The 144,179-nt window shown below is 30.3% G+C and overlaps 7 protein-coding genes across 8 annotated transcripts in view; 4 read left to right on the top strand and 3 right to left on the bottom strand.

Moving 5' to 3' along the window:
* Nucleotides 1-3,632: 3,632 nt before the first annotated feature.
* LOC123302914 lies at nt 3,633-6,994 on the top strand. The gene is made up of 2 exons (XM_044886008.1): nt 3,633-5,963; nt 6,887-6,994. The coding sequence occupies exons 1-2, from the start codon at nt 3,633-3,635 to the stop codon at nt 6,992-6,994; spliced, it is 2,439 nt and encodes an 812-aa protein (XP_044741943.1).
* A 469-nt stretch (nt 6,995-7,463) lies between these two features.
* LOC123302913 (general transcription factor II-I repeat domain-containing protein 2A-like) lies at nt 7,464-17,585 on the top strand. The gene is made up of 3 exons (XM_044886007.1): nt 7,464-7,978; nt 15,900-16,815; nt 17,245-17,585. Exons 1-3 carry the CDS (start codon nt 7,865-7,867, stop codon nt 17,583-17,585), a joined length of 1,371 nt encoding a protein of 456 aa, XP_044741942.1. The 5' UTR covers nt 7,464-7,864.
* On the top strand, nt 12,178-15,191 carry LOC123302336. Its single transcript, XM_044885225.1, has 3 exons — nt 12,178-12,305; nt 12,855-12,983; nt 13,072-15,191. Exons 1-3 carry the CDS (start codon nt 12,281-12,283, stop codon nt 15,114-15,116), a joined length of 2,199 nt encoding a protein of 732 aa, XP_044741160.1. The 5' UTR covers nt 12,178-12,280; the 3' UTR covers nt 15,117-15,191.
* Nucleotides 17,586-35,946: 18,361 nt separating the features above from the next.
* LOC123302380 (lysosomal membrane ascorbate-dependent ferrireductase CYB561A3-like) lies at nt 35,947-71,230 on the bottom strand. The gene is made up of 5 exons (XM_044885298.1): nt 71,070-71,230; nt 70,645-70,856; nt 59,260-59,468; nt 44,689-44,846; nt 35,947-36,146 (listed from the first exon to the last, which is right to left on the bottom strand). The coding sequence occupies exons 1-5, from the start codon at nt 71,156-71,158 to the stop codon at nt 35,984-35,986; spliced, it is 831 nt and encodes a 276-aa protein (XP_044741233.1). The 5' UTR covers nt 71,159-71,230; the 3' UTR covers nt 35,947-35,983.
* A 2,310-nt stretch (nt 71,231-73,540) lies between these two features.
* Nucleotides 73,541-75,125, top strand: LOC123302911 (zinc finger protein-like). The gene is made up of 3 exons (XM_044886006.1): nt 73,541-73,897; nt 73,961-74,108; nt 75,100-75,125. The coding sequence occupies exons 1-3, from the start codon at nt 73,541-73,543 to the stop codon at nt 75,123-75,125; spliced, it is 531 nt and encodes a 176-aa protein (XP_044741941.1).
* Nucleotides 75,126-105,439: 30,314 nt separating this feature from the next.
* On the bottom strand, nt 105,440-136,396 carry LOC123302378 (serine/threonine-protein kinase 16). Of its 2 annotated transcripts, none has more exons than XM_044885293.1 (7): nt 136,341-136,396; nt 134,869-135,105; nt 131,485-131,687; nt 130,583-130,676; nt 117,982-118,042; nt 110,609-110,746; nt 105,440-105,605 (listed from the first exon to the last, which is right to left on the bottom strand). In XM_044885293.1, the coding sequence occupies exons 1-7, from the start codon at nt 136,382-136,384 to the stop codon at nt 105,489-105,491; spliced, it is 894 nt and encodes a 297-aa protein (XP_044741228.1). In that variant the 5' UTR covers nt 136,385-136,396; the 3' UTR covers nt 105,440-105,488. The 2 variants fall into 2 exon arrangements, with proteins under 2 accessions (XP_044741228.1, XP_044741227.1); XM_044885292.1 differs by lacking the exon at nt 136,341-136,396 and adding an exon at nt 135,181-135,346.
* Nucleotides 136,397-140,418: 4,022 nt separating this feature from the next.
* LOC123302910 (coagulation factor IX-like) overlaps nt 140,419-144,179 on the bottom strand; it is a 7,649-nt gene continuing 3,888 nt past the window's right edge. Inside the window, exons 3-4 of the mRNA XM_044886005.1 lie at nt 143,254-143,443; nt 140,419-140,621 (exon numbers count right to left, since the gene is read on the bottom strand). Of these exons, the coding sequence (XP_044741940.1) occupies nt 140,419-140,621; nt 143,254-143,443 (393 nt within the window). The remainder of the gene's footprint in view (nt 140,622-143,253; nt 143,444-144,179) is intronic.

Below are 144,179 nucleotides of genomic sequence, written 5' to 3'. Positions count from 1 at the left end.
AAATACATAAATATAAAGCGACCCAATGTGGTAGGAGAATATAATCGGCATATGGGTGGTGTTGACCTCCTTGACAGCATTATGGGCATTTACAAGATACGTTTGAGAAGCAAACGGTGGCCAATGCGTCTGTTTTACCATTACCTAGATTTAACGATGGCCAATGCTTGGATTTTGTATAAAAGAGTCACTAAATACAAAGATCCAAAATCAGCTTGCTTATCATCTGCAGATTTTCGTTTGGAGGTTGCTGTGACCCTCTGTAAACTGGGTACAAAACCTAGTACATCTACTCGGCGATCACTAGAAAAAGAGATCCAAGCAAAAAAGCACCATGGACCTGCTCAACATGTGCCTCCAAAAGCGGTTCGCCAAGACCAGATTGGGCACAAAGTACGTAGGATTTACCCATAACGTTTGTGAAAAATGCGGTGTCGCATTATGTTACACAAAAACTAAAAATTGTTTTAAAAACTTTCATTTATCGTAAATTGTTAATATACGATAAATTTTGTCCACTAACCTCAGTGTTGCCTGTGGGCAACACTCCCTATTTTTGAAATTTTTTCAATAAATATTCAAAATATAGAAAAATTAAAAAAATACGTATATTTTATTTTTATGTCATTATGTCAAATCCATAGATATTTCTAAAAAAAAATTTCATGAGTGATAGAGGGTTAAAATGTGAAAATACATAAAAATAAACCAACTCTTCAAATCATTTTCGCAAGAAACGGAGGTGGAAATAACGAATATAAAATCATTCAAATTCACCAAGACTCAATAATAATTGTAGGGCAACTGTGGTAACAGCAACAACTTTCTTAAAAGCAAATGTAATTTTGAAATACTATTGAATTATCTAGAATTCTAGACAATTCTAAAAAGAAAAAACAATATCTTTTTATTACTCAAACAGAGATAAAAAACATATACAAGTAAAATGTATGCAATAGATTACACTTGAATGTTCTAGAATTTACTAGACTCTACGGTAAGTGATAATTGACTGTAACTATATAAACGACGCACAGTGTGCGACACAGACAGATAACAATACAGACTCTTCAAGTTAACTACAGTACAATATATAAGTTCATTTTAATCAAGTTAACAATCAAAAATAGTGTAAGCTCTTGTGAATCAATTATTGTAGTGAAATATTAACATCAATAAAAGAAATAGTTTTTTTTTTTTGTGATATAAATTGATCACTACAAATTGGTGACCCCGACGTGATTTTATGACCCCATTTTATCTATATATATAATAAAACTAAGTCGATAAAATGTGCGGGCCGATAAAACTTAAAAAGGAGTCCCGACACGATAAAGGGACTTATGTGGTGTGATAGCCCTTTATCCCTCCTCGAACAAGAAAGTTCCCGTTTTAATCTAAAGGGCATGTTTTTAAAGATATAAGGGACTTTCCGACCCTTCAACTTGGAAATTAAGTGCATTGGCGCCATCTGTTATCGAATATTTGAACTTCGTTCAAGACATCCAATAGTCATAGTGTATAGTCTCCATAGTGGCGCCATCTGTTATCGAATATTTGAACTTCATTAGAATACTCTAGAAGGTGTGAGAGAGAAATTTCTCGAATATTCTAGAGCCTAGCTCTCTGAATATATAAGAGCCCGGTGTCGCTCACCAGAGTTAGTTTAATTTGAACAGCGAAACGAGCGATTTCAAAACGAAAAGAAGAGAAGTTATCTGTGAGCCTTTATTTAGAAGTATCACGTGTGAGTATTTTTAATAGTGTGTTTAATTAACTCTCGATTTTGAAACGAAATAGAAAAAAGTTATTTGTGGGTTTTTATCGTGAAATTTCAAATGTGAGTATTTTTAATAGTGTTTAATTAATTCTAATGGTTTTTTTTCTTTAAATTGTAATTTTCTTAACCTTCAAAAAGTCGCGCGGCGTCGAATTGATGCCTTCTATATACTTTTGGCCGTAAACAAAATATCGCTCGACCGCTTGAAGGTTAAATATATTTTTTTTTGTCTCAACGTACCCCACGTTTCCGTTACAAAATGTTTATTTAATTTATATTTTATAGAATACAATGCCCAGACGTAAGAGAGGAGGAGATTTGGCCAGTTCTGCAGCGAAACGGCGAAAAAAAAAAGAATCTCGAAGAAATGAAACGGAAGAAGAGCACGAAGCACGTTTACAGAATCAACGGACCAGAATGAGTAACCTGAGAAGCACAAGAAGCGAAGAAAGAACAGCAAATAAAAGTACTGAATAGTCGAGAATTTTAAAAGATAATCTAACAAAGGAAGCATTCCACTACGAACCGACGAAAAAATATTACAATCATAAATACGTTGTTATTGGAAAAATGAATAACGTTTGCCAGTTTTGCCATGCAAAAAAATTCAGTAAAGAAACACCAGGTCTCTGTTGCATGAATGGAAAAATTCGATTACCACCAATTGAAGCACCTCCGCAGGAATTTCTGCATTACATGCTCGGGGAAACACTAGAATCAAAACACTTTCTCCAAAATATAAGATCATATAACTCCTGCTTTCAAATGACTTCTTTCGGTGCTACTTCGACTAACACTAATAGAAATGAATTTGAATATGTATTTTCAATTCAAGGGCAAATTTATCACAAAATAGGATCGTTACTGCCAATGTCTAACGAAGACCATAAATTTCTACAAGTATATTTCATCGGAAATGAAGAACAAGAAATTGATCAACGATGCACAAATTTTAATGGACTGAGACGCGAAATAATCCAAGATGTACAGAGGATCTTACACAAGTATAATCAACTGATTTATATATTCAAAACAACATTAGACCGCATGATTTCTGATGACTATAAAATTGTAATTCGAGCCGATAAAAGACCACGTGGAGAACACGAACGCAGATTTAATGCACCTCAGGTAGATGAAGTCGCCATTGTAGTTGTGGATAATGAAAATACAAGCCGTGACATAATTGTACATCGAAGAAGAAAAGGACTACAACGCATTGCAGAGACACACCGTTCATATGATGCTCTTCAATATCCGTTAATATTTCTGCACGGAGAGGACGGATACCATTTCAATATAAAACAAATTCATCCTGAAACAGGCATAGAAACAAACAAAAAAGTCACTTCTAAGGAGTTCTATGCTTACCGCTTAATGATCAGAGACAATGAAACATATAATCACATACTCAACACTCGCCGTTTATTCCAACAATTTCTGGTAGATATGTACGCAAAAATAGAAGCAGAACGGATGCTTTACATAAGATTGAATCAGAAAAAACTACGCACAGAAGAATACATCCACCTTCGAGACGCGATCATGAATGACGGCAATATTGACGATATTGGAACAATGGTAATCTTACCCTCATCATACATAGGAAGTCCAAGACATATGCACGAATATACACAAGATGCCATGACCTACGTAAGAAAATATGGACGACCTGATCTCTTTATAACATTTACATGCAATTCATCATGGCCAGAGATCAAAGAACAACTAAAATACGGACAAACCTCCATAGATCGACACGATATAATAGCCCGAGTTTTTCGACAAAAAACAAATACGATTTATTGAAGTCATCACAAAATATCACATCTTTGGAACTGTTATTTCATGGATGTATACAATTGAGTGGCAAAAACGAGGATTACCTCACTCACACAATCTCATATGGCTACACGATAAAATTTATCCCACGGATATCGACAAAATCATCCGAGCTGAATTTCCTGATCCACAAAAAGATCCGGAGCTTTACAACATAGTAGTGAAAAACATGATTCACGGACCATGTGGATCATTAAATTTCAATGCGCCATGCATGAGTGATGGAAAATGTACGAAAAAATATCCAAAACCGTACTTGGACGATACCAAAACTGAAGATGACGGCTATCCCAAATATAGAAGACGATCACCGAAAAACGGTGGCTTCACAGCAAAAATACGAATACAAGGCAGAGACGAACTGGAAATAGATAATCAATGGGTAGTACCGTATAATCCACTACTTTCCAAAATGTTCCAAGCACATATAAACGTTGAATACTGCAATTCAGTAAAATCTATTAAATATATATGTAAGTACGTAAACAAAGGTAGTGATATGGCAGTATTTCAAATAGTCCAAAATAGCGAACAAAATAACAGAAATGATGAGATCCTCATGTACCAAATGGGAAGATACATCAACAGTAACGAAGCAGCGTGGAGGATTTTTAGTTTTCCCATACATGAACGCGAACCAGCTGTGCAACATCTAGCAGTACATTTGGAGAATGGACAGAGAGTTTACTTCACAAAAGACTCGGCTAGAAAAATTGCAAGCGAACCACCTCAGAACACAACATTAACAGCTTTCTTCCAACTGTGTCAAACAGATCCATTCGCCAGAAAGTTATTGTATGTCGACGTCCCTATTTATTATACGTGGGACAAAACAAGGAAAATTTTTCAACGTCGGAAACAAGGAATGCCAGAGGAGGGTCATCCAGAAATCATAAAAACTAACGCAATAGGTCGAGTATTCACTGTACATCCAAACAATGCCGAATGTTTTTATCTCCGGATGTTGTTACACGAAATACGGGGACCAACAAGTTTTACAGATCTCAGGACCGTTAATGGCTACCTATGCCAGACTTACAGAGAAGCATGTCAACGCTTAGGATTATTGGAAAACGACAACCACTGGGAATTAACACTACAAGAAGCCACACTCACAGCTTCAGCTGAACAAATTCGAGAGTTATTCGCTATAATATTAACAACATGTAACCCATCAAACCCAAAACAGCTATGGGACTCTTTCAAAAGGAGTATGAGTGATGATATATTGTACCAAGTCCAACAAGCTAATCCTGAACTGACTATAGAATTCAATGACGAGATCTTCAATGAAACACTCATTCGCTTAGAAGATAAATGTTTAGCAATAAATAATCAGGCCTTAGTAGAACTTGGAATGCCAGCACCACAAAGAAATGCTTTTAGTGTGCTAAACTACGAAATTATGAAGGAAAAAAGTTACAACATCAATGAACTACTTGAATACATTGCTCACAACAAACCACTTCTCAATGACAATCAAAAAAAAGTTTACGACGTTATAATGAGCCGGATAAATAACAATATTGGTGGAATTATTTACTTGGATGCACCAGGAGGCACTGGTAAAACGTTTCTCATAAATCTAATACTGGCGGAAATACGTGCTAAAAAACTCATCGCACTGGCACTAGCATCATCTGGCATTGCAGCCACACTTATGGAAGGAGGACGAACTGCCCATTCTGCCTTACAACTACCATTGAATATAGCCGAACAACAATTCCCGGTATGTAAAATTTCAGGAAAATCTGGACGTGGTCAAATTTTAAAACAAGCTAAAATTATCATCTGGGATGAATGCACCATGGCCCATAAAAAATTTATAGAAGCCATGGACAGAACATTACAAGAATTGCGAAAAAACTCTGAAATAATGGGAGGAGCTCTACTCATACTCTCAGGAGATTTTCGACAAACACTTCCAGTTATTCCCAAGTCAACATCAGCAGACGAGATCAATGCATGCTTGAAAAAATCACATCTCTGGCCACAAGTACAAATACTGCAATTAACAAAAAACATGAGAGTTGAATTATCAAGAGATGAAACAACAGCACAATTTGCTAAAATACTTTTACAAATCGGCGAAGGTACATATCCTACTGACCAAACGACCGGCCTCATTGAACTTAATAGTGATTTCTGTAATATAGCCACTACTGAAGACGAACTAATCGACAAAATTTATCCAAATATTATTCAGAATTATACTAATGCAGAGTGGTTATTTCAAAGAGCAATTTTGGCCACTAAAAATAATATTGTTGACGATATCAATTTTAATATTCTAAAGAAAATACCTGGTGAAGAGAAAATATATAAATCGATCGACACGATGGTATCCATTGAAGAAAGTGTCAACTTCCCCACTGAATTTCTAAACTCTTTACAAGTACCAGGAATGCCATTACACTGCCTTCGTCTGAAAATTGGAACTCCAATCATACTACTCAGAAATCTCAACTCCCCAAAATTATGTAATGGAACTAGAATGATCGTAAAACAGCTATCGAATAATATCATTGAAGCTGAACTTATTTCTGGAAAGACCAAAGGACAGACAGTATTTATACCTAGAATACCTCTGATCTCTTCGGAATTGCCATTTCAATTTAAAAGACTGCAGTTTCCAATAAAATTAGCCTTTAGTTTTACAATTAACAAAGCGCAAGGACAAACTTTAAAATATTGTGGCATTAACCTCAAAGAATCCTGCTTCTCTCACGGTCAGCTATATGTAGCTTGCTCAAGAGTAGGAAATCCAAAAAATTTATGTATATATACTCCGGGCAATAAAATGAAAAATGTTGTTTATAAACAAGTATTGTAAATAATGAGAAAACGTTTTCAATAAACTTTTTTTTTACTTTTTACGTCATAGTTTATTTTTTTATTTCGACTCTACCACGTCATCTCATATCAACTCCCGGGCGAAGCCGGGTTTTTAAGCTAGTGTTTACATAAAAAGGAATAGTAACTTGATGTTACGCCTTATAAATCAAAGCGAGAAACAAAATGTCAAAAGGACCTCAGAAAACGAAAGGTTTTAGAGTGGAGAAAACTCCAATAGACAAGGATGCTGAAGAGGTGTTTGCCAGGCCTCCTGTACACCCCAGGAAGCCACCACCTCCACCCCCCCCCCCGGGGCCTACACATAACTCCACAACTTATACAGCACCCAACAACGACCCACTAGAAATTAAGGATGCCTTGGTTGATGGTATGGTTGGATTGACACCAATTCAATCTTTTCGTCACCAGCTCGATTATAGTGGCTTTCTCGATGTAGTTGATTCTACATTCGTTCAAATATGCTCATCATCTAAAGGTGCATCACAAACATTAACTAAACAAATGTTTAGATATTAATGTAATGTTTACTGGAAATGGATTTACTACATACTTCATTCAAATGGAGAAGATGACGATTTCCGTTATGAAGAGCTTTCAATGTCGATTCATGGTATCAAAGTACCAAAGAGCATTCAGACATACCTTGCCGGGATCGGTAAGATTACTGACGGCTCAGGAATGAAGTGGCGCCCTAAGATCCAACACCTGCCGCTTTGTGGACGGATTCCGAACCTACCCGATTTATTAACCGAGTCCTTCGGACCTATCGATGAACATCCAATATACACAACAACACCCAATCCTGCACTAGCATATATGTATTATGATGATGTACGAAATAGCTAACCAAAGAGCATCATTCTACCCACCATTACCAACTTTTATTTACAATGGTAATCTTCTACCCACAGAAAATATATTAGGGTATTCTGCTGTCACAAAACTTAAAAGTGTATAGATCAGCGGTGCCCAACCTACGGCCCGCGAGCTCCTAGTCGGATATTCGTAAATTATTGACCAAATACCGCCTATTTTTTAAATTTATTAAAGTATTTTCTGTGAATTTTATTAACTACAATATTTCTGATATTGTTATATGTATTTTGATTGAATAATTTGTATTTGTACATGACATCGGCATGACACGGTGTGTCATGCCGATGTCGACTAGTGCTGCCGCGAGTGGCCGATAGTCGAGGTGACTACAGAGTGAAGTTAGTTATAATCATGGAGTTACTTGTGGTAATTATTTCATAGGAGATGCTCACATATGTTTACATTAACTTTTGTGAAAACTTTAAGTTAATTTTTGATAAATAAGTTATTAAAAAATATAAATTTAATTTTGTGAAAGTTTTATAATATTGAATATTTTTACCCCAAATAATGTCGACGAAAAAACGTAAAGTGGATAGTGAGTGCCGCGTTTTTCAAGAGAAATGGACAAACATGTACTTTTTTGTGGCGCAAGGGGAAAAATGCTTATGCCTTATTTGCAAGGAAAGTTTATATATATATATTAGCACTTCAAGCCTCAAGGGCTCATGGCTTCTGTCTTTTTGACAATTTGCTTCCACTTTTTCCTGTTCAAAGCATCCTTCTTCCAGTTCTGAACTCCTATCTGCTGGAGATCTTCTATGGTGGACTCTAACCACCGTTTCTTCGGCCGTCCCGTCCTCCGCTTACCACCAACTCCTTGAGTGAGTAATTTATTCGGAATCCTTTCCTTTGACATCCTATGGACATGCCCCAACCATCGGATCCTGCGTGCTTTGGCAATTTTTACTATATTTGGGTCACTATAAATTTCGTATATGTTCTCATTTGTTCTTCTTTTCCATTGTCCACTTTCGTCTTTTTGGCCTCCAAAGATTCTTCGTAGAATTTTTCGTTCCCAAATCAATAGCTTATTTTCAATTTTTTTATTTACGACCCATGTCTCTGCTCCGTACAAAACCGTTGGTCTAATTACTGTCTTATATACTCGGACTTTTACCCTCCTTGAAACCATTTTGGACAGCATGACCCCTTTCAAAGAACTCATGGCTCTGCTTCCACTCTGAAGTCTTTTATTAATTTCGGGTTCTTCTTCACTTTTGTCTTCAATTATCACCCCCAAATAGTCGAATTGTCTTACTCTTTCGAATGCATATGCTTTTTCGGTCGATTGAATTTGTATACCATTTTCATTTTCCTCATTATGGTTTCGTAGCTTAAGATACTTTGTTTTTTGTTCATTTATGGTCAACCCGTACTCTTTAGCTTTATTTTCAAGGTTTTTAAACACAGTGATCAACTCTTGCTTTGTTCTAGTTATAATAGCTATATCGTCCGCAAAAGCTACAACCTGATGTCGAAAGTGGTTCACAGTTCCTTTGGTCTGTAATTTACATTCCCGAATAGTTACTTCCAGCACCAGATTGAACAGCATTGTGGACAACGGGTCACCTTGCCTTAATCCTTTTTGGACATTAAAAGCTTTTGATATTTTCCCTTCCCATGTTACTTTACTCCATGTTCTCTTCAATGTCATGAGTACCAATTCAATCAATTTTTTGGGTATCTTTAGCGTCGTCATAGCCTCTATCATTTTTGTTCTAATGATCGAATCGTATGCTTGTTTAAAATCAATAAATAAGATATGCAGTTCGAGATTTCTATCAAAGCTATCATTAATTATCTCTTTGACAGTAAAAATTTGGTCAATCGTTGATCTTCCCTTCCTGAATCCTCCTTGATACTCACCAATTACATCCTCCATGTAAGTAACTAGCCTAGATCTTAAAATCAGCGCAAACACTTTGTAAACTACATCCAGAAGAGAAATTCCCCGATAATTTTCACAGAGAGATTTGTCTCCCTTTTTATGAATTGGGCAAATTAAGGATCCTCTCCAATCTGTGGGTATAGTTTGTTCCTTCCATATTTGCAGGATGAGCTCAAAAATTCTTTTATGCAATACCTGACCACCTGCTTTTAACATTTCCCCTGTAATGGCACTTTCTCCAGCGCTTTTGTTATTTTTTAATGAAGAAATAATTTGCTCTAATTCTGACAAGGTTGGCTCTTCCAAGGTAACTTCCACATTTTCACATACCGGCTGAGAATTATTTACTGCAATGTCACTATTCTTTCCTTCGTCATCCAATAGCTCTTGAAAATGTTCTTCCCACCGTTTCAATTTCTGAGATATTTCCCCTATCATATGACCATCCTTACCCCTACAGTACGTGGCAGTTTTCAGACCATTTTCCCTGCTATTCTTAACTTCTTGGTAAAAATTTCTTAACTCATTGCTCATAAAATTGTTTTCAATCTTTTCAATTTTTTTATTCCAAAAATCCCTCTTCTTTGCTCTACAAATACGCTTTGCTTCCTTTCTCTTTTGGTTAAACTGTTCTCTGTTTTGGGATGAATTATCGTTATACAATTTAACTCTTGCCCTATTTCTCTCTTCCAAACTTTTTACACAAACTTCGTCGAACCAATCTTTCCCTTTGTTTGATTCATTTTTTCCAAGTACACATTTCGCTGCTCTTCCAACAACCGTTTGAATTTTTGACCACTTTTGTTCAATATTTTCTCCTTTGCTTTGCTCTTCCAGGTCCGCTGATATCATCATTTCAAACTGGATTCTCGTATCCTCCATTTTTAGTTTTGAAACATTGTATTTTTGCCTGATCACTTCCTTACCTCCCTGATTTTTAGGTAAATTTTGTTTTACTTTCGCAATAACCAGAAAGTGGTCGGAGTTACTAGCTGCTCCTCTGTAGCTTCTCACATCTTTAACTGATCTCATGTCTCTCTCCTCAATTAGCATATGGTCTATTTGATTGGAAGCATTCCCACTTGGTGAAATCCAGGTTGTCTTGTGAATATCCTTGTGGTCGAAATGGGTGCTTATTATTTTCATCCTATTTTCTCTTGCAAACTCAATAATGCATCTTCCATTTTCGTTGCTATATTCGTGCTTACTTTTGGCCCCTGTTACATTTTTATATATTTCTTCCCTCCCAATTTTCGCATTGTAATCTCCTATTATAATTTTGATATCGTATCTCGGCAAACTATTCACTACACTTTGAAGATCTTCATAGAAGGTTTGTTTCAATTCAATATCTTTTTCTTCAGATGGTGCATGGATATTGACAATCGATATTTTCCTATATTTCCCTCTCAATCGTATTCGACACATTCTATCTGAGTAAGCTTCGAAATCTACTACTGTCTTCCCTGCTGCTTCATTCAGGATGAAACCCGTTCCTAACATCCTATTTTCCCCTCCGCTTTTAAACAGAGTATGCTTCCCGATTTTCACAATATCTTTTCCTAAGAGTTTTGTTTCCTGTAACGCAACCACCTCTATTTTGTACTTTACCATTATTTCGGTCAAATTCCTGAGGGCTTCCTCTTCATATATGCTTCTCACGTTCCAGGTGGCAATTTTCATTTCTGGTTCCGAAAGTTTCTTATACTGCCGTTTTATTCTTCCTTCCTTTTTCTGATTTTCATTTTCACAACTTTTCAAATTCATATCCATTTTCATAGCTAATTTAGTTGTACGTCTACCGTTCGTTATGTCCTCTTTTACTTTTTTCCATCACGGCTTCTTGTTTGTTTTTCTAATCGATCATTTTCGTTACTCCATTTCCATTCTTCATCGCCGATTTTTAATTTTTGATACCCGATTTTCACCTGGTTACCCTTCTGTCCCTCTTGTGCAGCTACTTCCCTTATATACTTTTGAATTTCCCTTTCCCTAGTTGTCTGGTCGTTATTTATATATACTCTCTGATCTTTTAGGTCTCTTAATTTGCCTTTTTGTTCCATAACTTTCCATTTTTCTTCTATATTTTCGAACGAAACCAGATATGTTTCTTTCCCTAATCGATTTGCCGACGTGATTGCAGTTTCAATTTGTAAGTTTTCTTTGATAAAGTCCCGCATCACTTCTTTCAATTTATTTTCATTTTCTTTTACTACTTCCAAACCTGTAACCACCACATTTTTCTTTCTTTTTTCTTTATCCAATTGTTCGGTTTTCACGTTTAGAGTTGCTATATTTTTCTTAATTTTTTCATTTTCTAATTTTAATAATTCGTTTTCATGCTTCATTTTGCTGTTTTCATCTTTCAATTCTTTCATTTCACGTCGGATTTCTTGTTGCTCATCCTTAATTTGTTGCACATCTAATGATACAGCTTTCAACAGCTGGAAAATTTCATCTAACTTTTTATCGTTTTCCCGCATTTTCACTGGTGATCTTGCTATTTTTTTGCTTCCTTTAAAAGCTCCTAGATCACTTGGATCTCTTTTTCTTTTACTATCGTCTGTTGAATATTCATCATTGCTACTCATGATTTTACCTAATTGAAAATACGGACCTGCTCTTTTTTTTTTTTTTTTTTTTTGAACTTAAGATTGTTTGCGAAAAGATATAATACCAGATCGACTCTTCGGAGTAATATATCTTATCAGTGCAGCTTCGATTTATTAATATTTGTTATGATTTATACCTTAATACTTAAATTTTCTTTACTTACATAGAAATAAAATAAAGATATCGCTGGTCCGGAAGAAAAACGACACAAGTCTAAAAACCACTATTTTAACCTTTTGGTGCCAAGCGACTTCAAAAAAATAACTTTTTGTGCTAGAAAAACGTCACAATATTAGTGTTCTTTTTCGGCGCCATGGAGCAGTTATGTCGTTTATCATTATGGTGTGAACCGTTCCCCACTTAGGAAGAAGAACGACACACATCAGTTGTGCTTAAGACCTACTAATGAATGTACATGCATAATGTCGAGAAAAACGACACAAGTTGGTAAGTTGTATTTTTTTAAATAAATAATCATGTTTTATAATCGACAAAAACGACACAATTTGGGTTATGTCGTTTTTCATGATGCACAAGTTACATTATTACTATTTCTTGTACACACATACGTAAATATGACGTTTTTCTTGTGAAATGTCTACTATTATATGAGTAATATTCCGGATTAATCTCAAAAAGTGTCGTTTTTAGTGATTATGTTTTTAATAAACGAAAAAGTTATTGTTATTTTTGTGACGTATACTCAGCTCCAAAGAAAAAAACCGACAATAAAAAAAAACCATTTACAAAAAACTCGATTTGGATAGTCTGTGTAAGAATTTTTAGACTTTTAGTTAATAATTGCTTTAATATAATTAATTATGAATAAAATTCTTGCTAACTAACTATATAAAAATTCATATGCAGACAATCGAAATCGAGTTCTTTGTAAATAGGGTTTTTTTTAGTGTCGGTTTTCTTTGGAGCTGAGTATACATAGGAAATAATTGTAGTCAAGTCTTATGGAATAATGACCAGTATTTGCACATTTTTCAGGAAATCCAAGCGAGCGAAGTAAACTTCTTATGCTACTTGCTAAGAAGAATATGCAATGGACAATAAAGGGTGATAGTACAAACCTGGAAAGTAAACGCATTATGGCGGTCCTTTCTACCGGACAAGCAGGTAATAAATTTGAATCCATTTGCCTTTAGGTTGGCATTTCTTCCTTACATGGTTCGGTATTTTAAAAACCAATGCGTAATTCTTACAGAGACCGATGAGACTGCCCTTACGGAAACTTTGCCGATCGGAGTGACTTCAACAACAGTTTCAGAACTTCAGTCTCACGAAGCAATGAACGAGAGTGGAAAGTCTGATCTCACAGAAACTTCTGAGGCTACGATGTTTTCTGTGGCACCAGTTCCTAAACAAGGGCTTGCTCCCGATACAAGTGATAAAAGCGATTTTAGTGACGATGATAGCGTGAAGGACCCAGACTTTCTTGTCCCTAAGGATGACATGCCACCTTCTGATGTCACCACTGATGATACTGATATTGATGATGATAATAATGTGGTAATTCCGAAGAAGAGAAAAACAAATTCTGCGACTGAAATAGTTCAGAAAGGAAGAAAAAGAGTTCGACATGAAGAGAAGTGGAAGAAGACGAAAGCTAAATTACTTAAGGCACATGGAAAAAGTTACACATCGTTCGGCAAAAGTACAAGTATAGTTTTAGCCAAAGAAATCGGCCCTGTTTGTGAAAATAAATGCAGACTAAAATGCTACCAAAATATGAAAGATGAAGATAGGACCCACATCTTTCAATCTTTCTATGCTTTAGGAAGCACTGAACGACAGCACAGCTTTATATCGTCCAGTATTGAGGAAATACACCCCAAATACGAGTATAAGCGAGAAAACAGCAAGCGAATTCCCAATAACGCATTTTTTCTCCATACTCGAGACAATGTACGTGTGAGAGTTTGCAAGACTTTCTTTAAGAACACACTTTCAATTACTGATCGGCCAATACGGACGATTTTGACAAAAAAGAGTTCTTATGTGTTTCAAGACAATCGTGGTAGGCATGGAAACCACAAAACTGTTCCTGAAGAGATAAAACAGTCCATTAGGAACCACATTGACAAAATCCCACGCATTGAAAGCCATTACTGCAGGGCAGATTCTAAAAAAACTTACATTGAAGGAGGAAAAACAATTAGAGACTTACACAGGGATTACTTAGAGGAGTGTCGTGAAAATAAAAAAACACCTGGAAATTACGTTATGTATTCGCGAATATTTAATGAGGAGTACAACATGGCTTTTTTTGTTCCTAAGAAGGATCAGTGTGAACTGTGCACATCCTACCAACATGCCGAAGATGAAGCTAAAGCCAAAATGCAAGAAAATTACGAAACTCATTTGATGGAAAAAGAATTATCCCGACAAGAAAAGACAACAGACAAGAATGGTGAATCTACCGTTGCTGTTTACGATCTACAAGCAGTGCTACCTTGCCCAATTGGTCAAACTTCCCCATTTTATTACGTTAGTAAATTAGCGGTGTATAATTTCACAATTTGCAATATTAAAAACAATGAGGTGCACTGCTACACCTGGCATGAAGGAGAAGCACATAGGGGAGCAATAGAAATAGGGAGTTGTGTCCTAAGCTATTTGTCTCTCTTAAATAACAAGAGTACTGCTCCAGAAGACGTAATTTTTTACAGTGACAATTGCGCAGGCCAACAAAAGAATCAATTTATTATAGGCATGTACCTATATGCTATTCAAAAGTTTCCAAATATTAGAAGCATTTCTCACAAATATCTCATAACTGGCCATACGCAAAATGAAGGCGACGCTGCTCACTCTATTATTGAACGGCAAGTTGCCAGAGCTAGAAAAGCAGGGCCTATCTATTTACCGGATCAGTATTACACCCTTATAAGAACAGCCAAGAAAACAGGAGACCCCTATATTGTTCATGAATTATGCCACAAAGATTTTATAGATATAAAGCAACTGACGAAAGATCAAGGAATCCAAATTAAAATACCTTTAAAAGATATTAAAATTTTAAAAGTAATCAAAGAAGAGCCAAACACTGTATATTATAAAACATCTTTTGGGTTCCCTGAATATGATGAAATAACTGTCAGCAAGAGAACGCGATCACAGAATGTTAAAGCAAAGCCAGCCTACCACACGAAGGTCGGAATTACCGATTCGAAGAAAAGGGGACTTCTTTCATTAATAGAAAAAAATTGTGTACCTCAGTGCTATAACAATTTCTACAGTAGTTTGTAAAGAATTAAAATGAATTTCCTTGTACTAAGGCCCCTATCAGACGCTACGTCTTTTCGCCGTGCGCCGTGTAATTTTATGTGATTTTATATTGTGATGTGTAACAATTTTATGTGATTTTTACAACAATAAAAAGATAGCCTATTTAAAAGCATTATTTCTTCCTAATTTTTTAGAGATTACTACAGACAAAATAAGTAGGTAGGTAAGTAAAGGGCAGACAAATTACTCTGCAGTCCTGAAGATCATTTTTTTGGCATAATCTTTCGTCATAAGTGCTGTCTTATGTTCAGATATGAAAGCATGAAAAACGTCACAAGTCAAAGTTGGTTGACTAATTTTATTCCCCATCTCACAATTTTCATTATTAAAAGTTGAAAACATCGTAACCGCATTTCAATAGTATATCCTTAATTTTAATCGCCTAAGGGTTCCGCAAAAATTCTTATCATTAGCTGTACAAAAAAAAAAGATTATATAATAAACTTAAATGTCTCCTCCTGAAAAATGTATCATTTTGACTTGTGCCATTTTTCTTCCGGACCAGCGATATGTCATATAAAGTTTGAGGTTATTTAAAACGTCAAAATTTACATTTCATTTCAGACTCAATTAAGTTAGTGTAAGTACACAGATTTTATTAATTTCAACTAAGAATCACTCACTTTTCACTTTCTGATAACTACTCGTGGCACAGTAAGCTCAAAACGTTCCGAAATCGAAATAAGTTTTGGAGTTTCGTACCACAGTACTTTATTCACTCAATACCAGAACCGGACTTACAAGGAAAGTTTATCTGTATTTAAAGAACATAACATCAAACGACATTACGATTCCAAACATAAGCAGACATATAACAAATACGTCGGTGTGTGCCGCGAAAATAAAATTACAAATTTACAAAGTGAAATTGGCGGATTAACCAAAGTATTTAACAACGCGAAAAATATTAATGAGTCGATTGTGCGAGCTAGCTATCGAGTAGGTCACATAATAGGCAAAGAAGTTCATCCATTTTCAGATGGGGAATTTGTTAAAAGGTGCTTAATGGCGGTAGTGGAAGAAGTGTGCCCGGAAAAAAAAAGTGCATTCGAATCTGTGAGTTTATCACGTATGACAATGACACGAAGAATAGAAGATTTAGGAAGTGATCTTATGGTACAATTAAAATCAAAAGCAAGTCAGTTCAAAATGTTTTCCATTGCTACAGATGAATCTACGGACGTGACTGATATTGCGCAATTGCTTGTATTCATCCGTGGAATAAATAATAGTTTTGAAGTTACGGAGGAACTTGCTGCAATGAAAAGTATTAAAACAACTACTACGGGTGAAGATTTATTTAAGGAAGTATCCGAAATTTTTGATGATCTTAACCTTGACTGGAATAAATTAACGGCCATAACTACAGATGGCGCTCCATCTATGGTTGGTCGGCACAATGGGCTAGTAGCCAGATTAAGGAAAAAAGTGCTGGAATCAAATGGATCACCGCCGTTGGATATACATTGTATCATTCACCAACAAAATCTTTGTGGAAAAATTTTAAATTTAGATCATGTTATGAAGGTAGTTACTAAATCCGTAAATTTAATAAGATCATATTCTACGAATCACAGAATATTCAAAGAATTTCTTTTACAAATTGGAGCCGAATATGGTGATGTGGTTTATCATAGCGAAATCCGCTGGCTGAGCCGCGGTAGGGTACTACAGCGATTTTTTGATTTGAGACATGAAATTGATATATTCTTTATTGAAAAATCAACTCAGCTCCACGAACTAAGTAACCCTGTGTGGCTGTGGGATTTAGCTATACTCTGTGATTTAACTGCGTATGTAAATGAACTTAATCTCAAATTGCAATGCAAAGACAAACTTATTTCCCATGTATATGCTGATTTATGTGCGTTTCAAACAAAATTAAAGCTTTTCATACAGCAAACGGAAAAAGGACAGTTGACGCACTTTCCGACTTGCACTGCTTTACGTAAAGAAAGGAAAAATGATCATTTTCCAAGTGAAAAAATTACCAAGATGCTGCAATTACTCAGCAAAAGTTTCGAAGATAGATTTGCAGATTTTCACCGGATTAAAAATGAAATACGCTTGTTTGAAAATCCTTTTACAGTGGATGTTTCTACGGCGCCAGGTGATTTACAATTAGAATTAATTGAATTGCAATGCCAAACACCATTACAGGATCTTTTTCGCGAGAAGTCCTTACCAGATTTTTATGCAGCGTTAGATTCTTATCCGAATTTGAGAAACCTTGGAATGAAAATGACAACGGCGTTTGCAAGCACGTACATTTGTGAACAAACATTTTCAACTTTAAAAAGAGCCAAACCAGCGTCTCGCGCTCGACTTTCAGATGATCACCTTCATTCCATATTAAGGATGAACGTCACTCAACTTGAACCAAATATTAAAAAATTAGTTTCTGAAAAACAACATCAGACTTCACATTAATAAATCGTGAGTACAGATTTTGTTCTTTTGAAATTTTAACCTTTTATGATTTCATTTAATTCTAAAAATAAATTAAAAAACGCAACATTTTCATAAAATTTATAAATATTTAAAAAAAATGAATCAGCACAAACATATTCGTGAATTCATTGAAAATGTTGAATTTTTTTCAAAGGTGTTACTAAGATATGCAATTATAAAGAATCCGGCCCGCGAAATCGTATGTCATGATGAATCCGGCCCACGGACAAAAAAAGGTTGGGCAACCCTGGTATAGATGTTAACCTACTCACATGCTGGTATTTATGCCAGTTTTCCAAGAGAAGGAAACCAACAGAATGAACCAGAGGAACCACCTCTCGTAGCTGATGCAGAAGAAGTCGAAGAGCAACAACCGCCAGAAGTCGCACAAGATGCCGACCAACAACCTGAACAACCAGCAGACGTTCAATTCGATGAATTTGTAACCAATATCAAAATGGTAGCAGGAATCGGATTTACTACATACTACATACTAAATTGTTCACTACATAATACATCCCCCCCTTAATTTTCAAAAGCATTTTTAGATAAATTACAAACTTCTGAATTTAATTTTAATGGAATATCTTGAAAGCATTAACCAAAACGTATTCTGGCAAAAATTTATGGCTAATTAATGTGATAATGTAGAAAAATAAACTAAATTTTTTTTTTTTACAAACCATTTTCGGAAGGAGAAACGGGGGGGAAAATAACGAAAATAATCATTCGAACCCATCAAAAACCAGTCATTCAAAATACACCTCTCTCTTAGTTTTCAAAACCATTTTAGATAAATTACAAACTTTTGAAATTCCATTTTTTTTTTTTTTAATATCTTGAAAGCATTAATCAAAATTTATTCTGGCAGAAACTTTTGTTTAATAAATGTGATAATGCAGCAAAATTGATCACTTTTTAAAACCATTTTCAGAAGAAGAAACAGAGGGGGAAATAACGAAAATAACCATTCAAATTCATCAAGAGCCATTCAAAATACAGCTCTCCTCAGTTTTCAAAACCATTTTCTGGTAAATTACAAACTTCTTAATTTCATTTTAATGGAATATATTGAAAGCATTACTCAAAACGTATTTTAACAGACATTTTTGGTTAATAAATGTGAAAATTCAGAAAAATAAACCAGTTTTTTTTTAACCATTTTCATAAGAGGAAGCAGGGGGGAAAATAAAGAAAAGAATCATTATAATTAATCAAGAACCATTTAAAATACATCCCTCTCAAAGTTTTCAAAACTATTTTTAGATAAATTGAATTTCATTTTTATGTAATATCTTGAAAGCATTAATCAAAACGATTCCTGGCAGAAATTTCTGGTTAATAAATGTGGTAATGCAGAAAAATAAACCAATTATTTTTTACAAACTATTTCCAAAAGGAGAAACAGGGGGGAAAATGACTAAAATAATCATTAGAATCCATCAAGAACCATTCATTCAAAATACATCTCCCCTTAGTTTTGAAAACCATTTTCTGATAAAGTACAAACTTCTTAATTTCATTTTAATGGAATATATTGATAACATTAATCAAAACGTATTTAACAGATATTTTTGGTTAATAAATGTGAAAATTCAAAAAAATAAACGTTTTTTTCAACCATTTTCATAAGAAGAGATAAAAGGGAAAATAACGAAAATAATCATTATAATTAATCAAGAACCAATTCTGAATTTCAATGTAAGAATATCTTGAAAGCATTAATCAAAACGTATTCTGCCAGAATTTTTTGTTTAATAAATGTGATCATGCAGAAAAATTGATCACTTTTTTTAAAACCATTTTCACAAGAAGAAGCAAAGGGGGGAATAACGAAGATAATCATTCAAATTCATCAAGAACCATTCAAAATACATCTCCCCGTTAGTTTTGTTTTCTTAACCATTTTCTTATAAATTAAAAAATTTCCTAATTTCATTTAAATGGAATGTTTTGAAAGCTTTACCCAAAACATTTTAGGTTAATAAATGTGAAAATGCAGAAAAATAAACCACTGTTTTATAAACCATTTTCACGAGGAAAATAACGAAAATAATCATTCAAGTTCATCAAGAATCGATCAAAATGCATCTCCTTCTGAATTTTCAAAACCATTTTTAGAGAAATAACAAACTTCTGAATTTGATTTTAATGGAATCAAAACGTATTCTGGTAGAAATTTTTGTTTCATAAATGTAATAATGCATAATTTAAACCTAATTTTTTTTTTCAAATCATTTTCACAATTCTCATGGTTTTAGTCAATAAATGTGATCTCTTGTTAACTTTTTTACAACTATTTTACACAACCACTCTATTTTCCAAAATATAAATAGTATTTCGGATTTCGGCGCAAAGACGTGATTTTACTGTTTTTCGAAAATACTTCCATAAAACAATATGTTTGCTTTAAATCTAGTATAAACCTTAAAATTTCGAAAAAGAATGCCAAATGCCTTTATTTTTTACACAAATCTGTTTTTCAAAATTGTTATTAAATCACTTTTATTTGGACAACCATTAAACGAGTATGAATTTTGAGACTGGTAACATATAACCAAGATCCGAAAAAAATCGTTTATTTTCACAATTGCCAAATATTCTGCATTTCAATAATTTTTTCCCTTTCACACAAAATAAAATTCACGCTGAAGTTGACATTATTTTTTCGCACTGTCCAATTGGAATTCTCACAATAATTATTAGAATATGAAAATTTGTCCACAAAATACTCAAATTTAAGTTTTTAACTTTTTTTCGATTCCAGTTTAACAATTCTTTAAAAATCATGGTTATTACATTAATGATTTTTGATAATTTTCTTTAAAGTTTGTGTAAAAAATTAGTTATTTTACTGACAGGATTTGACGTGGAATTTTTAGGTTAAATATTAGCCACTAAATATTATTTTAATTATTTTTAAGTTATAATTTATTTAATAAACTGCATTATAGATTTAATTCGAATATTTAATTAATTTCACAATATTTGTTTCACAAGGTTTGTCTGATTTTTGTATTTTGAATAATTATAAATACCGGGTAACACTTTAACAGTTTAATGGCGGTAACGCCATCGTAATGATAGCATGAATGATGTTACTGCAGGGCTGCCAGTAGAGCCAACTTATTTTATACCGCTCGGTCACTAAAATTATACAGAATCAAATCTCATTACACAAAGCGACAAAATTTTTAGAAAATAGTCTGTAAAAAGTTACTTTTACGTTTACTTGTAATGCTAACGAATGTTAGTAAGAGAGCGACAATTTCGATTAGAATAGTTTTCGAAAGAGCGACAAGCGCATCACGCCATCTGCAATTAAGAAATTTTCGATCTCTCATTATCTCAAATAATCGGTATTTTAACTCGCACAAAATTTACTTCACGTTTGAATTTTTATTTTTGTATCCAATTATACGAGGCAATCTGCTATACAAACTGGATACATAATATAACCATATTATACACTTTTTGTATATGTAGCATTAAACAAAATAATAATTAACTGCATATTACTCCCACCAGAGGTCCAACCATAGACCTCGTAATTTTTTCAGTATCTTTTGGCAATTAGTATTTAGCACCCATATTGAGTTTTTGTAATTTTTCTTTTTGCAACCATTTGATGGTCAATGATGGTGTATTTATATCGTTCGATCGATAGTTGTTTATTTAATAAGAAATAAATAAAATTGGATCTAGTAAATTTTTTACTAAGCACCCCTTTTTTAATAAAATCTTTTTTTTATACATAAATCGATTTAAAATCGTCTGTGGGCTAATGATGGTTAATTATTTGTAATCTATTACTATTATATTTCGCGTAATTATTAAAAATAATTACTTCAATCATACTTCCATGTTCATCGTCCCGTATTGCGCATGCGCGTGTTATTTATAAATGCATCGCGCTATTTTTTAAATTTAGAATAATCTCATGGTATAAAAAATGATGGTACTTACTTAAAATACAGCTATGCAATAAGAGAATGTTAAAAATCAATTTGTTATAAGCGATTTAACAAGAAATATTTATTGTCTCATTATTATACCATGCATATGAAATATACATAGCATATTAAGTTTAGTCTCAAGTTTGTAACGCCAAGAAATATTGATGCTATGAACAAAATTTTGTCATAGGTGTTCATAAAATCACCTAATTAGTCCATTTCCGTATGTCAGTCTCTCTGTCGTCTCTCCGCCTGTCATTACGATTACTCAAAAGTTTAAAAATTATAGTTTTTTTTTTATCAATAACTATCGTAATTTTATCAATTACTATAATAATTACTCTAAAACAGTTTATTCATGATGGACACTTTTAATACTCTCCATTATCTCCGTGACATTTAGACTATTTTCATGAAACGTCGGTAATGAAGGTAAGATACCATGAGATTATTCTAAATTTTAAAAAAAGCGCGATGCATTTGAAAATAATACGCGCATGCGCAATGCAGGACGATACAAATGGAAGTATGTAAAAAAAAAAAAGAATTTATAAAAGAAGGGTGCTAAGTTAAAAATTTACTAGACCAAATTTTATTTATTTTTTTATTAAATAAACAACTATCGATCAAACGATATAAATACACCATCATTGACCATCAAATGGTTGCAAAAAGTATATGGGATGCTAAATATAAATGTATGTAGGGGTGTATCTTTTGACAGATATTTTGTTTTAGTTTTGACAGTTTTATACTTTAAATATAATTTAATTTTGAATTGTAAAACCGTCTCTCAGAAGAATGTTGAACTTATATTATAAAACTCTCTATCATCAACAGCTATTTAATACAATGCTACCATCTGTGAATGAGAACTAGCTGAACTACATGGTAATCCTAATTACATAAACAATAATTTGAAAAATGTGGAAAAACAAGAAACCGTAAATTACGGTACGAAGAAATATAGTGACTAATCGTGACCAACTCATGATCTATCGATTGCGATAAAGGAAATTAGACAAAGATGGGCTAAATAATTTTAAGAAAATGGAAAAAATTAAATAAATCCAGCTCATATAGCCTTGCTGAGTATATAGACTCCGTGACCATGATCAAGAGGTCTAATTTTCCCAGAACTAAATAAAATTGAGTACGGCGCGTTCCTTTTCTGACAGTTTTTTCTCTGATATATTTAATATTGTAGGGTTTCCACCTCTCCAGATTTTTAAGAGACTCCCGAATTTGTGCAGTCTTTCTCTATACTCCCGATATCAACAAAAATTCTCTCGAGTACAGTAAAAAAATTTTTATTATTTGTTTCATATTCAGGTAAATTCGACAATTTTGAGCAACTTTTTTTTTTAAATTACTTGAAAAATATTTAATTATGTTAAAATTGGGTACTAAAATATCAAAAATAACGAACACTATTATAATTTGGTGGTATAATTAGATTAATTTCACTATCTCCCGACTTTGTGGTTTATAACTTTTCGGTTTCCGCTTTAATTAAAAGTCATGATACTCATGAAAATATTATTAAAGCCGTAAAAGAACAAGTAAATAGTTTTACGAAATCGGATCACATAATTGTTATGCTTAGCTCATACCATGTGGCTTCAAACAATGAAAACGACATTGGTATTAAATACTTGAAAAAGAATTTGCTTGAACTATTGAATATCACGAAAAATACAAATCTTATTCTGTCCACACTGCCTTTTAGAAAAGACATAAACGAATTCAATGCTATGATTTTCAATATTAATCAGTTTATGGAAAATGAATTATTTAGATGCGCCGATACTTTAACTTTATATACAAACAAACTTTTGATTTTAAATACTGACTTCCACAAAAATGGTAAAGATATTAACTATAGTGGTACACGTCGGTTAGCACGAACTATTAGAAAATACATTGCACAGGAATTGAGCGACGATCGTATACTCCCTCTGACAGAAGCAAATGCCGTTAAAAAAATTCCTGACAAAAATATACCCCAGTTTCCTTCGACAACTGGTTGTACAAAAACTGTTCCGACTCCTAAAAGAATAAAAACGAATAAATTAAAAAACTTACTAGACAAGCTTCTAAAAGTTCCCAAGTAGTAAATCCCAACTTGCTATCAAGATCTATTTTGCACGTAAATATTCGTAGTTTGAGAGCCAATCATCTTCACTTAGAGGAATTTGTTGCGAATAAGTTCACTATTCAACCCAGTTTTGTCTGCTTAACAGAACACTGGCTAAATGAGGATGAATTGAGTTTTTATCAGATTAAGAATTATGCTCCCATATCATACTTTTGTAGACAGGATTTTAAGAATGGCGGGTGTTTAATTTTAACTTCGAACAACTTTGTTGGAAAAATAAAAGTAAAAGAGAATCTGAATAATTTAAGCATTGAAAAAGTTTTTGAAAGCGCAGCTATCGAAGCTTCTATTGACGATAAGTCAATTGTACTAGTTTGTATTTATAGACCACCTAGTGGTAATATTGAAACGTTTTTTAGTAGATTGGAACAATGTCTTAATATTATCAAAAGTGAAAAAAAACACTTTGTGGTTTGTGGTGATTTTAATATAAATCAACTAGATAAGCAGGATGAGAAGGTTAAGACATTAGTTAATTTGTTAACAACTTTTGACAGTAAATTGGCTATTACTGATAAGCCAACAAGAATTACTACAAGCTCTTCCAGCTTGTTAGATAATTTTTTCGTTAATTTACCAAACTTCTGTGCTTATATGGAAGATTGCGCATTTTCCGATCATGACGCCATTGTTCTGCAATTTAGTGCTTTGAAACCACAATCTAAGAAATGTAAAATAATTCAAAAGCGTCATATAACTCAGGAAAATCTTGTTAAACTCAACCGGCATTTGGAAACGGAAAAATGGGAGCCAGTCTTTGAGAGTAAAGATATTAATAATAAATTTAATAGTTTTTTAAATACCTTCGTGTACTACTATGATTTGACATGTCCTTCCTCAAATGTTAGAATTTTTAATTATTCCAGACCTGAATGGATCACCCCTGGTATCATAAAATCGTCCCAAAACTTGAAAGTACTCAATATTCGGAAAAAAACGGTAAAAAATAAAAATTTCTTAAGTTATGTCAAAAAGTACAAAAAAATATACAAGAAAGTTATTACAATGGCCAAGAAAATTTCCTTGATCAAAAAATTAAAGAACACGAATAACAATCCCAAAGTTGTATGGAACATTATAAAAAATGAAACTTTAAACATATCTAGGGGCATTAAACACATAAGTATAAATAATATTGAAATATGCGACCCTATGTCCATGGTCGACACTTTAAATGAGTGTTTTATTAATTTGGGCTCTGCTATTGGTCAGGATAATAACGCCAAAAACATAATTGAAATAAAAAATTTTGAAAAAACTATTTTTATTGATGAAATCGATTCCCGTGACATAGAACAAATTATTGGAAATATGAAATCCAAAAACTCCATGGACTACTTAGGCATTTCCAGTAATGTTTTAAAATCTGTTTCAAAAACCTTATTGGCTCCTTTAGTCGAAATTGTTAATTGTATGTTAAGGGAGGGAATCTTTCCTGATCGTGGCAAATTAGCACGAATAGTACCCCTTCAAAAGAAACCCAATAACATGGATGTCAGTAATTTTCGTCCGATATCATGTTTACCTATCTTCAGCAAAGTTCTAGAGAGAGTTATATTTAATAAAATTTCAAATTTTCTAACTCGGTTCAACATATTGACACCCGATCAATTTGGATATCGAGAGAATACAAGAACTACAAATGCAATTTTTGCCGTCACGGATCATATTCTCACGAAAATTAATGAAGGTTTTAAAGTAGCCTCTTTATTTTTTGATCTTTCTAAAGCCTTCGATCGCGTGAATCATAATTTACTCCTCTCCAAAATTTATGCATATGGTATTCGTGGCCAATGTTATAAACTTATAGAGTCATATTTATCTAATAGAGCTCAATTTGTTGAATTAAACATAGACGGAAATACTTTCAAGTCAAGTTGGGGTGCAATCAGGTCTGGGGTCCCACAAGGGTCTATTCTTGGGCCATTGCTGTTTCTCCTATTTATTAATGACTTGCCAAATTCATTTAGTAAATTATTTTGTAAAGTTGCACTCTTTGCCGATGATACGACCATCGTTGTTTCACATAAAGATACCGATGAGCTTATGAAAGTCATTAACAATGTACTGGAATTAATGGACAGCTGGTGCCATGAAAACGATTTGCTTCTAAATCGTAACAAAACAGCAATTGTGTGTTTTGGTGGTGGAGTCACCTTTACGCATAATCTGTTTGTAAGTAAAACGACATTTCTAGGAGTTGAAATGGATTCAGGAATGGAAATCTCATATTGACACCTTATGTGTAAAATTGAGCAGAGTGTGCTTTCAATTAAGAGCGTTAAGATCAAGAGTTGACCAAAAGACACTACTGTCAGTTTACTATGCAAATAATGTCAACCGTTAATGACATTATGAGAGATAATAGAATGGCTCCGATCAATGCAGTTCGTAGGTACCTGCAACAGCAGTGTTTCTATTCATTGGAGGAAGGACTAAAAAGTAATTTTTAAACTTAATATTTGTATTAAGTAATTTTATTTATAATTTTTAATTTCTGACACTTTCCGTGTTGATCTTTAATCACCGGAATTCGATAATTTTATATTAATTTATTAATTAATTAATTTATTTTTTAATTAAATGACATTTACCGTGGAAATTTTGTATACACCGGTAATCAATTTTTTTTCTTTTTTATTATATAACATGTACCGTGGAAATTTTTATACACCGGTATCAATATTTTTTAATTAAATGACATTTACCGTGGAAATTTTTTATACACCGGTAATCAATTTTTTTTCTTTTTTATTATATAACATGTACCGTGAAAATTTTTATACACCGGTATCAATATTTATTTTTTTTATAATAGTTGACACTTTCCGGTAGATTTTTTTTTTTATCACCGGAAAAAGAAATTTAATTAATATATTATTTTTTGTTTTTAGGTAAACAAATTTCATATTTATTTATTTTAGACATTCTTACTTTTAAGGATGTCAGCTATCCTACTCGTGAGTTTTTGGTTTAAGGTGAATACCGGGATAGTCTACGAAAAGTCGGCCATCACCGCATTATCTTTTATTATTATTATTATTATTATTATTATTATTTATTTTTTTTTTTTGACGAATTCTATGTATACATTGTATATCGAAAGAGAACGAATAAAATATTATTATTATTATTATTATTATCTCCCTACTTCCCGGAACCTTGAGTTGACAAGCCTAGATAATTACGACAAAATTAAAAAAATTGAAAATGACAATTCCAATAAGCGTTTGCGTTTTAAAAACTGGTTACTTTTTGTTTCGGACAGTTTGTTAAAAAGCTAATGTGATAAAATGAATAACAAATATCTTGTATTTTTGTCCAACTTATTACTGTGTCCCAAACAATAATGAATCGTAATTAAAGTGAAAAGGTCTATTTCTTGAACGTTTCAAATATGAGAAGCTCAAGCTTTTAAGGATGGCACAGATGTCACCACCATATACTTCATTAAAGCTACTTTTATCCATTTTGGATTTTTGGAATCGTTTGTGAAGATTTAGGCATAAAATTTTATAATTTGGGAGAAATTAGTTTTCCTGTAATTAATTAGTCTTTTTTCAGCGTATAGTTAGCAGGTTCGAAATTAAATTAATCAAATTTTTTGTAATTACTAAGATATTTGATAGTAAATTATTTGGTAATTACCATAAACACAGTTTCAGCATTTGGGAACATATAATTAAATATTATACCTATTTTTTTAGTTGTTTTATAGGTTTTAGGAATATATGTAACTATATAAATTGGGAATAATGTTTTTATGTAAATTAATTACTCTTTTTTCAGTGTAGAGATAGGAGATCACAAAAAAATTTACGCCATCAGAAAATACCATTCATTCCCCTTCAAAAGCTATTTAGAATTATTCCAAGTATAATCGAAAACGGATTTTTCTCTTCCTTAAGTAAAAATATTTCGAAAACCTTATGTATTAGAGAAATTCTGAATCCGAATTCGAATTCAGCACCCCAAAACTATAAGAAATGTTCTTTCGCACTAATGTGACTACACAGTTTTGTTGATCAGTGTAATTAATGGTATACTCTGCGTCACATAATCTACACTAGTCGATTATCCATATTTATTAAATCAGTAAAAATTCTAAGGTTTTGTTGGTAGGTTATCACGTGTATATCATCAAATAGTTATGTAGAGGAAAAAGTATGGGGGCTTTTTTAGATTTGCTCAGTGCAGATTTTGTGACGTAGAGGTACATAAATAAAGTACTGCTGGTCACTAAGGTCTAAAATTTGTAAGAAAGGCAGCCTTGAATTTTTTTCTGATTTTGCCGCTGTATGAAAATTTGTTAGAAGCACTGATCTACCAGACTTTCAAGGTATATTGACGTGACTAAATGTACATACTTTCTATAAAAATGAAATGTAAAATGAAAAAAAAAAACAATATAAATGTTTTGTTTACATAATTTATTACACAAATATAAATTCAAAACCAGCATTATTTTGTGTCGTTAAGCACCATATCTCAGATTTTATTAAATAAACTATATTCATATTGCACAAAATTTTCATTTAAAAAAAATTCAATCCATCAAAATAAACGTTAATTAAGGCAATATTTAAGGAAGTCTCTAAATTTTTTGGACCCGAAATTTTTATTATAATAGACGCTAAAAGGTGTTCTGTGAGCTTTAAAAAGAAGAACTAGATATATAACTGATTTCCTTTGTTTTATAACCCGTAGAATCGATTATATTCAATGATTTCCTCATTCGCTCGATCAGTAAACAACAAAAATCGAGTCTATGGGTTACCATGACTCCATAAATCGAGTTCCTATTTTTAAAGTCAATGAAACCCCTCCCAATTCTTGTCTTAGAAAAAAGAGAAATATATTTTGTACATATAATCGAAAAATTGTTTTAGATCGAATTTCTGCACATGAATTTTTTATTTTTACTTATGAATCTAATTTACCAAAGATATTCTGGCTGTAAATATCCTTGTTAATTTTTTTAAAAATATTTTTATAAAAACATAATTTTATTTACTTTATTGGTAAAGTAGACCTTTAACGATCAACATTATTGCGTTAATATCGATATTATTCAATGTATTGATCGTCTGAATAATATATTGAAATAATAATGGACGCTATATATGGTAAACGATACCCCTACAGAGCTCAATATTATTGGCCAATAAAATAAAAAACGATTGCGATTTGAACACAGAGAGTGCTCGCTTAAACGAAGAGTATTACGTAGAGATGAAACGGATAATGGTTTGGTCGGATACCTAATATTGGACAAGATATGAGGCTGGAGCGCTGGATATCCGGCTACCGGATATTCGGCCCGGTCAAGTCAAACTTTTTAGAAGTTCTTGAAAATGAAAAAGCCCGACAAAAAATCATGATAGTTAAGAGTATGAAAAACTCTAACTACGAATCTTTTTTTGACAGTAACAGATCATCGCCGTCTTCATCACCTGCTCACACGTGAAGCTCATGACACTATTAGTGTTTCAATGAAGTGACAAAGGATATTAATAGTGATTGTCGCGATCAAGAAAAACAAAATCCCATTGCTAACGAGATTGACTTTTTCTTAAAGACATCTCGAATCGATCGCAATCATAACCCATACATTTGGTGGTCAGTTAATTTGAATCAGTTGTCAAGATTTCTTAGAATTTATCTTTCCACACCTGGCAGTAAGGTTTACAGCGAAAAGCTATTTTCGGAAGCTGGTCTAGTACACGAGGCCAAGCGGAGTTGCCTCTTACCAACCAAATGCGGAAAATTTGCTATTCATTTGCCGCAATTTGCCACTTTTGAGTGCTAAATTAATTAATAAAACAAACATTTTTGACGTGCGATTATTAAAATAAACTTGAGTAAAATAATGATAATTTTTTGAATTTTACTATCCCGAATTCGGCCGGATAGTTACCGGATATCCATTTCATCTCTTGTATTAATTAATCAATCACATTGCCTCAAAACATTCGCCGACATAGAATAAAAATTACGAAGTTTTAATAGTCTTCAATATTTTTTCCATCAGAGACGATCAATATCGATACTGACGCAATAATATTGACCAAGTAAGGTAGGCCTTATATGTATTTAAAAAATTTATCATCCTACAATCAATATAGAAAATTCGTAATTAAAAGCAAATCTGCCAATCTGTAAACAAACTTATCTTTAAAAAAACATTCTATATACCCGAAATCATCTCAAACGAAACGCATCTTTATAAAAAAATTTCGATATCGATAGTAGGAATTTTAATACAGTTAGTTAATTAATTACAGCTAACTAATTACATTGAAATTCCTATACACACTATCAAAATATTATATATAATAATTGTTTTTTTATGAATTGTTTTAAAACGCTGTAAGAATTTTATGCCGTTGAAAACATATAAAAATAGGTGGTGAAAAATATTTTTAACCATTACTGTTTGTGCGGGCAAAAAAGATGATGGATACTCATAAAACTCTACGAGTTCGAAATGTAAACGATTATCGCATAAAAACATATAACGGAAAAGAACATAATAGAAACCAGTAAATTTTGTAAGCAAAGTCAATTTTCTCCTTTTTTTTTAAATAACTAGAACGGAAACAGTCTTTTCTTCTCGTAGACTTTACTTACGAATATTTTTTCTTCAAACAACTTTGCTTTTAGTTACGAATAATTACAAAAATAAATATATTAAAAATTTTTCTTTTTTATAATCTTTTCGATATTGCACATACTTTTATGATAATCTGAAAAAAAAACTACAAATTAGTTTTGAATTCTTAGGCTGTGCACACACAAGGAAACAAAGCGGAATGCCTCAAGATACACATAAAGATAATCATCGCACAGTTTAGTACAGTAGACCTGCGGTATTTCGGCCCTTGTCTACTTGACATCCCTTGGAATCCGGTATAACTATAACGATAATTAAAATGCGGATTGATTATAAATACATGAATTCTTCGTGGCTGAAATTAGAAAATGTTTGAAATGTTATCACTTTGAACTGTAATTTGTCGGATTACGAGGTGTCCTTTTTCAAAAAGTTCTGGGCTACATGGGGTTTGTGGCAGTACTCAATAGTCCGACATATAGAAGGATAACGGGTAGAGATTGAGGTGCATTATAAATTTGGGCATCTCCAATGGTCCCTTTCCAAGCGGTCCGAATGATCTGAAATTAAGTGTGTAGGGTTGTTTACTAGAAGGAACAATATATTAAAAGCGGGAATAGATTTTAAAAAACTTAGAACAAATTTCTTCAGAAAAAATAACTTTTACGAGATTTTTAAGGCTTTGCACAGCTCTAAAGCCCCTCCGAATTGAACTAGAAGATGCGAACTTTTTATTTAGTTTTAATTAATGTTAAAAAAGTGTCTTTTGGAGTGTAAACAGTATCAGCAATAAATAGTTATAACGTATACAAAGTTTGTTCCCTAATGTGTACAAAGTTTAAGCTAAAAAAAAAATATTACATATAAAAGTGTACAATTGAATAATGTTCTATGCAATAGAAATTTTCCAGGTTGTGCGGGGTTGATTACATATGAGGGCCAGTAGATCACCCAATCAAACCGCTGGATTCATAGAGCACCAAAATTAATCAAAATGATAATAAGAAATTTTACTTAATAAATGATATATCGTAATGATATATGAGATTTTCTAATCAATAGTTTGACGAAAAATGTTTCTGAATGTTTTAAAGGTTTATATAAAAATACGAGGTTTCTAAGAAAAATGATTTGAGATACGAGGTTTTCGTTATAAGAAATTTGGCTTAAATCCAGCAGATAAACATTTTTTTGCCAGTTGACCTTTCTGTAAGACGAATAATTATATTTGCAGTAGACCAGTCAATCAAGGCGCTGGATTAAAACAGCACCATATTTAATAACAATAAAAAAATTTAACTGTATATGAGAAATTTGACTTGAATCCAGCAGGTGGCGATTTTTCTGCTATATGAGCGTACTATAAGACGAATAATTGTATTATACTTGTAATAGGCCAGTCAATCAAGGTGCTGGATTCAAAAAGCACCATAATTAAACAATACAAATTTTTTACTGAATATGAGAAATCTAACTTGAATCCAGCAGGTGGCGATCTTTCTTCTATTTGAGCGTACTACAAGGCGAATAATTGTATTATACTTGCAGTAGATCAGTCAACCAAGGGACTGGATTCAAAAAGCACCATAATTAATGACAATACAAATATAAAACTTTATATGAGAAATCTGACTTGAATCCAACAGCGATTTTTTATTTGCTGATCTTACTTGAAGTCGAATTATTACAATATGGTCATTATAATATAGAGAAGCTGGGTCTGTTTTCATGTGTAGGTTTAAATAACCACACCAAAATTAATCGTATGATTTGTCATTTACAAGATATCAGTCGGTTTTGTAAATGAACCGCACAATTTTAGTAAAAAACTTCCATTCACAATTTTTACATACGAAAAATTTTATGCTGTATTATTACTATTATATTTGATTCATGTAAAATACAAAATTTTTTGTGTGAATCGTTTTTGTACAAGATATTGTATTCTTCAAATCAATTTTCCCCATTTTTGTTGTTGTTGCATATTTTAGTAGTTATTAGGAGATTAAAAATTAAAAGTTACGATAATAATGCAATGGACCTGAACCTGTGGTTACTTCGACGATAATTCCTGTCAAAAGGATATTGAACCAGTTCTATCTTACAGTTAATTTACTTCTTATACTTTAGAACGAACCATCAAAGAGACCAAATGGGCCAAGCAATGCGAGGTTCAAAGTTTACAAGTATTGTTTTTTTTTTTTAAACAAAAAAATGGTGTTTTTTGCAGAGAGTTTTGGAAAGTGCAATCTGTGGATCTTTTTCGCTAATGTGCAGTGTTTACATCATATTTTTTACCTAGTATTGAAACCTTTTTTTCGGTAAAATTTATTAATTTTTGGATTAATACTAATTTATTAATCTTGGATTAAATAGATTTAACAAACATCTTCAAAATGCTATAAAACGAGATTCAATTGTTTTACAATAACTTCAATAATATTTTACATAAAATTACTAAACTTAAAATACCACAATATAATAATTAATATAAAATTTAATATTAAAAAATAATTTTTTATAATTTTATAATACATTTACGTATTTAATTAATAATAAATGGATTCAAATAAGATTCGGATTTCAGAGATTTGAAATAATTTTTTTTTTTTTTTAAATTTTTTGACATAAAATTTAAATCTTATTTTCAAGTGAGATTTTCATGCGTTATTGTGCAAGTTTTTTACAAAGTCTATTCTATACTCATAGATATAAAAGTCTATGTTCTAATATGTCTATGTCTACAATAGAAGTCGTACAGGTTTTTTCATCATGTCACAAGGGCAAGTACAGTGTTTATATTTTCGGACTGACAGCAATAAGCGGACTGAGATAGAATACATTTGTTATTTATTTTAATACATTTGTTCTAAATCATTTTGTCCGAAACAAAAGTGAACGGTGATTTTAAAATGAAAAGGTCTATGGCGACCGCTGCCGCTTTGCATGTGCAATAAATATCACATAAATATCAAATATGGCCGTTTTTTCGATATACGATTTTACAATATACGATTTCAATAGTAGAATAGGATTAAACGAAAAAAAATCAGTAATGCCTGTGTGACATACATAATTTTTTTGACAATTTATGGTGTCACTTAAGTTCGCAATTTTCAATGATTCAATCCAAAAAACTTACACAGTAAACTTCATATCTCACATATATCAATAGTTTTTTTTGGCAAGTTTTTAAGAACAAACGACAGATATTTAATATTTTTAATCAGATATCCAAAGAGATTCAATCGCAAAGATTTTTTTTTTTGTTCAAAGGAGATTTTTTCCTCTGAAAATCAAAACACTTTCATCTTTATCCATCCCAATCTTAAAAATGGGTGGTATTTAAACTTATTTGAGTGACTTTATTTTAAAATGAGATTTATATACAGCTGAAACTGGTTATAACGATAAGGTTCTGACTAAATCCAAAAATTGATTTTATAGAAATAATTGCCTCTTAGACGTACAAGAAGGCTATTTCTATTTGCAAATATACCAATTATGTCTCTATACCACAAACACCCGCCAAACTGTTAATTTTGGTGGATGTTACGATGATTTATGAACAGAGTAGGCCAAATTCGATGTTTTAATAGGGTATCTCCACAACAACTATACGAGATAGAAAAAATAATGCATAGTAATTTTTTGATCTCCTTTTTTGAGACAAGTTTATTGGCGTCAATAAAAACTGGCTCGCATTTTTTGTTTTCAAGTTATAAGCAAAAGTTCGATTTTTCGACTTTTAAATTTTAATAACATCGTTGTTTGTAAAGTTAAGAGAATATAACTTGGACATCGTAAAGGCACTTTTTTCTATAGTCCAGTGTCATTAAAATTTAAATAAAACGGTCGATTTTCGAGTTACGACCCAAAGGTGTGTCTTTTTAAAAAAGAAGTATAATTGGTTATGGCTTAGTTAAAACAGATTTTGTTTCCTCTTTTTAACCATATATTACTTGCTGAGTAGCTTTTGGCCTATAAGCCCCAAATATTAACTCGAAAAAATGCGAGCCTTGTCTGAGCCAATTTTTGTTGACACCAAGGAATTTTTATAAAAAAAAGAGATCGAGAGAATAGTATCCTTTTTTTTCTTGTAGTTATGGAAATACCCTATTAAAACATCGAATTTGACCCACTTTGAACATATGGTCTTATCGTAAAGAAGCATGTAAAATTTCTAAGTTCAAACAATTGCATTATTTCATGAAAAAATGAAGCTCATTTTTGGGTAAATGATTTCGTAAATGAGTAAAAAAAATGCTGCTTCTTAATCACGTTTACATTTACATTTTAAAATAAAAATTCCATGATCAAATTCCTAAAATTAATAAGAAATCGTATTCATATCTCATTTTATTTTGCATTTATTTCAAATTAAAAAATATATAACCCAATTTGATCACCCTATATACTATTTGGAACATTATTAACTTAATTTGGAGACCATTAACATTATTTTAAAACTTATAAACACTGAAGCCTTAACTTCAAGGCAAATGGAGCTACTTACTGTCTAGGCGCCCTAGTATTTGAAGCATGTAGTTGAAATAAGTTTGAATTAGTTCCCACTAATTATTATGTCACCCAGATCTAATTTGGTAACTCTTTCAACAATAATCAAACTCCTTCAAAGAAAAATATAAGCCTAATCATCAAAAGACAAACTGGAACTAGGTCCGTTCGCACGGGAGGTGTTTTTGGGGTACATATTTTTATTGAAAGAAGAGAAAACGTTGGAAAACGTAGCGCCTAAAAAGACTCAACGCTTCAATATTGAGACTGATTGAGGTGAAGATTATAGATCGATTTTTGAATCTTCAATATTTTCTCAATTTTTGAGTGCCAAAAATTCACTCGTAGCACTCAGTATTTGCTACAAAGATGCGTTTCCGAATGCCTGTTTGATGCGTTTGAATGAAATGTTTCACGTTCTGGCAGTTTTGTCTGTAACAACAGCGATGAATGAACGCTCCTTTCCAACCCTGCGCCGTCTCAAAACATAACCGCAGATCGGCAGATCAATATACAAAGCGGTATATTGAGCGAGATCAATGCACACAAAGTTTTGGAAAAGTTTTTTCTGTACCTCGCAGAATTAACTTATTGAAAAATGGTGACTGAATATCACATTTTGACCTAATTAAATGTTCTCTTTCTCGAAAAAAGAATTTCTTGTTTTTATTGGCTTAACGACCTTACATGGCGTACAATAGTGTAAACCCCTCCCTTGTATAATTCCTGTGCACGGGCCTGGCTGGAACCAAAAGAGTTCGATTCAGAACACCCCAACTGAACCCTTTGGTGTTCTATCATCTTGTTTCTTAGCAACCGGACTTTCATTTTATTGAGTTTCTAAATAAAGTACTATTTGTTCCTGGAAGATAATTATTTTAGAGAACTAAAATAACGTCTGCCGTTCTCATTTGAAAATAAATTCACTCTAGATTTTGTTAAATAAATATTAAGGCCCCGTTTCTCTGTTTAAAACAAATTGGCATTAACTTAAAAAAAAAGAGTTAAATTAATACAAAAATAAAGAACATTTAAAAAAATAAAAATAAGAAAAATTTTTTAAAAATAACAACATTTAAGTCTATCTATGAAATTTGATATTTTCTTTATTGTAGATTGATCGATATTTAATTCAGTCTTGACGACCAGTCAATAAATTACCATCTTCATCTTTTGCAAATCTTTTATATTCATATTTTGTAACTATGTATATTACAAAAAATGAGAAAATTAATAATATAGTACCAATGAAGTTTACCAGCAATCCTTCAGAAGGTAAATCACCATACGTTGCCCTAAAACATAAAATAAATATTATTACTAGGAATGTTACGACTAGTCGGTGACTTATCAGTTAAGCCGACTATCCAGCCACTTTCGTAGTCGGCGAAAAGCGCCAACTATCCGGCTTCTTGCTTTGTATGTATATTTGGTAATAAAATAGATATAGGAGGAATTAAAATTAAGTATAGGGAAATATATATAGTGTCCCCGGATAGGGGTAACTATACTTGTAAATTTCCTTATTTTTCATTTTAAGAAAAAAAGTCATTCTTTATAAGAAGTTTTGCTTATTCTGATAAGTATGTAGGTATATTTAAAACTTCTTAATAATGTACAGGGTAGCCAAAAATTTGGAATCATAATTTTTATTTTTGGTAAACTACCTTTCTTTTTTATAAGTTGGCGAAATGATACTAAGAAAAGTTACATGCAATTAACAATTATGACTCTATACAATATATCAAGAATAAAAATCCGTGTACTTTAATTATAGCATCAAACCATTTTTGAAAAACATGATAAATGCCTAAAGCCAATATCCCTCACCCTACAATCCATTTTATAAAATCTTCAAATCAGCCCGCAAGAAATTTCTAACATCCACCAGATCCAAAAACTTCCCTGAATACCACCTTGGATTAAATTTAATATAAAAATAGACTATTCCCTAAATGATAACAATAAAAAAAATAACACCACATCCACGGAATTTAAAAAAATACAGACCTTCCATCAGATATCAAAGAAATTATAGGAAATGAACAAAACATATGGAAATTACTTAAATTCCTAAAATCCACAAAATTACAAGAAAAACTTTAAATTAACCTTCATAGTGTAGTTAATATAATATATATCTTATAAACTGTGTAAATGACCATAGTTAAACACACAGTATAAAGATATATATAAAAAAATTATCATTTACTATCCGAGAGTGTACTTTTTTGTGGACTAGTTTAGAAAATTAAAGAGAAAATTTATTTTCTCGGATAAACATTCCTTAAGAATGGAATTGTCAAAGTTGGAAAGATCTTCTTGATATTTTGTATAGAGTCATAATTGTTAATTTCGAGTAACTTTTTTAGTAACATTTTGTCAACTTTTAAAAACGAAGGGTAGTTTACCCAAAAAGAAAAAAATAGTGATACCCAATTATTGGCTACCCTATACATTATTTAGAAGTTTTAAATATTCCTACATACTTTTATTTTTTTTTAAATGCAAAATAAGAAAATTTACAAGTATAGTTACCTTTATCCGGGGACACACTGTATATATATAGGAAGAATTAATTTAAAAACAAGTGAAAACAAACAATTGACTGAGTTAATTGTTGAAATACCATGCATAGTCAGTGTTGATTTCTTTATTACATAACACATACATAACTGATATTCAAGTATAGTGCATACTATAAAATTTCCGCCTAATTGGCCCCCACACGGGTAAACAGTGATGTTTACGAAAAAATGTTTCAAACAAAACTTGTTTTTTTTTATAAGGAACATTTTTTACATTTAAACTTTTGTTCTATCTCTAACGGTTTACAAGATGAGTCCTACGGACCCAAGACCCGATTGACCTATGATGCTCATTTACGAACTTGACCTCACTTTTTACGTCCTGAGTACGCTGTAAAAATTTCAGCTCGATATCTTTTTTCGTTTTTGAGTTATCGTGCCACAGACGGACGGACAACCGGAAATGGACTAATTAGGTGATTTACTGAACACCTATGACAAAATTTTTTTCCTAGCATCATTATTTTTAAGCGTTACAAACTTGGAACTAAACTTAATATACTATGTATATTTCATATATTCATGGTATAAAAAGTGAATTGTTTATTGACATTTTTATTGTAGAACAGTTTTACGTTTTGGGTTGGATGTCGGTATTTTATACGGTTGTTCATGCTCGTAATATTTCCTGTTTTCCCTACTCACCGATTGGTTAAAAAGAAAGACATACACGAAACTTTCGAATCTTTTTGACATTATTAAATAGACATTGTAATTGAGCTCTATCATTTTAAGGTAGGTGAGACGCTACAGAAAAAGAAACACCATTAACTTAAAATTCGCCCTATTAGCTCAGTTGGTTAAGGCGTAACCAATTCCGTCTGCGTCCCGCCGTCGCAACAAAATTAATTTAATTAATAGTTGTGATGGGCTGGTGTAGTGCCTGGTATATGCATGAAGGAGGTGCACTCAGCCTCTGAAATTGAGGAGCTGATAAATGATATTATCAGCGGAGAGGTGGTAAAACACATAAATGGTATCACAATGGGTTCTATAGCCTAAGTGTGTCCTTCGTTGACACTTGAACCTAACTTAAAATTTTGAGAAATTGTTCTTAGACATGTTAATAAGTCACAACTAAATTTAAAAACAAGTGAAAACAAACAAATGACTGAGTTAATTGTTGAAATACCATGCATAGTCAGTGTTGATTTCTTGATCCCATAACACATACATACATGTGACACATACATAACTGATGTTCAAGTAAAGTACATACCATAAAATTTCCGCTTAATGGACGTCCTAACGGGTAAACAGTGATGTTTACGAAAAAATGTTTCAAACAAAACTTGTTTTTTTTATAAGGAACATTTTTTACATTTAAACTTTTGTTCTATCTCTATCGGTTTACAAGATGGGTCCTACAGACCCAAGACCCAATTGACCTGTGATGCTCATTTACGAACTGGACCTCACTTTTTACGTCTTGAGTACGCTGTAAAAATTTCAGCTCGATATATTTTTTCGTTTTTGAGTTATCGTGTCCACAGACGGACGGACGGACGGACAACCGGAAATGGACTAATATTAGCCGATTCTATGAACACCTATAATTTTATGCGTAGCATCAATATTTTTAAGCGTTACAAACTTGGGACTAAACTTAGTATACCTTGCATATTACATGTATGCATGGTATAAAAAGTTTGTCTGAAAAGTTATTTAGAGAATAAATTACCGTAATGAAGCATTAATTCTTATGCGATAGCCATAATTTTAAGACTTTTAACTAAGATTTAACAATGTTACAGGAACAAGAAGTTTTTTTTTTTTTTTTTTTTAATTTTTTATATAAAAAAATAGTTTAAGTTTAAACCATTTATACAAACAAACAAAAATGTTAACTGAAAATAACAATTAATATTTAAGAAAAAATCATTTTTATACCATGTATATGAAATATACATATTATACCATGTATATGAAATATACATAGTATATTTAGTTTAGTCCCAAGTTTGTAACGCTTTAAAATATTAATGCTGCGAACAAAATTTGTGTATAGGTGTTCATAAAATCATCTAATTAGTTCATTTTCGGTTGTCTGTCTGTCCGTGATAATTCAAAAATGAAAAGATATATCAAGCTGAAATTTGTATAGCATACTCAGGACGTAACAAGTGAAAACAAACAATTGACTGAGTTAATTGTTGAAATACCATGTATAGTCAGTGTTGATTTCTTTATCACATTACATATACCAACATGTGACACATACATAACTGATAATCAAGTATAGTACATATTATAAAATTTCCGCCCTAATTGTCGCCCTCACGGGTAAACAGTGATGTTTACGAAAAAATGTTTCAAACAAAAGTTGTTTAATTTTTGATAAGGAACATTTTTTACATTTAAACTTTTGTTCTATCTCTAACGGTTTACAAGATGGGTCCAAGACGGACCCAAGATCCAATTGACCTATGATGCTCATTTACGAACTGGACCTCACTTTTTACGTCTTGAGTACGCTGTAAAAATTTCAGCTCGATATATTTTTTCGTTTTTGAGTTATCGTGTCCACAGACGGACGGACGGACGGACGGACGGACAACCGGAAATGGATTAATTAGGTGATTTTATGAACACCTATACCAATTTTTTTTTGTAGCATCAATATTTTTAGGCGTTACAAACTTGGGACTAAACTTATAATACTATGTATATTTCATATATACATGGTATAAAAAGTGAGTATGAGTTCGTTGAATGAACAACATAGGTCAATTGGGTCTTGGGTCCGTAGGAAACATCTTGTAAACCGTTAGAGATAGAACAAAAGTTTAAATGTAAAAAATATTCAAGTTTTGTTTGAAACATTTTTTCGTAAACATCACTGTTTACCCGTGAGAGCGCAAATAATGCGCAAATTGTATGACTGTAATAAATGGGTATATCAGTTATATATGTGTGACATGTATGTATGTGTAATGTGACAGAATAATCAGCACTGTCTATACATGGTATTTCAAAAGTAAACTCAGTCAATTGTTTGTTTTTACTTGTTATTAATAATTTTATTATAAATTCCCAGTAGAACTAATGTTAATTTACGACAACTTAATTTTTTTACACAAAACACCTCTCTGAACCGTGCAAAAGTAATTATCAAGGGACAATGCGTAGTAAACAAAACACAATTACGACATCCGTGCGATAAGGTGTGTACGAAGCGCCACGCAGCTTACAGTATACCCTCGAAACAGTGATCGGCTTGGCCTTTTTACAACCGACTAATCGGCTAGTCGACACATCACTAATATTTACCTTAATAAACTAGAGTAGTCGAATAAAGTAAAAACCCTCAAATTCGCCTCCCAAACTTTTCTTAAGATAGTACGAGCGCCAAGCCAATTTTAGACTTAGGTTTGAAATTATTTGTACCTTATTTTCAACTTTGATGATGAATTTTGTCATAACTACATGAATGTAGACGAAATATAAGAAGAAAATTTTTGGATATCTGCCTTGATTTTCGAAATATCGAAAGCTAAATACTTTTCAATTTTCGATATTTTGAAAATTACGTCTGATATTGTCAAGTTATAACATAATTCATCATCAAAATTGAAAATATATATGTTTTAAAATTTGTGTCCCCACTACCGTGCCCATATACCCTGAATTAGCCGGACACAATGGTTTTTTTTCAATTATTTCTTAAATAATAATATATTACTTTAATATAAATAGTATTTTTTTAATTTTCATCGACTAGTTTTGGAAAAATTTATGAAAACATATCATCCATTTACCGTTTACCCATAAGACCAATGTTAAACATGCCTACTTTTGAAGTCATTTATTTATTTAAATAATCGGGTAAGCCTCTCCCCCCCCCTCAAATTTTCAGAATTGATTTAGACTTATAGTATAACTTCGTATAAAAAAAAAAATCAAACCTTTTATCCAAAAATTGCCCTGGTACTCGTATATCCTTAAATGATTCCTTTGACATATAAAAACTTCTATTGAAAATACGACGTGTTATACCGGTAATCCGGGTATCAAAGTTTTTCAGGATAAATAAAAGATTTATGGATTATTTGGCTTTTTACTTTTTTAGTCTTGTAAAAAATTTGTGGAAACTCTAAGAAAACCTTTTTGAGTTTTGGAAATCTAAGTAATTTGAAACGTAAGGAAGTGAAATTTTTTCCCTGGCTCGATTACAAATTTTAATAAAGCAGTATTGTATTAACAGTATCGAAATCATATCACACTAGTTAATCAAATCAGCAATAATTTTTTTTCCAATCTGTTATATAATTTTTCTCATATTATTTATAATAATAATTTATTTAATAATAGTTGAATCAAATAGCTATTTTTAAGAAATTTAAATAAAAATGAAAACAAACAATTGAATATCTTAATGGTTGAAATACCATGTAAGGACAGTGTTGATGAAGCAATCGTTTGTTTTTGTACGACTGGAGTGTCACACACATATAAATGATATTCCTATATACTACATACTATACATTGTTCTAGCTTAATTTGCATTCTTACGTGTAAACAGTGATGTTTACAATAAATGGTTCAAGCAAAAGTCGTTTATTGTTTTTTTAAGGAACATTTTGTTACATTTAATTCTTTTTATAAAAACATTCTTTTCAACTCTCCTACTTTTTTTTCATTTCTATCGAGAGAATTTTTTAATATCGTCAAAAATGGTTGGGACGTCAGTTTGAGTTTTACATGCTTTGATCCTTGACTAAATGACAAAAAATTCTCCAACTTCGAGATTTCACATCTAACATTATTCTGAGTTTGTGAAAAAAATAGATCAAATCTGTCGACAAGCAATTTCAAGCTGGTAATAGCTCAGCGTCATGGCCCGATCCAGGGGGGGGGTTAAACCGGACAACCGCTCGGAGCGGCAAAAATGTGGTGTAACAAATTCTCAAAATATGATATACAATAATCTCGATAATTTCGGGCTCAACAAGACCAGGGCTATTCCGAAAACTGGGATTGTATGGAAAAATTCATTATAATTTATAAATAAAATAAAACACTGAAAAAATACAATTGGAATCTATGATTTGGAATGTATGTATGCGCAAATGTAGACAAGACAAGACAATACATATACCCCTTATGCAAGTTATCTTTTTTATGTTGACTTAAGTTAACTTTTATTGATAAAAAAGCTTAAAGCAAAAAATGTTGGGTGTGTAGGCGAACATTTTACGCAGATCATTAAACTGGAACTAGGTTATCAAGCTCACTCTACTCCATAACTGTTAAGAGATAGTAAACACTTTACATTAGAAAGTTGTTATTGATTAAAAAAGAAACTCTTTTTATTAGAAGCATTTTTCCGCAAACCGTACAGTTTAGGCAAAAACAGACTGAAACGTTTTACAAAAAATTGTTTTTTTCGTATCAAAATTTATATTTCCTACAATTGTTTCTGTAAAATCTAGGCACTCTTGGAAATAATTTCAATAAATCCATTAAAAGTGGTTCGTTTTTCTATAAAGATCATTTTAGCTCAAATTGAATGAACATACGCACAAAAAGTTAGATTTTTACTATCAATTACTGTCTAAACTATTTAGTTTACAAAAAAAAGTTCAAACAAAAAATGTTTGCCTATTTATAAAGAACAACTTACTAATTTAAGGCGTTCATCTAATGTTTGTCAGTTATAAATCAGAGTGAGGTTTTAATTGAACTTGAAAATTTAGCTCGAATTCGATACCGGTATAAGGTATGTCCCTTTGAAACTAATATTTTTGTTTGAAGCATTGCCCTCGATTAAATTTATTTATCGAGTTTTAAAAACAACTTCAAAAATATACCCTGTGTATGGTATAGGTGTAAAGGGAGACAAATATTATTTTTGCCCGGAGCAGCCAAATAGCTAGATCCGCGGGCTCTGGATGCGATTATTTGACCGATTTTACTGGTAGCAGGAATTCCAAATTTTTTTTTTAGTGTTTTTTCAGTCTCATAATTTACTGGCAATATATAGGCATTATTTGGATAAAAACAGGAACTATATGGTCTCTATAATCTGAAGTATTTTATTATATTTTTACGAATTGTCTGAATTCCATGAAATGCCTACAGGGTATAATAAAAATTATAAACGTTCAAGTTTTCGTTGTGATGTTTCCAAAATAAAATGTGGAACAAAAAATCTAGTTATGTTTTTGAGAAAAAATTATAGACCGAGGGACAATATGGTTTTTATACCATGTATATATGAAATATACATAGTATATTAAGTTTAGTCCCAAGTTTGTAACGCTTAAAAATAATAATGCTAGGAAAAAAATTTTGTCATAGGTGTTCAGTAAATCACCTAATTAGTCCATTTCCGGTTGTCCGTCCGTCCGTCTGTGGCACGATAACTCAAAAACGAAAAAAGATATCGAGCTGAAATTTTTACAGCGTACTCAGGACGTAAAAAGTGAGGTCAACTTCGTAAATGAGCAACATAGGTCAATTGGGTCTTGGGTTCGTAGGACCCATCTTGTAAACCGTTAGAGATAGAACAAAAGTTTAAATATAAAAAATGGTCCTTATTAAAAATTAAACAACTTTTGTTTGAAACATTTTTTCGTAAACATCACTGTTTACCCGTGAGGGCGCCAATTAGGCGGAAATTTTATAATATGTACTATACTTGATTATCAGTTATGTATGTGTCACATGTTTGTATGTGTAATGTGATAAAGAAATCAACACTGACTATGCATGGTATTTCAACAATCAACTCAGTCAATTGTTTGTTTTCACTTGTTTTAAATGATGAATACATTCCTTGTGAAGAGTTAACCAAACATTCCTACGGTTTATTTTTCTAAAAGGTTACTTTTTCAAATGAGCATAATGACGTTATATTTGAGTTATCGTTTTGAACAAAACGTAGCAGGGAATTTTTCAGACACTAGGACTACTTGATAACGTTAATAATTATTAAACAATTCAGCAAAATTGAACTTTGTACGGCATGTTCGACTTGGTATACACGGTCAGTATTTTTGTCGGGCCCTCTGCGTTTTTCTTTAACTCAACTCAAACTTTGACTTTAACTCAAATATGACGTCATCATGCTTATTTGAAAACGCAACCTTTTCGAAAAAACCGTAGCGGAAAGTTTGGTAGATTCGTCAAAAGGAAGCCAACCCGGGAAGTTTCAAGATGTATTTATAATTTAAAAAAACCCGTTGTGTCCCACGGTCTTTACTACCTACAATTATATACAATTTTATTATAATAAAAATGGACTTACGATAATTTTAAGAAAGCCTTTTCATTCAATCCAATAATACAAGTTGCAACAGCCATTACAAATCCAGCTAATCCAAAGAATACGTGAACTGGCATGTACAAAACTTTAACTGAAAGTTGTAGACCAGGATACAGAAAGGTGACAAATCCAGAAACATACTGCAAATAAAATTACATTTTTATGTAAGAAATTCTAGACTTGCAATTTACAATAGGTACAATCAAAATCAATTCTCAATGCAGTTCTCAAGCAACCACATCGATTATGGGTATGTTCCGATATACACTGAGACCACTGTAAGATATGACATTTATTCAGTATACTGCGAAACCGTTCCTTTTTAGTCAGTTGTACTGGTTATTGATTAAAACGGAACGCAGTCTAGTGTCCAGTATACTGTTACCCCATTTTTTTAAAACTGTTTCATTAAAAAGTTCTCTGTTCAACCAAAAAAATTATCGTTTGAATATTTTTATAATTAAATATTCGATGAATATTTATAATAATAATAATAATAATAAAATCATGTAAAAAAAAAAAAAAATAAAAGATAATGCGGTGATGGCCGACTTTTCGTAGACTATTTATTCACCTTAAACATCGTGGAAAACCAAAAAAAACTTACGAGTAGGATAGCTGACATCCGTAAAAGTAAGAATGTCTAAAAAAAATAAATATGAAATTTGTTTACCTAAAACAAAAAATAATATATTAATTAAATTTTTTTTTCAGGTGATAAAAAAAAATCTACCGGAAAGTGTCAGTATTATTATAAATATTTATACCGGTATATAAAAATTTCCACGGTACATGTTATATAATAAAAAAGAAAAAAAATTGATTACCGTTGTATAAAAAAATTTCCACGGTAAATGTCATTTAATTAAAAAATAAATTAATTAATTAATCAATTGATATAAAATTATCGAATTCCGGTGATTAAAGATCAACACGGAAAGTGTCAGAAATTAAAAATTATACATACAATTACTTAATACATGTATTAAGTTTAAAAATTACTTTTTAGTCCTTCCTCCAATGAATAGAAACACTGCTGTTGCAGGTACCTACGAACTGCATTGATCGGAGTCATTCTATTAACTTTGATAATGTCATTAACGGTTGACCCTTTACTGATTTTACTATAAAAAAGAATTGCAAGATACCTTGTATTTTTTTTGCCCTGATTTATATTAATTTCGAACACATTTCTATTTTGGATAAAAAATTTGTAGATTTAAAAAATATAATGAGAGTGAAATGTCAGTATTCTGTTGTTAAGAAAGAATATTTTACAACTTTCAGTTTTTATACCTTGTATATATGAAATATACATAGTATATTAAGTTTAGAACCAAGTTTGTAACGCTTAAAAATAATGATGCTACGAAAAAATTTTTGTCATAGGTGTTCATAAAATCACCTAATTAGTTCATTTCCGATTGTCCGTCGGGCCGTCCGTCCGTCTGTGAGTAAATGAGCATCATAGGTCAATTGAATCTTGGGTCCGTAGGACCCATCTTGTAAACCGTTAGAGATAGAACAAAAGTTTAAATGTAACAAATGTTCCTTATCAAAAATTAAACAACTTTTGTTTGAAACATTGTTTGAAACATTAGGCGGAAATTTTATCATATGTACTATACTTGATTGTCAGTTATGTATGTGTCACATGTTTGTATGTGACAACACTGACTATGCATGGTATTTCAACAATTAACTTAGTCAATTGTTTCGTTTCACTTGTTTTCAAGTCAAAAATAATTCTAATTGCTCTTTTCTGAATTTTAAATATTTTTGAGGCATTTACTGAAGCACCCCAAATTACTATGCCATATGTCATAATTGAAGCAAAATTTGCATAGTAAACTGACAGTAGTAGTATAGTTAACATCTACGATTTTTTCTAACTTTTTTGTATATTCTCCGAAAATTACGAAACAGGTGTTTCGATTCGTAATTTTATGTAGAAAGTTTACTGAAAAATCCGAAATGGCGCTGAAAAAAATTGCAAAAGTTATAAACAATTAAGTAAAAAATAAAATAGGGGGCTCAGTTTTTTTTGAATAACTCAAAAAATATTGAAAATTTTCAAAATCTGAAAAAAGATCCAAAAAGATGAAGAAATTTCCTAAAATAAAATTCCAACTGCCGAAATTGTATCTCCATATTTATAATTTTTACAGAGCCTTGAAAATAGCGCAAAATACGGCAAGTTTGGCTCTCGCGCGCGTTCTGCCTCTGAGACCTACTAACAAAAAAAATTATTTAAACATATAAAATATGAATATTAATAAATAAAAAAATTAATGTAGTTTTGAGATACATGAATAAACAATAATCCGTGGTTTAAAAACTTTTTTCCCAATTTTTCCATTAGTTATGTAATTGTTAACTAACAATTTTTTCTATACAGAATGTTAACATAATTATCTCCGATAATTATTAAATTAAAACCCCAGAATTTTTTTCCCCCCATGAAGTTATTCTTATTAGGCTTACAAATAAATTACCGTTTTTTAAATTTTAAAATTTTGATTTTTCAATTTGTTATTAACATTTGAAAATTAACAAATGAAAAAGAGTAATGAAAAATAATTTTTTTTTTAAATTTTTTAATTGTTTTAATTTTTTATAGTTAAAAGCTACATAAAAATAATTTTTTCAAATTTTTTACAATTGTTGTTTAAAAAATTGTTATAAACAAATACATTGTTTATGAGTAAATCGAAATTTTTTTTTTTTTGCAATATGTTCATTAACACTAATTATGATTTTAAAAAAATTTAAATAATTTTTTCAAATTTTTTACTCATAAACAATGTATTTGTTTATAACAATTTTTTAAAAAACAATTGTAAAAAATTTGAAAAAAATATTTTTATGTAGCTTTTAACTATAAAAATTAAAACAATTAAAAAATTTTAAAAAAATAATAATATTTCTTAATATTAATAATTAGTAGCAAAAAAGATTGTTAATTAACAAACGCATTTTTAAGCAACAAATAAATTGTTTTAACAAATTTTTTTTTTTTTTTTTTTTTTTAAATCATAATTTATGTTAATGAACATATTGCAAAAAAAAAATTTCGATTTACTCATAAACAATGTATTTGTTTATAACAATTTTTTAAACAACAATTGTAAAAAATTTGAAAAAATTATTTTTATGTAGCTTTTAACTATAAAAAATTAAAACAATTAAAAAATTTTTAAAAAAATTTATTTTTCATTACTTTTTTTTATTTGTTAATTTTCAAATGTTAATAACAAATTGAAAAATCAAAATTTTAAAAACTGTAATTTATTTGTAAGCCTAATAAGAATAACTTCACGGAGGGAAAAAAATTCTGGGGTTTTAATTTAATAATTATCGGAGATTTTATGTTAACATTCTGTATAGAAAAAATTGTTAGTTAACAATTACATAACTAATGGAAAAATTGGGAAAAAAATTTTTAAACCACGGATTATTGTTTATTCATGTTTCTCAAAACTACATTAATTTTTTTATTTATTAATATTCATATTTTATATGTTTAAATAATTTTTTTTGTTAGTAGGTCTCAGAGACAGAACGCGATTAATATCTTGTAGACCAGATATTTAAATAAAAATTTATTTATTTAATTAAATTTACAATTCAATTTACACTTGTACAAAATGTTAAGTAACAACAATTAAAAATAAATATTTTAATGAAACAAATTATCTAACAATCCGAACATATGTCAAACGATTGTAATAATAAGTATTATTGAAACAAAGTTATCCGAACCCGAACATACGTCAAAAAGTTTGGATACTAAGTATTTTTGTACATTAGATAGTTTACTTTATATATGCTTTTAAAATACTGCTTAGTAATTAAGGGGTGTGTTTTAAAAAGATCCTTTTTGTATATGATCTTTTGTACATCACTTTAGACCGTCCAGATGTTTTAACATTAACATTATTGTAAGATATTTCTCTTAATATTTAAAGGTCAGTTTTCTGAGAAACTATTTGAGTATAGCAATATTTAAAATAAACTTTCTAAAATAACTCTTCTAATTTATGTTAACTAATAAACAAATGCGTAACATGCACATGTTGCATTATATTATGGTTTTAAGTCTAAAAAAAATATAACTACTAGAGATTATATAATTCGCGCGCGAATTATATATTCCCTATTACTTATATTTTTTTTTACTTAAAACCAAAATATAATGCAACATGTGCATAATACGAAAAGGTTTATTAGTTAACATAAATTAGAAGAGTTATTTTAGAAAGTTTATTTTAAATATTGCTATACTCAAATATTTCTCAGAAAACTGTCCTTTAAATATAACGAGAAAGTTGACCTTTAATAATATTAATGTTAAAACATCTGGACGGTCTAAAGTGATGTACAAAGGATCATATACAAAAAGGATCTTTTAAAATACATCTCTTAAGTACTAAGCAGTATTTTAAAAGCATATATAAAGTAAACTATCTAATGTAAAATAATACTTAGTATCCAAACTTTTTGACGTATGTTCGGGTTCGGATATCTTTGTTTCAATAATACTTATTATTACAATCGTTTGACATACGTTCGGATTGTTAAATAATTCGTTTCATTAAAATATTTATTTTTAATTGTTGTTACTTTAATTTTGTACAAGTGTAAATTAAATTGTAAATTTAATTAAATAAATAAATTTTTATTTAAATATCTGGTCTACAAGATATTAATGGCGCAGCCGATAGGATAATTTGAGAAAAAAATTAATTTCGAAAATTATCGCGTCCATCGTAAATTTGTGTAAATTCTACGAGTGGCTCTTAAGTCTTTGGGACGTATCTACACTCCAAATAAATTTTTAATATCAACCAGAGTACAAAATAAAATTTACTGGATTGGAAGCAACATTGGAACTGGTTAAATCCATTTTCGACGGCATATCGAAGATTTATGGTATTCTTTTTTGGAATTATCTGGAATTTAAACGTAACAATGTGGTTGGTGTTCATATTTCAAATGTAAGTAAATTTTTCTTTGTTGAATATTCGAATACCTACACCTTAATGCCTAAACATCCTACTAAATTTAAAGTAAAGAATAAGCTAAAAATTAGATTATTCAAAAAAAATCTTAGCTCCGATTCAAATACGGACGAAGATTTATCAACAATTATGAAATAAAATATAGCTTAATTATAATTTAGAAAATTCAAATTTAAATAATACTAACAAAATTTTTTAAATATTTTTTTAATAATACCAAATACATAATAACTCAAAATTAAAATTAGAAAATAACAAAGCTAATATGGCTACTAGTATAACAGTAATTGATATATTAAAAAATATGGACACCTACGAAGGTTGTCCAGGAATGTTAAATACATTCATTGAAATGGGAGATTTCGTTCTCCAAGGAGAAAATGCGAACAACTCTTTATTGATTAATTGGTTAAAACAAAAAATAAGAGGACCAGCTCGAAATGCTCTCATTGCATGTGGGACCCCTTCTAACTGGGAAACTATCAAAGAAATATTAATAACACATTTCTCAGACAAACGAACTATAGAATCAATTCTTCATAAATTAAATACTATTTATCAAGGAAATAAACATTTAAAACATTACTATACAGAAGTAGTTGATTTACAAACCGTTTTGTTAAACTCAGTAGATCGAACAAAATCTCAAGAATTCATAAACGGACAAAACGAAGTATACTTGAATATTGTTTTAAAATCCTTTATAGCAGGATTAGATCAAAATTTAGGGTATATCGTGAGATCTAACCGACCAAAAACAATCAAGGAAGCGTATGATATTTGTGTAAATGAAATTTCAATGCAACAGTCTAATCAAGATAGATATAGAATCTCTCGATCAAATGTAAATTTTGAACCGAGGCAAATACAAAATAATTATCCGTATAACAATAGTGTTCTTACACACAATTTTGTAAATGACTATCAAATACCCAACTTTTCAACGAAATGTATGCAATTACGACCAGAACAATCATTTCAAAATAACACATTTAATAATTCGATTCATTACCGCCCCTTACAGTATAATCAACCGACTTGGTATCAAAACCATTTTCCACCCCAACAAAGTCGATTTAAAAGTTCACCAACTTATAGATCACAACTACCAAGTACTGAACCTATGGATATTTCGAGTGGAAATACCAAACAATCATTTAATCAAATTAATAATATTACCGCTTATGATAACGTCGAAAATTCTCGAAGTAACCCATATGACAGTTATCTAAGTGACCAATATTATTTACATGATACTAATGCCTACAACTCTATTTCATTTGATACAACTACTAAAATTCCTGAAAAAGAACAGTCAGAAACTTTAGATGTACCTGTTGATGATCAAAATTTTACAAGGTGGAAAATAAAGTTACTCGGTAATAACTTTAATATAGACCATGAAACTAATGAAACTGTTAAGAGAAAAACTAACGTAGACACAATATCTAGAGTTCAAATAAACAGTTTAAATAGCAATAGTATTGAACATTCAGCCGAAGAAAACCTTAATCGCGATATAAAAGCATCCAAACGAGCATTAAATAACTTTCCACAGCAAATAATAATTAAATTAGGAACAAAATATGAAAGAAAACTAACTAAATTATTTCAAACAAAAAAACGTATTATATTAGCAATACCAAAAATAGATGAATCCACAGCCATTAAAATTTTAAAGACAGAAATTGTTAACGATAAACAAAATGCTATCTATACAGAAGATAAGATTTTCAACGTTATTCAAAACACATATGTAAAATATTTTTCAAAATTAAATATCGTTCGGTGCACTAAATTCTTAGAGGATGTTGAAAAATCTGATGAACAAACAAAACTTATAAAAAACTATCATGAATTATCAATCCATCGTGAGATTGATGAAACACTAACCCATCTTAAAAGGCTATACTATTTTGACAATATGAAGTCAAAAATTCAAAAATATATAAATAATTGCGATATCTGTAAATTAAATAAAAATGAAAGGCATCCACTAAAGATCAAATTGACACAAACACAACAGGCAAACAAACCATTTGAAATTTTACACATAAATTTATTTTATGTAGATAATACAAATATTCTAACTATCGTAGATAAATTTAGTTCATATGGAGAAGCTACGGTTATGAAAGCTAGAAATTCTAAATATGCTCTAGATGCGCTTAAAAATTATTTATCAAGACACGGCATACCTGATCTCATAATTCATGATCCCGGCATGGAATTCGAAGGCAGTGATTTTAAAGATTTTCTGAATCTATATAAAATTAGTACTCACACTACTTGTGCTAAAAACTCAACCGGAAACTCACCAATTGAACGATTTCATTCAACCTTAGTAGAATTAATAACTAAATTTAAAACTACTCATAAAAACCTTACAATAGTCGAGCAATTAGATATGGCTTTATTAACTTATAATAATGCAATGCCACATTCAAGTACCAAGCTTACACCTTTCGAAGTTATAAGAGGATTCCGAGATAATCAGATTTTAAAACCTAACACAAATAATATACATTCTACTTGTGCTAATCAATATACAGAGGAAAAACAAATTATGGAAGATTTAATTACTAAACAGAACAATAAATTAAAGCAAAAATTAGTCCGAAACAAAGACCGAATTGATCTCCCACTTTTGGCAGTAGGTGAAAATGTTTTTGTAACAAAGAATAGACGAAATAAAATAGTACCCAAGTATACAGAAAACAAAGTAATAAATAGTAAACGTAAAACCCTTAAAATTAAAAACGCCCAGAAAGTACAAAAATATCATAAAGCAAAAATTAAAGTGAGAAAAAAAATAATCGATTTGAATTATGTGAAACAACAGATAACGACATATAAAGATATTAGCACTGCTAAAGGACTATTCGTATTGAATTTAAGAAAAAAATAAAATAAATAAATAAATAACAAATCTTACAATCATAATTTTTTAATTCGGTTTCAAGCTAGATATTTTGGTCAACAGCACATAGACAACATAATTACTTGTATTCGAGTAGCTACAGAAAACGTTATTTCTAGACAAATTTTGAGTTATAACGAATTGAAATTAATTAAAATTAGTTAGATAAACATAATATTCTAATCAACTTAGAACATGTATATGAGTTATTAAAATAGAAAGCATTAAATTCAGCTAACTTTACCTTAACGATTATATATCCTATCCCTACAAATTATAGTAAAATAAATCCCGAAACTAATTTAATCCTACATAATCCCAACGAATATTCATTTATAAGAAATAATAATTACAAAAGAATAGAACTAGACTCTACATTTGTTACCCAACACAACTTCATAACAGAAAACTTAATACATGTGAAATGGAAATACTGGAAAATCGTATTGGACACTGCATTTGTTAGCAGACAGAAATGAATATTATATTAGAACTAATTACTAATCATTTTATAATTTTTACAAATACCGGTTTAAATATTAGTTCGTCATGTGGAAAAAACATTACCAATTTTGTTGGTAAACTTCATATTACCCTGAAACAATGTTATATGGATATGAATGGTATACTATATGGAACATTGGAAACTACATATACTAATATCGAAGTGGAACAAATATTATTCAATAAAAATAAACATCTACACCTAGAAAATATAGAAGATTTGGAAAATACAACAGATTTGGAACTGGCATAATTTATATTTTCTAAAGTATGGTCCAAGGATTTTCATAAAACACAAACTGTGCCAATACCTGCAATTTATCGAACTCAATTAGAAATGGTTGGAATATCAATACCAATGCTTTATGTTGATCGAACTACCTTGTAAACAACGGAAGTTCATTCTAAGAAGGGAGGAATTATATATTCCCTATTACTTATATTTTTTTTTACTTAAAACCAAAATATAATGCAACATGTGCATAATACGAAAAGGTTTATTAGTTAACATAAATTAGAAGAGTTATTTTAGAAAGTTTATTTTAAATATTGCTATACTCAAATATTTCTCAGAAAACTGTCCTTTAAATATAACGAGAAAGTTGACCTTTAATAATATTAATGTTAAAACATCTGGACGGTCTAAAGTGATGTACAAAGGATCATATACAAAAAGGATCTTTTAAAATACATCTCTTAAGTACTAAGCAGTATTTTAAAAGCATATATAAAGTAAACTATCTAATGTAAAATAATACTTAGTATCCAAACTTTTTGACGTATGTTCGGGTTCGGATATCTTTGTTTCAATAATACTTATTATTACAATCGTTTGACATACGTTCGGATTGTTAAATAATTCGTTTCATTAAAATATTTATTTTTAATTGTTGTTACTTTAATTTTGTACAAGTGTAAATTAAATTGTAAATTTAATTAAATAAATAAATTTTTATTTAAATATCTGGTCTACAAGATATTAATCGCGAGAGCCAAACTTGCCGTATTTTGCGCTATTTTCAAGGCTCTATAAAAATTATAAATATGGAGATACAATTTCGTCAGTTGGAACTTTATTTTAGGAAATTTCTTCATCTTTTTGGATCTTTTTTCAGATTTTGAAAATTTTCAATATTTTTTGAGTTATTCAAAAAAAACTGAGCCCCCCATTTTATTTTTCACTTAATTGTTTATAACTTTTGCAATTTTTTTCAGCGCCATTTCGGATTTTTCAGTAAACTTTCTACATAAAATTACGAATCGAATGACACCTGTTTCGTAATTTTCGGAGAATATACAAAATGTTAGAAAAAATCGTAGATGTTAACTAGACTAGTAGTGTCTTTTAGTCAACTCTTGATCTTAACGCTCTTAATTGAAAGCACACTCGGCTCAATCTTACACATAAGGTGTCAATATGAGATTTCCAATTCATTCCTGAATCTATTTCAACTCCTAGAAATGTCGTTTTACTTACGAACAGATTATGCGTGCAGGTGACACCACCACCAAAAAACACAATTGCTGTTTTGTTACGATTTAGAAGCAAATCGTTTGTAGGCACCAGCTGTCCATTTATTCCAGTACATTGTTAATGACTTTCATAAGCTCATCGGTATCTTTATGTGAAACAACGATGGTCGTATCATCGGCAAAGAGTGCAACTTTACAAAATAATTTACTAAATAAATTTGGCAAGTCATTAATAAATAGAAGAAACAGCAATGGCCCAAGAATAGACCCTTGCGGGACTTCAGACCTGATTGCACTCCAACTTGACTTGAAAATATTTCCGTTTATGTTTAACTGAACAAATTGAGTTCTATTAGATAAATATGACTCTATAAGTTTATAACATTGGCCACGAATACCATATGCATAAATTTTGGAGAGGAGTGAATTATGATTCACGCGATCGAAGGCTTTAGAAAGATCGAATAATAAAGAGGCTACTTTAAAACCTTCATTAATTTTCGTGAGAATATGATCCGTGACGGCAAAAATTGCATTTGTAGTTCTTGTATTTTCTCGATATCCAAATTGATCGGGTGTCAATATGTTGAACCGAGTTAGAAAATTTGAAATTTTATTAAATATAACTCTCTCTAGAACTTTGCTAAAGATAGGTAAACATGATATAGGACGAAAATTACTGACATCCATGTTATTGGGTTTCTTTTGAAGGGGTACTATTCGTGCTAATTTGCCACGATCAGGAAAGATTCCTTCCCTCAACATACAATTAACAATTTCGACTAAAGGAGCCAAGAAGGTTTTTGAAACCGATTTTAAAACATTACTGGAAATGTCTAAGTAGTCCATGGAGTCTTTGGATTTCATATTTCCAATAATTTGTTCTATGTCACGGGAATCGATTTCATCAATAAAAATAGTTTTTTCAAAATTTTTTATTTCAATTATGTTTTTGGCATTATTATCCTGACCAATAGCAGAGCCCAAATTAATAAAACACTCATTTAAAGTGTCGACCATGGACATAGGGTCGCATATTTCAATATTATTTATACTTACGTGTTTAATGCCCCTAGATATGTTTAAAGTTTCATTTTTTATAATGTTCCATACAACTTTGGGATTGTTATTCGTGTTCTTTAATTTTTTGGTCAAGGAAATTTTCTTGGCCATTGTAATAACTTTCTTGTATATTTTTTTGTACTTTTTGACATAATTTAAGAAATTTTTGTCGTTTTTTTCCGAATATTGAGTACTGCCAAGTTTTGGGACGATTTTATGATACCAGGGGTGATCCATTCAGGTCTGGAATAATTATAAATTCTAACATTTGAGGAAGGACATGTCAAATCACAGTAGTACACGAAGGTATTTAAAAAACTATTAAATTTGTTATTAATATCTTTACTCTCAAAGACTAGCTCCCATTTTTCCGTCTCCAAATGCCGGTTGAGTTTAACAAAATTTTCCTGAGTTATATGACGCTTTTGAATTATTTTACATTTCTTAGATTGTGGTTTCAAAGCACTAAATAGCAGAGCAATGCCATCATGATCGGAAAATGCGCAGTCTTCCACATAAGCACAGAAGTTTGGTAAATTAACGAAAAAATTATCTAACAAGATGGAAGCGCTTGTAGTCATTCTTGTTGGCTTATCAGTAATTGCCAATTTACTGTCAAAGGTTGTTAACAAATTAACGAATGTCTTCACCTTCTCATCCTGAATATCTATTTGATTTATATTAAAATCACCACAAACCACAAAGTGTTTTTTTCACTTTTAATAATATTAAGGCATTGTTCCAATCTACTAAAAAACGTTTCAATATTACCACTAGGTGGTCTATAAATACAAACTAGTACAATTGACTTATCGTCAATAGAAGCTTCGATAGCTGCGCATTCAAAAACTTTTTCAATGCTTAAATTATTCAGATTCTCTTTTATTTTTCCAACAAAGTTGTTCGCAGTTAAAATTAAACACCCGCCATTCTTAAAATCCTTTCTACAAAAGTATGATATGGGAGCATAATTCTTAATCTGATAAAAACTCAATTCATCCTCATTTAGCCAGTGTTCTGTTAAGCAGACAAAACTGGGTTGTATAGTGAACTTATTCGCAACAAATTCCTCTAAGTGAAGATGATTGGCTCTCAAACTACGAATATTTACGTGCAAAATAGATCTTGATAGCAAGTTGGGATTTACTACTTGGGAACTTTTAGAAGCTTGTCTAGTGTGTTTTTTAATTTATTCGTTTTTATTCTTTTAAAAACCGGAACAGTTTTTGTGCAACCAGTTGTCGAAGGAAACTGGGGTATATGTTTGTCAGGAATTTTCAGAGGGAGTATACGATCGTCGTTCAATTCCTGTGTAATGTATTTTCTAATAGTTCGTACTAACCGACGTGTACCAATATAGTTAATATCTTTACTATTTTTGTGGAAGTCAGTATTTAAAATCAAAAGTTTGTTAGTGTATAAAGTTAAAGTATCGGTGCATCTAAATAATTCATTTTCCATAAACTGATTAATATTGAAAATCATATCATTGAATTCGTTTATGTCTTTTCTAAAAGGCAGTATGGACAGAATAAGATTTGTATTTTTCGTGATATTCAATAGTTCGAGTAAATTTTTTTTCAAGTATTTAATACCAATGTCGTTTTCATTGTTTGAAGCCACATGGTATGAGCTAAGCATAACAATTATGTGATCCGATTTCGAAAAACTATTTACTTGTTCTTTTACGGCTTTAATAATATTTTCATGAGTATCATGACTTTTAATTAAAGCGGAAACCAAAAAGTTGTGAGGCAACAATAATCTCAAACAAATAGACATTTAATACACGCGGGGTAATATTTGAAGATGATAACCCACTACTGACGCTGGCAAACTTACTTTTTTTGCTCTTTTCAAAGATATTTTCGATTTTTTAATTAATTTTATTTTGTTATTTTTTTGTTCTATATTATGAATATTGACTGAGCTAGAGCCACTTTCTTTATTATCAACCTGGTAAGATACTTGTAGTGGTTTCGTTTCAACACTTTTCGAATGAATGCTGTCGTTAGAAACATCAAACTGAGGGCACACATCAATTACATTGTTTACTATATTTATTTCAGTTTGCATGAATGAGTCTACCATTTCCAATTCCCTGATCTCAGATTGCGTAGCAGCACAAATTCTCTGAATTTCCTCCGTTTGGGAACCTACACTACTTACAGTTACTTTACTATTTAAATACAAATCAAGTTTTTTATCTAAAAATTCAATAGTTGAATTTTTCTCTTTTATTATGGCTTCTAAGTTCATTTTTTCTGTTCACACTCTTTATTAGAATTTTGCACCTGAACTAATTTATTTCGAAGATCCATTACAACTTTTTTCGATATCTGGCGTAATTTTCAAAACATCGAAAATTGAAAATTATGTTTAATGATTCAGCTTTCGAAAACCAACACACGCATCGAAAAATTTTATTCTTTTTTTTCGCCTACATTCATGACGTTATAACAAAATTCATCATCAAAGTTGAAAATAAGATAAAAATAATTTTAATTCTAAATCTACCCTACTCTTACATCCCTTATATGGACGGAGACACTTGGTTTTTTTCTTTTCTATGCCATTGCTGATATGTTTCCTTCCTATTAAAAAGTTTTTTTTTTTAATTTGTGTCGTTTTTTGAGATTCTTCCATAAGAGCCAATGTATTTTACATCAATTTTCAATTAATTTTTCTAAAAATTTTGCACGGATACCTCCTATGGTGAAATTTTATCCACATATTCTTTGAGTAAAAGTCTACCTATACAAAAATTTTGAGCCTTTAAACCAAACATTATTGTCATACCCATACATCTTTAAAATTTATATTTTCAATTAATAAAACAATTTTACTTAACATTTTATAATTATTATGAATAATTTATTTATATTAATAATTGACGCGAAATATTATAAAACTGGCGCTATTCGATTTTGATCCCATTACTAACGCACTAAGGGTACTTCACCTCTAAAACGCCACGCCAGTGCTTGCAGTACAAAAAAGGCGGTGATTCATGACCTAATTTGCTTAGAGCACTGCGGCAGTGCACTGGTAGTCTATATCGGAACGATTTTATCTCCAGTAAGAGCACTGAGCAGTGCTCGCAGTGTATATCGGAACGCAGCCTATATTATTTATCTATAATGACCAACACATACAATTTTGAACATTTTTCCATTAATGTTGTCGCCATAAGTATGAGTTGGTTACCTGTAATTAAGTACTAAGTACTATGGGGCTTATTTGGTGGCTATTTACCCGACTGAGCAACGCAATGGAGTGCTAATGTGTTTATCAGTCAATTTCTGTTCCTATGTGGTACACTAGAGGCCCAAAGGGAAAAAGAAAAAAAAGGATATCGGCGAACTATATCAAGTGGGGTATCATGCTTCTAGAGTCAGCGGATTCGGATGTGCGTTGATCGATCAGCCAGCTTCCATTGCTATGTATATAGATTAGGACAATTTGAAGAGAATCATATAAAAAATTGAGGTGGAATACTTGTTTGTACGCATGCGCCGATTCGTACTGTACTAAATAACTTTCTGTACATTTTACAATAAAAAAATTTCATACCTGGCAAGCAAATAAAATAACTGTTGTTAGGCCCATCCACGAATGTAACGAATACAAATTTGGTTTTGGTGGTGTTGAATAATTATGGTTATCGAAAACAGCTTTCAATGCAATAACAGCCAATAAAAATACAATTCCATGTAATGCAGCATGTAGAATTTTTAATTGACGTTTACGTTTTTCACGGAATATTCTGTATATTAAAATTGCTGAAAAAAGTAAAATTTTATTGAATTAAATATTTTTATAAAATATCAAATATGCATTACAAGGTGTCTTTTTATACCATGCATATATGTAATATGCAAAGTATACAAAGTTTAGTCCCAAGTTTGTAACGATTAAAAATATGGATGTCAACACGATAACACAAAAACGAAAAAAAATATTAAGGTAAAATTTTTCAACATAGGGTCTTGGGTCCGTAGGACCCATCTTGTAAACTGTTAGATAGAACAAAAGTTTAAATGTAAAAAATATTCCTTATAAAAAATAACCAACTTTTGTTTGAAACATTTTTTCGTACCATCATTGTTTACCCGTAAGGGCGCAAATTAGGCGTAAATTTTAGTATGGGACTATCAGTTATATATGTGTGACATGTATGTATGTGTAATGTGAAAGAGTAATCAACACTGTCTATGCATGGTATTTCAACAGTAAACTCAGTCAATTGTTTGTTTTCACTTGTTTAAGTTGACATATGCTTGAAACTCGATAAAAAAATTTAATTGAGCAAAATGTTTCAAAAGAAAAATGTTTCTTCAAAGGCACACATCTTCTACCGGAATCGAATTCGATCTAAGTTTTCAGGTTCAATTAAAACCTCACTCTGATTTATACTTGAGAAACATTAAATGAACGTTTAAAATTAGAAAGTTGTCCTTTATAAACACGCAAAAATTTTTTGATTTAAACATATTTTTGTAAACCGAATAGTTTAGACAGTAATTGATACCAAAAATCTAGCTTTTTGTGTGGTTGTTCAATTTCAATTTGAACAAATATGTTCTTTATAGAAAAACAAACCACTTTTATTGGATTTATGGGAAAATTTTTTTGAATAGTGTCTAAATTTCGTAAAAACATGTATACAAAATAAGAATTTTGATACGAGAAAACAATTTTGGGTAAAACTTTTCAATATAGGAATACTAACAAAAATTCCAGAAAATACTTGCGAAATTTTCCAAAATTTTTGAGTGTTTTTTCTAGAATTTTTTGCTCATTCAATCAAATGAAAAAAAAAAAAAAAAACCATCTTGTAAACTGTTAGAGATAGAACACACACAACTTAAAATGTAAAAGTTGTATCTTAAAATAAACAATTTTTGATTTTGTTTGAAACTTTTTTCTAAACATCCCTTTTTACCCGCGAGGGCATCTCCAAAATACTTCCAAAAATTTCGAAATTTTCGAAAGTATTTTCTACAATTTTTTTTGTTTTTCTAGAATGTTTTACAAAACCACTAATTGAAGTTAACCTGAAAATTTTCAATACACTTTTTTATATTTTTGGAGAAAATGAACTCCAAAGTTTTTTCTTAAGTTGCGCCCTCACGAGTAAATAGTGATGTTTACGAAAGAATGATTCAAATAAAAAATCTTTTATAAGGAATAACTTTTGCATTTCATTTAAAATTGCCATATCTCGGTCAATTTTGAAGCTAGAAAGTCAAAAAAAAAGAAAACAAAAAAGTGCACATTAAATTAAATTAAATCAACTAGAACTTTAACATAGTTTTCTTTTTAATTGGTAAATAACTGATTAAAAATTCCAACTAATTTTAATGCCCGCGACATTGGTTGAAATCGTAAAAAAATCAGATAACTTTTAACAGATTTGCCATCTTTAAAAAGGTCAAATTACTAAAGTAACTCGAAATTTAAGATATTTTTATTAATTATCTCAAAATGAAAAGACCTTTTTGCAAATTAAGACTTTTGGTGACTTATAAGTGTCAAAATGTTTAATTTGTTACCACTTCCCCTGTTTTAGCGCACATCAGTAGACCCCCTGAATAAATAAAAGCATTTTTTGAAAATTTAAAATTTTTGTATATTTTGTTTTCTTTTTATGTATATTTTGTATTATTCTGGTTCTATGTACAGGTGCTTGCACCTCTATAGAATGATTACTGGAAGTAAAATAAATTATTATTATTATATAATTATACCGTTATACATGTATTTCTTCAGCAGTTAGAGTTTTTTAAACATGTAAATTACCAATATGTACATTAAAAAAATGCATTATTTGATTTTATGGGAATATACCATAATTTTTCAAAAAGTTTTTTTTTCTTTTCGGAATAATCATATTTGTAATTTAATCGGTGACAAAATTACAAAATATGAACTTGAAGCAAAAAGCTCCACTTAGTTTCATAAATGAAAATTACAAATGAAGGCATTAAAAATCGTAACAAATTTCAATTTGAAAATATTACCAAAATAACAACCCTATTTATCTCTGCGGTCGCTATAACCTAGTTGTTAAAAAGCGACCTTAAATAAAAATTAAAAAAACCCTATTTTATATTAAAAATTTTGTATTGGTTATTGATATCTGGTAAGTACAAGTATTGCCATCTGGTAGTCTTTCCTTTCTAAATTGGAACTACCGACGAACGGTCAGCTGTTATTACGATTATTTTTATTTTTGTACGTTTTTTTTTCTAACAAAAAAATTCAGTAAAACGATGAAAAATACGGAAGACACTTTGGATACACGATTCCCTCCAAAAGAAAATAGAAGTAAAAGACTATGAGAAACACAGATGTTCGGTTTTAAAGATTTCTCAAAAAAAATGTTTCTTATGTGAAAATGAAATTACAAAATTTTTTGGAGTAGAGGAAAAAATCGACTGTAGAAAAATGTTACAGCTTTGAAGATCAAGAAAAAAATTACAGAATATATGCAAATTTGTTCTTTGCACTTTAGAAGATCAGATTATTTCTTATCAGGTTACTTACTATTATACTTATTTTTCAGCTTAAAAACTAATATATTATTTTGAAAGTAAATGAAAATATTAAGTAATTTGTTATGCAGATTTAGATTCTATAAACGCGTAAGAAGTTTGAAAAAAATGAACTTCCTTTTTGCAATCTACCTGGTAATGATAAAAAAACAGTATCAATGGATATTAATTATAATGATAGAGAGGCAAGAAGATTACAACGAGAAAAGAGTAGAAATGAAGTGATTGCAGCTAATCAATCTGCTCAAATCAAAACCGGATACTTCAACTAATCCAACTACTATTGATTTTACTGATGAATTTAATGGTCATACAAATTTTAATTTTTAGGATCACGAACTTTTAAAGGAAAATACTGAAACATTATAAACAAAATTCATCGATATTAGCATTCAGGCCAAAATACATTAATCGGAATCGCAAAATTTGAAATATTAAATACAATTATAAATGTTGTTAAAGATGGATTTCTAAAATATGAATCCGATAGAATGCATCTACGGAGTAAAATTATGATGACTTTTATAAAATTAAAACACAATTTATTATATGCAATCCTAACCGTATTATTCAAATGTTCTTCAGAGTCACAGAAAAAGAAGATTAATTAGACTAAAGAAATTGTTAATAAATGATTATTTGTATAATTTTAATGTAATTCTATATGTGAATTAAATAAATGAAAAAATTTTTCTTTAAACCAATTTTATTCATGTTGCTCGTTTTTACATGCATAATGTAACATTTCGTTAAAAAATAACAATGTCAGAGACTCGAATAAATTTTTTTACAAATTCTTCATCAAAGTCAATACTAATAATTTTTATGCTTTTATAAACAGAGGAATATTTGATGATTAATCAATGTTTATACTAAATAATAAAAATAATTGTTCTTGAAACAATTATTGTCCCGTACTATTTAGTACGAATTATTTCGCTAGATGGCATGTTTGCAATTTCCAGTTAACAATAATATCAAGCACTTATCACTTTTCCATTTTTTAAAAACTGTATAACTGAGATTATCGTTAAAACTTTTTTTGTGTTGCCATAAAAAAAAAAAAAAATTCGATAGATTTATAAAATTATAAGAACCAACACCATCTAAACGTGAAACAAAGGACTAGGAAATATTCTCTTTCTGATGGTAATGCAGAAGTCTAGAATCGTATTATTTCATTAATATGTTGTTTGTGTTGCATAAACAAATTACAATATGGACTAAAATACCAAGTTTCGATCAATTGGAAATGAAAAAGAATTTGCTTGTAATAATAATAATAATCATCATAACCATAAAAATAATAATAATCATAACAAAATTTAAATCAGCAATTTCCAATTGGTTCCAATTCATGATACGGATCGAATTGGAAATTGCACATTGGGTTCTGTTGGATTTAATTGGAATTTCGTTGGAATGAATTGGAAATTTTGAATTTGAATTGTGTTGGATTTTTTTATCAGGGATGATCTTTAATTTATTATCAAATTCATCCAATTTTCACTCCCCCCTTTTTAGCTTACATAAGTAGATCCCCGAAATAAAAAATACCATTTTTTTTTTTGAAAATTAAGACTTTTAATGACGTATAAGGGAGTTTTTGGGGTCGTTTAATTTGTTGCTTTCCCCCTCTTTAATGAAAATTTTTTTGAAAATTTGAACCTTTTCAAATCTTGTAAGGGAGCTTTTAAAGTCGCTGATCTCGTTTTTATGATTAAATTGACTCAATTTTCACCTCCCCTTCCCTTTTAACTTACATAAGTAGACCCCCCCAAATAAATTAACTAAAAGAGGAAGGGGGATGAAAATTAAATCAATTTTATCATAAATTCGAGATCAGCCAATTTAAAATTCCTTTACATGCCTTAAAAAGGGTGATATTAAAAAAATGGTTTTATTTATTTAGAGGGTCTACCTATGTTGGCTAAAAGAGGGAGAAGGGTAACAAATTGAACAATTTGACTGAAATTGTGGCTGATTCGAATAAGCGACTCCAAAAACCCCTAACACGTCATTAAAAGTCTTAATTTGTGAAAAAAGTCTTTTTCATTTTCAGAGTCTTTCAGATCCCCGAAAGGGTGGGGTGGTGCATAAAAGAGTTTATTAATAAAAATATCTTTCGGGTTTCTTTAGCATTTTGACGTTTTTAAAATCTTTTAAAAGTTATGTGATTTACTTTACGATATAAAACCCCTTCAACCCAATGGCGCGGGGGTAAGTTTAGCTTTAAACCATATACTTTTTTAAAGATAATTCTAGGTTCGTTTATTGTACTAAAACTAATATTTTAAAGCTTTATTAATAATACGAGTGGTTCGCCTCACAGCTTTCACGTGGAACTATAACTGTACAAAATCTTGGTCAGTGCGTCATATCTTATATAAACATCTCCTTTGTAGGAATCGCTTTATCGATCATGATCGAAATTCGAGCGAAGTTCACACTCCGACTCGCATTTGGCCGATTTTCGGTTGTCATTGTTCACAACGTTTTTTGAGGGTTAAATCCGCGCCTACTCATGAATGTTTTTTCAATAAAATCGTACATTTTTAGGCCTATGTGCCAAATTTCTAAAGGACTATTTGTGATAAATTGAAAAATTTAGTGATGTTTAAATTCAAATTAAGCAAGTGAAAACAAACAATTGACTGAGTTAATTGTTGGAATACCCTGCATAGAAAGTGTTAGATCTCATAGCTTGCATTATTATTAATAAATTAGAAAAAGATAAAAAACCAACATAATTATAGCACGTATCGGCCGTAATTTGTTTTTTTTTCGAAAATTTTCGAAAGTAATTTCTAGAATTTTACGAAAATTTTTTGCAACACTACTAGTTGAAGCTACCTACAAGTTTTCAACTCACTATTTTTATAGTTTTGGAGAAAATGAACATCAAGTTTTGTTCTAATTTGCGCTATCACGAAAAATAAGAAATTTACGAAAAAATGTTTCAAACAGCAGTTGGTAATTTTTTATGTGGAACAAATTTTGAATTTAAACTTTGGGTTACAAGCTTTACAAGATTTGATTTGCATTCTATGGATCCTATGCTGCTCATTTGAGAACTGAAACTCACTTTTTACACCCTGAGCACGCTATAAAATTTATCCAACTCGACTTATCTTTTAGTCTTTGAGTTTCGGGCAAACGGAAATGGACTAATTAGTTGACTTCATGAACACTTATACCAAAATTTTGCTCGTAAAATCAATATTTCTAAGCGTTACAAATTTTGCACTAACATTAGTATACCTTGATATATATTTCATATACACAGGGTATAAAAAGTGTTACACAAAGACTGTGTTACAGACATTTCAATGAGGCCAAGTACACCCCACCGTGACCGGGTAAGACAACAAAAACTTTAAGCGCGTTTATTAACTCGAAGACCAAAGCTAAGGAGCATATCGGTTTTATTGACTTTTAAGTGTTATAAACGGCCGCCATATTATATATGTAAACGGATTAAAAAAAAATTTCCGATTTTTGTGAACCTATTACTTAAACAAGTGAAAACAAACAATTGACTGAGTTAATTGTTGAAATACCATGTATAGACAGTGTTGATTATGTGTGTTTTTTTACGTCATGTAAGTAAAGACAGATAGCTGCTCTATATAATTTGCGCTGGATTTACGCTCTCAAGGGTTTATGTTTTATTAGGAACATTTTGTACATTTAAACTTTTGTTCCATCTCTAACGATTTAAAAGACCCACGGACCCAAGACCCAGTTGACCTATGTTGCTGATTTACGAACTCGACCTCACTTTTTACGTCCTGAGCACACTATAAGAGCTTCAGCTTGATATTTTTTTCATTTTTGAGTTATGGTGTCGACAAGCAGACGGACAGACACCGAAAATGGACTAATTAGGTGATTTAATGAACACCTATACCAAAATTTTATTCGTAGCATCAATATTTTTAAGCGTTACAAACTTGTGACTAAACTCAGTATACCTTGATATATTTGATATATATATATATGGTATAAAATAATTATCCGAATTTGATGAAAAGTGTTTAAAATCTTCACATGAAAGCAATCAAATTGGAGAAAACTTCTCAATCAAATCGAGTGTTTTCATGTTCAGATTATACGTATGCCAAATTTCATGACATTCGGATAATTTTTAAACCCTGTTTATATGAAATATACAGGGTGTCTAGTTAAGTTGGCAACATATGAAAAACTTTTTTATTATAAGTTTTACGAAAAAAATTTATTTTAAATAAAAAGCTCTGCTTTCAAAAATATTAACATTCAGCTATTCACTTTTTACATCGAATATACAGGGTGACTAAATGGAGAAATTTTGATAGGAATGTTAATGGTCGTTTATAAATGTAGACCATTTTAACCATCCTACATATCTTGGGAGTGATTTCTTGAACCGTTTCCCTTTTTATCTGTTATAAATGGTCTACATTTATAAACGATCATTAACATTCCTATCGAACTTTCTCAATTTGTGGTTATCCTGTATATTCGATGTCAAAAGTGAATAGCTGAATGTTAACATTTTTGAAAGCAGAGCTTTTTATATAGAATAAATTTTGTTCGTAAGCCTTGTAATAAAAAAGTTTACCATAAGTTGCTAGCTTAGCTAGACATCCTGTATATTAAGGTATATTAATTTTAGTCCTAAGCTCGTAACGCTTAGAAATATTGATGCAATGAACAAAATTTTGGTATAGGGGTTCATAAAATCAACGAATTAGTCTGTCCGTGAGCACGATAACTCGAAAACGAAAAGAGATATCGAACTACAATTTTTATATCGTGCTGATGCTTTGTAAACCGTAAGAGATAGAACTAAATTCCATATGTAAAAAATTTTCCTTATGAAAAAATAAACAATAGGGTATTCCACTATTTTCGAAAAAGTACTTCAAAATGTTGATTTTGCTAATAATAAGCCACCAAAAATTTATTTTGGAAAAATACACACGCTTTCTTGCCAAAAACTTAAATAAAATTTTAAACCTTTTTTTAAAAGTCAAAAACGCGAGTATCCAATTTGATGGAGTAATATGGGTATCACTATACGAAATTACACAAATAAGTTTGACAGATATATTCATAGACATCTGAACTAACTGATAGTCTGTGACTCATACCGCTATGAAATCACAGCAGGGCTTACCCGCGTTTTAGGTCACGTGATATACAGTTTAAAAATGACGATTTTTAATTTTAATATTTTAAAACAAAAATGTGCTTTTATGACTCGAAATCAAAATATTTAAGTATATTTTATCATAAATTTTAACTTTATTCAAATTTCATGATTTATTTTTGACTAACGATAATACACTATTTTTGTCCGAAACTTTTTATCGTAAATATTGTTTACTCGTGAGGTAGCTTTGAGCAAAATTTCGGTGTCTTTTTTCTCCAAAACTATAAAAGATAAAATGTGGAAAATTTTTAGGTAGCTTCAAATAGTCAATCTTGTGAAAAATTTAAAAAAACTAAAAAAATGTCATGAATTTTCTTTGAAATTTTCAAAAATAGAACAAGTAGAAGGTCGCCATAAATGGGTTGGCATTTAAAATTTATTAAAAATAATGCAAGCTCTGATATTCAACATTGTCGGTGCATGGTATTTCAACAATTTACTTAGTCAATTAATTATTTTCACTCCTTTTTTTTAGTTATAGGCTTGTAAAAATTGTAAAACCATTAAAGTTCGTCGGCATAACACTTTTAAGTGAAAAAATGAGAAAATAATTGTAAATCGTCAAAGCTTTGTCAAAAAATAAAAATTTTTAAACTATTACGGGTAACGTTAGCGACATTTATGAAGATATTGATACATGTTTTTTTCTTCCAATAAGATATGTCACAATGACTTGAATTTCAGTATGTAGTGGTATTTATATTCAATTTGATTCCTAGGATAAAAACCGCCTTTTCCTACATTTTTATGACAGGAGCTATTAAGCATAACGCGGCATACATAAATTACTAGATTGATACACGCCCGCTTACCTGGGCTTAAAAGTAAAAACCACCGCTTTACAGCCTGCACCCTCTCTTGAAATACACAGTTTTTAATTTTTTTTTAATGTAAAATAGTCATAATTCAATGAGTATATCAGAATCGTTGGCCATCATTTATTTGACATTTACTATTTAAAATTTTTACAAAATTCTTTAATTTATGGTTCAAAATGATGATCATAGATCAGTTCCATTTATAATCATCATTTTGAACCATAAATTAAAGATTTCTGTAAAAATTTAAAAAATGGTAAATGTCAGAATAAATTTAATTAATTTATTTTTTTTAAATATATCTTTAAAAATTATAGCTCATGTGTTATTCTGATGTATGAGATGTATTGCTGTATACTTTCATTAAAAACCATTCACTAAATTTTGTATTCCTTATTTTAGTTTTATTATTCAAAATTGAATTGAATAAATAATTTCAATGATCACTTGTAAGTTATTAAAATGGTTTACTTGGCATTTGTGACTTATTTAATTCCACAATAATTACATTTTCCAAGTATTATATTTTTTTCATCTAAAACTTCAGTGAAATAATTCCAAATTGAAGATTTAGGCTTTGGAATATTTAAATTTTTAATTTATTTCTTTAAGTTATTATCTTCAACTTTATATTTTTTAGAAAGAATGCGAATACGCCATTTGCATTTTATGTTTGACACATGGAGGTTATAAAGAAGGAGAACGATCGCTATAGAAAATATTGTCCCCAAAATATGGACAAAATAAGTGAGACGCTGGGATCGCTAAGTTGTCTCATAAAAAGCGGGCTGTTGTGCGCTAATTTCAAATGATCTATCAACGTTTAATATACGTGTATATAATATCATTCAAAAGAAAAATAGAAGTAAATAATGAAATTATTATTAATTATTATTATTATTTACTAATGAATAAATTATAAATTATCTATTCTTCTTTATAAATTTATCTATACTACTTTATAAATTTGAATATTCTCCTTCTTTATAACCTCCATGGTTTGACGTTTGAAAAAAAAAAAATTAACCATCGTGCAATCTGCCATCGCCATTTATTTAGTTTTCGAAAATTTTAAAGATTTTCAAAAGTATTTTCTATCAAATCTTTTCTACTACCAGTTGAAGCTACCTGCATCTTTTATAATTTTGGAGAAAATGGGTACCAAATTTTTGTAAAAATTTGCACCCTTACGGGTAAACAATGAATTTTACGAAAAAAAAGTTTCAAACAAAAAATTTTTTATAAGGAACATTTTTTACATTTAAACTTTTGTTCTATTTCTAACGGTTTACAAGATGGGTCCTACGGATACAGGACCCAATTGATCTGTTGCTCATCCAACGAAGTCATACTCATTTTTTACGTCCTGACTACGCTATAAAAGTTTCAGCTAGATATCTCTTTTCATTTTTGAGTAATCGTTATCACGGACAGATAGACAACCGAAAATGAACTAATTAGATGATTTTATTAACACCTATACCAAAATTTTGCTCGTAGCATCAATATTTTAAGGCGTTACAAACTTAGGAGAAAATTAGAATACCTTCATGTATATTTCATATATAGGGTATAATAAATCGGTTTTATATAAAAGAATTTGGATGCAACAATCTATTTTTCCCCTTCAATTATTGGACTAATCAATAAATTTCAAAAACTATCAACTTTGTAAAAAGCTCATAAAAATTGCACATTAAAAAACTAATAAAGCGAAAAATTTGACAAATTTATTTCGATTTTCAATTTTTTATATTTCTTTGTTTGGATTAAGAATTAAAAATAAACATTTCTAACGTTCAGCATACAATTTTACTATGTCTTACGAAGAATTTAGGCCCGGAATGGATGCTGTAGGCCAAGCCAGAGCTGGACAATGACCAATTAACGAAAAGGCCTTTTTTTCGTAATTTCACTTAAAAACCGGATAATTTTCAATTTTTTGAAATTTTGCGGAAACAATTTTTTTGTACTCAACAAAGGCTACATTTTCAGTAAATATTGAGTTATTTGCTTAAAAATTAAAAGAAGTACGTTAAAAATAAAAAACCGCAATTTTTATGGTTTTTTGCGATTTTCTCGTAAACTATACACCGTATCTTAATCAAACCCAACTCATTCAATAGATATTTTTATTATCAACAATTGTTAAATTTTTTTTCAATAAAAAAAAAAAAAAAACGAAGCTTTGCTTTTTTTTAAATAAAAAAAACCGATTATTGGTCTTTTATGAATGTTGTGCAACAGCTACAGAAACGTACTACAGAGATGTAAACTATAGTACGTTTTTAGGACATTTCAATCTTCAGGGTAGCATCAAATTCGATTTTATCATTGGGTCGTTTGGAGAATTACTGGACTATTAAAAACATATGTTTTTACTTACATTGTGAATATAAAATAACCATTCCTGTGACCATGAAAAACGGATGCCAATTAAATTGTAAATTCAAGTCTGAGCTCCAAGCAAATCCACCTCCAAAATGTATACTCCAAAATAATACTAAACAGAACAAAATAATTCCTAATCCTTCGGTTATCCATACTAACAAATTAAACCCAATTAAATTACTACGATTTTCTTCAATTTGTTCCATACTGAAAAATATATTTTTCAATTAAAATTAATTCACAAACATGACTAAGTATTTTTTTTAATACAAAAAGCAAAATTGTAGTTTTTTAAAAACAATTATCGAAAATTTTATGATAGCCTTTTAAGTTATTTATAAAATAAATATAAAATTGAACAAATATTAATTAATAGATAGCATTTATAACTTTTAGATAAATAATGAAAATGCAACTTACGTTAGTAAATTTCGAACTTCACTATTCGATAATGATGACGAAGATGACGATGTTCGACTTATAGCATTTATATTTTGTACTTCATTCATGCATATGTTCGTCGAACACGAACTGGCGAAACAATTAGTATCTACAATCTAAATTCAGTCAACCGTATTACAATTAAATTTATTGTTATTCTGACTAAATATTTGTTTTCAATTCGATAAAATAATTAACAAATACGTTATATAACTATTGATAATTATTATTTAAATTGTTTTCATATTTTAACAAAACCGGTTTTCTTGTGTCAACTGTCATAATAATAAGTCTACACTTGTTGCATTTTTAAAATCAAGTGTGTGACGTCTCGTAGTGTACGAGTCGTACACTCAAAAACTTTTAGGGTTCCTTAGTATTCATTCGGTAGTAATCAGTTCAAGCTGAATCAAATTTTTTATTTTCAAACACTACATCGTATGCATGGGGTATTGTTTGAGAGATCCTTAAGAATAGGAAAAACTTCGAGCTACTTTTATTCTTTAAGTATAAGATTTCAACTTATTTCATTTCAAGTTACTTTTATTCTTTAAGGATGGAAAAAAATATTTTATTCTTATAAATGATTTTTATTTCACGATCTAATTGGAAGTTTCTATCCTTATATTTACAGATTGATTGTTAAATCTCGTGAATAGTCAGGCGGGTGTGGCGAGGTACATCTTTTTTTTTTACTTTGGAGGACCGAGGGAGTAGGTAATTGAGGGAGAAGGTTTATAGTCATTTTCCGCTACTTTTGAACGCCTCCTTCAGCCTTTTAAGTGCAAATCGGGTATGTAAGGTGGTGTAGTGTCTGTAAAGGTGTATTTTTTTGCTGACGCTTAACGCTGTAAAAAGCTATACATAGTAAAAAGCTAAACTAAGTTCAGCTCAAGAACATATATATTTAAGACATTAAATATCCTCTGCCGAGCTATAAGCGTCCGATGCTGAATTTAAGGCGCCTATCTGAACGGAGTCTAATCATTGATCGTTGCGTACTTTGTACTGCGCATCAAGCTGTCCAAGTGATTGAAAAAATTGTTCTATTGATTGAAAACAAAGTAAAAAAATTGAAAACAAAAGATAACTTGATGCTCAATATAAAGTACGCAATGACCGACTCGCCCATATAGGTGCCTTTTTTCCTTCTACCCTCTCCACTCTAGTTTTACGTTCTTAATATATAGTTAGTTCTAGGTTCAGCTTTTTATTTTCAGGATTGATTTTTACCATACTGGCTAAATAAATTTATATTCAACTGTCAAATAATTATAACAATTTTTACTAAAAACAATGAAACTTTTCGAAGTATATTTATGATTACCATACTTATTTATTTATCATTGGTAGAAATGTCGTACATAGTATTAAAATGTAACCGCACGATTACGCTTAAGGCTACCTCGGAGCGTCAAATTAGCATTCCACCTAGGTGAAAAAAGTTATACCCAACGTCAAATTGTAAAAACGTGCGACAAAAAAGTTTATTACTAAATTCATTCCCTAACCTAATTTTTAATAAAACACATGGTTATTAAAAGTGAGGTTAGCGAATGAATTTTTAGTATGTGTATCTTGTCGCACATTTTAACAATTTGACGTTTTGTACAGCTCTATTTTTTTCAACTAGGGGGAATTACCATTTATAACAAAATTATACTATAACTCTTAATGAGCTAACCGTCAGCGGCAAAAAATTTCAAATGTTAAAGTTTGTAATATTTTTTTGATGTCAATCGTTTGTGACACTTTTTTTCAATTGCTACAAATCTTAATTAGTAATTAATGGTTGTAATTTTGAGCTTATGAATAGATAATATTATGCACCGGGTAGGTACTGAAATTGCTAGTGAATTCATGTATTCGTGAAAAAATGATTTTTAATTTAATGTTTTGAAGTATGTATTTTCTTTCGGCTACCATATGTAATTGTCACTGATGTGCGTTCCGAAATTATTGACAAGAAGTATTCTTATTCTAACCCAGTATAACTTCTTCTCACCAAAACAAAAATCTTAAGATTATATCTAACAAATAAAAATAATTTTTTGCAAAATAAAAAAATATACTATTCAAAAATTGGAAAAAAATAACTTTTTTAATGCTCTTAAAACTAATTTTATAACGCTATTAAAGATCACATTTGAATTAGGCGCGATAAGAGCCTCTTGGTTGACAATAAACAAAAGAAGACGCTCACTTCGCAATATGATTGGTGGACTTTTTTACATGAGTAAGAGCAGTACTGTAATTTCCATCGAAAACAACTGAAATATAATAAAAATAAATAAATCTGTCAAACTATTGTGAACCCCAAAAAGATGTCAAATAAAACATTTGATAATATAAATAAAAATTTGTTTAATCTAGAAAGATTAAAAATGAAACTAAAAATTAAACTTTCTGATGAAAAAATTAAACTTGAAAAAGAATTAAACACAGAAGTAATGATTAAGGAAGAAAAATTCGAAGAAAGTTTTGAGGTTAAAGAAGAAAGTGTTTTAACGGAATGTGAAGAAAATGATTTTAAAGATTCGTTAATAGTCAAAAATGTTGATGTCAAAGTTGAACACCAATTAAATACTGAATCATTATCAACAAAAGAAGAAATATTGGATGCACATATTTTAGAACATCAACAGAATCATACTGATGAAAAAAGTTTAACGTGTGAAATTTGTAATACAGAATTTACTACAAAATCCAGTTTATACAGGCATAATAAACGTTATACTGAGAAAAGACGTTTCTCATGTGAAAATTGTGGTAAAACATTTTTCCTAAAATCTCATTTAATTCTACATGTACGAAAGCACACAGGAGAAAAACCATTTTCATGTGAATTTTGTAATAAAACATTTTCTCAGAAATCTAATTTAACTTCACATCTACGAATTCATTCTGGACAAAATGCATGTGATCTTTGCGATGAAACATTTACTCATAGAAAATATTTAAATAGACATAAACTTATTATTCATAGAGGAGAAACACCATTTTCATGTGCAGCCTGTGGTAAAAAATTTATTTATCGTGCTAATTTTATTAGACACACACAGCTTCGCAATAGAAAAAAACAATATTCGTGTAATTTAATTGTTGAACATATGAGAAAACAGTTGAGAAACATTGTTAAAAATCCAAAGTCGTTAATATAATTTTAATCTAAAAAAAACTTGTGATCTAAAATGTAAGAAAACCAGTGAAAATAAACAGTTGAGTGAGTTAATTGTTGAAATACCCTGTTTAAACAGTGTTGAATATCATTGCTTGAAATCTTGTTTAAAAATTACATAAGTTTAAAGTATTTCGATAAAAAATGGAAATGATCCAAAAAATTTGAAATTTTATTTATCAATTAATCATCAAAATATATAATGTTGCCGTAATGCATAAAGAATCCTATAGACCGATGATCCAATTGACCATTGACATTTTGCTTGCTTTCGAATTCAAACTGACATTTTATTTCCTGAACACGCTACAAAACTTTCAGTTAGATTTCTCTTTTAATTTTTGAGTTATAGTGTTCACAGGCAAACAAACTGTTAAACAAATTTTATGGAAATCGAAATTTTGTTAGTGCCATTAATATTTCTAACAAAAAAATTTCAAACTTTGGACTCGATTTAATATACTTTGATATATTTAATGTATACAGGGTATAGTAATAAATTTTGGAAAAATGTATTTTTTAATATGAAAGTTTTAGCCATCCCCGTGATAGGACTCTTTCAGGAGTGGGGCCCAACTTTTGTTCATCATCTTAGGGGTCTTTGGCGTAAACATCATTATTTTACGCAAGGGTGAAAAATTTTGAAGAAATCATATCTTCTATTTTATCCAAAACTATAAAAGATAGAAGTATAATAATGTTTATAGATAGCTTCGAATAATGGGTCTATTGAATCTAATTTCATCTAATTTCATACCAGTTTTTTATAATAGCAGGATATTTAAATAATTAGTTAGCTATCTTCTCTATATTTTTTTTTTTTTTTTTCAGGGTGTTTAAATAATCAACAAAATTAGTTAGTATTAGTTTTTTGGTAAAATTTTGTATAATAGAATAAACAAATTTGAATAAAATTATATGAACAAAAAAGGTTTGTTTTTCTTCTTTAAGGTTGTTAATTTTGCCTATGCTTTCAATTAAAACCATTTTAATTATTCGATTTTACATTTAATTATTTCGAGGAGTTTGGATGATTAAAAATATATTTTTATGTATTTAAAAAAAGTTACATTGTGACGTTTAAATTCTGACAGCTGTGAAATGTTTATGTTGACATTTTACGATCAGTTCATGATATCATAACCTGACAAAAGCATTTGAAAATTTTTATTTCGTGAAAAGTTCAATACAAACAATTGACTAAGTTAATTTTTGAACTACCATGTATAGATATTGTTGATTACGCAATCTTTTTTTTTTTTATACCATGCATATATGTAATATGCAAGGTTGATTAAGATGCTAAGTTTAGTCCCAAGTTAGTAACGCTTAAAAATATTGATGCTACGCACAAAATTTTGCTATAGGTGTTCATAGAAACACCTAATTAGTCCATTTCTGGTTGTCCGTCCGTCTGTGGACACGATAACTCAAAAACGAAAAAAGATATCGAGCGAAATTTTTACAGCACACTCAAGACGTAAAAAGTGAGGTCGAGTTCGTAAATGAGCATCATAGGTTAATTGGGGCATTTTGTAAACCGTTAGAGATAGAACAAAAGTTTAAATGTAAAAAATATTCCTTATAAAAAAATAAACAACTTTTGCTTGAAACATTTTTTCGTAAACAGCACTGTTTACCCGTGAGGGCGCCAATTAGGCGGACATTTTCTAGTATGTAATATACTTGAATATCAGTTATCTATGTTTCACATGTATGTATGTGTTACGTGATAAAGAAATCAACACTGACTATGCATAGCATTTCAACAATTAACTCTGTCAATTCACTTGACTGACTTGTTTGTTTTCACATGTTTTTTATTATTTTTTTTTTACGTCAAGTAATAAAACAAAGATAGCCACAAAGAAATAAGAGTCTTTCATCTCACTTCCTCGGTTGATATAATATATGGTATATGCTATAACAAACAAACACGTACAAAATATATGTAACGTATAAATTTAAAATATATACAATAAGTGTATAGATTGGGGTGTCCCAAAAAAAAAACGTTTATCATGTTTTAAGAGCCTCCTCCAAAATACACCTAAAAAAAAATTTTTTAAAGGGTCGCTCCGAAGTTTTAAAAAATTTCAAAAACGTCGAAAACCTAATTTTTTTATGTTTTTAATTTTTTTTCTCATTATTTTATTTTTTTCTATGAGAAAAATTTAATCCTGAAAATTCAAATGGGCTTAAAATTATTTGATTTTTGAACACCTGTACCAAAATTATGTTCATGGCATTAATACTTTTAAGCGTTACAAACTTGGGACTTAAAAAGTAATTGTCTTAAAGCTAATGCAGAGTGTCCCGTACAGCAAAAACTTCCCGACGAAGAATTAGCTATTCTTAACATGGTCAAAATACTCTCTCTAGTAGGTAGTGGTTAACATTAAACTACTTTACTCAGTAATGTTTTTACTTTATTGGTTATATTTAATGGTGCCCATAAGCTGTTATGTTTTGTATAAAAGTAGAATATCGAGTTACAGGACACCCTGCATACGTAGTTTATAACAAGTGAAAACAAACAATTGACTGAGTTTAATTGTTGAAATACCATGCATAGTCAGTGTTGATTTCTTTATCACATTACACATACAAACATGTGACACATACATAACTAATAAAGTATAGTACATATGTAAATGACTTTATAGGTTTCTGCATTACCGACCGACATTTAGTGTATAGTTTGTACACATATTATAAAATTTCCGCCTAATTGGCGCCCTCACGGGTAAACAGTGATGTTTACGAAAAAATGTTTCAAACAAAAGTTGTTTAATTTTTGATAAGAAACATTTTTTACATTTAAACTTTTGTTCTATCTCTAACGGTTTACAAGATGGGTCCTACGAACCCAAGACCCAATTGACCTATGTTGCTCATTTACGAACTTGACCTCACTTTTCAGCTCGATATCTTTTTCCGTTTTTGAGTTATCGTGTCCACAGACGGACGGACGGACGGACAACCGGAAATGGACTAATTAGGTGATTCTATGAACACCTATAACAAAATTTTTTTCCTAGCATCATTATTTTTAAGCGTTACAAACTTGGGACTAAACTTAATATACTATGTATATTTCATATAGCATGGTATAAAAATGTCTCATTAAAATTATGTACAATTTATCAAAGCATAGTTATCTCTATATATTATACATGCGAAAGTAAGCATGTTTGTTTGTTTGTTTGTTACGCTCTCACGCTTAAACTAGCGAATGGTTTTTAATGAAACTGTATAGCAATATAGCTGATATACCAGAAACACATGAACTATAATTTATAAAGATATATTTAAAAAAAATTAAATTTAATTTGACATTTGAAATTACCATAAATTACAGATTTCTGTAAAAATAGTCAATAGTTCAAGGCCATCTTCTCTGATATACTCAACGAATAATTACTATTATATATTTAAAAAAATAATATATTTTACTTGTGCAGTGTTGCCAACTCTCAAAATTTTTTCCCCCTAGAACTCCAACCAAAAACCCCTAAATTCCCCTAAAAAAAAAACATTATTGTAAATAAATGTCATTAATAGGGCTTTTCATTTTAAAATCACGATTCACATTTGTTTCGTATTAAATGATTTATAACCAATGTGATAAAATGAATAACAAATATCTTCTATCTTAGTCCTACTTATTGCTGTCAGTACGAAAAAATAAACTCTACACTAGCGCTTATGACATGATGAAAAGGCCTATAAAACGAATAATTAAATATTATTAAATTAATATTATTATAATTAAATTAGAAATAACAATTATCATTCAGAAATATGTATTTTTTGATATTTTTATTTTTATTCATAAATTATCTAACATTAACAATTCAATTATTTCATTGTCTTCACTATCATCATTTTGTATATTTTTAAAGTCATACATTTTAATGTTAAATAACTTCAACATTTTTGTTGATGGATTAAAGGTTGTACAAGACCCTCCATTCCGTTGCAGCGTGAAACGAACCATTAACAAGCTTTGTAACATGTCAATTGAAAGTTTATTACGCAACTTGTTCTTGATTATATTGTAAATCGAGAAGGCACGTTCCACACTTGCATTCGAAATCGGCACTGTAACAAATGCCAGTCCGAATTTCGAGATATTTTCAAACCGTTTACAGCCAGCTGCATCCAAATCGTTAAATACTTCATAGTAAAAATCTGCCGAATTCGAAGTATTAACCCACTGCTTATTGCTTAACTGGTGCCACTCAGACTCGATATCATTTTTTATTCCGTAAAGATGAATTCGCTGTACATGATTTAATATTGGTTTGATATCAGGTTTAACCTGAGATGTAGCGACTTTCGGATGTAAATCAGAAATTATTTTTAAAATTGACAAATTTTCCGGAAGCCTTTTTTGTATTTGTTCTGCTAAGCAACAAAGAAAATTTTTACACCTGTCTTTAACATCCGACAAGTCCCTGGGCGCGAGTTGTTGTGAGATGTTTTGAAAATCAAACCCAAAATACATTGAAGCTGTATGCATCAGATGGTCTTTGAAGTTAAACTCTAGCAGTTCCGAATCCACTAATATCTCTAAACGAGATGGCACAACAAGCCTTTGCAGTAAATTTTTGTACAACAAAAATAAATCCTCAAATAGTTTCGTAGATTCAACGTTGTCACTTTGGAAAAGTAAATTTAACTGAGTCACATTTTTTAATTCATTCCTTAAAAAAATTAAAAAAGCTTTATAAGGTAGGCGGTCCATGATATCATAAAGCTGTTCTGCCATGTAACATTTATCGTTAGACTTAGCGATTGAAAAGAGCAGCTTCAATTCATCCCACTGTTCTAATATGACGCAAATAGCTTGGTAGCGAGCAAGCCAGCGGGTTCCACTCAGTCCTTGAATTTTTTTTGGATCTTTGTTATTATTAATCGTCTCATACAATTTTCTATACTCATCCAATCGTTTCGGGCTGTATGAAAACCAGTTATGTGTTTCTCTTACAAGAAACTCAAGTTGTCGAGGAAGTAATTCCGATGCTTTTTCCGCGCATAAATGTAAGGAGTGGCTAACACATTTTACAACGATCAAATCAGGCAGTTCTTTTTTCAATAAAGCAGTAACAGAATTATATTTTCCAATCATCACATTAGCTCCATCAACCCCGATTCCGATAAGATTTTCAAGTTTTAGCCCGTCTTTTTTAAATTGATCCACAATTACTTGGTGTACACTTTCCGCGTCACACTTTATTATTTTTACGATTCGGTAAAAAGTTGTTACAACTTGCCTTTTTTTGTGAGAAAAAAAACGTACCATAATGCATAAAACTTTGAGCGTTGATAAATCAGTACTTTCATCAATTATTATTGAGTAGGGAGAATCTCCGATCTCTTCTATTAGATCTTCCAGCATTGATGGCCCAAGCACATTTTTTATCAACATTGAACACTTAGTTCGATGAAGTTTAAGGTTCTTTAAAGCATCTGACGAAGGATCTAGTTGCGGCAGTATACTTATTAAGTGATCAACTGTTAACAAAGAACAATGTTCAGCGATAAAGGCAGCAATTTTTAATTCAGCAATTTTCGTACTTTCTGCCAACTCCGGTTTATAAATTTTTGTTATCGATGTAGTTGGTTTGCCTGATTTTTCCCATTGCGTAAATTTTTTATGTTTGTCAGTCTTCGCATGACTAATTAAATCCTTTTTGTGAGCTTTTAAAGTCACACGACAATAGCGACAATAAGCCATGGTATCATTCGTATTGTCAGGTGCCAACCAACCTGTAATAAAAGAATAAATTGTAAATAACGATACGTGCCTTGAGTAACTTTACAGATAAAGCAATGCACAGTAAGAAAAGCTGAAAAGCATTAATCATAACAAAGCACAATATTTAACAAATAATTTATAGTATAAATATGAACATATCTTCACTAGAGACCAAATAACTTTTTAAAAACCTGAAAAAATAACTCTTAACATGATAAAACCAATCACCACATCTAAATAAAATAAAAATTACACCTAAATAAAATAAAAATACCTTTTTGGAACTTTATTGAAGAACAAATACGGCTGCAATTCGACGACGTCGGCAATTCTATGGTAAACGATTATAAATGTTGAGTTTAATGTTTTAAATTTAATATTTTTTATCGTAATTTATTATGAACAGGACCAGGAGGTTAAAAATAACGTATTTTCTGTTTGAATTCAAAGTTAAACATTTAAGTGGTCATTCAACTAACTGCGAACATCCTAGTCCTTTCTATAAATTACAAAAATATAATAGAATAACTTTACCTTTGAAGTCTGAATCTGCTTCCCAAGCTTTAGAATATTTTTGTACATATTTTTTTTTATTTGTAGTTTTAGACATTTTATTTTTAATAAACAATAATGATTAATGAATCGAATGACATAGATATGCTTGCATAGATATGTTCTTAATGTTCGTGCCTCGTGGTAAACACCGTTAAGGCGGTAAACGCAATACGCAAACGCCATCCATGATCCATAGACCATAGTGACATTTGAGTTTTATTCAACTCGCACTCTTAGTAACAAGTCTACTACTAGATGTCACTAAGCTGCTATATCAAAAATAAATGTGATTGGCTAGATATAGTTAGTCCCGGGCTTATAACATCTCATCTTTATTTGTTTGATTTTTTTTAATCTAAAAAAGTGAATATTCGAAGTTGAAAAAAAAAATCCCTAAAAATACCCCTAAAAATATAACACCCCTAAAAAAACCCCATTCGACTTTTTTTCCCCCTAAATTTAGGGGGAAAACCCCTAAGTTGGTAACCCTGTACTTGTGTAAAACAATCCCCACCATTATTTCGAGTGTTATACAAAAGGGATAAGCGAGAGCAATTTTTATTAATCTTTACTTTTAAACCCAGCAAAGCGGGTGGGTCACTCTAGTAGAAAATATAATTAATTAATTTTTATAACGTAGGTACAATATTAATCACTTTTAATAATATAACTATCTTATAAACTACATAGATTAGGTATGTTAAATCAATATTGATTTTATTCGTTTTAATTTTAACACTCATTTAAATAAAAAATTAAACACTAAGAGGCTACCTTATTTAAAAATAGCCGAGAGTATGTTTAGGATCTAAAAAAATGCATCGTTTTTTTTTTATACACAACCAAATTTTTTATACATTTTGTTAGAATATATCCCATTTAGAGCCCACAGTAAAAATATTTAGCTAAATTTAGCTAGACCAGTTTCCATTGCTTTGGTAATTTTCTTCAATTGCATTAAACACTTAAAACTAAAATTGAACCAAATAAATAAATGAACAATAAAGTATTAGAGATCTGACCGAGACAAAATTTTACAGTTTTTAGTTGAAATTCTTAATTCTTGCCCTAGAAAGTCCTTGTAACCAATATTTTATCAAAGTATATTAATTTTGGTTAAAACGTTTAATTATGTAGATGGGGGTGGGGTAGAGGTGAGAACAAAATGAAATTTTATAGTTTTGAGTTTAAATTCGTACCTAATCCATGTTCTCGAAAACTCTTACAACCAATATTTTATGAAAATATATTAATTTTGATTCAAATGTTTCATTATAATAGGGTAGAGGGGTGAGACGTGAGAACGAGATAAAATTTCATAATTTTGAATTGCAATTCGTAAACCTTGCCTTCGAAAAACCTTATAACCAATATTAATTGTATCGAAATATATTAATTTTGGCTCAAAAGTCTCAATACAGGGGAGTTTATTGCCAGGTTCTGGGAAAGTACTAGTCCCAAAAATGCTTTTTAGAACTTAAAACTTACAACTTTAGCTTGGGGTATCGCCTCTTACAATAATGAGATAGTTAAAGATAATTGTCCAAGCATATTACGATTTTTATTCGATAAGTGCCTAGTCGACCTTAACTCGCTAGTTTATTTGTTGCATTTCATTTTTCACATAAAATAGTCGAATGCAATTGGCGAACGAAATTACCTAGAGATGGCTCTGGTGTGAATGCAATATGGCCAATATAGAGGATTTTCGTTCAAGTTGTCAAAATAAATTTTTGCATTTTTTTTTGTTTATTTGTTTTTTTAACATGGAGAAAGCCCTGGATATTAATATTGGTGATATATTTTATCTACTTGGTGGATCAGTAAGGCCGTTGATGGAAGGAGAGGCGCTTTCTCGTTCCAAAAACTTGTTTTTCTGTGGTATCTAATCGAAGCAAAATAATTGTTTATTAATCAAATCTTCATGTTTGCAAACGTCGAACATCACCGAGAAACCTCATGAGATCTAAATCAAAGTGTTTGTAGCCAATGACAACAAAAAAATCGAATGCTATTGTTCTTGCAAAGCGGGCGCGGGAAGCAAGTGCAAGCATGTTTTTGCGACATTGTGCGACAACTGACGCCTGTAGATCTTGTTTTCCCACACTGGGGAACACCACAACGTTTTTCATTTTTGATAATTTCCATCTCAACAACAAAAACATTCAGCACTTGTGTAGCTGTCAAAACTCAAACTCCTCTATAATAGTTTCACTAATCCTCGCTGCGCGGCGCCACCGTATCTTGCGATCGCGAATTAGTCAATATAAATGAAAAACAACTGAAAACAAACAATTGACTGAGTTAATTGTTGAAATACCGTGCATAGTCAGTGTTGATTTCTTTATTACACATACAAACATGTGACACATACATAACTGATAATCAAGTATAGTACATATGTAAATGACTTTATAGTGTTCTGCATTACCGACCGACATTTAATGTATAGTTTGTACACATATTATAAAATTTCCGCCTAATTGGCGCCCTCACGGGTAAACAGTGATGTTTACGAAAAAATGTTTCAAACAAAAGTTGTTTAATTTTTGATAAGAAACATTTTTTACATTTAAACTTTTGTTCTATCTCTAACGGTTTATAAGATGGGTCCTACGGACCCAAGACCCAATTGACCTATGATGCTCATTTACGAACTTGACCTCACTTTTTACGTCCTGAGTACGCTGTAAAAATTTCAGCTCGATATCTTTTTTCGTTTTTGAGTTATCGTGACCACAGACGGACGGACGGACGGACGGACAACCGGAAATGGACTAATTAGGTGATTTTATGAACACCTATGACAAAATTTTTTTCCTAGCATCATTATTAAAGCTTAGAAATATTGATGATACGAACAAAATTTTAATATAGTTCATAAAATCACCTAATTAGTCAATTTCCGGCTGTCCGCCCGCCCGTCTGTCAGTGATCACGATAAATAAAAAACAAAAGGAGATATCAAGCTGAAATTTTTATTGCGTGCTCAAGACGTTAAAAGTGAGTTTGAGTTCGTAAATGAGCAACATTATAGTCAATAATAATTGGGTCTTGAATCCGTAGGACCCATCTTGTAGACCGTTAGAGATAGAACAAAAGTTTAACTGGAAAAAAATTTAAAAAGAAACACAGGGTATTTCAATAATTAACTCTGTGAATTGTTTGTTTTCACTTGTTTTTTTAACACCTGTCCCATGAAAATGATGCTTCTTCTAGTATAGTATACCATTTACAGTTATATTTATTTTTCCTTAATTAGAGAGAATTGAAAAAAATACACTCGCACCATAACTGTTAGATTTATGTCAAGTGCCTTAGCCAATTTGGCCGTACGAGCTTTAGACATACAGTGTAATTTTTTCACTTTAAAATTATGGTACATTAATCGAAATGTTAATGAAGGAACTAGCAAACAATAATATTTTCTCGTGTCAAGCAGAAGGTGATGCTGATACATCCCTATATATTATAAATGTGAAAGTAAGGATGTTTGTTTGTTTCTTACGCTTTCACGCCAAAACTAGCGATATATTATAAATGTGAAAGTAAGGAACTTTGTTTGTTTGTTTGTTTGTTACGCTTTTACGCAAAAACAAGCGAATAGTTTTTAATCAAACTGTACAGCAATATAGCTCATACATCAGAATAACACTGACATTTAAAACAGTACCTAAATGTCAAACAAATCATGGCCACCTTTTCTGATATACTCAATTAATTATGACTATTTTACAATTTAAAAAATTGAAAACTGTACATATCTTTTAGCTGCGTAAAATCCCATCAAGTGGTATGGAAGGGGGATAAGTGAGATCAAGAGAGGTGGAGGCTATAAAGCGGTGGTTTTACTTTTAAGCTCTACTTAACAATACAAACGGCAATTAATATTGAATGAGTATATGCTGAAGATATTGAATGTTTAGTAACAGCTTTAACACCTCCTCATACAGAAGTATTTTTCTTCCTGCCCAAGGAGGGTATCCGCAAAAATTTATCCTAATAAAAGTCTTGAAAAAACACTACCAATAATATTGTAATCTAACACTACCAATAATAATTTTGTTTTTACATGCACTAACTTGATGTGATACGACTTCTAAATTGTTCGTAAGCCGCATAGATTTACAAAATTCTGCCATTATCTTTACAGATGAAAATTCTGACATCAGAATTTTGTTAGTAAAAAAAAACGGCTTTCCAACACTTGAGCGCATTTATATCGCTGATGTTTTGCAATCGGGTATTTTATGCATTTTGGCATAATAAAGTGCTTCTAAAAATGGAGAAAATAAAAATAAATTTCAATGTAAATCGCTTTTGAAGGCTACAAGTAAAAATACCTCTGTCAACTTGGCTTTATTAAACCATATTGCACACGGATTGCACAGGATATAAAAACATTAGAGGAAGATTTCAATAGGTGAACTTTTTACTTATTAGTAGGTATATAAGGAATTCAGAAAATCAAAATCCATTCCATCCATTTAAATAGAAGAAAAATATGATAAAATCTCCAGAAATCACTTTTTTATGCCGAAATATGTTTGGACACTCCCAAAAAGGAAAGTATATATTTTTTCTGCAGTTGTAAATGATAGATAATGTATGCGAAAGTGAAATTGTATTGATATTTTGAACAACACCAATTTTCCTTGCCCAGCTTCAAATGGCTAAGATAACTATGATCTAAGAAATTATTACAATTCAAATTTGTGCGTACACCGCTTCTTAATAACATCGAAGACAGAAACAAAATTATGATAATAAAAATTTAATAAAACCATAACTATAGGTACGGTAAATTGTTTATAAGAATTTCGTTTACTATTTATTGAAAAAAAAATTTTTTTTTTCGTACTTGCTTTTTGGATCAAGATATTTGCTTCCCAAACAAAGTTGACATTCCTAGGTTTAAAATTAAACTACCTCCTTTTAAGCCCGGGCATATTGTTTTGTAAAAACTTTTATAACTACCACAATTTTCGTTTTTAAATCATTCAAAAAATACAATTTTTCCATATTTTAGGCGTTTCTCACATGGCCGCCATTTAAAAAAAAAAAAATGAAATCTATCCATTATTTATGATTTTAATTTAACGCTGAAAAAAGGGCTTTTTGCGTCATTTTATCATTGTTATTATTTAAAAAATTTACTACCATTGGAAATTTATTTTAAGTTAATTTTTCATACAGTTACACAATTTTTTATTAACAAAATTTTCTCGAATTTTCGTTTTCATTGCAAACTCAAAAAATTGGGTAAAATTTCAGTTTAGGAGCTCTTCTTAAAAATCATCCTTGTAGAAGGGAAGGGCTACGGTGTAGAGGGATTTCAAAAAAGAAACGATATGCTATTATTAAGGGGGGATTGGTTTACGTCGCCAGTAGCGAGAGTGCATTTTTATATTTAGTTGACCTAAAAGTGGTATTAAGGGGTGTCTAGAAAAGGGCAGTTTTTTTAGGATAAATTTTTTAGCTAAATTAATTCTCCTGAGATGGAAAGGAGGAATACCTGCTTTAACTAGGAGTGCCTTTGTAGGGCAGGATTGCATTTGGCCTAATGATATTCGAAGGGATTGGTATTGCAATCGGTCTAAGGTAGATTATTTGGATTGGGGTTTGGGGTTAGAGAAAGAAACTGCCATAGTCGAAAACTCCCTGGACGAAGGCGTTATGGAAAGTTAATAAAGTGGAAGGGTCTGTACCCCACCACGTAGATCTGATCGCTTTCATAGCATTCAGTCCACTTTTGACACGGTTGGTCAACGCCATTATGTGTTCACGCCAAGAGAGCTTCCGATCAAGGGTAATTCCGAGGAATTTTACACGGTTGAAATTGGATACTTGAATCTAAAAATGGGATAGGTTGAGGAACATCCTTATTTCTGGAAAATAGGACTGCGGTAGTTTTAGTGACTGAAATACTTAAGTTCAGTTCATCCAATATGTCTTTTAGCTGAACTAAACCATTCGCAACGTTGCTTCTAGCTAAATCTAAGTATTTATTGGATGGATATACAACTATATCGTCAGCAAATTGCAGGATTTTAATAATGTGCTGAGGAGTTCTTGAATATCTGATGTATATATATTAAAGAGGATTGGACTCAAAACGGCTGTTCTGTGCATTTCAGAATGATGGCGTAGAAGAGTGATATTTCGATGGTGTAAAAGATTTTAAACGTATCGTGTGATTCTGCGCGGAGCATTTAGTTGCAGAAGTTTGTCGATCAGTACGTCTGTTAGTACATTGCAAATGCTCCTTTTATGTCAATGAATATCGCTTCAAGATAGTTATTGTCTGTAAAGCAGTCCAGTATGTCTGTGTAAAGTAAGGAGAGGGTGTCCGTTGTGCCCATCGACCTTCTAAAACCGAATTGAAAATAAGGTAGAATGGAGTTGTGTTCACACCACCACTCTAGTCTAATTTTAATCAAACGTTCCACGATTTTTGAAAGGCAAGAACTCATGGCAATGGGACGGTTGGACGAGGCAGAATCAGGATTTTTATTGAATTTTAATATGGGTAGAATAATGGAACTTCCATTCCATTCCATTCATCAGGTACTATATTTTTCAAAATCAAATCGTTCATAATATTCAATAAAAGAATATTCGTTTCACCAGGAAGATTTTTATCATGGAATAGTAAATACCATCTGAACCTGGCGAAGAATCTTTTAGTTGGCATATGATAGATCTGTATTCGTGAACCGAGAAAGGAGCATCCAATAAATTATTAGATTCCACAGGTAGGTTATACAATGATTCTGGTGCAACCGTTTGAGGAGCTAGATTGTCCATAAATTCCTCCTTCCTAACATCATTCGAAGAAAGTTGGGCACAAGGGAAGGAAGCTTTGCCAAATTTTTTAATATTCAACCATATTTCGCTGATAGGAGTTGAACGTGTAAAACTCTCACAGAATTTCTTCCATGAGTTTTTCTTTTTTTGCTTAAATTGTCCATTGTAAAATTCTGTTTAAGGTTTTTTGTTATGGTTTTACGTGCCAAGGAGTAGGGGGGTGCAATGAATGTGGCGGTTTGGTTTTAGGGATTGCTGTATCAGCAGTGGAATTAATTGCATTAATGAATGTATTGTATGCTATAATGGGATCAGATGGAGGTGTAAGCTCCGAGTATTGCTCTCGGAAAGTGTGACTATAAAGCGACCAATCGGCTTTGCTCACCGACCAACGTGGTCTAAATGGTCGCTTGTTAATGATGATTGACCAGTGGTTACTACCGTGAGTACAATCCAAGGTCCTCCACTGGGACATGGTACTTAATTTCGTACTGCAAATGCTGAGATCTACAGCGGTACATTTTCTGGAAGGGGGACAGTAGAGAGTAGGAGATCCATCGTTTAACATGACAAGGTCAAAATTCGTAAGAAAATCGCTAAATATTTTTCCACCTGCGTCGCTAAAGTGGTTGCCCCAAGTGGGGTGGTGGAAATTAAAATCTCCTGCTAGGAGTAATGGAGAATTGACGTTGGATATTAGATTGGTTAGTTGGATTTCGGAGATGGAATTATTGGGGGCGTTGTAGATTGAGATGGATATTAAGAGAAGGAGATTGTAAAGGTATGGGTTGGTCGCGTGGGGGGGGGGGGGGGTGAATGTACAAGGATTGCAGCCCCTCCATATCCATCTGCCCTATCAGAGCGATATGTCTGGTATCCCCTAATACGAACAGATGAGTTGGCTTGGAGCCAAGTTTTCGATAGGAGGGCTACGTGTATTTTGTTCGTGGTAAGTAGATGGAGTAGGTTTGGTTTGTTATTGGAAAGACTGCGAATGTTAAATTGAAGGATTTGGAGGTGACAAGATGCTGCCATTTTCGATTATGAATTGAAAGAGTTGGGTCACTTTTTCGTTAGTAGTTGGGTCCGTTATTATAAGTTGTAGGGCATTTTGAAAGTATGATTCTAATGTTTTGGAATTAGGTTGGGTAGTTTTATTTTTATTCGTGTAGCTGTTATTAAAAATGGGTAAGTTGGATGACGTGGAAGGAGATCGAGCATTTGAATTGATAAGGAAGGATTGTTGCTCACGGGTGTAAGTGGGGGATTGAGGAGGGGATGGAGAGAGGCTTCCGTTTTTTTGCACTTGAGGCTTTCATTACATGTGAATAGCCTAGAGTCGGTATTTGGGTTGGTGGTGTTGCGGTAGTAATGGTTCTATTGACAGTAGGGAACGCGTTTGGAATGACAAGTGGAGAGAAAATTTTTTGGGATCGAATACTTGGCCTGGGGCTTCGTGAAATGTGAGGCCTTCTGTAGCCATTAAACGTTTGATGATAGTTTGGCCAGAATATTCTTGACAGTCGCGTGAACGAGCAGAGTGTACACCATTACAGTGTACGAATTTTTTTGTGGATTCAGGACAGGGGCAGTCTTTAGAATAATGTGGCTCTGCGCAGTTACTGCAACGGGGAGAGCTTTTACAGTGGGTGGTTGTATGTCCGAATCGAACGCAATTGAAGCACTTCTCTTGGAAGTGTATTTCCTTCGAAGGTGACAATAACTGTGGTTGTTTTTTGGTATTCAGTTGCGTCCGATTCGTTTAGTTTGTTTGCGTCTGGTTTGGTAAGTCTGGAAATACGGTGAACTTTAAGGATTTTGAATGGGAACTTGAGATTTTGTAAAAGAGTATCTTCGTCAATGTCTAGGTCAATGTTTCGTATGAGTCCGGTTCTGGTCACACAATGGGTAAAGATAAATGCTTTTAGGTCATTTTGAGCAAGGAGAGTTTGGATAATAAATGAGTTAGCAGAATTTGAATTTTTGAAAGTGACACAAAGACGGCTTCTGCCTAAAGAATCTATTTTTAGAATGTCTGGGATTTTCTTTTTAGCTAATGTGTTCCCGAAAGAAATGGGATACAATTTTTTTTTTTGAGTCTGATAGGGGTTCTATAAAAACTTTAAAGGGGCCTAGTGAAGTAGAAGTATATGAATATTTGATAAGTTTGGTGGGTTCTTTTACATTGTTTTTTGTTGAATTAGGTGTTTGGGCTGGGGTAATATTTATTGGTACATCGGGATTTGAGTTTATGGGAAGGGAGTCAAAGGGTGTTAAGGATGTTAGGACCGGTGTGTCCAGATCTATAGGAGGTAGACCTGGACCTGTAGGATCATTTGAGCTAGACACGGCGCTCAGAACGAGTTATTTTTAATGGCGTCAAAGGGTGTTAGGGATGTTAGGACCGGTGTGTCCAGATCTATAGGAGGTAGACCTGGACCTGTAGGATCATTTGAGCTAGACACGGCGCTCAGAACGAGTTCTTTTTATGTTACGAATTTAAACAAAATATTCAAAAAAATAAATCAATCAAATTTAAGACGATAAAGTAAATAAAAATTGATATTTCATTTCAAACTAAGTTTACTAATGCAATAATAATAAATCACTTACGTAAAGCGTGTAGGAATTTGAACACAGATGGTAAACACAATTTAGTTAAAATATGATGATTTGTTTGTTTGTTTTGATTGTTATGCAATTTAATATAATGAATGTAACAATTGATAACAAAATTTATATTGAGAATAAACACGTCCGTGTTGTATGAAGTCTTATTAAAAAAAAAGTCTATTGTCTGTTATCAGGCCATGTGACATCAAAAATTTTTTCGAGTCATCCTCCATTATTTTTATACCATGTATATATGAAATATATACATAGTATATTAAGTTTAGTCCAAAGTTTGTAACGCCTAAAAATATTCATGCTACGAAAAAAATTTTGGTATAGGTGTTCATAGAATCACCTAATTAGTCCATTTCCGGCTGTCCGTCCGTCCGTCCGTCTGTGGACACGATAACTCAAAAACGAAAAGAGATATCAAGATGAAATTTTTATAGCGTACTCAGGACCTAAAAACTAAGGTCAAGTTCGTAAATGAGCAATATGGGTCAATTGGGTCTTGGGTCCGTAGGACCCATCTTGTAAACCGTTAGAGATAGAGCAAAAGTTTATACGTAAAAAATGTTCTTTATAAAAAAATAAACAACTTTTGTTTGAAAATTTTTTTTGTAAACATCACTGTTTACCCACAAGGGCGCTTATTAGGTGCAAATTTTATAGTATGCATTAATATATCAGTGTGTGTGTGTGTGTGTGTAGTGTGTGGGAATCTCAGTGTGTGTGCTATTTAAAAGTGGATATCTTTTTTTATTAACGTGACGTCAAAAAACAAACGATTGTGTCATCAACACTGTCTATACATGGTATTTCAACAATTAACTCAGCCAATTGTTTGTTTTCACTTGTTACCATTCCTCTTAAGCACAATTTGGAATCTATGCATTTTTGGATATTGGACACGATTTTCTAAAAGAGTTTTTTGGATTTTAATATGGAGATTCTTCGGGGAAGGTTAAAATGTAATGGTAATTGGTTTCTTTTTTCTTAATTATACAAAGGATAATCAAAATTTCGAGTTAGGAAATATTTCAAAATGAAAATTTGATCTTTTGCCGAATTAAACATCCTTGTCTATAAAATAATTTGTAACAAATATCACATGAAAATGGTTTTACTCCGCTGTTTAAATATGTTTATGTATATTTACACTGCATGACTGAGTAAATATTTTATTACAAATATTACATGAAAATAGTTTTTTTCTAAAAGTAACTGGTTGTGATTGTAATACACATCTAATGTTTCATCTTTGATAATGAATTATGTATTTAATTGTTTTTCAAGTTTAATATTTTCGTTTTTGACTATAGACAAATAATATTCGCCGTTTAAGTGAATTAGTTCATGTTTCATATTCATAATTCAAATTCGCTGCTGTTGTTCAATATTTCTTCAATATCATTGTTGCTGTGTTCTTGCATTTCATTTTTAATTCCATCATTTTTTATTATAAAATCACTGTCATTAGCACATAACAATTCACCGTTAATTTTATATTCTGTATTTAATTGCTTTTCAAGTTTAATGTTTTCTTCCTTGGTAATTAAATGATTATTTTTATCATGAAATTATTTGCCATTTTTTCTAACCTTCAATAAGTGTTAAAGTTTAAACATGGAGATACGAAGATAGACAACGTTAGCCTGTAAGTGGATGCGATATGCGAAGCGAAATAGGGCTTTTCATTTTAAAATCACGACTCACATTTGTTTCGTACTAAATGATTTATAACCAATGTGATAAAATGCATAACAAATATCTTCTATCTTAGTCCTACTTATTGCTGTCAGTACGAAAAAATAAACTCTGCACTTGCGCATGTGACATGATGAAAAGGTCTATAGAAGACTGCCAGTATATCGCATCCACTTGCAGGATAACAGATCCCTCCCGTTCTCTATGTATAATAATTCTATGGTATTTACCAGGTATTAGAGACTAGAAATATCAAATTTTTGCAATAAAAATCTATATTATCAATAAACGAGGTATTAAACCATGCTAATCTTAGCGGTCAATTTGACAGCCATGTCAAAGAATACAATGTATCTGTATTCTTTGGCCATGTTAAGGCCATGTGGTTTATAAGTACGTTTTTTTAAAGTTGTATTGTTTAAAAGAACAGGTACTTCCAACAAATTTTTTGATTAGCATTATTTATGAAAAAATCATAGATAAAATAATAGTGAAGAAATGCATTATTACTGTATTCTTTGTTCTGATCATGAAGGTTACAGAGAAGGAGAACGATCGCTACAGGCTAAAGCATTAGCGCGCCTGTCCCTGAAAATTCGCCGGTAAGTAGTATTTCCGAAGTTAGCTGTTTATGAGTATAAGTAGATGAAATTACTTGCATAATATACAAATTTAACAACACCCCGCTTTTATTGAGACAACTTAGCGATCGCAGCGCCTCACTTATTTTGTCCGTATTTTTGGGACACTATTTCCAACAGCGTCCTTCTTTCTAATCTCCATGGTTCTGATATACACTGAGACCGTTGTAAGAAATGACATTTATTCTGCGAAGTCGTTTCTTTTTAGTCAGCTATACTGGTTACTGGTTAAAAGGGAATGCAGTATACTGTTACTCCGTTTTTTGACACCGTTGTAAAAAGAAAATAATTTTTATTAAAAAGTTTTCTGTTCAACGAAATAAATTATTGTTTGAATATTGTTATAATTAAATATTTGATAAATATTTATAATATATTCTAGATTAGTAGTAAAAGTTAAATTGTTTTTATTTATAATAAAAATATATCAAGTAAAATTTAGTTAAAATGTTATATTTTCATTTGACATGAATGTAATGCCTAAAATTTTTATTAATAAAACAATTTTGCTTAACATTTTATAATTATGATGAATAATTTTTTTATATTAATTATTGACGCGAAATATTATAAAACTGGTGCTATTTGAAATTGATCACGTGACCAAAGCGCTGAGAGTGCAATGAGGGTTCATATTTCTCTGAGCAGTGCCCCAGCGTAAATCGGAACGCAGCCTATTTATACTATAATATTGGTCTGTGGTATATGCTCACTTGTAACAAGCTAGAATCTTCAAAAATAAATTATGTGATAAATTAACATCTAGTGTCAAAAAATGTGAATGCTAATTGCAAAGTGAATGCTTTACAAATTTAAAAAAAGAAAACTAAGATGGAAAATAATTCATTTGATGATGAAAAACAACTACATTCAGAATTAATATTAATTAAAAATGAAATATTAGATGAAAATGATACATTTAAATATCATCCACTTAAAAATGAAGTATTAGAAAACAGCAGTTTTGAAAATATGAAACTTCAAAATGAATTAATTGTGAAAAATGAAATATTAGATGAAAATGTTACAATAGAAGATGGATTAATTAAAAACGAAATACTAGAAAACAGCTGTGTTACGGTGAAAAATGAACTATTACATGTCGGCGATGCACATGTGAAACTTGAAAAAGATTTAAACACAGAATTAATTATTAAAGATGAGACATTGGACAAAGTAAAAACTGGAGAAAAACTGCTTCCATGTGATATTTGTTATAAAACATTTAGTCAGAAAAGCCATTTAGTTCAACATAAACGTATTCACAGTGGAGAAAAACCATTTTCATGTAATATTTGTAATAAAACATTTACTCAGTCAAGCAATTTAAAAACACATAAACTAACTCACAACGTTGAAAAACCATTCGAATGTAATATCTGTGGTAAAAAATTTTCTAGTAAAAGCTATTTGGTTCTACATAAACGAATTCACAATGGAGAAAAACCATTTTCATGTGATATATGTGATAAAACATTTACTAATAAAAGTTATTTGGTTCTACATAATCGAATTCACAATGAAGAAAAACCTTTCTCGTGTGATATTTGTAATAAATCATTTAATAGACAAGATTATTTAGTTCAACATCAACGAATTCACAATGGAGAAAAACCATTTTTATGTGATATCTGTGATAAAAAATTTACTAATAAAAGCTATTTACTTCTACATAAACGAATTCACAATGGAGAAATACCATTTTTTTGTGATATTTGTAATAAAACATTTACTCGAAGGCTTAATCTAGAGGCACATAAACGAACTCATAGTGGAGAAAAACCATTTTTATGTGATATTTGTGAGAAGAAATTTACCCAGAAAGGTCAGTTAGTTCAACACAAACGAATTCACAGTGGAGAAAAACTATTTTCATGTGATATTTGTAATAAAACATTTACTCAGAAAGGTCATTTAGTTCAACATAAACGAACTCACACTAGAGAAAACATAAATTAAGGCATAGAAATATAGATTAGTTCACTTCAGTGCATCAAGCGGAGTGAGTGTATGTAGATTGTCGGGACCTGGACGATATTATCTGTCCAAAAGGCCCAACCTGCCTAACATGGGACAAAATATTTTTCAACCGTTGAGCCCAATTTATAGATGAAAAATATTTTATTTTATTAAATTTTGAGTTTAATATTATAACTACCCGATCATCTGAAAGTTTAAAGAAATAGTTTTTCAAACTTTCCCGTATATGTAGCATAAAATATCATAGGTTGTGATTTTTCGTCATCTAAAATGAAAAATGAATGTTCCATATTTGGAACCAAGTAAACGATTTACTCTTCATATATATACTCAAATACAACTTTAAAAACAAGTAAGCGGCCTAAAATCTAGTGTGAAAGTATTAATAGATGTAATAATATAATTTTTAGAGTGTTTTACAGTATTGAAAGTCAGTCAGTTCATCCGTTCCTGTAATTGGAACATGTGGATATTGAAGAATGTTTTACATAACGTGCTGATGACATATTTGTGAATAAATCCTCCTCACAAAAAATTAATATTGCTTTCAAGTTTCACTTTATCACGTGCGTAAGAAAATTTTTTTTGTTATACAGTGGAACCTGGTTTATTGAGACATCAAGGGACCTGTAAATTTGTCTCACTTATAGATAGGTATTTCACTTACCCAGTGTCTTAGATATCGAGGTATAAAGATATATTTTTCTCATTTACATAGAGTTCCATTAATAGAGGTCAGTTAACGTAGTTCCAGCATGGTATTTGCAGTTTCTATGTTAAAGCAATGGTACAATTTTTTTTTCGACAGAATTTAACGAAAAATTAAATTTAAGAATTTAATAATGCTTAGTATTAATTCCCAAAGTTTCAGAAATTTTGACCATTTAAAATGGGAAATAATTATGCCAACGTCCCAATTTCGATCAATTTACGTCAAAATTAATATCTCGAAAGTGAAAATTAATTTCTAAATTTTTTTTTTTAGAATTGTATTGTATAAACATTTTTTTCTACTTTTTCTTCAATATATAATAATATCATAAAAAATAGTTGGAGAGACCGGACATTTTACATGCTTTAAATGGGACATGACCCTCAAAATCGCGAACTTTGTCTTTAAATATCTCGCGATCTAAACGGTCAAAAATTATGAAATTTTGGGAATTCATAAATAAAGCTATTATAAACCCGAGAAAAAAAATTCGGCCAAATCTGTCGAAAAGTGATTTCATGCTGGTACTACCTTAAGAGGTACGATTATTGATTAAAATAACGTATACAATAATGAGTTTTAATCTTTATTGGAAATCAAAAGATGTCAGCCATGCTTTTTTATTATTTTGGTAATTCACAGGCTAAGTTTGAACATCTGTCAAACATCTTGCAGTTTTAGATTTTCCGATTAATAGGGTAGGCAGCTTTTCAGTTCCTGACATGCTAGCACCCAGAAATATTGTAACGCGCTCTTTACTAAGTTTTTCGCCATGACAGGACTCACATATTAAGGTTTAAGTTTTATCGGGTAGACGTCCATAAAATAAACCCGTTTTACCTGCGTTAAAAATATCATCAATAGAATAGTTGCGCAGAAGAACTGACAGGTCTTCAATCCATTGGCTACATTTGTTATCATCAACAGCGTTACTTTCTTCACAAATTGCTTTAAAAATTATACCGTCTCTTTTTTTAAACCACTCATCGGCCCACTTACCGGAACGTTTTTGTTACGAAGTTGCTAGACACATGTTAGCAAACATTGTTCAAGTTCAGGATATTCTAACAAATGTACACGTTTTAGTTTTACTTGTCCTTCAGAACATTGTGATTGAATTTTATCTTTATTCTGAATTATTCTACAAAGAATAGATTTTGGCACATTAAATTCGACACGTTTTGAGCCTTCGTTTCGGCATTTTTCAAATAAACATCCGTATGGTAGTAAAAAAAAAACTAAAAGTTGAAGCTTAAAATTAGTTAAGTGCGGAATTTGTGGGTAGAATAACAATAAGTAAGTAAACAAACAAATAAAACGATGCTATCTCAGTTACAGAGGTTAATGTATTTAAATTCACTCGCTGTCTCTGTTATAGAGGTAACTATGAACAAATCCCAGATATAGAGGTTTGCTTCGTGTCCCACTAACAGAGGCAATTCAGTGACAATGTGTTGGGACCTCAGAGTTCCAGTTAAGGAGGTTTCTCATTTATCCAAGTTCCGTAATTAATATTATGCATCTATCAAGTTTCCCCCTCTGTGTCATTGGCTGGCGACGCCCCTGGTTTGAATTTAACTCTTTTAAAAGTAGTACTATGTAAAACTATGCGGTTGTAGTACACTGAGTGTAAGTAGAAAAGGATGATGCCATTATACCCTTTACACCTAGTACCTAGTGATAATATCTCCCTCTCTACTCCATGACCAGGAATACTTCAATACGATCTCACTAATTCCAACTTCTTTGTATTTCTTGAGAGTGGAAAACCCGGAAACAATTAATGCTCAAACCATAGTGTTTGGTTCGCTGTTTGGTAATATAAGGGATTGATAAAATACTAAATTTAATCTATTTACTTATTTTATTACTCTAAATAACCCATATAAGGAACCAAAATAAAAAATTTTTACACTTTTAACATTCAGATTACAATGGTTGAGTAATCGATACCGTAATAAAGCAATCATAAGAATAAAAACCCCCTGTTATGATCCTGTGAATAATGAGTACTTTTATATTTGCATATAAAGTTGATTTTTTTCACAAAGCATCCTTATATACATAAAAACTTATCCTAGGTTGAACCGATCGAAAAATCACCATTTTTTCCTAAAGATTTCTGGTATGATTTAATAACTAATATAATCTGCAATTGATAAAAGAAATTTTGAACTTTGTAGTTAATAAAAAACGCGTCCAATAATGCCCAATTTTTCGATTAAATCTCAGTATAATCTCAGTCAAAATTATACTAAAAATTCCCACTTTTAAAAACTGGAATTCCTCGATATGCAGCACTCTGGATAAATTTTTATATGCTTAAGGATGATTATGCCAAAAATATGCACACCATATTTGAAGGGCTCGAGACTCATATCAATCGATAGTCTAATCTTTCTTTAGCCTAGTTTTTATTCTAGATTGACATGATGTATATGGAACTTTTCTCTTTAGCGGAGTTGTGCAAAAGTAATTATTTCACTCAATAATTAATTTTCCTTTTTATTTCGAAGAAGGTTACTGCCTCCTTCGACAACACAGGCTTTACAGATCGAATGCCCACTGTTGTGTGTACGCTTTTACAAAAGTAATGTTTCAAGTCAAGAATTTTTTTCGTTTTAATTTGAACTGAGTTTAAATTTCTTACATCAGATTAATAATTAAGATTTATATATCTTAGATAAAATTTTCAATTCAGGTTCAAATATTCAAAAATCTTTGTACCTTAATTGACCACCCGATCATGAATTTAACCTTTATTTAGCATTAAAACGAGAAAAGGTCCTAGCACAAACATTATTTTTAAATAGCAAAACTTGTGTTCACACAACACACAATCTGCTAAAGGAAAATGTTCCATAGCCACTAAAACTGTAAAAGCTGCGTTTCTAATTAATACCAGTTACGCGCCTCTCAAGAGCATCGTGTAAGCGCATCGGGGATTTTCCTTTTTAAAAAAGGGAAATTAATTAATAAGTAAAATAACTACTCTGGCAAAACGCGTGTGCGAATAACACACGGTCTGCTAAAGAGAAAAGGAACAAACCCACTGATAATTTAAATACCAGGCAAATTGTTGATTGATCTGGATATAACGCCCCTCAGATGTATCGCGTTTGCGCAGTGAGCCAATCCATTTGAATTTTATTTTTAAACTTTATAAAATGAATATTTATTCAGGTAGAATTACTCAACTAAAGTAAATAAAAAATATAACAAAATCTTGTCTTTTATATTTTAATACACTCACTAAATGCAACAACAATAGGTAACTCCGCGTCATAAAAAACGTTCCTTCACAAATCCTATTTTGACAGTGCGTTTAGAAATTTTAAACATATATAGTTATTAATTATTTTAAAGTAGTAAGGCATTGGCGAGACGAGAATCAGTGTAGTCAAATAAGCAATAATTTTTTAGTTTTTTTTTTTAAAAACTATTATAATACATGAAATTTTATAATTAATTAATTAAGAATTTTAAAATAAATAAGTCACAAAAAAGAATTATAAACACTGAGGTGGCTAAAATTTAAATGTTAAATTCAATGATAAGCTGTTTTTTAATTCATTTACATTACCTCAAATTTACCCTTTTTTTACTAAACCAATGTAATTTTAATTTATATATTATTTTAATTATTAATAAAGTTTATAATATTTATTATATGTATTTATTAATATTCGATGGCATTTAATAGGCTTTTATCGTAAATTTGAAAAATTGGTTTATACGTTACAATAATATCTGATATACATAAAAAAAGTATTATTTAAAAAGAAAAAACACAATTTTAATTATGTATTTTGCATTTTCAAAAACAATTCAAATTTACTTCGAAAACAATGTAGTGTAATGGCATATTAAATGACATCACGCCTTGCCAAACAGTCATTTTTGTGTGAAAAGTTGTAAGCAGTTGTAAGTGAACAATATTTTTTGTGTATGACAATAAATCAAGTAACCTGCTTCGTTCTATTAAAATGTAAGCAATATTAATAGCGTTGGGCATGGTGTAACGTAACACTTTCTGATTGGTGATTGCTGTCATGTCACTGAATGTCTAATTTTACTTAATTTATTTTCTAAAAATAATAATAATCCTCATTTTTTATAAAAATAATTTTGCGTTTTGTTATTTACATATCATGATTAATCATTAGAAATTCTAATAGATCTGATTTATTCCTAGTGGACAAAAGCCTATTATTATACCAGTCAGAAATTCATTATATAAAATCAAATGAATTATTTACAATTCAAATTGATAGTTTTCATACAATTCAAATTGGTAGTTTTCATTTTCGATTAACAACAGAGGCAGAAACTAAATCATAATACCAAAAAATTAATTAAACCAAAACTATGTTATTAATCTTTTAACATTTTTTAAAATTGTAATGTAATTCATTGCATAATTTTAATTAATTGTATCTCTTAAACGATGCGGTAAAAATATCTTATTTATTTTCTTAACTAATGAAGGAACTGCGATCTGTTGAATAAATTTTTTTAAAAAAGTTAATTATAAACCTCGCCAATACTAATCGCTTAAGATAATTCTAACGACATGCGCCTAAAAAATTTTTGCACGAAAAATTCCAAATAGGTATAATATTTGAAGATAAAAAAGATATTGGAAATATATAAGATCCAATTAATGACGAGAAAAATAAAAATTAAATATTTTCGAATTTGAAATTATATAGTTTCATGATTTTCTGTTATTTTATAATTTTTAGTTTGGATTTGGAAGGTTTTTATTTTTTTATTTGTCAAAATCAGTTGGTAAAACACTCGAATATCATTGCCACAATTTGTCAGATACTTGGAAAGTATAAATTGTGTACACACCATAATACCAGTGTGCAGATATCACCAAGCTAGCAATGAGTAAAATACGCTATTTATAGCTAATTTATACTGAAAAATTTATTTTAAAATTCCCTGATATATCCAACTTTTTAAGGTTTTCCTTTTTGGAATATAGTTATACATATTCTTAAAGTGTAATGAATTCTGTTTCAAAATAAAATGCTTTTACAAAAACAGTGCAATAATCCGTAAAAATATGTGTTTATGTCACTTATATAAATTATTTCATTAGGTCTTACAAACTTTCAAAAAATCGTATGATCTAGATTGTTAGTGTGGAATGTAGAGGTAATTAACTCGTAGGGCTTTTCATTTTAAAATCACGATTCACATTTGTTTCGTACTAAATGATTTATAACCAATGTGATAAAATGAAAAACAAATATCTTCTATCTTAGTCCTACTTATTGCTGTCAGTACGAAAAATAAACTCTGCACTTGCGCTTATGGCATGATGAAAAGGCTATTCCCATATGGCTGTTTGAATCAAAAAGTGTCCACAAAATAATATTAAATAAGGGGGCTATAATGGCGCTAATGTAGCAAAAGATATGTATATTAAGGGCAAAGGAAAAAAAGGACGGAGTGTAATTGTACCAGAGAGTGAGAGAGTATTATACAACTTAATACTCTTACACTACTTTTCCTTTGTCTATGTATATGCATGGTCTTCTCTGGAACACCAATGCCGTCTTAATTTAATGAAATTTTAAGGTCACTTTATTAACAGAGAGATTGTGTTCGTTACCTCTACATTCTATAGTTGTCAGACTTTATACGTCACAATGTAACTTTTTTAATTACATAAAAAGATATTTATAATCATCAAAACTCTTCGAAATAATTAAATATGGAATCTATAATTAAAAAACATTGTTTTAATAAAAAACAAATGAAAACAAACAATTGACTGAGTTAATTGTTGAAATACCATGTAAAGACAGTGATCGTGACCCAATCGTTTGTTTTTTTACACCATGTATGTAGGAAAGAATTCTTGCACGTAATTTGCGCTTGTGCAGTGATGTTTACGAACAAATGTCATAAACAAAAGTTGTTTATTTTCTTATAAGGAACATTTTTGACATTTAAACTTTTATTCTCTCTCTAGCGGTGTTCTATCTCCAACTGACTTATGTTGCTCATTTACGAACTCATCCTTACCTTTTACGTCCTGAGCACACTATACAAATTTCAACTTCCTATCTCTTTTCGGTTTTAAGTTATTGCGTTGACAGACAGACGGATAGACAACCGAAAACGTACTAATTAAGTGATTTTATGAACACCTGCATCAAAATTTTGTTGGTAGCATTAATATTTTCAAGCCTTACAAATTTGGAACCAAACTTAATATACCTTGATACAATTCATATACATGGTATAAAAATAGCAAAATGCATATTTTCAGTAATTTAAAATTTAAAAAAATTTTTTCGTTTAAGCTGGCAACCGATACTTCGTTTTATACATTTTGCATGGGACAGAGTGAGAGGGACAATGAAACCCTTTCCACTTTCACAACAACCTTATCACATACTTTTAATTAATAATTTCACATAATGACGGTTTCATGATTAAAATTTTAAACATTTCGGAAAATATTGTTTTTTGGAAATTTTTCCAATATTTTTTATTATGATATGTTATCTGGCTAGTAAGTATATGGCTTTTTAATTTCCCTATTTGGCATATAATAAATTCACCGCCAAAGAATTTGGCCCAAAAATAAACAATTCTACAACAAAGTTTAATTGGTAACATGTATCTTGTATCTTGATTATAATCCAGCTAACCAGATGATAAATCTCTTCCAAAAAAGGACCATAAACCACAAAACCCAGCTAAATGGGTTGAACTGACTTAGTTTATTAGTTTAATACTTTCAACTGGCATATCAAAATTTGTTTAATTTCTTATTTAAAATTAGATAGTTTTAGAAAAAAACCTTTAATTTTGCTTTATGAACAAGCAAAACAGCGTTGACTGTCAAAATTATTCCATTAAGTTAAATAAGAGTAAAAAGACGACATCTATAATTTTCATATTAATTTTCAGGAAACCCAAATATACGAAATTTTTATTCGAAGGAATGTCTTTATAAACTAAAAATTTACCATTCTTCAAAATTTCGCATAAATCTTTTAAAATTTATTTCTGCTACAATATACCTTAAAAATTTCATAATTCGCAAAAATATCGCCTATATTAACATTATTACCGTTGAATATTTATGAGTTGTTTGCAAATTTCAAAATTAATTACATAGTTAAAAATTTTTAATCATACAAAAACTGCAAAGCAAATTATAGTTATTGAAATAAATACCACAATATTCGAAATAAAATTCTTATAATACAAGAAATTTTGTTTAAAAAATATAATTAAAAACATACATTTCGCTTACAACAAATTTACATTTCGATTGCTACACAATCATCGTCAGTAGCTAAATTTATTAATATAACACATTACAAACATTTTTTACAAAGTTAAAAGTAAATATGTAAAACAATATCAACAAATTACAGTAACACTTAAAAAAAAAAAATACAAAAATTATCACAAAATTGAAATTTTTTAAGATCACTAAAATTTATGTAACAGTTTACAACTATTGTTGTGAACTGTTACAAAAAGTTTGATGATCTTGAAAAATATATTTTTCAATTTTGTAATAATTTTCGTATTTTTTTATTTTTCTTAGTGTTACTGTAATTTATTGCTAATGTTTTATATATTTTTCAATTTGTTGAAAAAAAAAATGTTTGTAATGTGTTATTTGAATAAATTTAACTACTGACGATTCTGTAGCAGTCGAAATATCGATACTTAAATACTTTATTTTCGATACACAATTTATGCACAACAGCCCTCGAAAATTTCATGAAAAAAACACTCATTATTCAATAAATGTTTTCATAATTATGCTACAAGTATATATATTTATTTAAAACTCAAAACCGTTCTTATTGGAACATTCTTTATAAAGATATGCGCGCGCATCTTACATATTTAGTGTCTAAATGTTATCCATATTTTTTTCCGCTATCCCTAGGCGAAAGTAAGCGAAATGTAAATCTGTTGAATGTTTTTAAATTATATTTTTTAAATAAAATTTCTTAATATATAATTTTATTTCGAGTATCGTGGTATTTATTTCAATAACTGTGTCTCAACTCCTTAAAAAGCAGTAGGCAGAACGGTAAGATGAGCCAAAAACATGATATCTACTACTAAAAAATGGAATCTAGAAACCCTGAGTAAGAATGTATACAACTCACATAGGTATTAGGAATGTGACAAATATTCGCCTTCGCTGCGAAAATTTTGGGAATGTTTTTAACAAAAAAAGATAAAAAATTCACTATGTGCTCATTTTTCAATCCCTTTTTAATCTCAGTAATATGTGAGTTTTGGCCAAATGCAATTATAGCAAACTAACCTCAAATAAGAACAAACTAAACCTTTTAATGAACTTATAGCTGTGTTTTTAATGGACTCTGGATCTTTACGACGAATTCTTTTACCCTAATTAAGAATTATATGTATGAAGTTAATATATAACAGTTTGCGGCCGCTTCATTTCAAAATTAACATTCGCATTCGCTAATATTCAAATTACAACGTTCGTCTCATCACTAATTGGTATATAATTTCCATTTATAGGTAGATAAAAATGGCAGAAGTGAGGATAACATTTATTTTGGGTTGTTATATATATTATATACATGTATTACATACAGGTGCGCGCGCATCTTTTATTTAATGTTGTATATTGTGTAACTTATGTAATGATCATTACCTTAAACATCAGATAAACCTAAAGTCAGTAGAAACGTGGCTATATAATTTGTTATTTTAGTGTTTACTTAGTTAGAGTCACAGTTTGCAAAATGCGAACAATTATGTGCCATCGGAGTGTTCCAAATGAAGCCATTGTGAGAAGAATATCGAAAAAAAAATGAGAAAACTGAAGAAAGTCCAACCACATCAATCTGATATTCAGTTCAAGAAATTGGTGTTTACATAATCGTTATGCATTGAATCAAAAAAATTTGAAACTTGATGCGTACAAAGTTCAATTGACTCAAGAGTTGAAGCCGGAAGACCATAGGCAGCGAAAATTCAATTAGCATACGCTGATGGATTAGTGACGAGATCAATTTTTATTTTGATGGCTCCGTTAATCGAAAAAATTGGGATTTTGAACCAAATTTTTTTTTTGACAAAATGGAAAGATCTTATATAAGTTTTATAACAAAACTGTTTTTATTTTTTAATGATAATTTTAAAATTACAGTTAGTTTTAAAAGAGCTTTTCAAGAGAGAAACGGAAACCGCCCAACAACAAAAAATGTTCATAAAACATCGTTGTGACTTTATAATGTTAATTAAATAGTATACACTGTATACAATTATTAATTAACATTATGACGTTACACGATCTTTTACGCACATTTTTTTGTCGGGCGTTTTCGTTCCTTTTTTCTTTTAAAACTGCCTGTAACTTTAATATTATCATGAAAAAATAAAAAAGTTTTGTTATAAAACTTATATATGATCTTTCCATTTTCATAAAAAAAAAAAGAAAAAAGTAATTAATTTCTTTTTTCAAAAATCCACTTGTCGCATTTGAGGTTTCGAAAATCCACGAATGATTTCTGAGAGATGCATTCTAAAATAAAAGAGTCACTGTTTTGTGTGCATTTTGGGCTGGAAACATCATCGGGCCATTTTTCTTCGAAAATACAGTTGGAAAATTATCGTGAAATGTTAAATAACTTATGGATCTCAACAGCCTGTGGTTTCAACAGGACGATGCAACATGCCAAACAGCCAGAGAAACTGTTGAATTAGTGCACGAGTCATTTCCTGATCCTTTTATTTCTCGTTTTGGAGATAGGCATTGACCGCCCAGATCATGCGATATAACGCCTTGTAATTTTTTTAAATGATCAGTTTATGTGAACTAACCCACAACGATTGAAGCCTTAAAATATGAATTCAATGCTGTATCACAGAAATATCACACAATTTATGCACAACAGCCCCCGAAAATTTCATGAAAAAAACACTCATTATTCAATAAATGTTTTCATAATTATGCTACAAGTATATATATTTATTTAAAACTCAAAACCGTTCTTATTGGAACATTCTTTATAAAGATATGCGCGCGCATCTTACATATTTAGTGTCTAAATGTTATCCATATTTTTTTCCGCTATCCCTAGGCGAAAGTAAGCATATAAACTTGAAACTGCAAAAATATGGTGACTTTTAAGAAAAAATATTTTAAAAGTAAAATATTTTAGTTTTCACTAATATAACATTTTTTGGCACTCATATGCCTAAAAGAGTTTTATCGAATTATTTATTTTTACGCCAATTTCTGTGGCGGTGAGTATAAATTATTATATTGGAATGTATTCAGCCGCTTATGATATGCCTAATATATAAATTTTATTTACAAATATTAAAATTGTTTCATGTATAAAATTTATTTATAATACAAATTTTTAGTTAATTTTTTTTTCTTTTGTTAATATAAATATTGTTATTAAACTCGCATTTCCACCTTTGATAACAGTTCTTGAGTTTTTGATAAGACACTGTATATGAACGGCCGTTCCGATGGTTGAACCTTCAAAATAAACTTTATTAAGTCGTGTAATTCCTAAAACAAACAAAAAAGTAATTAGCACAATCCTACTACTATTATAATCGTAAAAGTATGTGGGGATGTTAGGATGTACGTAGGGAAAAATTTTTATTTCGTTTTCACGAAAAAACTACTGTGCGGATTTTGATGAATCTTTACAGTATTAAACATCAGAATAAGACATAGGGTATAATTTATCTTTCTATGACAACGCGGTGGTCGAAGATATCACGATAAAACCACATTTTCTTACAGTACATAGATATTATTAAACCTTTATACTTACATATTCTAAACTAATGTCTATAATTAAATGCGAGGTCTGTGAGGACTGTGATCGAAGTCAGACCAAAGAGATGGGAGTTAGTACAGTCATACTGCATTTTTAAATCGCATTTTTGGAGAGAAGTCGACTTTTTGGTTGCGGTTAGGGTGGTCAAAAATAAGTTTAAATTTAAGTAAAGGGCGAGTTTTTTTTTTTAATAACTGCTTCACTATTGATTTTAGCGAAAAAAATGCCGGGAGAATTTTTGTGGAAAATAAATTTCTCTACAAAAAAAAAACGTTCTTTTTGCGGAATTCACATATTAAAGAATCTACTGGAAAATTAGTGCAAAATTTAAAACAAATAATTTTGAAATTTTATGATGCTCAATTGCTCACAAAGCAATAAATTCATAACAGCAACATCATATATGTGCAACCTTAATATAACGAATCCCAATATAACGAACCTCAATATAACGAATTTCTCGATTTAACAAATTTTTCGTAATCCCCTTGAATCGTCCATAAGGGTCAATGTAAAATATACCTCTACATTGCGAATATTTTTTGCGAACAACCTTTACCTCTTTATAACTAATTTTCAAGTACAAAAAAAAAAAATTTAAATACCACTACTTAATTAACGAATTAAGTCAACCAAAAACTTTTATATAATGTTCCCACGAATATATGACAATTAATCCATATTATGTGATTCATGTCACGACAGGTTCCGACACGTTTTTTTCGTAAAAAAATTTAACAATCACTTCGTTACCTCTGATAATGATTTAGCCGTCTGTGGAGAATTAACTGATGCTGACATTGTCACATCTACCGGTTCTTACCGGTTACTAATGGAGAAGCGGATGAAGGCGAGGAAGAAGGGGGGTGAAATTGATGAACAAGATTTTACAATAAAAGATGCACATAATGCTTTAAATATAATAAAAACTGTGTTTCTCAAAAAGTGAAATTTGAGCGACGATGTAGTTAAATCCATCACGAAATTGAATTGCGCTTTGGATGAGATAACTCTTATCGGTGTTAACAGACAATTGATGATGTTTTTTCTAATCAAAATGAATAAAATTAAAATTGAGCCACCATAACCAGATTGTTGATTTTTTATCTTTAATTAGTGAGTTTTGTTTTGCGAATCCTTGAATGTAACATTAAATTACCCACATAATGTATGTACCTACCTAGATACCTGCTTCTATACATTTTACTGCATTTAATTCTGATTAAGTGTTAATCTAAGTGAAAATTTTTGAATTGAAACTTTTAGAAGTTATTCCCTATAACAAGATGAGTTCCTAATTTTGAGGTAAATAAAACTATTTCTTTACCTCTTTATAACGAATTTTTAACCAACCTAACCTCAGTTTAATTAATTACTTGATGTAACGAATATTTACTGGTTCCCTTCAGATTTGTTATATCAAGGTTGCACTATATCAAGGCAACCTAAAAACGAAAAAAAAATTGCTTTTGGAAATAATTCCTTAACAACTAATTAGCGGCAAATTCTTATTCTGTTTCCATTCTTCTATGAAAACCCTAAAATCATTCTATGGAGGTGTGAGAGATGCTTTTAGCTAACTTGATGCACATGTATTTTACTCAAAAATAGCATTATTAATGTCTTAGAGGCGCATAAGCTGCTTTTAAATAATAATAGACTTCGGTACATAGTAAACAATTGTTTAGATAAAAGTTATTTTCCGTTAATATGCTATCTACAACTTTCATTGAGACATTTTTTTCCATTCCTTTCGCCAAAAATGTTTAATGTGACTCACGCATTACGCAAAAAACGCATGGGATCGTTTTTGTAAAAAATGTTATTCTCTACAAAAATGCTATCGGCACTTTGTTCGCTAAAATCAATACTCACCTCTTCAAACTAAGATGACTGCCTTCTCCACGGTATAGACAATCCAAACCGTAACCAACAATTCGGGCTTCCCCCCAAAATGCAATTTATTATATAGTGTTCCGGCTAGGATTAATGTAATAAGTAAAGTTATTGTTTAGGGGCGGGATAAGCGGGGACAAGTAGTGGATTGATCTTTAAAGTTGACATTGTCTATATCGCGTGTGTTAAGGGGGGGGGGGGTAGATGATATTAATATGTATTTGAATTAAAATTTGCGGTGTGTCATTTTCGCGAGCTTGTTTTTCAGTAACCGAAAAAATCACGAGCGAAATTTAATAATAGGTCATGGGACCCATTAGAAAATCTATGTTTTAAACCCAGTTATCAATTATTTCATAGTACAAGCATAGAACAAGAAATAAATAAATTTTTGCTTATGTCAAAAGAATCACATACATGATTTCCAAAGTATAATAAAAATTCGAGCTAATCATCGAATTTAAAAATCTAGGACCGATATAACCTTTAAAAAATAAATCGAAACAGGAGATCAAATAAAGAAACAGCAAAACTTGGAGGGAATACTCGTCCTCAAAATACAGAAAGAAATACAACTTTTCGCTTAAATTAAAAAGTAATACTGTTTTTTCTTGCATTGTTCCGATCTTAATCTACAGACTTCGTACTTTGGCATAACAGAATTTCCTCACTAAAGTCAAATTTTCCTTAATTAAATTATTTAAAAAAAAAAAAGAAAATTTGTCTTTTCATGTTTTGATAAAATATGTATGTACATAAACGGCGGGAATGGAGCTGGATCGTTGACATCTTCAATAAACATTTCCATGACACCCGGCACTTTTTATACTGGTTTAATAATTTTAAACCAAACATAAACTTATCAAAGTGTGTGAAAATATAAAACAAATATTATATCATATAGTGATGGGGCGAATATTAGCATTCGCGTATTTTTTTAACATTCGCATCGTTTTTTTCGTTCTTGACAAAAAAATCATGATCGTTTTATATCATAAATTGCAAAACAACCTCTAACTTCACTAATATGTACTCTACTCATATTTTTAGATCACTGTTAAATTTGAATGTTGGACAAATGCAACAGTAAACTAACCTTAAAAAAAAAAAAACTAAATTTGCTTTCATTGAATTATATGGTTTATTTCTTTATGGACTTATACAGAACTGTATGTACTAGCTCAACCCGTACGGAATAGCACTCCCGTGGCTACCGTAACTCATGGCTACCCTGTACTTGTGACTAAAAAAACAACAAATTTCGTAGAAAAGTGGAGAAAAAAATCAAAAGTTATTAAATTAATATTAGGAGAACATGTTTTAAAAATAATTTCATTTGAAATATATTTACAATTGTACAATTGCTGATTCACTTCTTAATGATGTTCTCAGTATTAGGAAAACGTCTATAAAAACTGTTAAATTCGAATCATAATTGCCTGATACACTTATAATTTAACACTTATTTTTTCATTAAAATTATTTATTATTTTTCTAGCCTGATTTTTCCTAAGTGGAAAAATTTTACTACGTGAATATTTTTGAATACTCATAAACAATGTATTTGTTTATAACAATTTTTTAAAAAACAATTGTAAAAAATTTGAAAAAATTATTTTTATGTAGCTTTTAACTATAAAAAATTAAAACAATTAAAAAATTTAAAAAAAAATTTATTTTTCATTTGTTAATTTTCAAATGTTAATAACAAATTGAAAAATCAAAATTTTAAAATTTTAAAAACGGTAATTTATTTGTAAGCCTAATAAGAATAACTTCACGGAGGGAAAAAAATTCTGGGGTTTTAATTTAATAATTATCGGAGATTTTATGTTAACATTCTGTATAGAAAAAATTGTTAGTTAACAATTACATAAATAATGGAAAAATTGGGAAAAAAATTTTTAAACCACGGATTATTGTTTATTCATGAATCTTAAAACTACATTAATTTTTTTATTTATTAATATTCATATTTTATATGTTTAAATAATTTTTTTTGTTAGTAGGTCTCAGAGACAGAACGCGCGCGAGAGCCAAACTTGCCGTATTTTGCGCTATTTTCAAGGCTCTGTAAAAATTATAAATATGGAGATACAATTTCAGCAGTTGGAACTTTATTTTAGGAAATTTCTTCATCTTTTTGGATTTTTTTTTCAGATTTTGAAAATTTGCATTATTTTTTGAGTTATTAAAAAAAAACTGAGCCCCCTATTTTATTTTTCACTTAATTGTTTATAACTTTTGCAATTTTTTTCAGCGCCATTTCGGATTTTTCAGTAAACTTTCTACATAACATTACGAATCGAAACACCTGTTTCGTAATTTTCGGAGAATATACAAAAAAGTTAGAAAAAATCGTAGATGTTAACTAGACTATTCGCGAATGTAAAAAATTCAACATTCATCCCATGACTAATATCATAGCATACAAATACTCGTGAGTTTAAATTTTATATTATATGGAACAATGCTGGAAACCTGTTGAGGTCAATTATCAAAAATTAACCTATATAAATAATAAATAATAATGGGGTTTAACCTCTGTTTCTCAGACCACGTCTAGAACAGAGCCCACCCACAATTAATATACAATTAATTTTATAATGTGGATGAAGTCGGTCACTTCGTTCTTATCCAAGTAACGACAGTGTGGTCAATGTACCGCCCCATAAACATTTTTGCTCACACTGCCACTGCCTGGATTCGAACCCGCAACCTCCTAGCCAGTAGACAAAGAAATTTAAGTCGCCTTAACGAGCTCGACAACTAGCCGGTTATATGTATCATATAAACATTAATGGACAACACTGATTGTCGTTTTACAAACCTCTGGATATGGTGCATTTTCTTCTGGAAAATGAATATTCCCACTAAGAACTGCCAACGCTACAGAATCTCCTCTTTCATGTACAGTATCAAATGGTGATTTGAAGTAACACATTGCGTACAAAATACAACCCAAACTCTAAATGAAAAATAGATTTAATTTAATTAGATTCGGCAGGAAAATTTATACATTTTTGTTTATTTATCAGTTAAGGATGTACGAGCACCAGGGCAATTTAGATGAAAGGTTGGATTTATTTTTATATGAAATTGGACTAAGTTTAAATCGATTTTGAAAATTTTAGGGTCGGAGACCCCGATTATTTAAATAAATAAAAGACTTTAAAAGTAGGCATATTTAACAATGGGAAAACGGTAGATGGATTATGTGTTTTCATAGTCCAAAGAAATACTAGTCGGTGGAAATTTAAAAAAAATATTTAAGTTAAAACTTTAATGAATTATTGAAAACAAAAAGAACCCGTTGTGTCCTACTAATTAAGGATGTATGAGAACGGTAGTGGAGGCACAAATTTTAAAAATATTTTTTTTTCAATTTTAATGGTGAATTATGTTATAACTTGACAATATAAGACGGAAAGAAAGAATAAAATTTTTCGATATTTGGATGTGATTTTTAAAATATCGAAAATTGAAAATTTTGTTTATTTATTTAGCTTTCAATATTTCGAAAACCAAGGCAGATATCGAAAAATTGTATTCTTAAGTTATAACAAAATTTATCATCAAAATTGAAAAAAGGTACAAATAATTTCAACACAAATCTAAACTTGCTTTGGCACTCATACTACCTTGATGTTAACCAGGGGAACTTTTCAATGAAAAAAATCAGAAAGGTGGCATTAAAGCCAATAATATTTATAATTACAAAAAAATTACAAAGTTCATATTAACAAGTGAAAATAAACAATTGACTGAGTAAATTGTTGAAATACCATGCATAGTCAGTGTTGTGACACATCATACATACATGTGACACATACATAACCGATATTCAAGTATAGTACAAACTGGAAAATTTTCGCCTAATTAGCGCCCTCACGAGTAAACAGTGATGTTTACGAAAAAATGTTTCAAACAAAAGTTGTTTATTTTTTGATAAGGAACATTTTTTACATTTAAACTTTTGTTCTATCTCTAACGGTTTACAAGATGGGTCCTACGGACCCAAGACCCAATTGACCTATGATGCTCATTTACGAACTCGACCTCACTTTTTACGCCTTGAGTACCTGTAATTTCAGCTCGATATCTTTTTTCGTTTTTTAGTTATCGTGCTCACAGACGGACGGACGGACAGCCGGAAATGGACTAATTAGGTGATTCTATCAACACCTATAGCAAAATTTTGTGCGTGGCATCAATATTCTTAAGCGTTACAAACTTGGGACTAAACTTAGTATACCTTGCATATTACATATATGCATGGTATAACAAGTGAGAATAAAAAATTGACTGAGTTAATAGTTGAAATATTCTGTATAGAAAGTGTTGACTGTCAGTGCTTGCATTATTTTTAATAAATTGGAAGGGTTTAACCTTTAGCCTTCTGTATTTCGATAATGAATTATTTTCGGATTTATGTACTTTTTACTTATTTTAAGCAAGGGAACATGCACTTAATAGTGTCATGGAATTTTCTAACAGCCTGTATAACTCGAGATAACTTTCGCGTTACGAAAAATTAGCATGAGGCTTTTTTGTGTATTATTATAAATAAGCCTAAAAAAATTTCAGTCACCTTACAAAAATCGAAAATTTTTCCGTAAAAATGCGAAATTATATACCCTTCTAAATTTTTCATCTGTATTTTGTGGTCATTTCATGTTTTTGCGTATAATTTCTGTTTTAGTTCAGTTTCTAATAATTCTTTTTAATTCAATAAATATTTGCATTTTATTTTTATTTTACAAATATATTTCAAAAATTAATTAATACATTTTGCCTTTAATTTATAGTCAGAAGTTTTAACGTTTTATTTTTTTATTGATAATTACTCGAGTACGAAAATGATTGGTATAAATTTCTTGAGTAAGTTTCTCCTTAGTACTACGTATTTATTTAATAGTTTAATTTGAAAGTTTTCAGAGTATTCAAACGAATCTAAAAACAAGTGGAAACAAACAATTGACTGAGTTAACTGTTGAAATACCATGTATAGATAGTGTTATCACATTACACATACATTCATGTCACACATACATAACTGATATTCTGAGTAAGCTTGATATCTTTCTTCGTTTTTGAGTTCTCGTGTTCACAGACGGGCGGACGGACAACCGAAAATGGACAAATTAGGTGATTTTATGAACACCTATACCAAAATTTTGTTGGTAGCATCAATATTTTTAAGCGTTACAAACTTGGGACTAAAGTTAGTATACCCTGTATAATACATATATGCATGGTAAAAACTTGCCAAGTAAAATATTAAATAGAATTAAAGAGAAACTTACACAATAAATTTATTTATATCAATCATTTTCGTACTTGAGTAAAAAAAATTAGACCTTTATTAAGTAGGTGCTTGGCTTTAACCTTGAAAATACTTTATTGACATTTGATTATTTAAATTTAAATTTGATGTTTAATAAATGTCGTGAAAAAATTCCATAATTCATATCATTAGAGGAGAGATTTTATGAACACCTATACCAAAATTTTGTTGGTAGCATCAATATTTTTAAGCGTTACAAGCTTGGTACTAAAATTAGTATACGCTGTATATTAAATATACATGGTAAAAACTTGCCAAGTTAAACATTAAATAGATACGTACTCGCCATGGGAAGTGATTCTAGCGCTGCCTGGTGGCAGAAAATAGAAGGTGTCTATGACAAGTCAAAATTCAACAGAAATAAGAGTACGAACGTGTCAAAAGTTTAAATATTTTTTTTTTTATTTCACTCATTATCAAAATATAAATAAACAATTCAATCCCATGCACAAATTTGACTTGTCCAAGACAACTCCTATTTTATACCCCTAGACAGCGCTAGAATCAGTTCCCATGGCGAATTAAGGAAAAACTTATACAAGAAATCTAAATCAATCATTTTCGTACTTGAGTAAAAAAATTAGGCTTTTATTAAGTAGGTGCTTGGCTTTAACCTCAAAAATACTTTATTGACATTTGATTATTTAAATTTAAAGTTTAATAAAAGTTGTGAAAAAATTCCATAATTCATATCATTAGAGGGGGGTTAGGGAGGTAGTAGGGGGTTAACGATTTTCCTTTTTCTCCTATACAGGCGGATGGGGGGTATGAAGTCATCGAAAAGTTGCTCACGTAATACTTAAATGCTTCCTTACGGAAAAGTTACTCAATAAATTTATATCATTTTTATTTATTTTTTTCGAAAAATTTTCTTTCACGAGATTACTCAACTTTTTTGAACTGACGTAATTGAGTTTATTAGGATTCTGTGACATAAAATCTAAGTGAAGTGAAGTTTTTCACCGGGATTATATATATTCGAATACAAGAAATGATCTATGAAAAATCCATTTCAAAATCAGGCGCACAAAAAAAAAATTCAAAGGCCGCAAAAATAGTTTTTTTTTTTTTTTTTTTAATATCTTATTTAAGGGATGATATACAGTACAGGAATTTTCAAATAATCAATTTTTTGTTTTGTGCATTTCCGGAATGTACATATATTAAAGTATATTCTCTGAAAATTTCAATTTTCCGATAAATATTACCGCATCAACGAAGATAAACGCATAAAAAAATTAATTGAGTGTAAACGTCTTTTGAAACTTTAAACGCGTTTTTCTCGAAACACCATTTTCAAAATCGGTGAACAAGATTTCTCCGAAACGGCTCGACTGATCGGTTTCGAATTTTTTCACATTCTTCTTTGATACTTTCCCCAATATCCCCGATCGAAGGAGTAAGATTTCTAAAAATTCTTTCGAAATTTTAGACCACTTTAAAGTTGGAAATTTTTAGAAGAATTTGGAATTTTTGAAAATCATAATGTGACACTTTTTTTGTAGGACCTCCAGGATAACGCCTATAGGAGCAGTACTATATCCAATTTTTGAAATGGCACAACGGGATCGTAAAATTAAAGAAACTCTCCTATTTGCATACTTTTTTTATTTATGTAAAATAAATGGTCTTCCAAAAAGAAAAAACCTCATAAAAAAACGTGTTTTTTTGCACTCGCAACTTGATATAACCCCTTAAGCCTTTTTTTCTCCAAATAAAATTTTTCTCTCTGTTAATGTCAAGCGTGAAACAAAATTACTAAATAATTTTGATTTCATTGTGCGATCATGATCAATACACAAATCGATTCCTTTTGAGCGAAGTAACTTTGTTTCGTAACATCGTCTCGTTGGAAAGCACTTTTATTAGGCTAGAGTCGATTTTAGTCACCGTGTTTTCTGAAAAAGTTGCTCCCTGGTTTAAATCGAATTTTCAAATTTGTTAAATTCGTAAGTTATTTCACATGGTAGATCAAGTCACAACAAAGTTGAAAAAACATCCGAATGCTAAGTACACATTTATCAAACTTTTTTTATAATTTACACCCTAACGGTTTCGAGAATGCCGTAAATATACCGTAATTATTCGGCATTTACGCAATGCCGTATATTTTCCGTTATAATTTGGTTATATTATAGTTGTGTTGGCCAGTTTCTATACTATAGTTATCTAGTATGTATACTGCACTTACGCTGTACAGTTACCGAAAATATACTATACGATTACTGAATAACAAAAAAACTGCGAACAATAGTAATACAATAATTTGTCTGGCTTCATAACCTAAAATTTTGAATCATTTTGCACGATTAACATCATACTGGAGTAAATCTAAGCAAAAAAAGGCTGTTATATGGATTAAAAGTTCGAGCAGCGAAACTTAGGGGTTTTTCTTTTCACATCAAAATAAGTATTTTTTGAAATTTTTTACTTTCCCGGAGTGGTGCCAACATGTTTAAAAAACAAAATGGCGTCAAAAATGGAATTTTTTTCAGAAATTTTATCATTTTTATTTTATATTCGCAAAAGGGGACATCGGTGGATAACCAAATTTGGTAGGTTTGTAGTCAATGTTAAGAACTACTCCTCATATTTTTTTGGGGGGGTTTCGTCCCTTCCCCTCCCAGTTATATATATATATGTATACATACATATGGTAAAACAGTTCATTTGACTGTAACTTGAAAAATATTTGATTGATTTTAATGAAACTAATATCAATAGTAGGTTTCATTACTTGCAACTTTCGGTTAAAATTTTTGCGAAATCCGTTACATAGTTCGGCCAAAATTTCCAATTTAGTAAATTGTTTAAAATGGCTGCCATTTTATGCCATTTTGTCCTACGAGGTTAAACTTTTTTTTAAATTGTAGCATTTTTTATTATCTTTCGATTTTATAATAAGTGGCTTACCCGTAAAAAGACTCCTTGATCCATATTTTTGCGAAAAACGGAAAATTTAACACTTTCTGGAAATAATTGTTTGGGGGGTGTATGGGCTGGCTTTGGGGGGTGTTTTTTGCTTTGGCTTCAGAAAACTATTTTTAAAAGAGGTCTATGTGGTTTAAAGCAAAATTTTTAAGTTTTAACCCCCGCGCTGTTAGGGGAAAGGGGTGTATGGAATAAATGTATCTTAAAAGATTTTAAAAAGAGGTCAAAATAGTTTAAAATGCTAAAGTAACCCAAAACTTTAGATGTTTTTATTAATATAGCCCTTTTTACAACATCCACCCCTCCCCGTCCCGCTTTCATATTTTTGCAAATTCAAAATTTTTATGACGTATAAAGGGGTTTTTGGGGTCGCTGATCTCGAATTTTAGGCATAAATAAGTACACCCCCTAAAAATATTACTATTTTTTCTTGATAATCTAGTGCAAAATTCGAGATCAGCGACCCCAAAAACCCTTTTATACGTCATAAAAATTTTGAATTTGCAAAAATATGAAAGCGGGACGGGGAGGGGTGGATGTTGAAAAAAGGGCTATATTAATAAAAACATCTAAAGTTTTGGGTTACTTTAGCATTTTAAACTATTTTGACCTCTTTTTAAAATCTTTTAAGATACATTTATTCCATACACCCCTTCCCCCTAACAGCAGGGGGTAAAAACTTAAAAATTTTGCTTTAAACCATATAGACCTCTTTTAAAAATTGTTTTCTGAAGCCAAAGCAAAAAACACCCCCCAAAGCCAGCCCATACACCCCCCAAACAATTATTTCCAGAAAGTGTTAAATTTTCCGTTTTTCGCAAAAATATGGATCAAGGAGTCTTTTTACGGGTAAGCCACTTATTATAAAATCGAAAGATAATAAAAAATGCTACAATTTAAAAAAAAAATTTAACCTCGTAGGACAAAATGGCATAAAATGGCAGCCATTTTAAACAATTTACTAAATTGGAAATTTTGGCCGAACTATGTAACGGATTTCGCTAAAATTTTAACCGAAAGTTGCAAGTAATGAAACCTACTATTGATATTAGTTTCATTAAAATCAATCAAATATTTTTCAAGTTACAGTCAAATGAACTGTTTTACCATATGTATGTATACATATATATATATAACTGGGAGGGGAAGGGACGAAACCCCCCCAAAAAAATATGAGGAGTAGTTCTTAACATTGACTACAAACCTACCAAATTTGGTTATCCACCGATGTCCCCTTTTGCGAATATAAAATAAAAATGATAAAATTTCTGAAAAAAATTCCATTTTTGACGCCATTTTGTTTTTTAAACATGTTGCACCACTCCGGGAAAGTAAAAAATTTCAAAAAATACTTATTTTGATGTGAAAAGAAAAACCCCTAAGTTTCGCTGCTCGAACTTTTAATCCATACACAAGGCGTAATTTCACTCTACTATCATTTTTTGTACATTTAAGCATATTTAAAATTAAATAAAGTAAATAATAACCTATTTTAACTAACGTAATTCATTTATTCATTGTTAGGTACGAAAAATACTTTTATTGACAATGAAAATTTGTGATTTTCGTTAATTAAAGAAAAACTATTAATTTTTCACCAGTTCCGACAACGGATTTGTAAACTACGTAAAAAATTATTTACCATAAATACCATAAATATTTCGTATCTGTGCAGTATTATTGCCGCTTAAATATAGTTATTTTACCCCCTTATTACCGTAAATATTTCGTAAATATACCGTATATGTTTCGATGAAAAAACTGACCGAAACAACCAAAAACATGCTGAAAAATACAGTATTAATACTGTTTAACTGCGATATCTTTTCGGAACTTACAAAACCGCTAGGGCAGATTTTTATTAAATTGTTTCTTAGCCCTGATGGCAACTTAAACAATTAAAAATCATTTTTGGAAAAACTTACCCAAATGTCTGTTCTTTCATCAATCATGCAATAACTTTCTACATTGAATAATTCAGGTGCTCTGAAACAATTTAAACAATTTTAGATTCTTCAAGTTTCTTCATTAGGCTAGTCGACAAGTTCAAATTGGTGAAATATAGAAATACTGGTCGTAAAAATAAGTGTTTTAGCTGGTTTGATTCGGACTGATGTCTAGAAAAATATGCCAGAAACGTTTTTCAGAACATAAAAAATTGCAAAAGTTATAGACAATTAAAGATGAAAAAATAGGTAAAATATGAATGTTTACAAATTTAAAAAAAGATTCTACAAGAGGCGGAAATTTCCAATAAAAAACTTTCACTCCCGGAAGTCTATCATCATTATTTACAATTTTTATTTAACGCTAAAAATAGTTCATTTTTCATCATTTTTAGATTGTTGTAATTGCGTCAAAAACGAGTATCTCACACTAAATTATTTTTTAGGGTATTAATAATTTTAAAAGATTATTGTGTATTCGAAACACTTTAAAAAATTTTCTACCGTTGAACATTTCTATTAAATATAATTTTTCAACAAGCCAGACAATAATTTATTAACAAAATTTTCTATAATTTTCGTTTTCAATGTAAACGAAAAAAAATGTTTAAATAATAGGGTCTTCCAGATTTTTTGAAAAATGTTTTTAAATTCATTTTTTGGTTCTTTAAGTACCAAAAAAATTATTCGCATATTTATTTTGATTTAAAAAAATTTTTTAGTTCTTAATTTAAGCATTTAAAGTTTAACACCGTTTGAAAAGCCGAGAATGTGCCGCCATGTTGCTGTGACATCACGATGCACGTTTACATTTCGGAGCATTTAACAGGCTTTAACATGGAACTCGGTGAAAATAGTCAAAATCTTCGCGGAAAAAGTTCGTACAAGTATTGTTTTGTACCCCAATGCAAAAACACATCGAAAGGCACCAAAGAAAAGCTGTTTATTGTTTTATTTAAATATGTTTATTTTTTTATTTACAAAAGTGCATAAATGTAAACATAACCTCTAAAATTGCCCTGCTCTGCGGCGTGTTATTTGTAAAACCGACGCTATTTAGTGGAATTAAATAACAAAAATCAGATCAAACATTAAAAATCGGAAATGAAAATCTTGAAAAAAATGGAATATGGGACACGAAAGTTAACTTGGAAAACAAAACATTAATCGTGAAATTAATTTAAACTGAAATCTTAAAACCATAAAACCGAATAATCAACCAAAATTAAATAATTATAATATGGAACTTAAAAAATGGTTTTTGTTTTCTTTTATGGTGGGATGTCGAAGATTAAAAAGTTTGTTAAACAAATTTGCAATTTATATCAAAAGTAAGAGTATAATAAATTTATATTATTAATTAATAAAATCCCTTGGCATATTTGGTTTTTTTAGACAATAAATTGTCGTTATTATGAAATGCGAAGTAACAATTTACTCGAACTCTTTAATGCGACGGTACCAGTGTACCAACCATAGTCTAACGTATCAATGCAAACCAGAAAATGTTTAAATATATCCGGTTATATCTCCGAAATCGTGTAGTGAAAATGAATTTTGTCAAGCTTTTTGAAATTCTCATTAATTGAATCAAATGTTAGCAGTTTTTTTGAAAAAATCTGACATTTTCTTCGCCTGCAGTTGATTAAAATGTCAGTTTCTTAACCTTTTCTTTCCTGTCCGCCGTAAGACTATAGAAAAAATTCAAACTTCAAATTTAAATATCTTCTTTGTTAAGTAGTCAATAGATGTCAAATTTTAACAGCAGGTGTAAAACGATGACATTGAATAGTTTACAAAAATTTTTTTAATAACTCATAACATGCATCGTGACGTCACGTCGGGGCCGACCAATGACAGCGCGTTTTCGTCCATTTGAATACTTCGCAACTTTAAATGTTATTTAACAAAAATCTTGTAAACAAAAAGAAGTGTTTCTTTCGCAGAATGTCTTTATTTATTGTTTACTTTCAATTTATGTAAAAAAAATCATAGGTTATTTTTTTTCTGGAAGACCCTATTGGCGTAAAATTTTTTTGGCTCGTAGAGCCCTTCTTATAATTATACTTAAGAAGATCACGTTAAAAGATAATTTTAACAATTTTTTTGAGTTATCAAAAAATGCATGATTTTTCATTTTGTATGCAATAACTTAAATAAATTATTATAAACAAAGTATTAAATTTTAAACTCTTTTGATGTGACTTCTTAATTATTTATATAAAAAGGGATCGACGAAGCCAAAAAATATTAAAAGTGAAGACAGGTTTTTCTCTATGACCACCAACTCCAATCAACTTCCTGTTGGGGCGGTAAATATCCTTTGGTCTCCTGGTGAAAGTAAAGGAGTTTGGTTACGGTGAGTGGAAGTGGGTGATAAAATGGTAAAAAATATATATCTATCTTTTTATTACTCATGTGAACTTTCGGAAATTTTCAGGACAAATTTCTGGAATGATCTAGAAATTTCCAAAATGTGTGTAACGGTCAAAATAGATTCAAAATTTCCTAGAAAATTTGAGAAAGTTCTAGAAATGATGTAGCAAGTTTGTTTAAACCGACAACTATAATCACGATCAACTTTAAACGGACCAATGAGAGCTTTAGCGCCATCTCTCGACGACCAGTAGAACTATCAAGCCAGAACCGGACTTCGAACTTTCTGGGACTTCTTCCGAAATTTAAATGTTTTAATTTCAACCAGGTTTAGTGTTTTTCAAGGGTTTTATTGTTAAAAGTAAGTGATTTGTATTAAAATATTCTGTCTGGATATAAATTTTATTAAATTAAACGATAGAAAAGAAGAAAAGAACAATAGAAGCTTATAGAATAGAATAAAACCCTTCTCTCGAACATTCTTTCCCTTCCCTAATAAAATAGAATAAAACCCTTCTCTCGAAATTTCCAACGGTAATAAATTCTTTAAAGTGTTTAGAATACATCATAATTTGTAAAAGATTTTCAATTAATATTTAATACCTTACAAAAATAATTTACTTAGTGTTAGGCATTCGTTTTTGACGCAATTACAATAATCTAAAAATGACTTATTTTCAACATTAAATAAAAATTATAAATAATGTAATTAGACATTCGGGAGTGGAAGATTTTTTTTGGAAATTCCTCCTCTTTAAGGATGTATGAGCATGACAACAATGTTTGATTTAAAGGCTCAAAATTTGTTTGTAGGTAGTCTTTTACTCAAAGAATATGTTGGTTAAAATTTCAGCTTAGGTAACCGTGCAAATTTTTAATACAAAAGTCATCAAAAATCGATATAAAATACATTGGCTCTTATGGAGGAATCTCAAAAAACGACATATTTTTGAAAGTTTTTGATAATTTTCATTTGGAATGAATGAAAACAAATTAAAAAAAAACTTTTTAATAGAAAGTAAACATATTAGCAATGAATTAGAAAAGAAAAAAACTAAGTGTCACCGTCCATATAAGGGATGTAAGAGCAGGGTAGATTAAGGGTTGAAATTATTTTTATCTTATTTTCAACTTTGATGATGAATTTTGTTATAACTTCATGAATGTAGACGAAAAATAAGAATAAAATTTTTCGATATGTGTCTTGGCTTTCGAAATATCGAAAGCTAAATAATTAAACAAAATTTTCAATTTTCGATATTTTGAAAATTAAGCCAGATATCGAAAAATTTTATTCTTACTTTTCGTCTTATATCGTCAAGTAATAATATAAATTTATCATCAAAATTGAAAATATCTATTTTTAAATTTGTGCCCCCACTACCATGCTCATACATCCTTAAGAATATTTTTCTAAAATTTCTTAAATATTAATATTTTATGAAGTATTGGCGAAAAACGAAATAAATTTTTTTTTTCATCTTTAATTGTTTATAACTTTCTAGTCTAGTTAACATCTACGATTTTTTCTAATTTTTTTGTATATTCTCCGAAAATTACGAAACAGGTGTCATTCGATTCGTAATTTTATGTAGAAAGTTTACTGAAAAATCCGAAATGGCGCTGAAAAAAATTGCAAAAGTTATAAACAATTAAGTGAAAAATAAAATAAGGGGCTCAGTTTTTTTTTAATAACTCAAAAAATAATGCAAATTTTCAAAATCTGAAAAAAAATCCAAAAAGATGAAGAAATTTCCTAAAATAAAGTTCCAACTGCTGAAATTTTATCTCCATATTTATAATAGCGCAAAATACGACAAGTTTGGCTCTCGCGCGCGTTCTGTCTCTGAGACCTACTAACAAAAAAAATTATTTAAACATATAAAATATGAATATTAATAAATAAATAAATTAATGTAGTTTTGAGATACATGAATAAACAATAATCCGTGTTTAAAAATTTTTTTCTCAATTTTTCCATTAGTTATGTAATTGTTAACTAACAATTTTTTCTATACATAATGTTAACATAAAATCTCCGATAATTATTAAATTAAAACCCCAGAATTTTTTTCCCTCCGTGAAGTTTTTCTTATTAGGCTTACAAATAAATTACCGTTTTTTAAATTTTAAAATTTTGATTTATCAATTTGTTATTAACATTTGAAAATTAACAAATGAAAAAAAGTAATGAAAAATAAATTTTTTTTAAAATTTTTTAATTGTTTTAATTTTTTATAGTTAAAAGCTACATAAAAATAATTTTTTCAAATTTTTTTCAATTGTTGTTTAAAAAATTGTTATAAACAAATACATTGTTTATGAGTAAATCGAAATTTTTTTTTTGCAATATGTTCATTAACATTAATTATGATTTAAAATAAAAAAAATTTTTCTTAAAAAAATTGATTTGTTGCTTAAAAATGCGTTTGTTAATTAACAATTTTTTTTAGCTACTAATTATTAATATTAAGAAATATTATTATTTTTTTAAATTTTTTAATTGTTTTAATTTTTTATAGTTAAAAGCTACATAAAAATAATTTTTTCAAATTTTTTACTCATAAACAATTTAATTCAATGATATGATTTTCAATATTAATCAGTTTATGGAAAATGAATTATTTAGATGCGCCGATACTTTAACTTTATATACAAACAAACTTTGGATTTTAAATACTGACTTCCACAAAAATGGTAAAGATATTAACTATAGTGGTACACGTCGGTTAGCACGAACTATTAGAAAATACATTGCACAGGAATTGAGCGACGATCGTATACTCCCTCTGACAGAAGCAAATGCCGTTAAAAAAATTCCTGACAAAAATATACCCCAGTTTCCTTCGACAACTGGTTGTACAAAAACTGTTCCGACTCCTAAAAGAATAAAAACGAATAAATTAAAAAACTTACTAGACAAGCATCTAAAAGTTCTCAAGTAGTAAATCCCAACTTGCTATCAAGATCTATTTTGCACGTAAATATTCGTAGTTTGAGAGCCAATCATCTTCACTTAGAGGAATTTGTTGCGAATAAGTTCACTATTCAACCCAGTTTTGTCTGCTTAACAGAACACTGGCTAAATGAGGATGAATTGAGTTTTTATCAGATTAAGAATTATGCTCCCATATCATACTTTTGTAGACAGGATTTTAAGAATGGCGGGTGTTTAATTTTAACTTCGAACAACTTTGTTGGAAAAATAAAAGTAAAAGAGAATCTGAATAATTTAAGCATTGAAAAAGTTTTTGAATGCGCAGCTATCGAAGCTTCTATTGACGATAAGTCAATTGTACTAGTTTGTATTTATAGACCACCTAGTGGTAATATTGAAACGTTTTTTAGTAGATTGGAACAATGTCTTAATATTATTAAAAGTGAAAAAAAACACTTTGCGGTTTGTGGTGATTTTAATATAAATCAACTAGATAAGCAGGATGAGAAGGTTAAGACATTAGTTAATTTGTTAACAACTTTTGACAGTAAATTGGCTATTACTGATAAGCCAACAAGAATTACTACAAGCTCTTCCAGCTTGTTAGATAATTTTTTCGTTAATTTACCAAACTTCTGTGCTTATGTGGAAGATTGCGCATTTTCCGATCATGACGCCATTGTTCTGCAATTTAGTGCTTTGAAACCACAATCTAAGAAATGTAAAATAATTCAAAAGCGTCATATAACTCAGGAAAATCTTGTTAAACTCAACCGGCATTTGGAAACGGAAAAATGGGAGCTAGTCTTTGAGAGTAAAGATATTAATAATAAATTTAATAGTTTTTTAAATACCTTCGTGTACTACTATGATTTGACATGTCCTTCCTCAAATGTTAGAATTTTTAATTATTCCAGACCTGAATGGATCACCCCTGGTATCATAAAATCGTCCCAAAACTTGAAAGTACTCAATATTCGGAAAAAAACGGCAAAAAATAAAAATTTCTTAAGTTATGTCAAAAAGTACAAAAAAATATACAAGAAAGTTATTACAATGGCCAAGAAAATTTCCTTGATCAAAAAATTAAAGAACACGAATAACAATCCCAAAGTTGTATGGAACATTATAAAAAATGAAACTTTAAACATATCTAGGGGCATTAAACACATAAGTATAAATAATATTGAAATATGCGACCCTATGTCCATGGTCGACACTTTAAATGAGTGTTTTATTAATTTGGGCTCTGCTATTGGTCAGGATAATAACGCCAAAAACATAATTGAAATAAAAAATTTTGAAAAAACTATTTTTATTGATGAAATCGATTCCCGTGACATAGAACAAATTATTGGAAATATGAAATCCAAAGACTTCATGGACTACTTAGGCATTTCCAGTAATGTTTTAAAATCTGTTTCAAAAACCTTATTGGCTCCTTTAGTCGAAATTGTTAATTGTATGTTAAGGGAGGGAATCTTTCCTGATCGTGGCAAATTAGCACGAATAGTACCCCTTCAAAAGAAACCCAATAACATGGATGTCAGTAATTTTCGTCCGATATCATGTTTACCTATCTTCAGCAAAGTTCTAGAGAGAGTTATATTTAATAAAATTTCAAATTTTCTAACTCGGTTCAACATATTGACACCCGATCAATTTGGATATCGAGAGAATACAAGAACTACAAATGCAATTTTTGCCGTCACGGATCATATTCTCACGAAAATTAATGAAGGTTTTAAAGTAGCCTCTTTATTTTTTGATCTTTCTAAAGCCTTCGATCGCGGGAATCATAATTTACTCCTCTCCAAAATTTATGCATATGGTATTCGTGGCCAATGTTATAAACTTATAGAGTCATATTTATCTAATAGAGCTCAATTTGTTGAATTAAACATAGACGGAAATACTTTCAAGTCAAGTTGGGGTGCAATCAGGTCTGGGGTCCCACAAGGATCTATTCTTGGGCCATTGCTGTTTCTCCTATTTATTAATGACTTGCCAAATTCATTTAGTAAATTATTTTGTAAAGTTGCACTCTTTGCCGATGATACGACCATCGTTGTTTCACATAAAGATACCGATGAGCTTATGAAAGTCATTAACCATGTACTGGAATTAATGGACAGCTGGTGCCATGAAAACGATTTGCTTCTAAATCGTAAAAAAAAAAACCAATTGTGTGTTTTGGTGGTGGAGTCACCTTTACGCATAATCTGTTTGTAAGTAAAACGACATTTCTAGGAGTTGAAATAGATTCAGGAATGAATTGGAAATCTCATATTGACACCTTATGTGTAAAATTGAGCAGAGTGTGCTTTCAATTAAGAGCGTTAAGATCAAGAGTTGACCAAAAGACACTACTGTCAGTTTACTATGCAAATTTTGCTTCAATTATGACATATGGAATAGTAATATGGGGTGCTTCAGTAAATGCCTCAAAAATATTTAAAGTACAGAAAAGAGCAATTAGAATTATTTTTAACTTAAAAAGAACTGAAAGTTGTAAAATATTCTTTCTGAACAACAGAATACTGACATTTCACTCTCATTATATTTTTGAAATCTACAAATTTTTTATCCAAAATAAAAATGTGTTCGAAATTAATATAAATCAGGGCAATCGTTATCTGATTCGAAATCCATCTGAATATGTTAATCTCAGGTGTAAATATTCATTTTTAAAAAAAAATACGAGGTATCTTGCAATTTTTTTTTACGGTAAAATCAGTAAAGGGTCAAGCGTTAATGACATTATGAGAGATAATAGAATGGCTCCGATCAATGCAGTTCGTAGGTACCTGCAACGGCAGTGTTTCTATTCATTGGAGGAAGGACTAAAAAGTAATTTTTAAACTTAATATATGTATTAAGTATTTGTATTTATAATTTTTAATTTCTGACACTTTCCGTGTTGATCTCTAATCACCGGAATTCGATAATTTTATATTAATTTATTTTTTAATTAAATGACATTTACCGTGGAAATTTTTTATACACCGGTAATCAATTTTTTTTCTTTTTTATTATATAACATGTACCGTGGAAATTTTTATACACCGGTATCAATATTTTTTAATTAAATGACATTTACCGTGGAAATTTTTTATACACCGGTAATCAATTTTTTTTTCTTTTTTATTATATAACATGTACCGTGGAAATTTTTATACACCGGTATCAATATTTATTTTTTTTATAATATTTGACACTTTCCGGTAGATTTTTTTTTTATCACCGGAAAAAGAAATTTAATTAATATATTATTTTTTGTTTTTAGGTAAACAAATTTCATATTTATTTATTTTAGACATTCTTACTTTTAAGGATGTCAGCTATCCTACTCGTGAGTTTTTGATGGTTTTCCACGATGTTTAAGGTGAATACCGGGATAGTCTACGAAAAGTCGGCCATCACCGCCTTATCTTTTATTATTCTTATTATTATTATTGTTTTTTTTTTTTTTTTTTTTTTTTTTTTTCGAATTCTATGTATACATTGTATATCGAAAGAGAACGAATAAAATATTATTATTATTATTATTTGTTTATAACAATTTTTAAAAAACAATTGTAAAAAATTTGAAAAAATTATTTTTATGTAGCTTTTAACTATAAAAAATTAAAACAATTAAAAAATTTTAAAAAAAATTTATTTTTCATTTGTTAATTTTCAAATGTTAATAACAAATTGAAAAATCAAAATTTTAAAAACGGTAATTTATTTGTAAGCCTAATAAGAATAACTTCACGGAGGGAAAAAAATTCTGGGGTTTTAATTTAATAATTATCGGAGATTTTATGTTAACATTATGTATAGAAAAAATTGTTAGTTAACAATTACATAACTAATGGAAAAATTGGGAAAAAAACTTTTAAACCACGGATTATTGTTTATTCATGTATCTCAAAACTACATTAATTTTTTTATTTATTAATATTCATATTCTATATGTTTAAATAATTTTTTTTGTTAGTAGGTCTCAGAGACAGAACGCGCGCGAGAGCTAAACTTGTCGTATTTTGCGCTATTTTCAAGGCTCTGTAAAAATTATAAATATGGAGATAAAATTTCGGCAGTTGGAACTTTATTTTTCAGATTTTGAAAATTTTCAATATTTTTTGTGTTATTCAAAAAAAACTGAGCCCCCTATTTTATTTTTCACTTAATTGTTTATAACTTTTGCAATTTTTTTCAGCGCCATTTCGGATTTTTCAGTAAACTTTCTACATAAAATTACGAATCGAATGACACCTGTTTCGTAATTTTCGGAGAATATACAAAAAAGTTAGAAAAAATCGTAGATGTTAACTAGACTATTCGTAGTTTTTTATGAACTGAAAAACGCTTCCGACACATTTTTCTAGATATCATTCCGAATTGAACGAGCTATCACACGTATTTTTGATACAAATTGAGAAAAAATATACAATAAAAATTTTGTTATTAAAATACGTATATTTTAAGAAACTGAAAAGTCCTTAACCGTAACAAATGTAAATTGGCCACCATCCAAATTCCAAACAAAAGTTGTTAATTTTTTTATAAGGATGGATTTTTTTTAATTTAAACTTTTGTTCTATCTCTAACGATTTACAAGATGGGTCCCACAGACCCAAGATCCAATTGATCTATGTTGCTCATTTACGAACTCAACCCCACTTTTTACGCCCTGATAAAAACTTCAGCTTGATATCTTTTTTCGTTTTAGAGTCATCGTGTACACAGACAGGCTGGCAGATGGACAACCAAAAATGGCCTAATTAGATGATTTTATGAACATCTACCAAAATTTCGTTCGTATCATCAATATTTTTAAGCGTTACAAACTTGGGACGAAAGTTAGTATAAGTTAGTCAAAATAACCTTGCCCGCCTGTCTGTTACGCTAAGTACACCTTGATATACACTACGAAATTTATTAAGAAAAATAATTCGGAACTTTAATAGCTCATTTGAAAACCTTTAGTTTCTAGTTTTGACAACTACTGGTCAAAACTTTTTAACACCCCTTGCTGCTTTGAACGGAGAGTTGAAAGGTAGAGAAATGTTTTCCCTAAATTGTATATAAAGTTCAGAAGCGTACCAAAATTTTAAAAATTATTTGTTAAAATTGTGTTTAAAACCAAATTTGTTTAAACCACTGGAAAGCTTTTTATTTTTCTTGAAAATGAGCTATAAAAAAATTCCGTACGAGCTTTTTAAATCAATATATTCGCAGTCTAAAGCAATTTTGAGATTTTAATATTGTTTTTATTTTTTCAATAGTTTTAGAATTTTTCCATAGTTTAGGCGTTTTTTCATCTGGCCGCCATTTTATAAAAAAAGATGTCATCTAAAATTTTATCATGCTCATTAGAAAACTTCTACTTTCTAGTTTTGGAAACCTATTGCTCAAAAATTGTTAGCATCTCTTGCCCCTTTGTACGGAGGGTGGAAATAGTAAGAAATGTAAAAGGCTACACAAATTTTAAAAATTTTTTTCTTAAAAATTTGTTAAGACCACTCGAAAGCTTGTTTATTTTTCTTAAAAAATGAGCCAAATAAAGTTCCCGTGCGAGCTTTTTAAATATAGATATTAGCGGTCAAAGCATCTATGGTAACACACAATTTTATTCAACTTTACTAAAGTAACAAGAATACACTACACATTACACGCTAGTAATCTAATAAAATTAAATAGAATCATTGTAATCATGAAAAAATTAACGCACCTATGAAATTTTCAACAGTTGTAAAAAAGGTCGACCTCTCAGGGGCGTACCTAACTCCCTTTTTTGAGGTGCAGTTGGGGATTTTAATCAGTTTCTTACAAATTACAAAAAAACTGCGCATAAAATAAAAAAAAGTTCAATTGAAAGTTCTAGCTGAAGTATTTGTGCACATTTTCGTTTTTTTTTCCGACTTTCTATTTTCAAAATAAGATATGCCAATTTTAAAATGAAATTTTTTTTGCTCATTCAATCAAATGAAAAAGTATCCATCTTGTAAACCGTTACAGATAGAACAAAAGTTTGAATGTAAAAGTTATTCCTTATAAAAAAATTAATAACTTTTATTTGAAGCATTTTTTCTTAAACATCACTGTTTACCCGTGAGAGCACAACTTAGGAAAAAACTTTAATGTCCATTTTCTCCAAAACTATTAAAAAAAAAGTGTTTTTTTTCTGGTTAACTTCAACTAGTGGTTTTGTGAAACATTCTAGAAAAACCAAAAAATTCCAGAAAATACTTGCGAAAATTTTGAAAATTTTTGAGTATTTTCTAGAAATTTTTACTCATTCAATTTACTAAAAAAAAACTATCTTGTAAACCGTTAGAGATAGAACAAAAGATTAAAGTAAAAGTTATTTCTTATTAAAAAATGAACAACCTTTGTTTGAAATTTTTTTTTTAAACATCCCTTTTTACCCCTGAAGGCGTCTCCAAAATACTTGCAAAAATTTCGAAAATTTCAAAATGTTTCACAAAACCACTAGTTGAAGTTAATCTGAAAAAAATCAGCACACTCTTTTTTATAGTTTTGTTTATAACTGTGATGATTAACTTTTACTTTTAAACTTTTGTTCTATCTCTAACGGTTTACAAGATGGATACTTTTCATTTGGTAGAATGAGCAAAAAAAATCTATTTTAAAATTGGCATATCTCGGTCAACTTTGATGTTAACAAATCGTAAAATGTGCACACTTCAGCTAAAATTTTTAATTGAATTTTTTTTCATTTGATGCATACTTTTTTGTAATTTGTAAAAAGCTTAATATAACCCCCAACTACCTCCCAAAAAGGGGGTTAGGTACGCCCCTGAAAGGTCGACTTTTTTATGGAGTGTTTGCAACCTAATACAACTGTGGAAAATTTCAGAGATGCATTAATTTTTTCCTTTTGGATATTTGTTTAATTGTACCCATAGTCTTTATTTAACAATTTAATAAAAGCAAAATAAACGAGCTTTCTCATCTTTCTTTATTTTAAAATAACTTTTAAAATTTTGGTACACTTCTAAACTTTATATAAAATTTAGAGAAAACATTTCTCACGCTTTCAACCCTCCGTGTAAAGCGGCAAGGGGTGTTAAAAAGTTTTGATCAATAGATGCCAAAACTAGAAAGTAAAGGTTTTAAAATGAGCTATTGAAGATCCGAATGCGATGATTCGCGCAGATACAGCTGTTTGAACAAAAAATTCTGTGTAAAAATTTTGTTCCCTTAATAAATTGGCGGAGTATATTTCATACATACATGGTATAAACATTTATTTACCTATATGGCATAGAACATCTTTCTGCAGCTAAATCTTGCAGTTGTTGCGCTTCTTGTGATCCACATATTTTTACACGAGCTTCAGTAGCCGAACCTAAAATTTAAAAACATATTTTATATTAATATTATTCCGCATTAAAGGGAGAGAATGGCGATTATTTTGATTAATCATTTGTGGCAAGTTTGTAAGAACTAGTGAATGAGGTTTGGGCCTAGCGCAAATTGAGACGCAGTTTTATGTAGATAGAGGTCAATGGGTATGATAGGTTCTGTAAAGTGACATGACGTAATTTGTGCTTCGTAAGTTTTTATTAGAGATGAAACGGATATCCGGTGACTAACCGGTTTCCGGCCTATCCGGCTTGTTTTAACTTTTCTGCCGGATATCGGGTAGTAATCTAATATCCGGTTAATAAAATTCAAAAAAAATCATTATTTTACCCAAGTTTATTTTAATTATCGCACGTCAAAAATGTTTCTTATATTAATTATTTTAGTACTGAAAATTAACAAGTGGCAAATTTTGACCACTGCGGGTACTGGTTCAAATTAACTGAATCAAGAACTCCTAAATAGTCTGACTCGAACATTGGGTCTAAAAAGGTAGAAATTGGGTAAATTGGATTATCTCAAAGAAGCTCTCATACGAGTTTATCTGTTTAAATAAAAATATTGCCAAATTGGCGATAGGTTTTTAGATGATGACAGTTCTTGTTGATCAATCAAACATAAAACCACGACAACAATTGAAAAGAGTAGAATAACCGGGCCGGATATCCGGCACTCCAGCCTTGTATCTTGCCGAATAACCATTATCCAACCAAACCACTATCCGTTTCATCTCTAGTTTTTATGCAGTCATACCTGCGTCTCAATTTACACAACACCTTATGTATACTTACCCAAATCAATAATAACAGGTTGTAAGCTATCTGTTAAACAAATATTCGCTGTTTTTAAATCTCGATGAGCAATTGGTTCAGGTTTAAATTCATGCATACAGCGTACAGCATCACATATCTTTGAAAATGTTGTACAAATTTCATTCACACTCAAATGATGATTTGTTGTTCCCCTTATTTCCAAATAATTTGCTAAAGTACCTCTAAAAAATAAAAATAAAATTGCAAAGCTTCTACAAGAAATTCATTTGTTAAGTTAGTACGAGCACCAAGTCAATTTTAGATTTAGTGTTGAAATTATTTGTACCTTATTTTCAACTTTGATGATGAATTTTGTTATAACTTCATGAATATATGCCAGAAATAAGAATACAATTTTTAGACACCTGCATTGGCCGTCGAAATATCGAAAGCTAAATAATTTAACAAGATTTTTAATTTTCGATATTTAGAAAATTAAATCCAATTATCGAAAATTGTATTCTTACTTTTCGTCTTATATTGTCAAGTTATAACATAATTCACCATCAAAATTGAAAAAATATATTTTTTTAAATTTGTGGCCCCGCTATTGTCCTAGTACATTCTTAATTTGTCGGGCACAACGGGTTTTTTGTTTCAATAATTTATTAAGGTTTGAATTTTAATTTAAATAGTTTTTTTTTTTAAATCCGCGGATTTGTTTTGGAGAAATCTATGAAAACATATCATCCATGTACCGTTTTCCCAAAAGACCAGTGTTAAATATGCATAAGTCATTTATTTATTTAAATAATCAGGCAATTCCCAAAAATTTTCAGATTTGATTCAGACTTAGTCCAAAGTCGTATAAAAAAAGCTTTTTATTTAAAATTGCTTGGTCTTCGTACATCCTTAAACGATACAAATCCAAAAGCTGTGTGAGGCAGAAAATACGCATTATTTCACGATAGTTACGGATCATTCATAGATTACGTCACATTTTGAGAGGTAAAAGAATCATTAATCAAACCTAGACAAAATTTTCGAAAATATAGACGTAAGCAACATGCCTTGTATCGAAAGTCGAATATATGCGTCACGCATTCTCAAAAGTCAATAAATAATAAACCTCCACCTTTCTCTGTTGGCTTTTGATACAGTGCATACTGCTTAAGTCTACATCTATATTTACAGAATTGTTTTCCAGCTAGTTTGACTACTTAGATCACTATACGAAGACCCGGTCACAAGTGACACTACATACAAATTTCCAATCCTCCTCCTCAATTTGGAGGGGCTGTAAAATGTGCAAAGATTTAGGGACGTTGAAATTTTTAATTGGAGCTGAAATTCGCCAGATCTATCTCCTAACGAGGACACAGATCTCTTCGCGGAATTTTTCAGAGGACGCAATTTTATTTTAGAGATAACAAGGTGGGATTAGTGTGAAGCAAAATTCAAGTTCGTGGGGTTGCAATCCTTTTTCCATGGCCGCCATCAGAACCAAAAACATCAAAGTTATAAGCGAAAATCGATGAAAATTTGAGTAAAAATGCTCTAGTGGTCGTTAAAACTTTTTTTCTAATCATTAAAAAAAAAAAAAAATATCAGAGCATTCATATAAAGAGGTTTCTAAGGAATAATTTGTAATTTAAACTTTTTAAATTTTATTCATTGATTAAAGTTTTACAGCGCATAATATATAGCCCAATTGAAGGTGATCGACTGACTCATTTATACAAATTCTAAGAGACTTCTAGAAATGCTAGAAAGCTGCGGTTTTCCGCATTCGGCGGGAAATTTTTGAAGCAACTTTTTCATTATAACTTTCTCTCCCCGAAAATCGGAAAAATCCCACAAATTAACGATTTTCTATTCAATGATGGGATTTTCACGGATTGACTTGAAATAAAGACAAATTTACAGAATACCTTGAAGAATTTCATTGCCCACATAGAAACCCCCTGGAAAATTAAAAAAACTACCCCTTTTCTTCTATACATACGGAGCCAAGGCCAAAGGTCGCCACGGGGTCAAGGTGCAAACTTCCTTGGGAGCAAAGCGTTAGTTAATTAAGGTTTTACAACATAATGGAAATCTCAAAATTAATTAAGGAAATGATTATGAAGATCACTTCCTTATCCGGTTCTCCCTCAAATATTTGATATAGAAGGTCAACCAGATCCTGAGCCGCAGCCTGGTCCATCAAAAATACCGAGGAGAGAGTAATTATGTAATTTAGAAAATGAGCGGTGAATTATGTATACTGGGGCATAATACCAAAATACCACGTAAAACAAAAGCGCCCCATGACTGTACCTCGTAAGTGGTGGAGTGTCAAATCAATAATCATTTAAAAAAATGAAAAGATGATTATGGCGAATCATTAATATTTATCAGTGGCGTAGCTCGCCTTGGAGGGGCCCCGTATCAAAATTATTTGGGGGGCCCAAATGAAGGGTGGAGATTTCTCACAAAAGAAACAAAATTGCTTGCATTAAATTAAAATAAATATTTATTGATTGATTATAAGTTATCACTTCCTCCTAGAAATTGACCTAGGCAAACAATTCAAATTAAATATACACTTTTCTTGCCTTTTTTCCGTAAATTGATTTATTGAAACATGTATAGCTGAAGACGATTTCAGTTTTTCTATGCTTACGTAATTAATTAATGGCCCTTTAAGTGACATTGTGGGTAACATTTATTAATTTTTGGTTGCATATGTAAGGGGCCTCTGTAGCTCGGGGTCCCCGTATCATTGATACGGCTGATACGGCGGTAACTACGCCCATGATCTTTATGAATAGTTCTGAATACTGAAAAATAGTATTCGTTTCGCAGTGCTGTAAAACCGTAATTAATTAATAAAATTTAAAAAGTTTATAATGAAAAAGTTTCTTTAAAATCCCGTTTATAAGGATTGTCTGATGACATTTTTTTGTAAAATGATTAGAAAAAAAGAATAACGGACAATATCTTCGTTATTTTTGGTTCGCGGCTTAAAGTTACATGATCAAAGTTGTAGAGAATTTATTTGTAACAAAAAATGCTCTAATAATTTTTTTGGGAGACATAAGTTTGTCAGATAAACCATAAAAACCATTTGTACTCCGTTTTCCAAGATGGCGGGCGTGTAACAAGGGTTGAAACTCCACAAATTTGGATTTAACTTTATACTAACCCCTCCTTGATACTTAAAAAATAAAATTGTGTCCTCTGATACACGGCTTTAAAATGCAACTCAACCCCCTCCCCCCGTTCACCTTCGATACAATTCATAATTCTATATATTTATTTATACATTTTTCCGGGAAAATATGACTAAAATAAATTTCTTCCACACGACCTTTTGCAATCATCGGATATTTTTCGGTTTATTTTGGCTGAATCAATATTACTCATTGGTTTTATAGTTACCTAGGAAAGTATGGTAACACAATAAATATTTCTGATATGGTATTTATAACAATATCTGCACTTCCTTTAAACGTTGAATCAATTATCTTGATAATATTATCATGTTTTAACTGATTCGTTATTTCAATTTCTCTTAATGCATTTTTCTGATCTTCAATCGCATGACATATTATTTTTTTTAATGCATATTTTTTCTTTGTGTGTGCATTTTCAACCAAGTCAACAACACTAAAACCACTAAAATATAAATAAAAATTGATTACTTACTTCTAAAACCTACAATGAAATATTAGTTATGTTTTTAATAAATACCCTTGTCCTAAATTTTCGATTAAATAGTATTTTGTATTATTCACATATATTGTTTCTTTCGCACAAAAACATCCTCTTTTTAATATAATACTTAGACCTAAACTATTCATTTTTTTTTAAATTAGAAGAAATTAACATAACAATTTTGGAATGAGAAATGTCACATATGTGTTTTATTGACACATGCTGTCATATGATGTATGCTATTGGTAAAATACACAAACATGTAAACAAATATAGACCAACAATTTTATATGATAGACACTTTCAATAAAATTTTATTTTGGTTTTTTTTTTTTTTTTTTTTTTTTTTTCTAAATAATTAGATTAAGTAAGTACAAAAAATGTCATGTAAGATATCGAAAGCGATTTTTAATTGTTCGTTTTTTAATAAATTAATGTCAAAGTTCAAATTTTTGCCAGCGTGATTAAATGCGATGCCATATAGTCAGTCGAAAAGTGACGTCATCTGTCATGGTTTACTGAAAACGTCAATACGTAAAGTACTGAAATGACCATGAAGAATGACAATAATTTGTTGGGTTAATAGTCTTCTCTTCAAGTATATAGACGTTAGCGTGTCAATATTGATTGCAGTTAGAAATCATACTCTGAATTGATATCGTCAAACATTATCAATACGCCCTATAAATATGTAGGATTCAATTAAATAATTATTCCTATTAATCAAATATATGTGCATGTAAGGGCTTAAATTATTTTAACAATTTCAATTCCAAACGTAAACATGTTAATATTACACTTTTTTATTGAAAAATATTCAGTTAAACATTCAATAATATTAATAAAACAAAATGTGTGATCAATGCACGAAATAACTTAATTTTTTTTTTTTTTTTTTTTTTTTAAATTTTTAAGTCAATATTATAGCGAAAAGAATACGAAGATTGCTATTGCTAAAGGATCGAGTTTAACTAGGCAATAACTTTCCAAATCTTCGTCGAGCTACAAAATTATAATATTATTGCAAAATAATTAAATATTTTGGTAAATATCAGTTACAGAAACCAACGAAAAATTCTATTACTATTTTCAAGGTTGAACTTGTTGTGAGCAATAAGGTATACATTGAAAAATTTGGAAAAAAAAGTATATAATTCTACATTGAAATTATCGAAAATTATTTGTTCTTCACTTACCTTAAAGTGATTCTCGCAACAACAAAAAACTTGTGTAACATCATGCAAGGATATTTTTTCCATTTTCTACCATTTTCTACGAATCTCACTTCTTGAGGCCGAAATGAATAATTTCGATGGTGCAGTTACAGTTGTATTTTTGCACTTTAACAAGAGAAGTACTTGTACCCTTTTAATGTGTCTTTTTGCTACAGATTCTAAATTTTCATTACTTTATTGGATTACAACTATGTTTGTTATGAATTGTCATGCAGATGGCATCACGCATCATGGCGCGCGATTCTGACATGTTTGAATGTGACAACTGTTTCCAGCGAGCAAAACACTTATAAATGCATTACACTTTTAAATGGAAATATTTTATTACAGGAATAATTTTTTTGCCGCCTAGAATCTATTTGACGAGTTTTTGGTACATCGTTAAATTTACTAGAAGCGTCTATACTCGTGAAATAATAAGTTAAGTTATAAATAGAGCTGTGTATATGTGGGTCAGATCGTTTGCAAGTTTTATGCTTATGTTTTCAAATATTGTTATACCATGCATATATGTTATATGCAAGGTATACCAAGTTTAGTCCCAAGTTTGTAACGCTTAAAAATATTAATGCTATGAACAAAATTTTGGTATAGGTGTTTATAAAATCACCTTATTAGTCCATTTTTGGTTGTCTGTCCGTCTGTAAGTCTGTCCGTCTGACTGCCAACACAATAACTCAAAAACGAAAAAAGATATCAAGCTGAAATTTTTACAGCGTACTCCGGATGTAAAAAGTGAGGTCAAGTTCGTAAATGAACATTATAGGTCAATTGGATCTTGACCTACGGGTCCGTAGGACCCATCTTGTAAACTGTTAGAGATAGAACGAAAGTTTAAATGTCAAAAATCTTCCTTATAAAAAAATAAATAACTTTTGTTTGAAACATTTTTTCGTAAACATCACTGTTTACCCGTGAGAGCGCAAATTAGGCGTAAATTGTGTAGTATGTATTATCATATGGGAATATCAGTTATGTATGAGTGACATGTATGTATGTGTAATGTGATAGAGTAATGAACACTGTCTATGCATGGTATTTCAACAGTTAACTCAGTCAATTGTTTGTTTTCACTTTTTTTTAAGTTAAGTCAAGCTTTTTAATTAATCATTTATAAACTGCATCAACGCTGCACGAAAATTGAATTTCATAATATCTAATATGTCTAATAATGGCGAATGATCTTACTCATATAAAGCCCTAGTTATAAATACAATCAAACCAGGGTGAGCGAGACAGATAGGAAAAAAACTATATGTGTCATATTCAGCTCCGTATACTTAGCAGATAAAATGGAGCAGATAAAATGGAGGAGCAAATATGGCACAGCACATTTAGAACTTTAGAGAGTGTTTAAAGTATGGTTTACATTTTTTGTACTCGTGGCTCTGACATCATAGCGTTAAAATCGAATACCCTGTGCTTCTATGTGTATATCTGTATTTCTTGGTTTGTACCGTGGAAAATTATAGGCGTGCACTCATCTATATATTTATTTTTACAATATATTATCGTGAAATAAATGTATTCTTTTAGCTCCGAATACTTAGCAGATAAAATTGTTATTTTTCACTCAAACTATTTCCATTCATTTGGGAATCGTTTGGGAGAATTTGGGAATATAATTTTAGAATTTGGGAATTATTAGTTTTCCTGTAATTAATGATTCTTTTTTCAGCGTATAGTTAGCAGGTAGGAAATTAAATCCACTTAATTTTCGTGTCTTTATATTTGCGATATTTTTCCTACTTTTTAATATGAACTTTGTAGTTTTTTTATATGAATATTTTACATGCAATTTTTTCATACTTTAGGACCTTAAATTTTATTATTTTTTAAAAGTATAAGGCAAATGTACTATTTTTGCTTATTTCCCATTAGAAAAGCTAAGATTTACACTAAGAAAAAAGGTAAAATAGCGAAATATTGTAGAAATAAATATAGAATTTATGCACGCCTATGATTTGACACCGGACAAGCCAGAGGACAAAAAAACCTATATATCTGTCCTTCTTTGAGAACATCGGAAAAAAAGACCGAAAAAATAGCGACAGAAAAAATAGATCCGAAGATAGAAAAAAAAATTTGCGGTTTTCTATTTAACATTCATTACTATCAATTAGTTAATTCAGTTAATTTATTCAATTTTTATTTATGTTTTTGATAACTTTGTATTGTTGTAATTACTCTGTATGGTTGGGTTGGGTTGTCGACTATATACGAGTTGGTTAGATGCTGAAGTTTTTAGCCGTTGCGTTCATAAATGGAACTCTATTACAGATAACAGACATATATTATAAATCTTATTAAAAAAAAGCAAAAACGGAGTTATTATAAATATAAATATAATAATATAATAAATATTTATATTTATTATGTATTTTACATAAAAATAAATTTAAATCAAGTAACATTTGATTACGTAACAGTTAGCATGCTTGGTTCGGCAACCACAAGATCATACTATCGTCATACTGCCGCGAGACGCTCGTCTTTTTTGAGTCTATTTTTTTCGGATCTATTTTTTCCGGTCTACTTTCCTGGGTCTATTTTATTTATTTGTTTATTAATAAAAAAATCAATAAAAACGTACCTAAATAGTCCGGTCTAATTAGACCAAGAAATAAGAGTAAAGCTACATAAATTACCACCAAACTGAAAATCGGTAAAATTGCTTAAAATATGATTTTAAAAAAAATTGAAAATTCCCCATCTTTCCCCTGTATGGAAAAAATTTTAATCAAGGTCAAAGGTCAAAAAAATAAGTTTTTCACGATTTTCAGCAAAACGGTAAATTTTTTCATAAAAATACCTCTGACAAAAATTGTAGATCATAAAATTCTATACCAATAATAATAATAATGGGGTTTAACCTCCGTTTTTGTGACGCATGCCTAATCACAGAGGCCACCCACATCATTATTTGTTAATCTTTATTTAATCAATTACAAACATATACAATTACATTTTTTGATGTGGGTGGAGTCGGTTACTACGTTCTTATCCAAGCGACGACAATGTGATCAAATCTGCACTCTCATTAATTATAAATTGTTCACACTGCCGCTGCCTGGTTTCGAACCCGCAACCTAAGTCTAAATAATCCTACGTTCTAAAACTAGCGCTTTAAACCGCACGGCCATTTAGACTCTAAAAAAATTCTATACCAAAAAGCATCAATAGTTTTCATAGAGCCAGCGTTTTTGAGATATAACGATTCAAAAAGTTGTAAACGTCATAATATGCACACGTGTACTTAGCGCGTTTTTTTTAATGTGGTTTCCCATGTAGGCCTTTTCTACGGGTCAGTTGTGATCCTGTTTAATTTGAAACTATTGCAAAATAATGGATATTATCAAAGATTGAAAAGATACGCCACGTATATACATCTCTATAGTTGTAATATATGCTAAAATACTTACTACATCGTTATGTGGGATAGCGACGAAACTGTCAACGTTATCTTATATAAATAAGTACAGTATGAACGTCGACATTTTGGTTCCAGAGTTACTGTCGTATTTGATGGCTACAATGATTGTACGAGAAATACCAAAGCTGCAGAGCAACTTCGTCGAACTTTAGCAACATCTTCATCAATTGCTATCGATTCGACTTATTAATTCCTACATTTTGATGTACATCACTCCTTAGAATAACCTCCTGAACGAGATAAAAGGCGTGTAAAATTAATTTTTGTAATTTTGACCAAGAATCATGAGTTTACATTCCAGTTAGGTCGAAATTTTTATCGTTGGCTCGAAATATTTTGTCTTATGTTGTAACCCACTAACATAGTTTTTAGAATCAAAAATATTAGGTTGAGTTGATTTAATACGGAATAAATTAGCATGATTTGCAGTGGTTTTCAGATTTTTTTGGAAAGAGAAATGATTCTGGATGCGATATAAATATGCTATGCATAGCAAAAATTTGGTTGACTTTTTTATGGGCCTCGATTGTTTTTATGTATTGCGTATTAAACGGAAGTTAAACGAGTGGCTCTATGATTAAAGTACATAATATCTACGTTTCAGTTTTAATCTTGTGTTGAATTTGTTAGATCGGTAGTTTGGTAGATGTTTTTAACCCATTGTTCATGAGATGACACATTTGTAAATGTGGTGTATTTAACAGTGTTACAATTAATGGGTCCAACACTGGCAACACCCATTAAATAAAACGATCCATCCAATTCAAATGTTAAACCTGCACCACCATCAATTTCGCATAATTTGTAACCTTTAAAAATAATTATTTAATTATTATATTAAAAACACTGCAAATAATTTTACCGAAACTTCTATCGCTATTTTGCACATTTAATATATTTTACATTAAATCGTTTTATTTACGTTGTTTACTTAAATAAAAAATTCAAGCTTTCGTATTTTTTGCGAAAGCGTTAATAATATCATCCAGATGTTTTGGAAAGCAAACCCAATAATCTTTCCTGTCCCAGTAAGGCACACAACCAAGAGTTTACCCCATGAAGTGTAGAAAACGTTCTCTTTGCGATAGTTAGGCTCGCCGGAAGAGTTGTCAGTATTTGTAAGAACATTTTTATATTCTTGATCCGAGGCTACGATGAGACGAGCTACCGACTCTGGTATGGTGGATTTGTTTTCACATTCAGTTTTACATTTGGCCATCCGGAGTCGGTATTCATGTATCACTGTTGATTCACTCTCATTAATGAATCGCTGGTAGATCTGAACCACTTTTTTCACTGCCTGGTAAAACTCCCAACTGAAATAGGTTGAGTACCTCCGGAGACAATCTTTGCCCCAAATCATTGAACGGAATCTAGTAGAGGCATGTAAATTGATTTTTGAAAGTACTAACTACCGATTTCGCTATGATTTTTTTCGATTTTTGGTCTTTCGATCTACATGCTTTAAAACGAATTTTTAAACAAAATAATTCTCTCAAAAAATTATCAGATGAGGGTTTAGTATAAAAATTAGGAACAATATACTAACTATTTAAAGCAATTCGTTTTTTGTTTTTTTTTTCATTTTATTAAATCATAAGTCGATTTAAGCCCATATGGGTGGAATCCCCCAAATAGGTGAATGTTTGTTTAGGAAATGAAATTTCACACCTTTACTATTATGAAATTGAGTTGGTATAACATTAGGCACTATCAACTCATAGCTACATACCAAATTTCTATCTCTTTTGCGTACGACGTATAGCTGATTGAAACTTTTTGTTTCTTTTCGTATTCCACATACTCTAAAAACTTAAAACCCGGAAATTTGGAGGGAGAGGGTTCACATTTTTTATGCCCCAAGTACAACAACTGTTGTTTAACTCGGTATCACGTCCAGAAAAATAATAATATAAATAAGTCACAGGGAAAATGGACAATAAACAATTATAATCAAATTGATCTTATCTTGAACGATTCGTTCCTTTCTTTGTTGGAATTTCTTCAGCAACTAAGAAGTTGACAAATTGCAAAAATATAATAATAAAAATATTCATTTTAAACTCAGAACATAAAATCAAGAAAATTATCTTGATCTTACGATTCTAACGTCCTCTAAATAAATATTTTTTCATGACAAATATCATATTTATTGATAATTCAATAATAACAGTGATAATAATAAGCTGTATAGCAATTATAATAATTTGAAATAATTTAAATAATTTTTATGCGCATATAATTTTTCAACATGAAACAACAAAAACAAAAACAAAGTTAAATAGTTTCAAGTTTGTAATAGAGTGGTTACAGTGCTGGGTAATAATATTGTCACATTGTTAAATTCAAAACTTCAATACAAATGCATTGTAGATTTTGTGTCTCTGTTCTTAAATTAACAGTATTATTATTTTTTATATAATAGATTTCATAGTTGCTTAAGAAGTTCAGATCAAATTGATTCTAGTTTTCTAGTTGTTTATTGTCCATTTTCCCTGTGACTTATTCATATTACTTCTATTTAACTTTTTTTTTTTTGCAAATAGTGAATGTAAGTTAAAACCGATTATATCAACTGATATTACTTGTAACGACTAATTGACTATTATGACGAATTGGCTGCATTGTTCTACACAGGCCCGTGCGTAGGAATCACTCAAAAGAGGGGGTCAAACTTTTGTTCGTCATCTTAGGTCAAAAAGTAAATTAAATTGAAATTAGGTCAAAAAGTAAATTTAATTGATAATCGCGAGGGATGATATTCGACTATTATTAGACGCGTTCTTTATTATTTAGGAGCTATTCATTAATTACGTAAGCGGGAGTGCTTCTAAAACCCATTCATACGTAATTTTTATGAGTCGAAATTTAATATTATAAATAATGTAAACCTAAATTATCTGCTAAAGAATAAAAATCTTTAATTTAAATCAGTTGTGAGTTTTAGTGTAACTGATCCTTTTCTAACAATGTTTTATTATTCGGAAAACCGACTCTTACGATTGAATCTTGGGGATAAGGGAGGTGATTAAAAATCGTTAAAATCATCCTTACGTATTTAATGAATGGCCCCTTACGACTGAAAAAAAGTTCTATTAGTTCAATTAGTGTTGACTGTCGGTCTAAATCAGTTGTTACGAACAAAATTCAAAAAATTGTCTTAAATTGCATTTGTTTCAATATTTCTGTTGCGGGGAAATATTGAACCATCGCAACTTACCTCTGATTAATTTTAAATAATAAGACAATTGTTAATTTGTTTTGAAATAAAATTTACAATAGATTCACAAATATTTTGCTTAGGAGAATGTGAGTATTTTATTCATGAGTAAAAATTCGGTATTTGGTATTCAAACGAACACAGAATATTTATAAAGATTGCCAAATACTCCTTCAATATGATGTATGTTTAATTTTGGTACTTTAAAAAAATATACTTACCATCGGTTCCTGCACAAATTTTGTCAGACTGATTAACAATTGGTTTAAAATCGACAGGAACCTCTTTTAAACATGTATCAGATGGCACAAATGGTAATTGAAAATGTTTCAATTCTGCATTTAAATCACCAAAAAGAATAGTTTCACCTAGATTACCATCTGGTTCCTCCTGTACACCCCAGCCAGATATCTACGAAATAAGTTTTATCAGGCATTTAAAATAAAAAATAAGTGAGCCTTACTCCCATAATTTCAGACTAAAAGTTATCCTTTACTGCATGCACTCTGTAAGTCTGTACCAAAAGTGCGAAAAATAAAACAAAGAGGAATGGTATATGGGAATACATGAACAGACAGCCGGTCAAACTTATCACTTGAACTTGTACACATACAATATCAATCACACACAGTAACACATAGCAATAACACACCATAACACACACTAGATATTCCTTCTTTGTCTTATACATAAGAACGAAGTAAGAATATGTTTTATCTCTTCTTACTTCCTATATTTTATAGGGCTAACGAGATAGCTTACAATCGGTATACTCTTATTTTTACAATGGACCTCTCTTTATTATATGGATTTATGTGTTTATACCCCTTTTTACATACACAATTTCAGACAGCTAAAAAAGTATATGTTGCCCTCGCTAAAGAAGTAAATGGTAAATGTTAAGTTTAGCGGGCGGCACTTCTTGAAAATATAGAATGACATGAAACTAAATTACGTAAATTATTACGTAGAGTACGAATGCGGTTGCGGAGATAGTGAAAAGCTTACAGTTTTTATTACATTAAATAATGTTTTTAAGTAAATTTCAGAATACTACGAAAAATGGTGGATTTTTTTATTTAAATGTCAACATAGAAATTTGTTTGAGTCTGTGATACGCATCAATGTTTTTAATTATTTGCTTTCT

This window comes from Chrysoperla carnea, chromosome X (assembly GCF_905475395.1).
Source record: "Chrysoperla carnea chromosome X, inChrCarn1.1, whole genome shotgun sequence".
NCBI lineage: Eukaryota > Metazoa > Arthropoda > Insecta > Neuroptera > Chrysopidae > Chrysoperla > Chrysoperla carnea.
This window is presented reverse-complemented; position numbering and strand designations above follow the sequence as displayed.

What these genes read in the sequence shown, in the direction of transcription:
- LOC123302914 (XM_044886008.1), top strand. Translation starts at nt 3,633, where the DNA reads ATGTATACAATTGAGTGGCAAAAACGAGGATTACCTCACTCACACAAT. An exon ending in ATAAATCGATCGACACGATG is followed by an intron (nt 5,964 to 6,886) that starts GTATCCATTGAA and finishes TTTCGTCACCAG; the next exon opens with CTCGATTATAGTGGCTTTCT.
- LOC123302913 (XM_044886007.1), top strand. Translation starts at nt 7,865, where the DNA reads ATGTCGACGAAAAAACGTAAAGTGGATAGTGAGTGCCGCGTTTTTCAA. An exon ending in GCTTATGCCTTATTTGCAAG is followed by an intron (nt 7,979 to 15,899) that starts GAAAGTTTATAT and finishes CGGACTTACAAG; the next exon opens with GAAAGTTTATCTGTATTTAA. An exon ending in AATCCGCTGGCTGAGCCGCG is followed by an intron (nt 16,816 to 17,244) that starts GTAGGGTACTAC and finishes ATCCTTTTACAG; the next exon opens with TGGATGTTTCTACGGCGCCA.
- LOC123302336 (XM_044885225.1), top strand. Translation starts at nt 12,281, where the DNA reads ATGTCGAGAAAAACGACACAAGTTG. An exon ending in GAGAAAAACGACACAAGTTG is followed by an intron (nt 12,306 to 12,854) that starts GTAAGTTGTATT and finishes CACATTTTTCAG; the next exon opens with GAAATCCAAGCGAGCGAAGT. An exon ending in CCTTTCTACCGGACAAGCAG is followed by an intron (nt 12,984 to 13,071) that starts GTAATAAATTTG and finishes TAATTCTTACAG; the next exon opens with AGACCGATGAGACTGCCCTT.
- LOC123302380 (XM_044885298.1), bottom strand. Translation starts at nt 71,158, where the DNA reads ATGAATGAAGTACAAAATATAAATGCTATAAGTCGAACATCGTCATCT. An exon ending in GAAGTTCGAAATTTACTAAC is followed by an intron (nt 70,857 to 71,069) that starts GTAAGTTGCATT and finishes TATATTTTTCAG; the next exon opens with TATGGAACAAATTGAAGAAA. An exon ending in GGTTATTTTATATTCACAAT is followed by an intron (nt 59,469 to 70,644) that starts GTAAGTAAAAAC and finishes TACTTTTTTCAG; the next exon opens with CAATTTTAATATACAGAATA.
- LOC123302911 (XM_044886006.1), top strand. Translation starts at nt 73,541, where the DNA reads ATGATTAAGGAAGAAAAATTCGAAGAAAGTTTTGAGGTTAAAGAAGAA. An exon ending in AATCTCATTTAATTCTACAT is followed by an intron (nt 73,898 to 73,960) that starts GTACGAAAGCAC and finishes ACATTTTCTCAG; the next exon opens with AAATCTAATTTAACTTCACA. An exon ending in ATTTTCATGTGCAGCCTGTG is followed by an intron (nt 74,109 to 75,099) that starts GTAAAAAATTTA and finishes TTTTTTTTTCAG; the next exon opens with GGTGTTTAAATAATCAACAA.
- LOC123302378 (XM_044885292.1), bottom strand. Translation starts at nt 135,290, where the DNA reads ATGAATAGTTTAGGTCTAAGTATTATATTAAAAAGAGGATGTTTTTGT. An exon ending in ACCTGTTATTATTGATTTGG is followed by an intron (nt 130,677 to 131,484) that starts GTAAGTATACAT and finishes TTTAAATTTTAG; the next exon opens with GTTCGGCTACTGAAGCTCGT. An exon ending in ATGAAAGAACAGACATTTGG is followed by an intron (nt 110,747 to 117,981) that starts GTAAGTTTTTCC and finishes TTTTTCATTTAG; the next exon opens with AGTTTGGGTTGTATTTTGTA.